At 36.9% G+C, this 139199-nt stretch overlaps 3 protein-coding genes across 4 annotated transcripts; all 3 read left to right on the forward strand.

Moving 5' to 3' along the window:
* The first annotated feature begins 36973 nt into the window (after positions 1 to 36973).
* Positions 36974 to 109950, forward strand: LOC120079887 (ENHANCED DISEASE RESISTANCE protein (DUF1336)). 2 transcript variants are annotated; one of them, XM_039034332.2, is made up of 22 exons: positions 36974 to 37580; positions 38671 to 38745; positions 38941 to 38994; positions 44781 to 44846; positions 45062 to 45120; positions 53717 to 53793; positions 54517 to 54642; positions 56537 to 56571; positions 56750 to 56850; positions 56927 to 57022; positions 57282 to 57346; positions 58507 to 58578; positions 64052 to 64222; positions 84250 to 84449; positions 84663 to 84729; positions 86989 to 87164; positions 89089 to 89190; positions 101387 to 101434; positions 108201 to 108344; positions 108420 to 108515; positions 109164 to 109265; positions 109591 to 109950. In XM_039034332.2, the coding sequence occupies exons 1-22, from the start codon at positions 37356 to 37358 to the stop codon at positions 109681 to 109683; spliced, it is 2250 nt and encodes a 749-aa protein (XP_038890260.1). In that variant the 5' UTR covers positions 36974 to 37355; the 3' UTR covers positions 109684 to 109950. The 2 variants fall into 2 exon arrangements, with proteins under 2 accessions (XP_038890260.1, XP_038890262.1); XM_039034334.2 differs by lacking the exon at positions 108201 to 108344.
* Positions 109951 to 116925: 6975 nt separating this feature from the next.
* Positions 116926 to 120383, forward strand: MOL1 (Leucine-rich repeat transmembrane protein kinase family protein). Its single transcript, XM_039035339.2, has 2 exons — positions 116926 to 119834; positions 119925 to 120383. Exons 1-2 carry the CDS (start codon positions 117215 to 117217, stop codon positions 120233 to 120235), a joined length of 2931 nt encoding a protein of 976 aa, XP_038891267.1. The 5' UTR covers positions 116926 to 117214; the 3' UTR covers positions 120236 to 120383.
* A 7640-nt stretch (positions 120384 to 128023) lies between these two features.
* MCM5 (Minichromosome maintenance (MCM2/3/5) family protein) lies at positions 128024 to 133747 on the forward strand. The gene is made up of 18 exons (XM_039033237.2): positions 128024 to 128495; positions 128593 to 128736; positions 128880 to 129059; positions 129149 to 129247; positions 129339 to 129475; positions 129563 to 129668; positions 129991 to 130125; positions 130201 to 130278; positions 130387 to 130491; positions 130640 to 130731; positions 130837 to 130969; positions 131061 to 131156; positions 131445 to 131536; positions 131636 to 131726; positions 131834 to 131943; positions 132875 to 133004; positions 133097 to 133198; positions 133380 to 133747. The coding sequence occupies exons 1-18, from the start codon at positions 128202 to 128204 to the stop codon at positions 133461 to 133463; spliced, it is 2208 nt and encodes a 735-aa protein (XP_038889165.1). The 5' UTR covers positions 128024 to 128201; the 3' UTR covers positions 133464 to 133747.
* Positions 133748 to 139199: the final 5452 nt, after the last annotated feature.

Raw genomic sequence — 139199 nt, forward strand, 5'->3', positions numbered from 1 at the left:
ACATAGAAATATATCTATGGCAAGAAGAGTTCAACTATCGGTCTTTAGTGGAATGCCTGGCAGTTAACAGATGGTGGATATCGTGACTAAAAAGTTTAGTCAGCTATTCACGTACCCTCGGAGCTTCAGGCCATAGGTCCATAAGGTCCCCTTTGAAGAAAATCGGATTCGAGATTTTTATGAGCAGCGGAAACAAGATTCCAAATCACAATCATGAATGAACAATACATTTACAGTAAACTTCAAAAACAACAATACATTTACAGTAAACTTCAAAAACAATCGGTTATGCAATTGATATAGAAATTACAGCATGAAAAACTCAAATGAACAAAAAGAGAAAACTCTATGAACATTTGAAGATTCGTCTCCACACTCCGTTGCGCACGACCGCTCAAACAACAGCAACCTCGAACGCTCGATCTACACTACTGCAACACAACTCGAACACTTCGCGCTTATCCTCGATGATCGCCTTGGCCACGAACTCCTCAGCAACAGCACGAACGACCTCCAAAAAACCTCAACGGTGTCGAGTTGAGTAAGACAGCACCAACAAGGCTACCTTGGTATTCTATGTGTGAGAATCCAGAGGGTGGGCTCTATTTGGACTTGGTATGAGACAGACGAAAGAGGAAACACTGATCGTGTACACGATTGGGCAAGTGGGAGATGGTAGAGATCTATCGTATAGGTCGATGCCCAATCGTTTAGATAAAGCTAAGTGATCGTCTAACAAAAGCTATGCGATCGTTTAGCTCATCGTTTAGCTCAGGTTGTCGTCTACAGATACTACATGATCGTTTACTTAGGGCAAACGATCGTCTAGCAGAACTATGCGATCGTTTAGTAAATACTACACGATCGTTTAGCTCTACTCTGCACGATCGTTTAGCTAGTCCTAGCCGTCATTTAGTAAATCCGTATTTGCTTGACGACTACGTGAGTTTCTTTTACGCGAGAAAGAAAACTCAAACAACTTTTTACGAAAACTTTTCAACAGTTTGTAAATCATTCGTACTAAAATTAGGAAAACCACTTTCCTTTTAAACTCACGATTGCCATGAATTCAATAATCACCCACTCACTTGGTTATTAAAGAAAAAGAATTAATTATCCAATAATTAATATTATTATAAATATAAATGATAACCAACTTATCATACTATATTTATAACCTATAGTTTTAATATTTCATCTCATGAAACATATAAACCATAGTTCTTTTTCTATTTCATGGTACTTAATGTAAATCTAATTTACATCAATCCTCTACTAGATGTATCTCATACATCATACCGATTATATCATATATAATCAAAACACCTCTTGTCAATTTGAACATTTCAAATCAACACCAAGAACTGATTCTCAACTAAATCCATTGAGCTACCAAGGGGACCTTATGGACCTGTAACTCGAAGCTCCAACGGTACGTGAATAACTGACTAAACTCTTTAGTCATGGGATCCACCATCCGTTAACTGCCAGACACTCCACTAAAGACCGACAACTGAACTCTCCTTCCCACAAATATATTATGTGTCCATCGTAACCAATCAGCAATGCGATAACCCTTTACAGATCGCTTGTAAGTACAGCTGGCCCAATAACCATTATGCCCCTATAGTTACATCTGTCTCATTAAGTACCTTTGATCTCTCTAATGAACATAAGTCATAGTCCTACTATGACTGAGTCTTCTCTTCCAAAGGAGCAATCTCTCTACTTATCCCTACTTCGGGAAAGAAGTGAATTCCATCTTGTGGATTGAGTTCATAGCTCCCAGATCAGACAAGTCCCCAAAAAAGTAGGCATGTTGAGTTGGCAATCTAGCCACTCTCACCCATACGGACCGCCCTCAAAGGCAGGAGTTTCCAAAATACTCAGGATTGTCATGTCACCTATGGTCGTTTAGGTGAGATGCAAGTCTCTAATATCAGCGGCATTATATAGAGAGTCTAGACATCTCGTGGTCTAAGTCTTATATAAACTCTTTGTATAGGACACTCCCACTCTTATATCTCCACATGAATGATCAGGATTAACCATTTGTAGTAGTTTACAACACTTGCAAACCTCTACAAAGCGGGCCATATCCGTAGTGTCACCAAGATCAGGCATCCCACCTTAATCCTTATACTACAGACCTATTTAGGTTATCACTTAAGGCATGATCCACTTGTATATCACATATACATGCTTAAGTATACATAAGATAACTAAGGAGCTTTATTTATTGGTTATGAGTAAATGTCAGAATGAAATAACACTTATTTTATTCATTAAACAATGTGTATCTTTACAAAACAACAAGACTCCCGGGAGAATTAGGACACCAATCCCAACAATCTCCCACTTGTCCTAATGAGTCGGGAGACTAATGTACAATACAATATAAAAATGTACAATATACAATAAACTAAGGCATACCCCATTATCATCTCCCACTTGCCCTAGACAAGATGTCACATGTCCCGCAGACCCAAACTCTCCAGGCGACCCTCGAACACTTTAGCCGTGAGGGCCTTAGTAAAGGGATCAGCAACGTTGTGCTCCGATGCGATCTTCATGACTATCACATCACCGCGATACACAATCTCTCTGATCAGGTGATATTTTCATTCTATGTACTTACCCCGACAATGACTTTGAGGCTCTTTCGAATTTGCCACATCCTCGCTGTTATCACAATATAGTGTGATCGGCAAATCCATATTTGGAACAACTTCCAAATCTGAAAGGAACTTCCTCAGCCAAACAGCCTTCTTAGCTGCTTTACAAGCCGCTACGTATTCAGCTTCCATAGTGGAGTCCGCGATGTATCCTTGCTTGATGCTTCGTCAGACTACAGCCCCTTCATTCAGAGTAAACACTGACCCCGATGTCGATTTGCGAGAATCTCTATCGGTCTGAAAGTTAGAGTCCATGTATCCTGTAAGGATTAGATCCTTATCTCCATACACAAGCATGTAGTCCCTCATTCTCCGAAGATACTTGAGGATCGTCTTAACCGCCATCTAGTGATCAAATCCTGGATTGGACTAATACCGACTGACAATCCCTACTGCATAGCAAATGTTGGGTCTAGTACACAACATTGCATACATTAAGTTTCCTACAGCAAAAGCATAAGGAATCCATCTCATCTTCTCAACATCTTAAGGTGTCTTAGGACATTGATCCTTAGACAGAATGATTCCATGCCTGAAGGGTAATAAACCCCTCTTGAAATCCTGCATCCTGTACCTAATCAACATTTGATCCATGTACGATGCCTGAGACAGGGCTAACCGTTTATTCTTGCAATCCCGAATAATCTGGATCTCGAGAACATACTGTGCCTCACCCAAATCTTTCATTTGGAACTGGGCAGCTAGCCAACTCTTAATGTCAGACAGATACCCTACATCATTCTCAATGAGTAGGATATCATTCACATACAGTACCAGGAAAGCTACTGAGTTGTTGATGATCTTCTTGTAAACACAAGGCTCATCAATGTTCTGATCAAAGCCAAACGACTTGACAGCAGTGTCAAATATGATGTTTCAAGATCTAGATGCTTGTTTCAGCCCATAAATGAACCTATTAAGCTACAAACTCTTTGCTCTTGATCTGGAACGATGAACCCCTCTAGATGAGTCATATAGATGGTCTCCTCAAGATTACCATTAAGAAAGGCAGTCTTGACGTCCATTTGCCATATTTCATAATCATAAAATGTGGCTATGGACAGGAGAATCCTGATAGATTTCAGCATGACAATAGGTAAGAAAGTTTCCTCATAGTCAACTCTCTCAACATGGGTATAACCCTTTGCCACAAGTCTAGACTTAAAGGTTTGCACCTTTCCATCTACACCTCTCTTTCGCTTATAGATCCACTCACACCCAATAGGTCTTACCTCATCAGGTGGATCAACAAGCTCCCAGACGTTATTGAAGTACATAGACTCCATTTCCTGGTTCATGGCCTTAACCCATTCATCTTTGTCAACATCCTCCATTTTTTTCTTAAAAGATAACGGATCCTCGACCCCCATCATTCGTAATGACGTTTTGGGCTTCAGTCAAACCGATGTAGCGATCCGGTGGGGTCATAACCCTCCCACTACGTTGAGGCAGTCTTAACTTTTGAGCTGGTTGACTAGACGTTTCAACCTCAACAACTCTTGTTGATCTATCGGCCTGTTCAACAACTCTTGTTGAACCCTCAACAATCTCATTCTCACCAGAGATCTCACGTAAAAAGAGCTTACTTCGTGGCTTATGATCCCTCATGTGATCTTCTTCCAAGAAGATAGTATTTGTGGAAACAAACACATTGTTCTTACTAGGATCATAGAAGTATCAACCTCTCGTTTCCTTGGGGTAGCCTACAAAGAGGCAAACCTTCGAATGCGGTTCCAACTTCTTTGGGTTAGTCGCTAGCACATGTGCCGGACAGTCCTAAATCCTGAAGTGGCGTAAACTACCTTTACGGCCTCTCCATAACTCAAAAGGTGTTTCAGAAACACTTTTCGAGGGAACGTTGTTTAGGATATAACATGCAGTCTGCACTGCATAACCCCAAAACAAGTCTGGAAGATGAGCATAACTGATCATAGACCGAATCATGTCCAACAAGGTCCTGTTTCTTCTTTCTGATACACCATTCTGCTGAGGTGTACCAGGGGTCGAGAGTTGGGACGCAATCCCATGTTCTATCATATAGTTCTGGAATTGGAGGTCCATATACTCTCCACCACGATCAAAATTGTAGTGTTTTTATCTTCTTACCTAACAAGTTTTCAACTTCAGCTTTATACTCCTTGAACTTGTCAAGGGCTTCAGACTTACATTGCATGAGGAAGAGATACCCAAACCTTGAATAATCATCTATGAAAGAGATGAAATATTCATACCCACCTCGAGCTCTAACATTCATCGTACCACAGATGTCTGAATGTACAAGCTCCAAGGCTTCCTTGGCTCTGTAATCTTTTCCAGTAAAAGGTCGTTTGGTCATCTTGCCTTCGAGGCATAATTCACATACCGGTAAGGAGTTTTCTTCTAAACTCTTTAGAAGTCCACTTTTCACCAACTTCTCAATTCTATTAAGGTTGATGTGACCTAACCTAAGATGCCAAAGATGAGCATTTTCTTTTGGAGAAACCTTTGATCTTTTAGCTGTTGTTGCCTTACTGAACATTTCAGTGTTAAACAAGGCTATTATGACTAACGGCCTTAGTACATATATGTTAATTTCCATTGAACCATAACCAATCTACATTCCATGTTTGAAAATAAACACTTTATTCTCATAAAAGGAGACGGTGTAGCCTTGTTCAATGAGACAAGAAACCGAGATTAAGTTCCTTTTAATATGAGGAACTACAAAAGCATTATCCAATAACAGATAACGTTTCTTGTCTACAAATAACTTCAGCTTGCCTACAACAACAGCTGAAACAACCTCACCAGTACTGACTCGAAGAGTCATCTCTCCCTGTGGCAACGTTTTCTAGAAACTAAATCCTTGGTAAGAGGAATTGACATGATTGATAGCACCTGAATCAAGGATCCAAGCAGAATCATCATTCTCTACCAGACATGTCTCCAAGACCAATAAATCATATTTACTGTCTTGTCTCCTCTTTTGGAGAGTAGTGGGATCGAGGTTGTTTGCCACGAAATTCGTTTCACACAATTCTTTCTATTATAAATAATCGGTCATTGTTAAAAGCTTTAAACAGAAATACTAATGAGTTGCTGAAAAAAAAAAACACATTGACCTACATTAGGTTTTAAGCAAATACCCATTGTAAAACAAAACAACATCCAATAAGGTTTTAGCAAAACTAACATGAACCCCGTGTGACATCTAGTTTCGCAATGACGCTTCAAAGGTTCAGGGCAAAAGCTGCCGAAGGAAGGTCAGTTATCCCTCCTCTGAATTGAGAAGTTCTCGACCAGTTATTAATACCGAAACTGTAACGATTCGACCCCCTAGGACTTAAGCCGTTACTAAATATATGCATGCATGAAACTCAAAACGACACTCGGTTATGGCGAAATAAATGCTAATTAAAAAAGGTAAGTTCAAAAGACTTTCATTAAATTCAAATACTAAATCAATAGTAGGGTACCCATAAATCATAAAGGATAATAAATAAATCTGAAAAACAATTCTTAAAAGTAAGTTTTAAACATCAAAACTAAAAGTTAAGAGAAACATGAAAAGAACTTCAAATTTCATGATGCAGAAGCGTAAAAACTAGTCCCAGTGGCTCAATCACGAATTCCGCTTGTCCATCGCCAATACATCTCTACCCTTACCTAAAACAACAACATGAGAAAGAATGAGTATAAATTACTCAGTAAGTAACCCCACTACTGGAGTTAGGCTGGGCATCTATGTCCTCTAGATACCTACTTCTGGTGAAACATATAAATTGCTCTAGTCCTCATGGGACACATATGCACATAAAACAAGAAGAAGACTAAGTCCTATACTACTGTAGTTAAGTATGCCCACTACTTTTGGTGAATCCCGAAGGAGACAAAAACTGATGAATCCCGAAGGAGATACAAACTGGTGAATCCCAAAGGAAACACAAACTGGTGAATCCGAAGGAGATACAAACTAGTGAATCCCGAAGGAGACACAAACTGGTGAATCCCGAAGGAGACACAAACTGATGAATCCCCAAGGAGACACAAACTAGTGAATCCCGAAGGAGACATAAACTGGTGAATTCTGAAGGAGACATAAAATTTAATGGGCATCTAACTAATCAGTGAGGACATTTGCACAGTCTCAACATCATAATCATCACTGTACGCATCTATGACATACATATAAACCTCAACATCATGGCTCTACAACATACACATATATCTCAACATCATGGTTCTACAACATATATGTATACCTCAACATCATCAGATCAAATACAATCATGGAAGCATATACCATCTCATACTAGTATTCAAGTGTCTATGTGCATAAATAAAAAATTTGGATCTCGTAACAAAACATACTTTAATCATGTTATACTATCAATCTTTCATGTTGTCATTCTGCCATAACCTTCATTTAACATGCTAGCATACATCTAATGTCTGGCCCGTAGGCAGTTCCAGTAGTAAGATTACTTACCTTGATATTAGGTCAAACTAAAAAGCAATTGAATCTTTGTGAAATTCTTGAATTCTTAATCAATCCTAAACATAAACCAAGCTTTAAAATTAATAGTTAACGCCAAATTCCAAACACCTAAATATTACAAAATATTTCCAGATAACCTTACCTAAGGTGTGGTCCAATTCGAATTCACCTTCCAAACCTCCAATTTTAAGCCCAAATAATTAGCAAACCAAACTCTTCTTCATCTTGAATGAAATTCTTGAATCAACTCCTTAATCATAATTTGAAATTAGGCTTACATGATTAAAGCTTGAATCAAATACATACTTCATATGTAGCTTCGTCAAAAAAATCACTTCCAAATGACTTTACCAAAATTTCTCAACAACCAAAATTAATCCACAAGAGGGTAATCAAAGCATAAAACTTACCAAAACTCGCTAAAACAAACTCCAACTTCACTGAACAACACCTCAATACCTTCACAAACTTGAATCTAAAGTTGAAACACAATGGGTATCAACCAATTGATGCCAAAAGTAAATGAGTATTCAAGAATCAACCGAAAACAAACCCAAACGGCAGAAATCTTACCCAAATTGATAGATCCAGTGACGGCAAAAACGAACGACGCTTGAGCAGTGGTGGACGGAGGTCATGAAGAAGAAACTGACGCGACGGCTTTGGGCGACATCGGAAGGGCTCACGAACGTGAGGAAGAAAAGAAGGGTGGGGTGTGACTTTTTATAAAATAATAATAATAATAATAAAACAAAAAGGAAATAAATATAATTATATTTAATTTCTTTCCATTTTATACTATTAAATTCATTTCCGTTTCAAAAGAAAATTAATTCCTACAATTAATTTCCAATTTGAATAATTTCACGCCAACAATTAAATTCCCGCACTTACACTTGAAGTCCAAAATTCCAAAAATGCCCTCTAATTAATAACAATTACTAAATTCCAAATAATAAAGTTACTGAAATTACATTATTACTAAAAAAATGTGCGGGGTGTTACATTCTTCCCTTCTCAAAGAACTTTCGTCCTTGAAAGTTCATTATTGAAAAACAACTCCGGGGGTGTTACAGGAATAACTCTTGCTCTTATAACGACTAGCCATCATTGATTTTGCCAAGATATCATTAACTTACTTAACAATCTCCCGTAAGTGTGACCCACCATTTTAAGTCCTAGAGGTCGTCCCAAAAGGCCAATCCGAAGGGAAAAAATCCGATTGGGGCAAAACCTAAAGCGACCCTATCCATTTTTGGAGTTCAACTTGATATTGACCAACTGCACAAAACCCATCTGAAGGGGGACGCTCTGAAGGCGACACGAGGGAGTATAGAATGATCTCACAGTGTGAACCAATGACAGAGACCACAGGACGTATTGACACACACCCTTCACCCACTTACTGTAAACACTCTCTCTGTTTACCTTGATATTAGCTCATGCAAACACCATTAGAAGGGGGATGCATCTTGGGCACCATGAGGCTAAGCAGGAATCTCACGGTGTGAACATACAGGGAGAAACGTGAGTGGAATCGTAGACATATCAGATAAGCCTCTTTCTTACACTGAATATTTTATAACCTCGGGTTTAGCTTACTTAAAAAAAACACAGCTAAGGATTTTAACTAAGTGACTTTTAGATTTGCCCAAGAGTAACATTTATCTTGGATAGTTAAACAACTTTTGATCATCATCCATTAAACTCTTTAATGGATGATGATCAAAATTGTCGCATGCTTGTTGAAATTCTATCTAATTCACCTTTCCAGGTAGGTTCCTAGGTAGGGATGTTACGTTTCCGTCAACTTAAGAACCTCAACCTAGCCAGAACCTACCTTAGACAAAAGGTCCCTTATAGATAGGTTTACAACAAATTTAATCTTTTATTCAACCAATTTAATTCTATTAAACCGATTTTAAAAGATTAATCTAGGTTGCTAAACTCTTTAGAACCATTTGAACTTAGGTCTATCTCAATCCAATTTTAAAACCCTTTCAAAAAACTTAAGTTCACCCTAAGTCCGCATGCAACTCTGAATTATTGATTTTAGGTCTAATTTCCTATATAACACTTATAAATGGAAACAATCACCACAATGCGAAGCTAACACATGCAAGGCATTCATAACGCTTATAAACAGCCTAAGTGTCATGCTCAATGCATTGTCCATTCATTGCTACTTCTTTTATATAACACTTACACAAAACAGCAATGAAACAAGCAAAACATGCTTCCATTCACCCTTAGACTATAACATTTATAAGAAAAGGATGATGCATGATAATGCTCAATGCATGCAAAATATAACTCTTATATTTCATGATGCATGCGCATGCTTTCAAGTAATTTCTTCATGCAATATTATAACATTTATAATACATGATGCATGAATAATTGCACAACCTAAGGTGGGTTTTAACTATATGACAAACACATTGGAATATAAGTACCATACATCACATGTATAAGTAATAAAGTTGATGAACGAGGTAAAATTGCCTTAAAAACACAAAAGGAAAGCTAACTATTACAAAGACAAGGAGTCTCCGGTTCAAACAGGCGAATCGGGTCTTGAATCGCTCAGGCAAAGCATTGCTTCTTCAACCATCGTGTACAAAGAACCCCACGATCGTCTACACGGCAAAACAAACTTCTTTGCTCTATCGCTTACCAGCGCTCCCAGAGCTAAACGATCGTTTAGCCATTACAACACGATCGTGTACCTTTACTAAGCGATGAAGTATGAAATACACGATCGCTTAGCGCGCTCCGCACAGCGGCCGCCTTCCGCGATCGTCTAACGATTACGATGTCGTGAAGTACCATCGCCTAAGCGATCGTTTAGCTAGCGCCTACGTATCGCATACGCGCGATCACATAGGTAGTAACTAAGCGATGAAGCTTGCTAACTACACGATCGTCTAGTGCATGCCTTTTACTAAACGACAAGCATCACATGCTCCCACTATGATTGTCTACCTCTAGCGCCTACGCCATCGCGCAACTAACGCCACACGATATGGTAAACGATTTACCTCATCGCTTAGCAGTAGCTAAACGATCGCTTAGTAAAATCCAACGATCGTTTACCTGAGGCTACACGATCCGACCAACGCTTGGTCTTCTTCCTCCTTGAGAACCGCATCGCCATGCGCCAAAGCTTCATCACGAACAACTCGACAAACTCAAAACTTTTGAATTACAGACTCGATGGCGGATCATACTTACGGGAGATTATTAAATAAGTTAATGATCTCTTGGCTAAATCAATGATGGCTAGTTGTTATAGGACCAAGAGTTGTTCTAGTTTTAATGACTGGTTGAGATCTTCTCAATTCAGAGGAGGGATAACTGACCTCCCTTAGGTGGCTTTTGTCCTAAACCTTTGAAGCATCATTGCGAAACTAGATGTCACACAGGGTTCATGTTAGTTTTGCTAAAACCTTATTGAATGTTGTTTTATTTTACAGCGGGTATTTGCTTAAAACCTAACGTAGGTCAATGTGTTTTTCTTTTCAGAAACTCGTTAGTATTTCTGTTTAAAGCTTTTAAAAATGACCGATTTATTACAGTGGAAAGAATCGTGTGAAATGAATTTCATGGCAAACGACCTCCCCCATTACTTTCCAAAAGAGGAGACAAGACAGTAAATATGATTTATTGGTCTTGGAGACATGTCTGGTAAAGAATGATGATTCTGTCTGGATCCTTGATTCAAGAGCTACCAATCATGTCAGTTCCTCTTACCAAGGATTCAGTTCCTGGCAAACATTGCCACAGGGAAAGATGACACTTTGAGTCGGTAATGGTGAGGTTGTTTCAGCTGTTGCTGTAGGCAGGCTGAAGTTATTTGTTGACAAGAAACGTTATCTGTTACTGGATAATGTTTTTGTAGTTCCTCATATTAAAAGGAACTTAATCTCGGTTTCTTGTCTCATTGAACAAGGCTACACCGTCTCATTTTCTGAGAATAAAGTTTTTATTTTCAAGAATGGAATGGATATTGGTTCTAGTTCAATAGAAAATAACTTATATGTACTAAGGCCGTTAGAAATAATATCCTTGTTTAACACTGAAATGTTCAGTACGGCAACAACAGCTAAAAGATCAAAGGTTTCTTCAAAAGAAAATGCTCATCTTTGGCATCTTAGGTTAGGTCATATCAACCTCAATAGAATTGAGAAGTTGGTGAAAAGTGGACTTCTAAAGAGTTTAGAAGAAAACTCCTTGTCGGTATGTGAATTATGCCTCGAAGGCAAGATGACCAAACGACCTTTTACTGGAAAAGGTTACAGAGCCAAGGAAGCCTTGGAGCTTGTACATTCAGACATTTGTGGTTCGATGAATGTTAGAGCTTAAGGTGGGTATGGATATTTCATCTCTTTCATAGATGATTATTCGAGGTTTGGGTATCTCTTCCTCATGCAACGTAAGTCTGAAGCCCTTGACAAGTTCAAAGAGTATAAGGCTGAAGTTGAAAACTTGTTAGGTAAGAAGATAAAAACACTACAATCTGATCGTGGTGGGGAGTATATGGATCTCCAATTCCAGAACTATATGATAGAACATGGGATTGCGTCCCAACTCTCGACCCCTGGTACACCTCAGAAGAATGGTGTATCAGAAAGGAGAAACAGGACCTTGTAAGACATGATTCGGTTTATGATGAGTTATGCTCATCTTCCAGACTTGTTTTGGGGTTATGCAGTGCAGACTGCATGTTATATCCTGAACAACATTCCCTCGAAAAGGGTTTCTAAAACACCTATTGAGTTATGGAGAGGCCGTAAAGGTAGTTTACACCACTTCAGGATTTGGGGCTATCCGACACATGTGCTAGTGACTAACCCAAAGAAGTTGGAACCGCGTTCGAAGGTTTTCCTCTTTGTGGGCTACACCATGGAAACGAGAGGAGGATACTTCTATGACCCAAGTGAGAACAAAGTGTTTGTTTCCACTAATGCTATCATCTTGGAAGAAGATCACATGAGGGATCGTAAGCCACGAAGTAAGCTTGTTTTACGTGAGATCTCAAGTGAGACTGAGGCTGCTGAGGGTTCAACAAGAGTTGTTGAACAAGCCGACAGATCAACAAGAGTTGTTGAGGTCGGGACGTCTAGTCAACTAGCTCAAGAGTTGAGACTGCCTCGACATAGTGGGAGTGTTATAAACCCACCGGATCGCTACATAGGTTTGACTGAAGCCCAAAACATCATTACGAATGATGAGGACGAGGATCCATTGTCTTTTAAGAAAGCAATGGAGAATATTGACAAAGATGAATGGGTTAAGGCTATGAACCAAGAAATGGAGTCTATGTACTTCAATAACGTCTGGGAGCTTGTTGATCCACCTGATAGGGTAAAACCTAATAGGTGCAAGTGGATCTATAAGCGAAAGAGAGGCGTAGATGGAAAGGTACAAACCTTTAAGGCTAGACTCGTGGCAAAGGGTTATACCCAGGTTGAGAGAGTTGACTATGAGGAAACTTTCTCACCTATTGTCATGCTTAAGTCTATCAGGATTCTACTGTCCATACCACATTTTATGATTATGAAATATGGCAAATGGACGTTGATGGCATGCAGAAATGCATGCCATCTTAGTCCTTTTACTTAGAATTATGAATGTTGTTAGGTAGAAATTGTGTCGATCGTGCTAGGAATTCATGAGAAAAAGAGTTTGCATCGATCAGCATGTCGAATCTCAGCTAACCCGTTATTTTGCATTAATTATGCGTTCAATGTTCTATCTTTGTAGCTAATGCAGGAAATGAACGCAAACGCGAAAATCAGACCATCGTATAGACGACCGTATGCGGAGAAACACTCCATCAAAAGGCAAACGCATCGATCAACGCATGGATGTTGCGGTAATCAGTCGTATGCATCCATCGCATGGGAGTTGCACTTGTCAAGCAATTGCAATCATCATGTAGAGTTGCAGTGTTAAGCGAATGCGGCCATTGAATGATTGCAGCTACGCGACAACGCATTCTAATGGGATCAATGCAAGGTAGGTCGAATGAACGCATCAACGCATCTACCTCGAGAAAATCCAAAGCTGATGTTGACATTTCACCTACCACGCCGTTAGTGGCAGAGGTTCAGGAAAGACGAACGCGCCGAACATCAGACTCAGAGCAGTCTAATTAATGCTATCGGCGGCCAAGCTCTATAAATAGAAGCCGATGAGCTAAAATTTATTTTATCCAAGGTTTCGCCAGAGGTTCGCCTATGGCGAATCCTTGTGATCCATACAAACTACATGAGAAGACGCTAAGAGGTTTTCACCTCCTTCATCCATTTCGAGTGACGACCGGACTAGATCTCGAAAGAGTCAGCTCCTCCACTCATCCATTGCACCACTGGCAGCCTTGACGCAATCCGCTGGAAGCAAATCTTTGCTTCCAGTTGGTCATTTCTTTTCCTTTCTTTTTCTATATTGTATTGTATGAGATTTTAAATTAAGAAACTAATACAATGTGTTTTCAATGCATTTCTCTGTTCCTTCGACTCCATCTCCATCTTCTTTGCTTAGAATCTTTACTCTCATTGCAACACTTAGTGAGATTGCTTGGGTATTGCATACTTAGTCATGTGGATTAGGGATATGAAGTACGTAGTAATCTACCTTGAGGTATGCGTTGCATGAATGTGTAAGTAACCTTATTTGCTTAGTGTGAAGCTGCGATAACGCCTGTCTATAGGCTAACACAATGCTTGTCTATGAGTGAAGTCAGCAACAATCAACTGCCCGAGAGGGTAAGTGGTTGGACACATTAAGCAAGGTATGCGTTGTTTACTAGGGATAGTAACAACCGTAGGTCAGCGAAGTTTATGCGACTGTCTTGTATTATGTATGCTTCATTCGTCCATTAGGGATACTCGGAAGGGTAGTCTAAGGACAGGATCTAGGCTTGGGAAGGTCAGATCAGAATCTAGGCTTGGGAGAGCCAAATTAGAACACATAATACCAGAGATAGGTGCTTAGGAATGAGCACTATTTGTTATTAACGGATCGTGCATTTTGCATCATCTGATAGGACAAGAGTAGAGACTTAGGAATAAGCTCTATAGACATTTTACGTTCAACACATGCATCCTAGAATTAGGAGCACCGTATTTCCATTGGAAAATGACTTGCCATGTATGGTTGTAACATGATCGCATAGTCTGACGCTGACTAAGGTTCCCTTGCGGTCACTCTTAAGGGTTGCAATGAAAACATCTCCGTATTTTATCTATTTTCCTACACATTTATTTTCATGTCAAGGTTTGTCGTATCTCTACCTTTCATGCATATTCTCATTACATTGTCTGTTAGATAGGAGTAGGAATAGGATTAACTTAGCAACATCCCCTTTATTCTTTTATTCAACCGCCGCATGCACAATCACTGCAAACATATAGTTACAAGTCCCTGTGTTCGACCTCGGATTACCCAAGAAACTTGCGTTCATGTTATACTTGGCGTGAACGCAGGAAAACTTGTGGCAGGATGCATGGTCATCATATTCATTGTTGGTGCATTTTCATTCCAACGCATGACCATCAACGTATGGTTATCAATGCATATTTTAGGAACATGCATCGCATATTGCATCCACGGGATTTGATTTTCGAGTAAAATTGACTTCCAATTTTCGCGCATCAGACGTCAAGACTGCCTTTCTGAATAGTAATCTTGAGGAGACCATCTATATGACTCAACCAGAGGGGTTCGTAGTTCCAGATCAAGAGAAAAGAGTTTGCAAGCTTAATAGGTCCATTTATGGGCTAAAACAAGCATCTCGATCTTGGAATATCAGATTTGACACTGCTGTCAAGTCATTTGGCTTTGACCAGAATGCTAATGAGTCTTGTGTATACAAGAAGATCATCAACAGCTTAGTAGCTTTCCTAGTACTGTATGTGGATGATATCTTACTCATTGGGAATGATGTAGGATATCTGACTGACATTAAGAGTTGGTTAGCTGCTCGGTTCCAAATGAAAGATTTGGGAGAGGCACGGTATGTTCTCGGGATCCAGATCATTCGGGATCGCAAGAACAAACGGTTAGCCCTATCTTAATGATCGTATATTAATCAAATGTTGATTATGTACAGGATGTAGGATTCCAAGAGGGGTTTGTTACCTTTTAGGCATGGAATCATTCTGTCTAAAGATCAATGTCCTAAGACACCTCAAGCGGTTGAGGAGATGGGACGGATTCCCTATGCTTCTACTGTAGGAAGCTTGATGTATGCAATGTTGTGTATCAGACCCGACATTTCCTATGTAGTAGGGATTGTCAGTCGGTGTCAGTCCAATCCAGGAGTTGATCACTAGACGGCAGTCAAGACGATCCTCAAGTATCTTCGGAGAACGAGGGACTACATGCTTGTGTATGGAGATAAGGATCTGATCCTTACAGGATACACGGACTCTGACTTTCAGACTGATCGAGATTCTCGAAAATCGACATCGGGGTCAGTGTTTACTCTGAATGGAGAGGCTGTAGTTTGGCGAAGCATCAAGCAAGGATGCATTGCGGAATCCACTATGGAAGCCGAATACGTAACGGCTTGTGAAGCAGCTAAAGAGACTATTTGGCTGAGAAAGTTCCATACAGATTTGGAAGTTGTTCCAAATATGGATTTGTCTATCACTCTTTATTGTGATAACAGTGGGGCTGTGGCAAATTCGAAAGAGCCTCGAAGTCATCATCGAGGTAAGCACATAGAACGGAAATATCATTTGATCAGGGAGATTGTGCGTCGCAGTGATGTGATAGTCGAGCAGATCGCATCGAAACACAACATTGCTCATCCCTTTACAAAGGCCCTCACAGCTAAACTGTTCAAGGGTCACCTAGAGAATCTGGGTCTGCAGGACATGCGGCATCTTGTCTAGGGCAACTGGGAGATGATATTGGGGTATGCCCTAGTTTATTGTATATTGTACATTAGTCTCCCGAGTCATTAAGACAAGTGGGAGATTGTTGGGATTGGTGTCCTAATTCTCCTGGAGTCTCGTTGTTTTGTAAAGATACACATTGTTCAATGAATAAAATAAGTGTTATTTAATTCTGACATTTACTCATATCCAATAAACAAAGCTCATTGGTTATCTTATGTGAACTTAAGCATGTATATGTGATATACAAGTAGATCATGACTTAAGTGATAATCTAAATCGGTCTGTAGTATAAGGATTAAGGTGGGATACCTGATCATGGTGACACTATGGATATGACTCGCTTTGTAAAGGTTTGCAAATGTTGTACACTACTACAGATGGTTGATCCTGACCATTCATGTGGAGACGTACGAGCGGGAGTGTCTTATATAAAGAGTTTGTATAAGACTTGGACCACGAGATGACTAAACTCTATATATAATGATGTTGATACTAGAGACTTGCATCTCACCTAAACGACCATAGGTGACACGACCTCAATCTTGAGTGTTTTCAAAACTCTTGCCTTTGAGAGCAGTCCTATGATTAGTATGTGTGAGAGTGGCCACATTGCCAACTCAAATGCCTACCTTTTTAGGGACTTGTCTGATCTGGGAGCTAGGATTTCAATCCATAAGATGGAATTCACTTCTTTCTTGAAGTAAGGATAAGTAGAGAGATTGCTCCCTTAAGGGCTAATTCCAAGGATTGAACATAGTGGTCACAGCTTCTCTTTCCACTGTATTTCTACAAGTTATCACACCCCCAAATTTAGATATATGCTTGTCCTTAAGCATATCTTCATTAAAGCAGTATTGTTCAGTTCTTATCCTAAATTTTGCGTCGATTGGTTACTCCGAATGCTCCACTTAGGCAGCATCACTTAACAATGCAATTTTCTTCTATCCTTGATGATTCATAATAAAACCCTACTTTATTCTTCTATTCAGCAAATCTCTACTCAAAAATTCATTTCTTGTTTTAAAAAGAATGTTTACCTCTTCATGCAAAACCAACTTGATACGACTTGAATGCGGTGGTCGGGTTACGTTATTTAATTAGAGACTGTTGATCATGGTTACACCCTTCGTTTTGGCTTGTTCCCACGGGTGTCATGCGAACATCCAACTACGGTTATGTGCCAATCTCAACTTCAACTCTTGATTTTCAGCTAAGTTTAACTTTTGTTGGTCAGAGGAGTTGTCTCTTATACTTTTATTTATTTATCTTTTTTTCAAATTGCGTCATTCTTGGAAATCCACCTTCGTTTTGGCTTACTCCCAGGGTGTCATGCGAACATCCAACTACGAGCAGGTTCCTTTCATGACTTAACTCTTATCAGGTTGGGATATTGATTTTCCCTTGCGCTGACATTGGAGTTTTGTATATCAATTTTTTTATATATATAATGAACGCATTTTCCTAATGACCGCATCCACTTGATCGCATCTGCTTAGACCTTCCCTACCCCCGAATTTAAAGATGCACAAGGTCCTTATTGCGTTGTTTTGGACAGAATAGATAAACACTTAGACAAAATTTTGAAAAGAAGGTTTGAGCAAAATTTTGAAGGATAAAAGGTAAAGCAGTGCTATTGCTACGAATTATCTAAGTGTTAGTCAGAAAATACAAAGTGTGGGAAATGTTACTAAGGGTATGCATAAAATTCATCATGGCAGTGCAATTAATAACACAAGATAGAAGATAAAGAACATCGCAATAATTGACAAAGGATGATAAATAAGAGGCTAATGCATACGGAAAGAATTGTTACTCAGTTGTATTGAAAATTAACCAAGTATACAAAGAATTACAAATAACGCAATACAAAATTTTAGCATGTACAAAGAATCAAGTAATTAGCTTCTCTACATATAAAAATGAATGAAATTAAAAATTAAAGAATGACCGCAATCAAAAAAGAAAATATCAGAGTTATTAAGGAGGAGGTACGGGTGGAGGATTTTGTGGAGGAACACGAAGAGCTTCTTTCAAAGTGCAAATGTTGCTGTAAGTGCGAAGGCACCATGGGACCATGGAGATAAACTGTCAAGAAGTTGAAGTATTAATGGTTGCGCTCTGCTACTTGTCTTTGGTTCAGGTGGATCGTATAGATATTGCGTTGAATGTTGATCAACACCTGCCTGGTCATCGCAACACTACATTGCAACTCTTCTTGTCGCTCGTGTACCTCCGTTATTCGCTGGCAGAAATAATCATGCTGATGAGAAAGAAGAGAACGCATATCAGCAAGTTCAGCAGCTAGGGTGGCAATGGTGGGCTGCATCTGCGATGTTTCGCCATCAACGTTTTGGGGTTGGGCAGAAGTGCCTTCACCCAAATCGTGTGGGTCATCAACATGCGACAGTGGAAGGGAAAATTGCGGTGAAAATGAAGGGGAGGATGGAGCTACTAGATATGCGTTAGGTGAATCAGAAGCAAGGAAAAAGTTGGTAAAATGCTCAGGAAGTGGGGAATGAGGTTCTACAGGAGGGCTTGGAGGGCAGATGATCAAAGGCAAAGGGTCCAAGGGTTCAAGATCTTGCGGTGATGGCTCTTGGACTTTTTCCTTTCCTTTGTCAACCTTGCGCTGTTTCTTTGGTTTCGGCTGCTGCGGCACATTTAAGTCGATCATGGGCCTTTTAGGTGGAAGTTCGGGGCAATGTGGGGAATCTTTGAGAAGCATTCTCAAAATCTTGACGTTGATGAGACCATGTACTTCTGACATTGGTTCTTCTTCAATACCCACACCTAGTGAGAGGCATAGGCTTGAGACTTTCCAAGGAAATAAATATTAGCCTCTTATGTGCCCCACAAAACCTCGAATCTGTCTTGCGATCAATTGGCCCACGTCTATTGGAATGTCGCGTGCGATGCAGTATGCGGCCATGACTCTATCCCTCGAAATTGTTTTATCATGTGAAGTTGGGATGAGTCGTTGTTTCACCACATACACCCAAAGCCACGCTTCTGGAAATAGTCTATTGGACGCAAGGGTTCTGATGCCTTTTAAGGAAACCTACCACTTAGTGCCCGATTGCGTTAATATCCTCAACGCATCTTCCATCTGTTGTTCTGTGGGATCATTAATGATTTTATTACCCGGCGCATCCGAGATGTCCTTCATCTGATATAATTCATTGATGTCCTTTGCCCTGAAAGACACCACTTCCCCTTTCATGGTCACCGCATCTTTGGTGCCATGGAGCTGTCCATTATAAAAGTCTCCCACTACTATTGGAATGACGATGGATGGACACTGGCAAAATGTTTCCCATCCATGTTCTAGTACAACACTTGTAATCAAGTCCGGTAGTGGCGTTGGTGCAGGGAAGTATCCCATCTCCATCATTATATCATCATTCTTTTTCTTCTTGGATGGTCGTCCCTTAGCCAACGCAAGCTCACTACTTTTTGCTACTGCTTTGCGCTTCTCTTTTTTCAATGCAAGGCGGGATCTTTGTTTTTGTTTCCTTTCCCTTTCCTTGCGTTGTTCTTCCTTCTCCCACTCCGCAATTTTTCTGCCTTTCTTTTCTCGAATGCACTGAACATTTGCTCGGTGCCTCTTCTCCTTCTTTTCTTCCTCCTCTTCTTCTCTCATTTATTTCTCAAATTCTCTTTTGAACTGCTCTGAGACCAGTAAAATGCGTTGTTCTTCCTCGAGCCTTATTCTTTCCTCGTCTGTCGATATAATGTTGTTGCATCGCACTTCTTCATCTTGTAATTTTCTCCTTAAATCGCCTTCTGTGATGATCTGTTGTGCCCGCCATCTTATCTTGTTTTTCTTTCTTCTCTCTTCTTCTCCTCTCCTTTTCCTCTACTGCACTTTGCAAAATTGGCGGGTCGATTGTTGACCCTTGTGGTGCATTCTCCTTGCGACGCCGCAAACGGGGGGTGATGTCTGAATCTTCTCCATCATCAGTCGCAACCGTTCTTACTTGCATTGATTCCTCTTCAAGTTACGCTGATTCTTTTTGTTGCGTTAACACCCCCTCATCCACCCTTGTGGTGGTTGATTCTCCATCGACTTCTGGGCTCTTAGCCCTCTTTTTCTTCTCTTCCTCTTTCTTCAGGCATTTGTCCTCCCGCCTGCGTCCTTATTTTCACTCGTTTTTCTTTCTTTCTTCTTGATTGGATAGGCTTCCTTATCTCCTTCAGCCTTCTTCTCCTTGATCTTCTTCTTCTAGGCTACTTCTCTGCCACCGCTTCCTCCAAAGCAACCCTGATGTGTCCCTTATAGGATTCTGTATGAACAGTTTCCTTAGGATCCGAAATGGCCAGGGCACTCCTTCTCGAAGCTTCCTCCATCTTCTCCTCCAAAGGTAGTGACTGATTAACAACCCCCACTTTGGGCAGCCCTCCTTCCTTATCATCTCGTCTTTTTCTCTCGCTTTCAGAAGACAGTGTTAGGAGTGGGGCACTCTCCGTGCTCTGCCCCTCTCTAATGCGGAGTGGTCTGGCTGCTACAGGCTTTCGTTGAGGTTTTTCGGGGATTCGTGGGATGGGTTTTGGTTGAGCGGCAAGAGGCGACTTACTGCAAGGAATGCCACCTCTCTTGCAGTGATTTGGGCTTGTGAGGGTGACGAGGGTAAAGAAGATGAATGGGAAGACTGGTCAGCCATAGTTATACTGAGTGAAGAAGTTGGGAAGTTCTTAGGGTTTTAGGAAGAAAGTGGAAAGTCTGGGTATGCAGAGGTGATTAGGGTTTCTGTTTGCAAAAAACTCAAATAAACGACCTAAGAAAGAGGAGTCCAGAATTTATAGGTTGGGCCTTAATGGGCCCAACACAAATTCTGCGATGGCAGGCCTCGAGGTACTCAAAAAGCCTGCCACCGTGCGCCTCACATTTATGAATCAGCAGAGAAGTATGTCCTTTCATCTGCGAAATCGTCATTTCCTTGGAAGCCTAAACGATTGGACTACTCTATTTGCAAAAAAAATTTGTCTTTTGTGTTTTATTTGGATGGGCGCAAGGTTAAGAATCAACGCAATGCCTCCATCAACGTAAATGCATCTTTTGCAGAGGACAGGAAACAACGCATATATCAGCGCAACACACCCCTCAACTCAACACATTTCTAGAGGATGGGCGCACGGTATTTCTACTGGCGCAACACTACCTCAACATAGTGCGTTTTCGCTAAGGACGGGCGAAAAATACATACGAGTGCAACACACCCCTCAACGCAATGGATTTGGGTAGGATGAATGCAAAGTGTCTCTTGTTACACAAGATGCACCCATCATCGAAATGCATACCAGATGTTGATTGTTATTATTATTTTTATTTATTTTTTTCCATCAACGCAAGTCACTAGGATTTTGTGGTAATCAATTTCTTTTAAACAATCATTCACCACAATTAAGGATAGCGCAATTAATAAAGAAAAGTAAGAAAATTAGACAGAGTATGGAAAGTAACGCAAGTGAATTAAATGAGAAGTAATTTCATAAAGCAGTGAAAACAAGTTTAAAGAAGCAATAAATAACAAAATTCATAAAGCATTAAAGAAAGTAATTAAGAAAGCAATTAAACATAGAATTTAGAGATATGGATCGAAAGACATTTTTCCCATGATGAACGCAATCCACACCTCTGCAGGCGGTCAAGCTTGCATGCACAATGTCATCAAGGACATTGCTCCTTCCCATGAGATCCTGGGGCTTCGAAATTACTTGGCAGCGTTCCAGGTGTTCTACTACATAGTTCGACTGCCAGTTGCCCAACTTGGATCTCCAAGTTTCTAATTGAAGATTCTTGTGACTGCATGACAACATCATTCTTCTCAATATATTTCTTGAGCAGGACTCCAATGAATTTCCAGAGGTGTTTTAGGAGGATGGTTGGTTTTGCGGTTGTCTCTGATGACCCTGATTCTGGTTTTGATGAAAAGGTGGAGGGTTTCCTCGATTCCCAGAATTGTTGCTCTGATGGTTACTCGACCCACCCTGGTTGTGATTCCCTCCCCAATCGAAGTTAGGGTGATTCCTCCAATTGGGATTATAAGTATTGTTGTATGGATTGTTCTAGATAGCACACACTTGTTACGGGCTTGATGGGCACATTTCTACCGCATGGCCCCCTCCACATTGGACGTAACTTATTGCGGCCACTTGTGCCGGCGCATTGGATTGCGCTGATCCTTGGGAGAGGACACCTTGATTAAGTGCCATCGATTGTAGAAGAGAGGTCATCGCGGCCATCTGTGCAGCCAAAGTTGTCATTATATCCGCAGGTACAATGGCATTATTGTTTCTTTTTCTCTCGGATCCTCTTCCTCCGTACCCATCATCTACCCAGTCATCCATATTCCGCGAGATGCGGTCAAGGATGACCTTGTCCTCTGTGTAAGTTTTATTCATAAATCCTCTTGCTGCAGAGGCATCAGCAACAGCTTGCGTTGATCTGTTCAGGTCGTCGTAAAACATTTCCATCAGAATGCAATCGGGTATCCCGATATGCGAACAATTCTTCACCAATCTTCTGAATCACACCCAGGCGATACTAAGGGTCTCATTTTCCATTTGCTCAAAATTCAACACATCCTTTCGTCTCCTTACGTTGACTGCTGGAGGAAAGAACTTCTTCATAAACTGTTCCACCAACTAATCCCAAGACGTTATTTTGTTTGGCTCCAACGAATGAGCCCACCTTTTAGCAGTATCCCTCAAGGTGTATGGGAAGAGGTAAAGTCTGATACCTTCTAGGGTGACGCCAGGAATAGAGAAGGTACTGCACATCTCAACAAAACTGGTCAGATGGGCATGCGGGTCCTCACCTTGTAGACCTCCAAACTGCCCCGTGTTTTGTATCATTTGGAGCATGACCAATTTTATCTCGAAACGTGCATTCTCCTCAACTATTGGACGTGAAATTCCAGGTGAGAAGTCATAGAGATTGAGCGCCGCGTAGTTCCTCATTGGAATATTACAGTCAGCGGCAAGAAAAACAGGATCTTGCGCTGGCCGGTTTATCTCTTAATTTACTTCGGGTGCCTTATTATTATTGTTGTTTTCTGCCATATTGACTCTTCTTTGCCTTGCTCTATTCCGGCGTGCCCTTGTGCAAAAAGTACACTCGATCTCTAGGTCAGCTTCGAATTCTGGATAGTTCCAGTACTCATAAACTGTCAGCCTGTTCTTTGCGTTAAATAGGCAGTACAAAAAGATCTGTCCTAAGAAATACCACAAAAGTATTCAACAATAACTGTTATCAATCCCCGACAACAACGTCATAAACTTGATGACATAAAATTTCTTCCTTATTATGCATGCACTGTGATGATAGATGATGTGCTAAATATGCGCTCTAGTGCTTTGCAATAAAGAGAATTTATGCGATACTACTACTAAATATGCATTGTTAATGATATGTTTGTAGTATGCGATAGAGTAATGCGTGTCACAAGTTTCCTTGCACCGAAACCAAGTATAATTCCAATGCAAGTTTCTCAAAATAATCCAAGGTCGAACATAGGGATTGTTTTCGTTAATGCGTTACTTTTTGTGATACATGCGACCAGTTTTTACAATTAATAAAGAATTGGTTTATACAGGAATCTAGAGTGCAATGAAAATAAAGTTGCGTTGATAAAATAAAATTGCATTGAAAATAAAATCCTAAACTAATATGATACAAGGTACAAGATACATGATACATGATACTGAGTTCAAGACTGACTGTGAAGTTATACAAAGGATCGTGGTATACGATGGCAAGACTTTATGGATGAATCAGAAAAAGAATAACTAGTAAAAACAACGCAAGTTTGTTAATTACGTTAAAGAGGCAACTAAGGTTCTGCTTTCCCTTGGCGTACACCTCTCGGTGATCGATCGTGTTCCCATATCTCAATGGCGAAACAGGGATGAAAGTGATGAACGCAAGGTTGCTTCCATCTCTGAAAGTACTTCTCGCTTTAGTTAACGCATTCTTTCAACCCTCTCTCGATAGGCGGAATAACATCTTCACTTCTGCTCTCACAGGTGAAGATGTCATCGAGCATGCTTTAGCTAAACATAATTATTTCCTTAACACAAATTAATTTACTTGCTTAATTCTTGCTAATTACCTAGGGAATTAGGAAAACGTCATGGAGAAAATGGATTATGGATGAACGGAAATAGACAGAGAGATGATAATGGTGATGATCATAACAATTAATACTAAGATTAAGCGTCTGATACATGGTGTGAATGATAGAGTAAAGAAGATGAATACAAGTGATGAAATAAAGATTTAGAGACAAATACAAAAGAAGTGTTAACGTCTTGACATAGATTTGAATGGAGGTTATGCTTGCCGGCGTGTGGAAGTAATGAAGAGGAGAGCTTCCCTCTCAGGCTTGCTCTTCTAGTAAAAGTGACTTCGTACAGAGCTTCAAAGGCGGAGATTGGAAGGATTCTTTGCCCGGAGACTCATCTCTTGGCCTTGTCTCGTGATTTTTCCCGGATCTACTCTAGAAGTCGCTCAGACCAGTCTCTCTCACAGATCATTATATACACGTTTCTATGTATTCAAGTATATCTTTTAGTGAATTTGCATAAGCTATTTATAGAGGAAGCTTGGCTCTTTGACTTTGTGGTCCTCACTATATGGTTATGATACTTCCTGAAATGATGGAGTGAATATTCCTTCTGTTACGCCATCAACCTGTCAAAAATGCACAATCGAAAGCTGTACGCGTGTCAGAATCCTCCGCAAATGCGTTGCTCTTTACATCTTCGATCGATCGCGCATGCGGAATTGATTTTGATTACTGCATGCGGTTGAGATTGCGTTGATCACAAAGCTCTTGATTGATTGTTGCCTGCGCCGTCATTGCGTTGATCATCTCTTCATTCCTAATTGATAGGCGCAATGTGACGTAAATGCGTTGTTCACTTTATCTTTGAGCCATGAACGCATGTGGTGACTGATTTCCTACAAAACAGAAATTGAAACACTCTATTCTACCATCGCAATAGTGTTAGTGGGTGTATTCACGACATTTTATAAGTTTCGCATTTCTTAGCCAATTTGTATACTATCGACGCAACTTTTCTTTCTTTTAGCCGCAATATCTAAATAAAATAGTATAAATAACTTGTATTTCTACAAGTTATCAGTTATTCACGTACCGTTGGAGCTTTGAGCTATAAGTCCATAAGGTCCCCTTGGTAGATCAATGGATTTAGTTGAGGATCAGTTTTTGGTGTTGATTTGAAATGTTCAAATTGACAAGAGGTGTTTTGATTATATATGATATAATCGATATGATGTATGAGATACATCTAGTGGAGGATTGATGTAAATTAGATTTACATTAAGCACCATGGAATAGAAAAATGACTATGGTTTATATGTTTCATGAGATGAAATATTAAAACTATAGGTTATAAATATAGTATGATAAGTTGGTTATCATTTATATTTATAATAATATTAATTATTTGATAATTAATTATTTTTCTTTAATAACCAAGTGAGTGGGTGATTATTGAATTCATGGTAACCATGAGTTTAAAAAGAAAGTGGTTTTCTTAATTTTAGTACGAATGATTTACAAACTGCTAAAAAGTTTTTGTAAAAAGTTTTTTGAGTTTTCTTTCTCGCATAAAAGAAACTTACGTAGTTGTCAAGTGTTGTGAAAATGCTGATGTGTATGATGTTCTATGCTCGAAATGATGCGATACTACTTCTACATATACGTTAATTATGGATGTTTACGTAGTAAGCCATGCGTTGTCACAAGTTTCCTTACGATGGAACCAAGTTTAATTCCACCGCAAGTTTCTTGGTATGAACTGAGGTCGAACACAGGGACTATTTTAGGTTATTGTGGTATGTTCATGATATATGCGACCAGGTTTTTCAATCTTTAAAAATGGGTTTGTACAAGTATATAAATTGCGGTAAAATAAAGTAAGCAGTAAAAAATGCGCTAATAAAATAAAATATAATAAACCTAAGTTAGATGATACAAGATACAGGCTCATGATTCAAGATGTTGGGGTCAAGGTTGGCGGTGAAGGTTATGCAAAGAACGTGGAATGCGGCGGCAAGTCTTATGAACAGAATAGAAAGAGAAAGATAAATAATATAAACAGCGTAAGTTCTCAATTGCGTTGAAGCTAGAAATACTGTTTCGCTCCTCTTGGCGTACACCTTTCAGTGATCGGCCACGCTCCCATGAAACAGAGAATAACGTAATGAACGCAAGGTTGCTTCCATGTCTAGAAGTACTACTCGCTTTAGTTAACGCATTCTTCTAACCTTCTCTCGATAGATCAAAATGGAATCTTCACTTCTACTCTCACAGGTGAAGATGTCGTATAGCATGCCTTAGCTAAACGAATTTTATACCTTTAACACAGATTAAGTACTTGTTTGATTCATATTAACTATCAGGGGATTAAGAAGGCATCATGGAAAAAGTGATTAATAGAGGAATGGAAATAGACAGAGAATGGTATATGAAAGCTATCGAAACATTTAATATGTATATTAAGCGTTTGATACATGGTGTGTGAATGAAGAGATAAAGAGAAAGTGAAATACAATGATGAAAGAGACAGAACAGATACAAACAAGTGCCAATGTCTTGGCACTGATTCGATGGAGATCTGCTTGCCTGATAGGATGGATCTGATGGTAGGAAGAGTTTCCTTCTCAGGCTTGCTCCACCGGTAGCAGAGATCTATGCATAGGGCTTCCAATCGGGTGTTTGGCAGATTAGATCTGAGACTCACCTCTCGGCCTTTTCTCGTCTTCTTCTCGGATTTCTTCACTTAAGCACTCAGCTCAGCCTTTTCTTTCAACACTTTTGCAGCAATTAGCCCCGTATCAAGTAGCATGAGTTTTCTCTGAAATCTATGGGGTATTTATAGGTGCAGGTCTTTGACTCCGGCATTGTGATCCCTACTGATTGGTATGATAATTTCGAAGATGGAGAAATAATTATTCCTTCTGTTATGCAATCAGACCGTCAATTCTGCACAACCGTTAGTTATACACGTGTCTCAATCCTCCGCTTTTGCGTTGCTCAACTGCATCTTTCGATCATGGATTTGCATGCGGTGTTGTTTTTATTACCGCATGCGGTTGAAATACAGCTTTGGATCGACTGTCGTATTGCGTCGTCATTGCGGTAATCGTCTCTTCATTGTTGATTGATGGTCGCAATGTGACAGAGATGCGTTAATCAGTTTCTTGTGAGCCTTGAGCGCACGCGGTGACTTGGTTTCTTGCAAAACAGAGTAAAATTTGGCTTGTCTTCCATCTTTATGGTGTTAGTGGGTGTAATTGCAATCATTTATAAGTATTGTAATTCTAGCTAATTTTCATACAATCGGTGCATATTCACTAACTTTCAGCCGCAATATCTAGATAAGGTGGCATAAATAACTTGTATTTCTACAAGTTATTATCAAGTAAATACGGATTTACTAAACGACGGCTAGGGCTAGCTAAATGATCGTGCAGAGTAGAGCTAAACGATCGTGCAGTATTTACTAAATGATCGCATAGTTTTGCTAGACGATCGCTTGCCCTAAGTAAAAGATCGTGTAGTGTCTGTAGATGATCGAATAGGAAACACCGATCGCGTACACGACTGGGCAAGTGGGAGATGGTGGAGTCCTATCGTATAGATCGATGCCCAACCGTTTAGATAAAGCTAAGCGATCGTCTAGCAAAAGCTATGCGATCGTTTAACTTGGTCTGTCGCCTACAGACATTACACGATTGTTTACTTAGGGCAAACGATCGTCTAGCAAAACTATGCGATTGTTTAGTAAATACTGTACGATCGTTTAGCTCTACTTTGCACGATCCTTTAACTAGCCATAGCCGTCATTTAGTAAATTTGTATTTACTTGATGATTACATGAGTTTGTTTTACGCAAGAGAGAAAACTCAAAAAACTTTTTACGAAAATTTTTTAACAGTTTGTAAATCATTTGTACTAAAATTAGGAAAACCACTTTTCTTTTAAACTCACGGTTACCATGAATTCAATAACCACCCACGAACTTGGTTATTAAAGAAAAAGAATTAATTATCCAATAATTAATATTATTATAAATATAAATGATAACCAACTTATCATACTATATTTATAACCTATAGTTTTAATATTTCATCTCTTGAAACACATAAACCATAGTTCTTTTTCTATTCCATGGTACTTAATGTAAATCTCATTTACATCAATCCTCCACTAGATGTATCTCATACATCTATCGATTATATCATATATAATCAAAATACCTTTTGTCAATTTGAACATTTCAAATCAACACCAAGACTGATCCTCAACTGAATCCATTGAACTACTAAGGGGACCTTATGGACCTGTAGCTTGAAGCTCCAACGGTACGTGAATAACTAACTAAACTCTTTAGTCACAGGATCCATCATCCGTTAACTGTTAGGCACTCCACTAAAGATCGACAACTGAACTCTCCTTACCACAGATATATTATGTGTCCATCTTAACTAATCAATAATGTGACAACCCTTCACAGATCGCTCGTAAGTACAGCTAGCCCAACAACCATTATGCCCCTGTAGTTACATATGTCTCCTTAAGTACCACTGATCCCTCTAATGAACAAAAGTCATAGTCCTACTATGACTGAGTCTTCTCTTCCAAAGAGAAGTTGTGTACACTATGTTCAAGCCCCAAAATCAACTCTTAAGTGAGCAATCTCTCTACTTATCCCTGCTTCGGGAAATGAGTGAATTCCATCTTGTGGATTGAGTTTCCATCTCCCAGATTAGACAAGTTCCCAAAAAGGTAGGCATGTTGAGTTGGTAATCTGGCCACTCTCACCCATACTAATCAAAGGACCGCCCTCAAGGCATGAGTTTCCAAAATACTCAGGATCGAGGTCGTGTCACCTATGGTCGTTTAGGTGAGATGCAAGTCTCTAGTATCAACGACGTTATATATAGAGTCTAGTCATCTCGTGGTCCAGGTCTTATACAAACTCTTTGTATAGGACACTCCTGCTCGCACGTCTCCACATGAATGGTCAAGATCAACCATCTGTAGTAGTTTAAAACACTTGCAAATCTCTACAAAGCGGGTCGTATCCGTAGTGTCACCAGGATCAGGTATCCCACCTTAATCCTTATACCACAGACCTATTTAGGTTATCACTTAAGACATGATCCACTTTTATATCACATATACATGCTTAAGTTCACATAAGATAACCAAGGAGCTTTGTTTATTGGATATGAGTAAATGCCAGAATTAAATAACAATTATTTTATTCATTAAACAATGTGTATCTTTACAAAACAACGAGACTTCGGGAGAATTAGGACACCAATCCCAACACCCTTGGTAGCTTGGATATAAATTAAGAGTCAGTTTTTGGGTCAGTTTGAAATGTTCAAATTGACAAGAGGGAGTTCGATTATATATGATATAATTGAACTAGTTAATTATATATGATATAATTAACTTTATGTATGAGATACATTAATTTGGAAGAAATTAGATATAAATATGATTTATATCTAGTGGAAAATAATATTATTAATATATGATATTAATTCATAAGTTATGAATATGATGTGATCACATTCATTGGACGGTTAAAAGGGTAATGAGATGACGTCTCTTCTATTTTAATCACGGATGAATAAGTTGAAAGATCACTTTGAGACGCATAAATAGCTCACAGTGTGTTAAGCATGGTATGCGTGGACATTGAGTTGAAGTGTCTCAACGCTTAGAAAATATGTGCTTATACGATAGTTCCTGAATGATCACTTACATATACGATAGTGCTAAACGATCGCTTAACGATTACACCCGCGCGCGTTGTTTACTAAACGATCATTTGCCTTTTCCTAAGCGATCGTTTAGCACCCGATATTTAATAAATGATTGTATAGACGATCGCTTAGTTTTTCTACATGATCGATTAGACGATCGCTTACCTTTTCCTACACAGTCGTTTAGACAATCACTTACTTTTTTCCTACATGATCGTATACTTCACCTAAACGATTAAACATTTTGTCTATACGATAGACGAGCCTATCTCCCACTTGCTTGATCATTGTATACGACCTCTCTTCCTCCTTCCCTCTACCAAATCCGAACAAAGCCTACCCTTTAGATTCTCACTTAGGGTTCTGAGTGGTGGTATCATCTTCGTTTCCTTCTATTCATGTGGAAACTGTTCAAGGTAGGCGATTGAGTTTTGCTGAGCAATAGCTTACTATCTCAGCAAAAGCAAGATTTACTGTGAAGAAGAAGTCTTCAACTGGTATGATCTTTCGATCTCTTTAGCATTATGAATGTATTTTAGTATGTTTGAATGTATATGTGAAAATTCTGTCATAATGAATTGGAAAGATCCACTTCCGCTCGTAGGTACTCTTGAATAAGAGTTCCTTCAGAAAGCTACATAAATACTAGTAGCAGAGGAAAAAGAGGGTTATAGAGGCTGAATGTTGACCGTCAAATATTGAAGTTGTCTAAAATTGAACGGTCGAGATTGAACTTGACGACTGGGTTGGTGACAAAGAGTCAATCTGGAACAAACCTGAAATAAAGCTCGACGATGTTAGAAGGAGTCAAGCTCTCAGATCTTGACGAAGCTGGTACGAAGCTCGCGCTGGAAGGAGTCGACGATAGAGATAGAGAGGACGAGAGGACAAGCTACTAGAGATAGAGAGGACGAGCCATCAGAGGTATAGGTCTGAAAAGCTGTCGAATATGAAGAACAAGATCCACTTTTTTTTAAAAAAATAATAATAATAAAACCGACATTATACATCCGACTTCATTTTTTCCAACCGACATTAAAACCCAAAATTCTTGTAGTGTTTAGTCCTTATACTTTCGACATTGTAACAATTAGTTCCTAGAGTAATAAATTTTATCAAAATTATATGTCAATTTTTAATTATTTATGGTGTAAACTTTGTATTTTATAAAAATATTAAGTCTCTAATTAGTTTAACAGCTTATTTATGTTTGAAATCTCATTAAACCTTAATATTAATCTCTATGATAGGGACTAAATTGTTACGTAGTAAAGTTCAGGAACTAAATTGTTATAAAATTGAAAGTACAGGGACTCACTCGTTACAAAACAAAGGTCATAGACTAAATTGTTACGTATATAAAAGTTACTAAAAGTGATTTTTAACCTATTTTTTATTTAGAAAAAAAAAATCATCTTTTTATTATTCTCTCCTCCTTCCAACCTGCGATATTTAACTCATTCCCAAAGTTCGAGTGTGAGGGAGTGAAAAAGGTTGCTTTTCAAAAGCAAGCAAAAACGAAGTACAATGAAGAAAAAAAAATACTCCCAAGGAGGCTCCTGAGTCTAGCTCACTATGATAGATAGATAAATCGCGATCTTATAACTTAAAAGTGAGGCTAATATTAGGAGTGATTTTAGATCAAAGAGCATAATCGACATCCAACAAAATCTACAAACAATGGATCAAGGAAGAAGGGAAACTCAAATCAAATATCACGCCCCATAACCCAATTAGGCTTAAAAAGTTGCCTAATCCTGTATCAGACATCATTGTCTTATTTCTATATCCTAATTTTATTTCAAATCTTAATTTTGTTGCCATAAGTCAGACTTCTCTTATAAATATATTATTGTAGTTTCAAAAAAAGTAAATTAATTTTCACTCTCAAATCCCAAAGCTTCCACACTATTTTACTCTCTAACTAAAACATCAAAATGTGTAGCAAACATTCATTTTACTGGTCAAGTAGAATAACTAAAATAGTATGAAATTCTAGCTCTTCAAGTACATAAACTAAAACAATATTTTAACTTTTTTTTCTTTTTCTTTTTTTTTAATACTCTTTTAGTTAGTTTGTCCCATAAATAATGATTTACATTTTTTTTTCCAACAACAACTTTTTTTTTTTTTACATTTTTAAAAGTTAATAGTATTAACTAATCTTTTTAAACTATTTAAATGAATATCATTATTAGTACAAAATTAGGAGGACCTTTTTTAAATATAAAGAAATATTTAAAAATACATATACTTTATATCAAAAAGTTCTAACTTTTTGCTAATAAAATATAAATATTTTTTAGATTTTTTTATTTATAAGAATTTTTCAAATTGAGAGTCGAATAGTCTTTTCTATAATTTCGTTCTTCTAATTTAATTAGATGAAATTTTATTTTTAACAAAAGTGATACTTTCTATTCCGTTTAACTAATGAATTATTATTTTATTTGTTAAAATAAAATATTTATATTCGATATCATATACAAATAAGATTGATTTGTGATTTTATAATACAAATTTATTTAATCCTTTTAGTCAATAGAGTTTTATTTTAGTTAGTAACATTTTTTAGGAAAGTTAATAATAGTTAATGCATATCAAATAAAATTCATTATGGTTAAATATAATTTATTAAATTTGTTTTTTGATTTAATTGTTTTTTAACTAATTATTTTAGTTAGTCATTGTTTGTTAATATAAATGTCAACATTTAAAATACCAAAATATATATATCCATAAACATTTTAAACCTATTTTTTCAAAACTTTTAAGACTAAATGGAATATTTATAAATGTTAAATCTATTAAAGAAAACTCGACGATTAAAAAACTAATTTTTTCATTACTGTAAAATAATTTATTTGTAGTACAATTGAAGGAATGAAATGTTGAATCTTCAACCTTGAGAGAGGTACCAATTGTCATCAATCTAAACTCACTTTGACATTATGTTATACTCAGTGACAAATTCAGAACTTAGTTAGTTGGCCACGTATAAAAGCGACTTTCAATGCAAATGTCAGACATTGATTTCAATGATTTATTTAGAAAACTGATAAAACGGGAAAGGTATTAGGTCAAGTTCATTGTCAAACAAGAAAAATTCATCCCTAAAGTAGTAAGGTTGCTCTCTAAGAAAAATAACATACTAATTAATTATAAATAATACTGACTAAATATTGATTAATCTAAATTAGCAATCAAACTAAATATTAACTAAAATATACTAATTATCTTATATTTTCTTAATAAAAAAAACAATCTACTATTGAAAATTTGTTGCTCCTTGATATCTTTAAAAATGGTGGATCTGGGAGGTAAAAGTTTTAATTTGAAACCGGTTTCCTACTGTTTGTGTGTTAGGTTTTGGCCACTAATTAATGTGAGTGGTAGGTTGAATTGAGTTTAAATACTATTTAAACTCAATTTAATTGTAAACAACCATTATTAAATAATGAATCAATCTAACTCAACCATTCAAATATTTGGATTTATTTCAGTTTAACTTGTTTTAGTTACTCGAATAATTTATTTATATTTTTATCTTCTAAAAAATAAAAATTTAAAATTAATAATAAATTCACGTTGGTTTGATTTATTTCCTGCGATATAATACTAGGACTAGCGATGGATTGGAATTCATTAATGGTGGCCGGTGGTCTCTTGATGTATTGAATTGTCCAATAATTAGAGGCCTTGGTTCGTTATTGCTCACTCAATTATGGAGTGCCTATTGTATTATCGAAACTCAATGATGAAGGTGGTAAAATATGATTACGAAAATGCAACATAATTTATAATACATATAATATAAAATACTATATTCTAAACATTTTTCTAAAACATATTTCAAATTTAAAATCTTAATATATCAGTAGCCCGTTATTTTTAGAATATTTACATTATTTAAACCATAGAATCTAAAATAATTTTAAATCAACATGATCCAGATTACATGATGTTGCCATATTCACTGGACTAAAAAGATAAAATAAACGGTAAATATCAATTTAAACTCTTGAATTTTGAAGCTATATCAATTTAAATCCTAAATTAATAATTATATCAATTTAAGTCTTGAAATTTAAGAATTATATCAAATTAAATCTCAAATTAATAATTGTACCAATTTAACCCCTAACCTTTCATAAATGTATCCAAATAAAATATAATGGATGGTTTAAATTGATATACTCATGAAAGTTCATGATTTAAATTGATACACTCATAAAAGTTCAAGGTTAAAAATGAGACAATTATTAATTTACGATTTAACTTGATACAACCATCTATGGGTGACCACACTAGACTGAAAAACCGAGTCGACCGACCAAACTAAAGTTAGTCGGTCGGAGAAGGAGAGGGGTCGGTCAGTATCAGTTTGGGGAAATTCTAAAAAAATAAAATAAAGAATAAAATTGATTGATCGACTTTTACTCCTCAACGATCGAGGTCGATTTGAACCTTTACTAAATGAGTATAGCCGATTCGGTGACGAATTGGTTGAAAAATTGATTTCGATTTACCGATGCTCACCTCTACAATCCTCAAAATTCAAAGTTATAAAACAATATTTACCCTAAAATAAAATTCATTTTTCTTTTCAAACAACTCGAGATTTTAAGTGAATTCGAATCGATGTTAATTAACTTATCTTTTTCTCTAAAATGTTAGAGGTTCTACCTCCATTAGTTAATGATATTTTGGTGTACTTAAAAAAATCTTGAGATTTTAAAAAGCTAACGTGAAGAAACTTCTGTGAGACTCCTTTAACTACTAAAATATTTATTTTTTAATAATAAATCAAACAGCGGTAGCAACGTAGCAGAGATATAAATGTCAATTATTTATTGCCCATGAACAATCAGTCCACATATAAATTAATTCAATAAAATCATTTGGCCGAAAAAAAATAAAAATAAAAGATTATGTGGCGATCCATCCGCCGACCAAAAGTCATGGCCGACCAGCCGGTCTAATCCATCTCCATAATATAATACTACTACTACTTCCTAATTAATCGTGATTATATATAACTTGATGGATGTTACAAATTTTATGCTGTTTTTTTTCTCAGTATAACAACAGTAAAAATAGAAGATCGAACCATCAATTCTAAGATAAAATATCATATTAATTATCGTTTTTTAGACGAAAGAACAAGAAACAACTCAATTAATCACTCGTTTACCTTCTCAACAGATGAAAGAGGTAAAAAAAAAAACATGTCAATTACCGTTGAATTAAGTTAATTTTAACCATTTTTATTCTAACTTAATTAAGTTCGTATTAGTTAACGTATTTCATGTTTCAAATTTAAACTTTATTTTAATTTAACTGCTTTTGTTCATCCATTTTCTCATCTATATATATATATATCATCAATTTAGACACGTATATATATTATATATAATTTTCAAGACATATGTGTAATCTTTTAATTGAGATATTTTTAATTAGATAAATATATAACAACATAAAAGCCCTATAATTTGTAGAGAATATCCTTGTTTGAGGTGTGTAATATTTTATTTAGGAATGCAAGTCTACATACATTAACATGTACAACTGGATATTGTTGCAAAAATAAAGACATGTATAATACTTATTCAAATTTATGATTAATAAATATCGTGTCATATATATTTTGTAATAACTCAACGATAGTCAATATGTACTATTTTTCTTGAAGTCGAAAGTTTGAATATACGTATATATTTGTTGGGCTAACAAACTCTCACGAATAAAAGAAGAATAAAATTGCAAATTTAATCCTTATGGTTTGAAGAAAATTAGGATTTTGTGCCCGCCATTTATAATTATAATTTAATCCTTACAATTTGATAAATTTTTTATTAATAATTAGTATAGTAGGGACTATGTATGAGAATATGATCAAATCATAAAAAATTAAAGTCTAACTTTTAAAATCATAGGAACTACATTCTATTTTTTTTTTTTTTTTTAATTATAGAGGTCAAGTTTATAATTAATCAAAAAAGACAAACCCTCTATATAGTAATACAAATGATAAAGGTAACAGAAATCTAATAATTTACTTTCATAAAAATAAAAAGATAAAAGAAAAAAGTCATAATAATTTATTTTTATAAATTTTGATGTTACCATTAATGAATCCACAAAATAAATGTGGAATTAATCAATTCCAATTTTTCCATTTACTTCTTGGAAAAGATCATTATCATAATTACGAACTTAATCCAATAATAATTTACATGACATTTTTTTATAGGAGTTTTAGGTTCAATTCACGTCCACGATATTGTATAAAAAAAATGATGTAAAGTAAAAGGTACATAAAGCTAAATTTTAAAACAACTTTTAGTAGAACATTTTATCCTTTCCACTACCCACAAAATGTCCTCAAAGAATATACCACGTATTAGAATGCAACGCATGTCAACTTTATAATCACACATTTTATTGTAACTTTAAACTTAACATACAAATCTAAACTTATATTTAACCATTGGTATTAATTAGCACATAAACTTTTCTTAAAGAAAAAACAAACAAACAAATAAACTAAACTTGACTTGTGTCTCATTTCTTTTTTCAAATATTCGAATCCATAATCAAGAGATTCACATACATATGTCTCGACTCAATAGATTAGATTTCAATTTATTTTCTCTAATCTTCTGTTAATTTTGTTAATTACCAAAGCATGCATAGCATTGACGTACGAATGCATTTGTGACAGATACTATACTAAAAAAATTTAATAGACATTAGACTTGTACTATCAATTTTGAGATAAGTCTGACAAAAACATATTATTCTAAAAAGAAAAATTGTTTTAAATATCGAAACTACTGAAAATTTTACAAACATAACAAAAGTCATAGTCTATTAGTAATAGATATTGATAGATGTATATTAGTGTCTAATACTAATAGATTGCGATATTTTGTCATATCTATAAATATTTTGTTTCATTTATTATATTTGAAAATGGAGTAAGAGAATTTCCTTTTAACCCTATTTTTAACCATAAATATTAAAATAATATTATTTTTTTAAAAAAATAAATCTTCGAAAACAGTCCTAAAAAATGTTTAAGTTCAATAATTAAATAATCAACAGCGCAATGACCGCTTATTTTTAACATGTAAAGATTACATTCACAAAAAGAAAAATATTAAAAAAGGAACAAAGAAAGAAAGGGGAAAAAAAAGCGAACAGTTAAAAAAAAAAAAAAAAAAAAAGCGAACGGTTGTTCGTTCGTTCGTTGGTCAGAGGTCCGACGCGGAATCATTTTCAACCTTTGTCGTCATCTCGTAGTTTGACGAACCAACCCCATCTCCCTCCAAATTCCACATTCTCCCTCTCACTGCGTTCAATCCTCAACTCCCATTATCCTAACCGATTTTCAAGCCTTCCGATCACGCTTTCACCTCACTTTCATCTCTGCTTCACGCAGATTTCCGATCAAAATCACCGCCAGAGGGGGATTGGGGATGGAGCCGTCGTCGTTAAAAAAGGCGGGAAGCGAGAGTGAAGGGTCGGGGAATAGTTTTAGCGGAGGAGGACGAGAGGAGAGGGGTTCGTTTGAGTATTTCGGTTGGGTGTATCATATTGGAGTTAATTCCATTGGGCATGAGTATTGCCATCTTCGATTCCTCTTTATTCGTCGAAAGTACGTTGAGTTGTACAAGCGTGATCCTCACGAGAATCCTGGCATTGTAAGATTTTTTTTTTTTTTTTTTTTTTTTCGTTTCCTTTTTTCTCTTTACCTTTTATTTTAATGTTTGGTTGGTAAGATTAAGATGTACTGTGAATGTTTATTCTGTTCGTTTGGTTGAAATTAATTGCTTGCTTGATACACTGCCGGGGATTAAAGGTTTCTATACGTTTTCTTGGCGTTCTTGTTATAAACTAATTTCACTTTGAGGGTGATCACATGCGCTCCATTTTCATTTTAAGATGACATTTCCGAGTTGTTTTCTGGACATTTGCAATTTTCGTATCGTTGAATTTGATCGAGATGTTTGTTTGTTTGTTTTGTTTTTTTTCGACAATTTGTGGAGGTAGGGATCAAATCTCTAACCTCGAGGTTGATAGTACATACTCGATGCTAGTTAAGTTATACTCTTTTTGGCAGGTTATTTTCTTTTGACATAGCTTGAGAATGTAAAAATATTGATGCTTACTACAAACGAAAACCTCTCTTGATGGGTGGAAGTCGAGCATATGAGCAATGACTTTATTTTAGTCCATAAGCTTTCAAGACTATCCCATTTTGGTTCCGAACTTTTTAAATATTTATTTTAATCCTTGAATTTTCAGGGTTATTCTATTTTCATCTTTGAACATTTAAAATATCCATTTCAGCTTATGAAGTTAAGAAAACAACTTATATGGTCCTTAATTAAAACAGATGACATGGCTATGAGCATGTCTATTTGTTTGTTGATAAATTGGAGCCATATAAGTTGGATAAGGACAATTATTTCGTGCATCAATAGATAACAAAATAACAAAGGAGTAAAATGGTTGTTCTTTTATGAAGTTAAGTGATTGTAATAGACATTTTGAAATGGAATTTAAAATCTTATTGTATCAGCAACAATGAGGCAGCTTCCTCTATGATTGGATTAGTATCATGTCCTTCTACAATAATGTATATTATGGAATTAACTTTCAATAAATGTGCCCAGAACTTGGTTTGCAATTCCCTGTTTTTTTTTTTCCTTGCTCATCAATGTCTCTACATTGTGCTCTCTCTCTTAAATTTTATTTTTTATGTGTGTTCATTTTTACTTCTTTTTGTAGAAACCTATCAGGAGAGGTGTTGTGGGGCCGTCACTTATGGTTGAAGAGCTTGGACGTCGAAAAGTTAACCATGGGGTAAGGAAATGGTATATCTATTATCAACTTGTAAATCTATTGTTGGATTATCAGATTCATTTTATAAGATTGTTTAGTGACAATATTTTTTGTCATCAAGTTCTTCAATTGATCTCACAGTACCATTACATTCAAATCTTAATGATCTGCGGAAGAAAATGGGAGCTAAGTTGGTAATTATGTTTGTTATTGCAGGACGTTTATGTCTTACGAATTTATAATCGGTTGGATGATTCTAAGAAAGGAGAAGTAAGTGACGGTTTCACAAAAACTTATCTTCTTAATTTTTGTGTTTGAGATATAACTTTCCTTATTGCTATTTTTGTCAAATTGAAAACTTGGTAACCTAGTCATTTGATATTTTGTTTTGGCGTCATTTCATGCTTTCCCCCCTTGTGAATTGGATCACTTAAATTAAAATTTTCTATGTTCCATGTCTAAGGTGGTTCATTCTTATATGAGTAAGTTCTTGGTAGTTAAAAATAAGACCGAGCTTTAGATGAATTGTACAGAAAGAGTGCAAGAAAAGTAAGATTGAAGTGTTGTTTTCTGATTCCATCGAGTAAGGGGCTCTCCCTTTTTTAACATTTTTCTTCTTCTAACAAAAGGTCGTTTCATAAAAAGGAAAAAACCACCGACTGTTCATACATGAACCTTAATAGCGAAGAAAATATGTAGGAGTACTACAGTTAGGTATCCGGTCCACATGCATTCAGAAAGAAATACCCAACAAGCAATGCAAAATAACCATAACAGAATGCCCCAAATAGTATATTGAGTAAAAGGACAAGGAAATAGTTGAATACAAGTCTTAGAAAGGAAATAAGAGCTCAAAGAAAGAGACAACAATGAAAGTAAATTGCAGGAAAAGAAAACACGCCAACTAGCCAATTCGAGAGGGTTGGGAAAACTCTCCTCTAAAAGCTTAATCAGCTTTTACCAAAAATAGCCTGACTCCCTCATTCCCTCATTCCCTTTTATAGTAAAGTTAGTGGTCCCCTCCCCTAACTAATTTTCACGTTCCACTTCCTCTGCTGGTAATATGCTTGGTAGAATCCCTTTTCTGTCCTTCCTCTTGTATGTATGAATCACTGGAGGTCTAACAATACCACCCGCCTCGAGGTGCACCTTGTCCTCAAGGTGGAAAGTGGGGAATTGCTTGTTCATTTGGTACACCGATTCCCAAGTGGCCTCACTCTCCGAAAGGTTTTTCCACTTCACCAAACATTCGTTATTGTTAGTTCTCCATTCCAACGTACCCCAAGGATGGATTTTGGCACAACTTGGAGCTCGAATTCTTCAATCAACACCGAGGGGTGATGTTGCACATGTGCCGCTTTCCCTAACTTTTTTTTAGTTGTGAGATGTGGAAAACGTTATGAATATTGGCCTCCTCAGGCAGTTCTAATCTGTAAGCCACCTCTCCAATTCATTCAAGCACTTTGTAGGGGCCATAAAAACGGGAAGCAAGTTTCTCACATCTCTTTCTAGCTAACGAACGCTGCTTGTAAGTTCGTAATTTCAAGAATACCTCATCACCAATTTCAAACACTAATTCCTGCCTCTTTGAGTCCACTTGTTTTTTTCATTCGGTTTTGGGCTACCACCAAATGTTCTTTCAATGCACGGAGGGCTGCATCCCTTGCCATTAACTTTTGTTCCACCAAATCATTTGACATTTTATTCTCTCCATAAGATATAAGGGGCAGGAGGGCACACCCAAAAACTGCCTGGTACGAAGTGGTTTGTATAGATGCGTGGAATGTCGTGTTATACCAGAGTTCTGCCCACGGGATCCAATTACTCCACTTTATTGGTTGTTCATTGCAAAAAACATCGCAAGTAGGTTGCAAGACAACGGTTGACCCATTCTGTTTGTCCATCCGTTTGGGGATGGAAAGCAGTACTTCTCTTCAAGACTGTGCTCATCATTGCAAATAGTTCCTTCCAAAAGTTACTGAGAAAGATCTTATCTCGATCGGTAATTATGGAACATGTGAAGTAATCCGGAGTGTCCTCCTAAAACAGAGTCATGGAACATGTGAATTAAAGCTGGTATTAGAGATGAAGATTTCGAGAGAACTAACCTTCTCTTGTATAGGAGTTTTCCATGATGCCACTGGTAGTTGGGTTTGCCCTCCAGATCTTCCTTCAATTTTGCTGTGATACGCTGTAACTCTTCATCCCCTTCGACTTCCTTCAAGGCCACCTCCACATCCACCAAAGTTGGGTTGGATAGGAGGTAAGCGTGACAAGGCATCAACGGCTTTATTTTGCAACCCAGGTTAATATAGGATTTCAAAGTCATACCCCATTAGCTTGGTAAGCCAACATTGAAATTGTGGTTGCACTTCACGTTGTTCCATTAAAATTTTAACGCTTTTTTATCAGAAATCACGGTGAACTTGTTACCAAGAAGATAATGTCTCCATTTCTGCACAGCCAAGACCACTGCCATCAATTCTCTCTTGTAAATCAACTTCTCTTGAGCCCAGGGCGATAATTGTTGATTGAAGAAGGCAATAGGTTTGAGATTCTGAGATAGGACTGCCCCCACTCTAGACGTTGAGGTATCTATTTCAATCACAAACGACTGAGAAAAATCAGGCAACGCCAATACGGAAATTGTTGTCATGGCCATCTTTAATTCCTCAAAGGCCTTAGAAGTAGCCTCGTTCCATCTAAACGAATTCTTTTGCAACAACCGAGTCAATGACGCTGCAATTTCCCCGTACCCCTTCACAAAACGTCTATAATACCCCGATGACAATCCCAGGAACCCCCTAAGCTCTGAAATGTTCTTTGGTTGAGGCCATTGCAACATCGCGTTAATCTTCTCATCATCTGCCTCCACTCCTTGTTGAGATATCCAATGTCCCAAGAACTATATTCGGTATTGGCAAAAGGTGCACTTCTTTCTGTTAGCAAATAGATGGTTATCCAAAGACAATCGCTAAATGTAGTTCATGAGTAGTAATGTCGAGGCTGTAGACCAATATATCGTCGAAGAATATCAAAACGAAACGCTGGAGGAATGGGCGGAAGATCCGATTCATCAGTGACTGGAACGTAGGAATTCTCAACGTCCTTCATGGGTGCAGAACGCCGTCTTCTCTATGTCCTCCTCTCTCACTTGTATTTGATGATATCCGGAACATAAATCCAATTTCGAGCAGACTGCAGAGTCGTGCAACTCATCCAACAACTCTTCAATAATCGGAAAAGGAAACTTGTCAGCCATGGTCACTTGGTTCAGCTTACGATAGTCTACACAGAACCTCTAGCTTTCATCCTTCTTCTTCACTAGGAGAACCAGGCTAGAGTAGGGGCTACGACTTGGTCGTATGATTCTTGCTTGTAGCATTTCATCCACCAACTCTTTGATTTCCTCCTTCTGAGCATGACCGTACTTATAAGGCCTAACATTATCTGGTGCTTGTCCTTCCCTGATCACTATTTGGTGGTCAGCGGCCCGCTTCGGGCTAGTGTTTCCAGCGTTCCGAACACATCTTCACTTTCATTCAAAAGCGTTTGAATCCTCACCGGAAGAGCCTCTGTGTTTCCTTTGTCTACCCCATGCACATCCTCTGCTTCCCCTTCAATTTCAATGTTATGGAATTCAATAAAAAATCCTTGGTCTTCCTCTTCCCATATCTTGGATAAGGCTTTCAACGATACTTCAGTTTTGGTTAGAGAAGGATCCCCTCGGAGGGTTATCTATTTATCGTTGATCGCGAACGACATCGTTAGGGATGGCCAATGCACTCCCATGAACCCTGTTGTAAACAACCATTGCATTCCTAACACCACATCTATCCTCCCCAGGTTGATTGGAAGAAAATCGGTTGTCACCACTAAATCGGGTAATTTTACCACTACCGCTTTACAAATTTCGTTACCTTTGATTGCCGCTCCATTACCGATAACCACTCCGTATTTGGAGGTCTCAAATAGGGGTAATTTTAATTATGTAACGAGCCTTTGATGGATGAAGTTATGCGTGGCCTCGCACTCAATCAATACTTTGACTTTCTTCCCTTCGGTCGTTCCCTTCAACTTCATCGTTCCTCTCTTGGAGAATCCGAGCATGCACCTCTATGATATTTCTGCTTCCTCCATCACCTCGAACGTATTAAGCTCCAAAACTTCTTCGCCTTTCGTTGTATCTACTTTGTCAAATTCCACATCATCATTGGCGATGAACAACATTAGCTCCCAATTCTTTTTTACCTTGCAGCAATGTCCTTGTGAATATTTGTCATTGCAATGGAAACAAAGACCCTTCTCGAGTCTTTCTCGGTATTCGCTATCGGATAATCTCTTCACAGCCGGATCTTTCTTCACAGAGTTTCCCTTCACTGGAATGGAGATTTGTCGAGTTCCCCCAATTTTAGTCCCCTTAGAGTTTGCCTTAATCATAGCGTGATTCGTTTTATTCCCGGTTTGGGCTTCCCCTTTCGCAGGCCCAATTTCCCTAAAATCTTTCAGGGCCAACTTAAGGGCCAGATTTCGGTCGTTAACTAATTGGGCTTCCTTCATACATGCCTCTAAGCCCATTGGATGACGGCTGATCACCTCTACCTACAACTTCTATTCCAGTCCATTTAGGAAGGCATCCCTCAAAACGTCCTCTGCCATGTCTGGTAACGGTGCTGAGTAGGTGCCAAATTTTTTTACGTAATCGGCATAGGTACTTTTTTGCCTAATCCAAAGCAATTGAGCACTCAAACTCCCTTCAGCGGTAGGTCGGAAGTGTTCGAACATCCTCTTCTTCATCTCGTTCCACGACGCAATCAGATTCCTATTATGGCTCCATCGGAACCAATCCACCTCATCCGGAGCAAAACTAATCACGACAACCTTCACTTTCTCTATCTCATTTAACTCATGGATCTCAAAATAGTGTTTCGTCCTGTACACCTATGACTCCGGATTCTCCCTTGCGAAGATCGGCATCTCCAATTGTTTGTACTTACTCTTATCCCCCCTTGCTCTATGAATCGTAGCTGAGTCCGCTTCTTCTGTCTTCCCTTTCATTTTCGAACGCGATCCCTCGGCAACTACCAATTCATCGTTTTTCCTCACTAAACTACTTTCCCGAACTTCCTTTGATAATTTCTCAAAGCATTTACAAAGGCATACTATCACTCCCTTCATCTCCGCAATGTCCCTCTTGTTCGTTTCCATTCTCTCCTCCATTTGTTTTTGCACCATTTGCCTTGTTCGCCCCAGGATGTTAGGGCTCTGATACCAATTTGTTAGGTATCCGATCCACTTGCACTCAGAAATACCCTCCAAGCAATGCAAAAATAACCCGAACAAGATGCCCCAAATAGTATATAGATTAAAAGGACAAGGAAATAACTAAATATAAGTCTTAGAAAGGAAATAAGAGCTCAAAGCAAGCCAATTTGAGAGGGCTGGAAAACTCTCCTCTAAAAGCTCACTCAGCTTTTACCAAAAATAGCCTGATTCCCTCATTCCCTCATTCCCTTTTATGGTAAAGTTAGTGGTCCCCTCCCCTAACTAATTTTCCCGTTCCACTTCCTTTGCTGGTAATATGCTTGGTAAAATCCCTTTTCTGCCCTTCCTCTTGTATGTATGAATCACTGGAGGTCTAACAACTACACTGGACTTACTGAATCAATGTAAACCTCTCCTGCTTGAGGAAACATTTTTCCATCTTCTAATATGACAAGTTATGAGGTTCTCCTAAAGTTTCTCTTTATTTGATGAAATAGTTTCTCATTAATATACACGGAATTAGACGATAAAAATTTTCCTCAGACAGAGTCTTTTTGGTAACTATAATCTCGTAAACTTTTGGGAGTCTATATAGATGAATTGTGCATTTGTTTTACATCCTCATTTTGGTGTCAGACATACTCCATTGCTATCTCTTCTTCTTGTAACTAATTTATAATCAATGGGGCTTCCTTTTTCTTTTTTAGTGGATAAAAATTATGGGATGCATCTAGGAAAAAGTTGTCCCTTTAGTGCATGTGCGTTTATATGTTTTTTTTCCTCCCCTTAAGATTGCTTGTGCTACGGCTGGAGAGGTCAGAAAATGGATCGAGGCATTTGATCACGCCAAGCAACAGGTACAAAATTCTCAAGTGGAAGGTTAATTAATTTTTATGTTTGGATGGGCAATAAATGTAACCAGAACAGGCGACGATTTATCATTACCTGTTAACAAGAATGCAACTTGGAAATTTTTTGTGAAGCATGACACTTTGTTCTGTTACATTGTCATGTCACAATTGCTAAAAATACTATTTATCTTTTGTTTAGTTAATTGACATTAATTTGATAGGCTGAGTATGAGCTGTCCAGAGGAGCTAGCCCCCGAGACAAACTGAACATGGAGGAAGAGTAAGCATTTTTCTTTAGAAAAAGTTTGCATGGAGGTTTTCACAGACTCATTTTTGGTACAATTAATTAATTGAGAGTAACTGTTTGGATGGATACTTTATTATAAACTATGTGATAGTTCTGAATGAAGTCATAGTGCTTTCATTTGTGTATGGGGGAGAACTGCCTGTCTATAAAGGGTAGACTTTTCTGATGTAGTTCGTTTGTGTTTTTTTTTGGAAAGGAAACGATTCATTATATTAATAAATAGAGAGGAGCTAAAGCTCAAAGTACAAGAGAGTTATACAAAGAGAAAAGCGGAAATACAAGTGCTTCTAAAAGGATCAGGAGATGCACACGGACGTCTCAACTAGGTTGACCCTCCCTTAGCACCCTCATCATTTCCAATTCAAACCCATAACTGGGAGAGATAATAACAAGATTACAAAATGAGAGGACAATAACCAAAGAAACATCGAAAATGAGAATTTAATAATAAAGTCAAAGCAGTGGCCTAAAACTTATGGAAATAAATAAAAAGTTCAATGAGTAGTGCTGAAATCTGGTAGTGTTTAATGCTGTCCGAAGGGGGGGAGGGTGGATATAAAGGCCCCCTAGTTGAGGTTGAAATCTGAAAGACTATAGGCAAGGAAAGGATTGGAGAGGATGCACCAGGAGGAGGCTTGACGACGGGCGGCTTCAAAACGGTCTTGGCATCTAGTAACTTTGTTATGGAAAATCCTTTGATTTCTTTCAAACCAAAGGTCTTTCAATAAGGCTTTTACTGCATTACACCATAACAGACGGATGGATTTGTGGAAAATGGGGCCGGCAAGGAGTTTAAACACATTACTTTTGAAATCATTGCACAAGATCCATGAAAAGTTGAAGAAACACAGCAGCTTTTTCCAACACCAATCTGAATAAGGGCATGTAAAGAAGAGTTCTGATTTTGATGAAGACCAAACTGCATAGTCATTGCTGGAAAGGGGGAAATCTCGGCAAGAGTGTCCCAAGTTTCTATTTCTGCTAGCAGCCTCTCCTCTTTCTGTTTTAGTTCTTCCTTATTGCTGTGATGCCATTTTTTTACTGCTGTTTTCACTTCTTTCAGCTTCTGATTTAGTACAAACCTAGCCCATCCATGTACTTTACTGTCAAACCATGTTTTCTCTATAATTTGGGTGCAATCTTTGTTGAGTAGTCAGCTATTACAAAACCTGAAAGGTGAAGGACCCCAGCCGAAAGAGCCGGCTTCTAATAAAATTGGGTAGTGATCTGAAAAAATTTGGGCTTGTCTATTGGTTCTAGAATTTTCAAATAACTCATCCCAATCTTTTGATATGAAGAAACGGTCTAGTAAGGATCTTGAAACAATGATGCCTTCCCTTGACCACGTAAATTTCCCATTACTCAACCGGATTTCCATGAGTTTTGCTTGCTCAATGAACTTATTAAACTTTCTCATGCCTCTAGTACTTCTACCCAAGGGGAATCTTTCGTGTGCCCATCCTGTGATATTAAAATCACCACCCATACACCATGCCTCTTCACAGTAAGCTACCAAGGAAAGTAGTTCTTCCCACACAAATTTTCTTTCTTTGTAATCGGTTGACCCATATACATTAGTGACCCAACAAATCTTTTTACAAGTAGTGTTGCATTTTTTTTTTTTTTGAAAAGGAAACAACCTTTATTAATCAATAAATATAGTACAAGAGATGAGTACTTTGATAATAAAGGAGAATACAAAGAAACCAAACAGAAAACCAAAGGATCAGTAGGTGCACCCGGGCATCTCAACTAGGTTGACATCCCCATAGCACCCTCATCATATCTAACATAGAGATAAAGCCATCAAAGGCTAATAGAAGAGCAGTCTAATGAGACAATACAAGGAAAATCTTGCAACCGGACAATGTAAAGATCTAAGCTACAAAAATCTAAATTACATCAAGAAGTTAAGACAATTAAGAATACTAATGAAAGAGAAGCTGCTGTCTCTATCGCCGATGCTTCGATTAGTCTTCCATTTGAAAGAAAGGCTGCCAATTTAAACTTATGTCTTGCAAGGAGTAGGCTTCAAAGCAATTAGAAAGGGAGCACCAAAGAGAGGCATTGAGTTTTGCCGCCTCAAAGCGAGTAAACAAAGGAGTTTGCTTTCCATTGAACACTCTTTGATTTCTTTCAAATCAGATTTCAACCAGCACTGCTTTTACCCCATTAATCCATAGTAAATTGGAGTATTTCTTCAGGATAGGACCTGAAAGTAATTGTTGTATATTGCTTCTAAAAGAAGTATCAAAGACCCAAGAAGTGTTGAAGCAATTAAGGAATTCTTTCCAGCAGTTGAAGGCAAAACAGCAGTCAAAGAATAAGTGTTGAAGGTCTTCTTCAGCTGATTTACAAAGGACACACCAATTGGGGAAGATAGAATAGCAAGGCAGTTTTTTTTGCAGCACTGAGGAACAATTTAGGGTTCCAAACAGCATTATCCAAACTGTTATATTAACTCTTCGAGGGCTGTTGGACTTCCATAGGCTCTTGTGAAGGTTGGTTGAAATTGGGGTGGTCTCAGAAAGGTGATTAACCAGTGATTTTACTGAGAAAGAGCCATTTTTTTCAAGGGACCAAATGCGAGTGTCTGCCCTATTAGATAATTTTTGCTTAACCAATATTGCTAGTAGGGATTGGAACTCTAAAATCTCATCATCTTTTAGGTCTCTTCTGAAGTTTAGAGTCCATGAGGAGGTGTGATAGTCCCAAAAGTGTGATACTGAACCGTTGGGAAGTGATGCTAAGCCAAAAAGGGAAGGAAATCTGTCTTTTAACTGAAAAAATTCCAGCCAAGGGTCTTGCCAAAATGCAATTCTGGTTTCATTCCCCACTTTAAAGTCTGCCAACTTCTCAATATTCAACCAAGATCTTGAAATATTTGTCCAAGGGCTTCGAAGACTACAGTGGACCTTGCCAGAAGTGTGCCAACCAAATTGACTGCTACCATGGAACTCAAAATAACTTGACTCCAAAGGGAGGGTTTCTCTTTTAGGAACCTCTAACCCCATTTGGCTAGTAAGGCCACGTTTTTAGCTTTTAAACCTCCAATTCCGAGTCCCCCATCTGCTTGTTTCTTATAGACGATCTCCCACTTTGCTAAATGATTTATCTTTCCCCCTTTAAAGCCTTCCCAAAAAAAGTTTCTGATGATTCTTTCAATGGCTAAAATCACTTTTTTAGGCATAAAAAAAGAGGACATGTAGGTTGGGAGGTTGACAAGGACTGAGTTGCACAAGGTAGCTCTTCCACCTCTTGTTAAGTTGTATCTTCTCCACTTGTCAAGTTTTTTATGAACTTTATCAATGACCGGCTGCCAAAACAACAATTTCTTTGGGTGCCCCCCAAGAGGAAGACCCAAATATATGAAAGGAAGGTGGTTAATTGGCAATTCAGCCTTGAAGCTACTGCCCTCAACTTAGAATCTTCAATATTTAACCCACAAATGGCAGATTTTTCCCAATTAACTTTCTGCCCCGAGCACCACTCAAACAAAGTAATAGATTTTTTGAGATTGTCTAGCATGTCATCGTCATACTTGCAAAAGAGTAGAGTATCATCAGCAAACTGGAGAATAGAGATATGAACCTTGTTTTTCCCGACCACAAAGCCTTCAAACAGCCCTTTTTTCTTGGATTCTTGAAACCAAAACACTAAGCAAGTCGCTAACCAAAAGAAAAGGGAAGGGGGATAGGGGGTCACCTTGTCTAATTCCCCTTGTGGCCTTAATCCTTCCTCTTGGCCTTCCATTAATGAAGATGGAAAACATTGGATTAGTGATACAACCCAAAATCCAAGATATCTACTTGGGGTAGAAGTTCCTTTCTTTAAGGGTTTTTTCAAGAAAATCCCAATCCACTCTATCAAAAGCCTTTTCAAGGTCAAGCTTTAAAATCCAACCCTTTTTCTTCTTATTTCTATAGTGTTCTACTACTTCATTAGCTATTAAGACCGGATCAAGGATTTGTCTCCCTTCAATGAAAGCACTTTGAGTTTGACTTATAAGGCTAGGCATTACTTTCTTGAGTCTTTCTGCAAGTACTCTAGCTATAATCTTATAGATTATAGTAGATAGCTAATAGGCCTGAAGTCTTTCACTAACACTGCCTCTGATTTCTTCTGGATTAGGCAAATAAAATTTTCTTTGATGCAATAGTTGAGCTTTCCATTGCGGTAGAAATCATCAAATATACTCTTTAGATTGTCCTTTAGTAAAATCCCAAAATTTTAGGATAAATTCAATGGTAGAAATTGTCCGGTTCTTTTTCAGTCTGGTTCAATCAGCCCAGTCCAATTTACTTCAGTTAAACCGGTTTTAGTTTGGTTTGGTTTACTCCATTTCGTTTGGTTCAAGTTGGTCTAATTTGGTTTATTTGCAATTATGAAAAATCCCCTATTGAAAAAAAAAAACTTTTGTGGGTCTTTATTCTGCTTTCAAATCACCCGTTTGTGAGTTTTGTTTTAGATCTCTTTATGAGGATCTTTGTTTCTAGCCCAAAATTTCTTGTTTCATTCTTTGTAGGTTTTGTTATAGATCTCTCTATGAGGATCTTTGTTTCCAAACTAGAAGTTTGTTTCCCTTCTTTGTGGGTTTATGTTTCCAACCTACTTCATGTTTTCATTCTTCATAGGTTTCTGTTTCCATCCCAGATTTGCTGTTTTGTTTTTGAGATTTTCTTCACAAACTCAAGTTGTTCATCATTCTACCACCTTGAGTTTGAGGGAGGGTGTTAAAGGAAATTTGGGTTTATTCCTAGTTATTATTTTCCATTGTTATTTTCCTTTTTGGTATTTTCCATTTATGTATTTTCTTTAATGGTTTCTTGATGTTTATTTATTCACTTTTGTAAAAGGTTGATTATGTACTTTGATTTATTCAATAATATACAAAATTAACAATCATGACCCTTTGACCTCTTGAAAATATTATTTAGGCCAAATATACTAGTGTTCCTATTTAGGCCAATTAATAGGAACACTAGTTTGAGAAGCCAACGGACCAACATTCTTAAGCAAAAGGAAACTATTTTGGACCATACTTCCATTAATGGTTGCAACTATTTTTCAACATGGAGAGCTCATTTAGTAGAGGTGGTTTCAAAAAACTTTTCAGTATTTCCATGGAGTAAAGCAGTTGTAGTTGCGAGTTATTGGAGAACTAAACTCAAAGATGGGTTCCTCTCTTTAGAAAGGCTTTAGAGGAAAAAGACTTAGTTGAATGGAGCTCCATCCACCATTCTCAACACTAAGATGCTTATGGAAACATGAGAGGGATTTAGTGGGTAGAAACGATTTCCCTCGCCTCGGCAATTTGCTTTGGAGTCTTAAGATCCCTAAGCAATGTCAAATATAAATTTGGTCTCTAGCTTTAGGGTGCTTATAGACACCTGATAATTCGATCCAAACCACGCCATAGCACTTGAGAAATTGTCAGAAATAACCCCCACAAGTTTTCATCTTTCACAATTAGCACCCTTTTTGGCAATTGATTATAATAGTTGTTCTTGGAACTTCCCGATTGAGATTGGTCTTGAGATTCGAATACAAATTTAACTTCTTTTCCTCGCACATCCAAACCATTGATTTTTTTGGACTTTCTTGGTGGAATCTTGTCCAAGACGAAAATTGGGATTGTATGTAATCTTTCCCAAATCTTATGGGTCTTTTCCTACATCCCAATTTCACTAATGCCAAGAGAATCAATATTACATGTTGAAATTGCATCATTCTTCTCGATAGTTTATGAATAGGGATATTGCAACATTCCCTCTTCATAACCCAATTGCATCAGTATTACATTTGTACTGGTGCTATTGGGTCGATTTGTTTCTATCTGCTTCAATTCTTGATCTGAATAATTACATATTTTTGGGGAAATTTGAGATTGTTTTGAGGTTGTTGAAACTGTCAAGAAATCAAGGTTTTGAAAATTTAGAATCTCATAATTTGTGGAACTGGAATGTAGGTGTACTGAGTTGGATTATGAATAAATAATTTGAAGAAGATTAGAAAAGGTTATGAAAGATTTGGGAAAGATTACATACAATTCCAGTCTTGGCTGAGATTCCACCAAGAAAACCCAAAAAAATCAATAGTTTGGATGTGCAATGAAAAGAAGTTAAATTTTTATTTGAATCTCGGGGTCGATCTTGACCGGGACAAATGGAGAAAAACTATTATAACGAATTGTGGTTGTCCTCTTTGTGTATTTTAGGTAGAAATGTGCAGGGTGCACTTTTTACTTGCATGGCTGCAGGAAGCCTTTCATACTTGGTTCTCACAGCCTTAAATATTGCCTGGGACCATCACTCCTCCACAAAGATGGCCTTGCTTCAAATCTTCTGCAGATGGCCTTTCTCTAGTCCTGATAGAAATTGGAACTTTGGGTTGTTGCTTGCTGAACTTTCTTGTGGTTGACAAGGAATAAACGTAACTTTACCAACAGTGAGAGTTTTGTTTGGTATCTACTTCCCTCACTCAGTAAATCCCAACAAGTATAGAAGAAGAAAAACAGAGCAACAGAGCTCTGAATGTATATTGCCGATATAATGTGACGATATAAGTTCAATTACAATTGCAAAGAAAGGAAACAAGTACTCAACAAGCAAATCACTCAAAGCTTCTTCTTGGTGTTCCCTATCCAAGAAATTTTCTGATTATTCTGTTCAAGATATTTGTCTTAATTGGAATACTTTCTTTCATTCTATGTAATTACGTCTTTAAGACATAGTTTTCTATTGCATTTGTTATATTTTGTTTTGGGGTACGATGAGGATGCTATGGGTGTGTCAATCTAGTTTAGATAGCCAGGTGCATCTGCTTATCCCTAGTTCTTGATATTTCGTAGTTTCTTGTAATTCGAGCGTTAATCTCTTTTCATTTCATCAATCAAAAGTGTTGTTTCCTTAAAAAAAAAAAAAAAAGTAAAAGCAAAACCTGCACTTTCGAGAGAGCCGGTGATCCTCTCCTCAAAAGCTCCTTCAGCCATTACCAAAAATATCCACTTCTCTACTAATTCCCACACTTTCCTTTTATAACTATTTCTGTGGTTCCCTCAAATCAAATCCTCATGGTTAGCATCCCCTGCAGGTGGTGTCTTCTGTGCAATACCTCTTCCACCCCTCCTCTTATATGTATAAAGTATTGGGGGCTCAACAAGTTATTTGTTCGGCTTTCGGACAATATCTTTTACTTTTTGTTCTCATCGGCTCTTAAATTTAACTCATTTTGTAATTATTCTTTTTCTAATACTTGGCTTATTGGAGGGCCTTTATCTAACACGTTGATCCTTACTCCTCTACCTTTCAAGCTCTTTTGCCAACTGCACACATTTCTTATTAGAAAGATGTCAAATCAGATTTTAAGTGAAAAACCTGATCAGCTTTCTTGGGCTACCTTTTGGAGATAATCCGAAAGAGCCATAGGAAAACCTTCATACATAGGAAGAAGATGGAGATTTGGGAGAATTGTTTATTGTGGCCTACAATTGTAGATCTCCTTCTAATGATATTTGTAAGTATTTCTGTTCCTATATCCTTATAGTGGGATACTATTTGTGTAAGTCGAACTCCTTGGATCTTGGGGTTTTGCATCTTTATTTATTTATTTTTTCTTCTGAAGGTATTTCCCATAAAAGGAAAAACTGATATAGAGGTGTTGTTTTTTGGAGAATATTTTGTTCTCAAAAAAAAAAAAAAAAAAACCCAGATTCCCATTGGCACAATCCTTGAATTCGAAGTTTATCCTGCACAAGCTATTCTGCTGAATATCTTCATCCCCATCTCCCCCCCCCAAGTCCTCCTTCACCTCTCTCTTTCTCTCTTCTCTGTAATGAGAAATATGAAAGAATTAAAATACCAACTACACAACAAGGTGGTTGCCAGAAAATTATCCAAAAGGAATATATAGCCATCATAAATAGTGTTCTCAATTATCAATTATAAGAGAATATGAAGGAATAATTTGATATTAAAAAAAAAAAAAAAGTGACATATTGAGATGCTCTAAACCCCAAACTTCTTCCTTTGAAATATTTTATTATAAAAAATCCTCCTACTTTCTTGCCAAGGTGGTCAACTACATAGCCACAGGACAAATCTTCCTGGAGGATAGATCCCTGGAATTCAGGATGGGGGCATGGCTAATCTAAAAAAATATGTTTTGCGTCAATATGAAAGAAATCATACCGATGCTTGATGTCCCCAGTTTCTGATTGTAATAAAGAAAAAATTGAATGGCAACTCTGCAAATAGTTTAGTTTGTGAACTTCACCATTATTATTATGTAATGGTTGGAAACTTCCCATGACCAGTTGTAGAATATAAAAAATGAATAACTGCTACTCTTGGAAAGTAGTTAGAATTTGACATTTATTTGTGATATTGGTTGGATTTCGTTTGGTTTAATTGGACGTTCCAATCTGCATTTGAGTATCCTTGGTGTTATATTTCTTGGGTTCTTTATGTATTGTTGTTCCTTTTCTGGCCTAACTTTGCATTTAACCAGCTTGACCCTCCTCATTTCTTGGTTGCTTTCTTATCGTTGACCAACTTTCATGTTATGGAAGGATAAATCTGGATGGACACAGACCAAGAGTTAGACGGTATGCACATGGATTGAAAAAACTAATAAAAATTGGACAAGGTGAGGTAGCTTGTGTTTTGTGTCCTATGTTTAGATGGTGATCGTTTTAATTTTACATGACTATTTGGTGAATTAAGAAAGCTAAATGGTTAGGAGGAGTTTTACATGTTTGACATCAGTTACAATTTATCATAGTGCTAGAGTTGCACAAGTGCATGGACATTATTGTACTTGAATTGTGAAATGAAGGTTAATTCTCAGGTTTGGTAAACAATGAAATATGTTCCTTACCCCTGGTTGACACACCAGATAAATTCAGTATATCAAGTTGCAGTGCCAGATCAAGAAATCTAAGTGATGGTGACTAGATCATGGTGTTAGTTGTTGCATTTGTATCAAGGAGTTGCATACTTTTGATTCATTAAGTGCTTAGTTGTTATGGCTGACTTGTGATCGGACAAAAATCGAAGTTTTGCATTATATGATTTAATTTTGTTTTGTTTCAAGTTCAATGTGATATGCATTCAATTTCAAGAAGTTAATTATGAATCTATGATTACCATGCTATGTGTAGTATATACTTCTCTTTTTTTCATTTTATCATAATTCGTACTTCATACCTTATTTACCATGCATAGGAATTCTTTTCATGTATAAAAAGAAAAGGCCTTGATGTTGTAATTGGTTTTGTGGCTTTTATTGCTTTTTTTTTGTTTTGTTTTTTTCCCACATCAGGGACAAGAAGATTTTCATCGTGGCATTCATTTTAACTCTTATGCTCAGGTCCAGAGACACTTTTGCGTCAATCTTCAAATTTGAATACTCGTGTTGGTTCAGATGGCTTCTTTGAAGGGGATTTCGGTGATGCAATTGAAAGATATAGGTGGAAATGTGTTCGCACATTTAACGGTACTATCATCTTGGTCAATTTATCTCTTAGGCACTGCAAAAGGGCACAAATTTGAACTATCCGTTTATTCATAATCACTGCTATACTGTGCAAAATGTTGTGCCGTGTCTCTTCTTGGTACTGTGGAGTACAAGGGTCATATTCCTTGGTACATAAAAACATGTAAGATGTTGATTCAATGGCACCTTGTGACTTAAACCTCCTTTCCCTTTTCAAAAATTCTCTTTCCTGTGCAATGGGTTCCCCTCGTGAACCCTAACCATAGCTTCATCCATTGTCTTGTCGCCCTCGTCTGTCTGCCTTTTTCGCCATTCGTGCAATGACAATCTTCATTTTGTGTTTGTTTGGAATGGATCATAGTAGCTGTTATTGCGATAATGAATGCATTTGTTCGGAAAGCAAGTTTTTTTTTTTTTTTTAATCTTTTTTTTATTGAAGGTATGGAATTTGAATCCGTCATTCCTCTTTCCTTATTCCATCTTCAGTGGCTTGAAAATCCATGGTTGAAATGCTGCTCTGCTCTGCATCTCAATTTTTTTCTAAGCAAGATAGAGATGAGATTGGAACCGCCAAAATTAAGATATGTTGGTCTTCCTTTCTTCAGAATTGATTATTGGTTATATTCTGTGGCCAAATCCGATGAAAGGAAGGTGTATCCCTGGTGGGTTTTTGAAGTGTGGTTGGCTACTTTTTAGGACATGTTGAGAGATCTTACCATAAGATTTGAGAAGCTTGGTTTGAAAGATTAGTATAAGACTCAATTCTTGAAGTGCAGTCCTAAATCTTACATTGACCTTGTGAAATCATTCATCCAGTCTTCTGAAACATTAAATGCTTGCAGATTTGTCTTGACCAAAGGCTTCCATCTCCAAATCCTTTTTCTGGGCAGAAAAAAGAGTAATCAATTTAAAGTGTAATTGTTTTAAACGACAAAATTGTTGGAAATATTTTCAAATATAGCAAAATATCACCATCTATCACTATCTACTGATACTAATAGATATCAGTGATAGACACTGATAGTTAGTGATAGATGTCAAAAAAAATCTTAATTTGTAAATAAGTTGGCTCATATTCCTATATTTGAAAATAACCCTAATTTATATTGAAGTTTTTTTTGTGAGTAGTTTCTTGTTTGAAATTACTAGCATGATGCGTAGATCCTTTTTTTAAAAAAAGGGTTTAGGGGTCTTGATGCATCCCTTTTCTAATAAGGGAAGTTTTGTTGGCATACATGCTTTTTTTTTTTGCTATTTTGTGGCTCATTGCCTCATTGGCTAAAGAGAAATAATAGTTTTTTAGAAAAATGACCTTTGAAGTCCTCGAGTTTTTAAGAATATATGAATTTAGTCCCAGAATTTTCAAAATATAACTTTTTAGTCCTTGAGTTTTTAAAAATATGTACATTTTTTAAAAGAATATGTGCATTTGGTTTTTAAGTTTTCAAACGGTATATTTTTAGTCCCTCAATTTTAAAAAAATATGTTTATAATGTCGCTGCAGTAATTTTTAAAAATTATTATTTTAAATTAGAAAATTAATTTTTAAAATTGATCTCTTTTCTCTAAAATTATTTTTTAAATTAAAAATTTCATATTTAAAATAATGAAAAATTATCTTTAAAGGCCTTTTAAATCTATTCTTAAAAAATCGGCAACCAAAAAGATATATTTTAGAAACTCAGGGGCCAAATGCATCTATCAAATTTAGGGACTAAAGGCACCTATTCTTCAAAATTTGAGGACTAAAAGGGTGTAGATGTGGAGAGGTCTCATGAAGAGGTTCGGGATCTTGCTGGATTTAATGCCTCTCTTTGTAACTATTAGTAAGATATATTCTTCTGGATTGAAGTCATTTCCGTAATTTTTACTTTTCGCTATTTTTGGTTTTCAGGTGTTAGAATTTTTGAAGATGTTGCCGAAAGTAAGGTATTGGCCATTGTTGTCTCCTATCACCTAAAGAAATGAAATGGTTACTTTGAGAAAACGCATGTACATGATACACCAGCAGAACAGAAATTGATTGATGCAACTACATGATTTTTCTTTAAAATGTCCTATTTGATGGTTTTCAAGCTCTTGGTTCAGTGATTTCCTTTCTTTCTAGAGTGGTAAAGGGGTTCTCGTGAAGTCTGTTGGTGTAGTTGACGCTCATGCAGATACTGTTTTTGATATAATCTTGAACTTTGACTCGAGTCAGAGATATGAGTAAGTTGATTAATTTTCAAGTTTGGATTCAATGGTTACGACTTCTGAATTCTGACTTTGATGTCAACATATGCAGGTGGGATACACTGATGAGCGACTTAGAACTGGTTGAATCTTACGATGGACATTATGATATTCTTTATGGGACCAATAATCCCACCTATCTTAGCCAGTAATGCAACAATGCTTTCAAATTATGTTCACATAATTTAGCAGTGCTCAAGAAGTCATTTAGATCACTGCTAACATTGTCATGTTTACTTTTCTTAGCCTTAATATTCCATTAACACCAATTGTATAGAAATATATTCTTTACCTTAAAACAAACTTGTTAAGGTGATTAGTTTCAGTTTCTTGTTTGTTCTCAATTTGCATTCAAGTTCTGTTTCAGTTCTTTATTCATATATTTTGACATTGTGTTCTGACTGTAGATCCCAATGCAAAAGAGATTTTGTCTTCTCTCGACAATGGTTTCGAGGACAAGATGGAACATACAGTAAGAGAAATATTCTCTACTTCTATTATGCTAACCTGTTTTTGTTAAGAAGCAAATCATAGTTCATACATATAGTTTCTAGTGATTTGTTGACAGAGAGGCTGCTGTTAAACATCAATTATTATTCTTGTGGTTTTTACTGTTAGAATGCACCACATAACCTCGAAAAACAAAGGTTATATCAAATGATTATTTGATTTTCTTTTTTTTTTTTTTTTTTTTTTATTTACAATCTTAAAATGTGTTTTTTTTTTCTTTTGTACAAATGGATATTAACAAAATAGGCGACAAATTTGATGTTGTGGCTTCTTGTCTTGTTTTGTCACATATCAAAGTATAAAATATAATATTGTTGTTGAAAGAGCAGAGAGAACTCTTAGTTATATTTCTTGTATTCTGAAAGTTAAGTTCTGCCACTATTATACCCATAATACTTAGAGGTACAAGCACACGCCGCTGATCTTGTTGTAAAAGGTTCTCTAGTAACTAAAAAGGTTACATATGATGTTATCTCAAATGCTGAACTTTTCCAATGGATTGCCTGAGTAAGTCCAACTGTTATAGTGTTGATGTAATTTTAAATTTTCCTTCACCCATAAGCTTAAAGTTTTGGATCAATCGGTGATTTAACATGATATCTAAGCAAGAGGTCTAGATGATTCTGTGTTCAAACCTCTGTAATGTTAGTTCCCATCCAATTAATATTGACTTCTACTTGTTGGGCTTTTTACAAATTTTCAAGCGCACAAGTGAGGGCGATTGTTAAAGGTATTGATATAATTAAATTTACTGTAACTCATCATATTCAACTTTTGGGTTAATCAATGATTTAACTTTGTATCAGAATAGGAGGTCCTGTGTTCAAGCTCCTGCAATATTATTTACTCTCCAATTAATATTGACTTCCAATTGTTGAGGCTTCTACATTTTCAAGCTCATAAATGAGGGAAAGTGTTAGAGCGTTGATATAATGTTAAATTTACCTTCATCCATAAGCTCAAGCTTTTGGGTCAATTGGTGTTTTAACGCTAACTTTGTTTCTTTATTAATGAATAGGTTGTGAAAGCAGTTAAATTGTGCTATTTTTATCTACCAGCCCTGTGAAGAATTCAGCTCGAGTAATTTGCTGCCTTAACCATACTTTCTCTTTGTTCATGCAGCAATATTGCAGGTTCCTTGCATTCATAAAAAGAAGCCACCTAAATCTGGACTCCGACGTACACGGATCAATCGTATGAGTTCTTTCTTCCCTTGATTCTTTTCTCCCTACTTTTATAATGTGATTAAGGAGAAAAGGACTTGGAACTATTTGTGTGTGTATGTGTATTTTTTTTCCTTCTAAGGCTTGAATAGGGTAAACTAAGAAGCACGAACACATCAGTTTAGCTAGCATGTTCTGTGTCGGATACATGTTGAACACTCGGACACTCCGACACTAGTTGGACATGTATCAGATATTTGTTAGTGCAATAAATGTATTAAACATTGTACAAAGTCAACATTGATTCAACATTTGTTAGACATGTATCTAACACAGTAACACTTGTTAAGTATGCTATATAGATACAAATATAACAAAAATAACAAAATTTGAGAGCAAAATACATCAAACTTATTTTCTAAAGTATATTAATGCTTAAACTTTGACTTTGAATTTTATCCTTGTATAAAAATGTACTTTAAAAATTTTATATTTCTATCTGTGTCGTGTCATGTTGTATCAATCTGTGTCTCGTATTGTATTTGTTCTTCAAGGTGGAGATATCAAATGGACCTTTTGATGCATTATTCATTATTCACTAATGTGTGTTATAAGATATATTTAAATTAATACGTACAGTTGTCCTTTATTTTAATTTTGTATATCCTAGATTAAGGTTTCTCATTCTTCTATATATGTACCTTTTATCTAATTGAATATAAGAAATTCATTCTCCAAAAGTACGGAGTACGTGGTATCAGAGCCATTCTTTGTTTAGGGTTTAGAATATTTTTTGATGGCTTTGTGAGTTAGGGTTTGAATTTGGGTCATCACTTTGAGTGGCTGTTTGACGACACCGCCCACCTTAGGAGGAGCGCCGCTGTCCGCCTTGATCTGCCGTCGTCGTTCACCAGAAACAGCCGCGCGTGAGTCACACGTGCCGCCAATCCAGTGTTGTTCCGTCACCACGCGCCAGCGTGTGGAAGCGAATGAGGCGCCTTCTTCGCTTCCGCCGGTTGGGTTCGTCTCGGGTTAGCTTTTTCGGTCCATCTGTGCCTTTAGTTCTACCAACATCTACTCGAGTGTGAGGCTGTTTGGAAAATACCCTTTTGTTCCTAGGGTTTGTGACTGTTTCGCTCTCATTTGGGGCTGTTTCGCTCTTTGATTTACCTTGCTTTCGATTTTGATTTGTTTAATTTTTCCTATGGGATCATGTGTTGGTTCTTCATGGATGAGATGAAGAATATGGTTGTATCCAATGTAATTCCCTTAGCATCAAAGATAACAGGACATAAGTTAAATGGAGCTAATTACTATGATTGGCGTCGTACTATTCAGTTTTATTTACTTAGTACTGATATAGATGATCATGTAACTGAGAATTCACCACAAGATAATAAGAAAAAGGCTTGGCTTCGTGATGGTGTTCGACTTTATCTTCATATTAAGAATTCTATTGAGAATGAGATTGTTGGTTTGGTAGATCATTGTAATTCTGTTAAGGAACTCTTAGAGTTCTTAGAATTTTTGTACTCGGGAAAAGAACACGTCCATCGAATGTTTGAAATTTGTATGCAATTCTTTCGAGCCAAACAGAAAGCAGAGTCTTTACAAGCTACTTTATGAGGCTTAAAAAGACAGCTGAGGAACTTGCCTTATTATTACCTTTTAGCTCAAATGTCAAAGTTCAACAAGCCTAATGAGAAAAGATGGTTGTTATGATATTTCTGAATGGACTTTCACTTGAATTTGGAATTTGCTAAAACACAGATTCTTTCTGATTCTGGGATTCCGTCATTAGAGGAGGCCTTTAGTCGTGTTCTTCATATTGAGAGCTCTCTATCAAGTTCATCTGTTTCTCATCCTAGTAGTGCTCCTATAAGCGAGAATAATAATTCTCGGGTTACTCTAAGGATGACCAACAATTTTCAGAAGCCTAGTTATAATAATCGAAAATAAGATTCTCAGGAGATTGTTTATCACTATTGTCGTAAGCCAGGACATCTGAAACATGATTGTCAAAAATTGTTGTACAAGGCTCAATAATCTCAGCATGCTCAGATAGCTTCCACCAGTGATATGGCCGAAAAGTTTGTTATTATCTCTATTGACGATTTTGCTAAATTTCAAGTATTTCAGGAATCCTTGCATGCATCTTCTTCATCGAACCCTACTGCCACCATTGCTGAGACAGGTAATTTGAAATGCCTTTTTACATCATCTACCAAGTGGGTCATAGACTTAGGTGCCACCGCTCAAGTAATTCTAACTTATTTTTTTTTATACCTTTGTCCCCTGCCCCATCCTCATCTATCACTTTGGCAGATGGATCCACCTCCTCCATTTTATGATCCGGCACCATTCCTCTCACGCCATCTCTTTTTTTTTTCCCTCTGTATTACATTTACCTCAATTGTCTTTTAATTTAATTTTTATTAGCCAGCTTACTCGCGACCTTAATTGTTGTCTCTTGTTTTTTTCCTTGTTATTGCTTGTTTCAGGATCGTATGACGAAGAAGATTATTGGTAGAGGACATGAGTCGGGGGGCCATTACATTTTTTACCACCAGACACCAAAAGTTATAGCCTGCTTTGGCGTTACACCCCCGTTTGCAGTTCACTGTCATATGGGTCATCCTTCTTTGTCTGTGTTGAAAAAAATTTATCCTGAATTTCGTTCTTTGTCATCTTTAAATTGTGATTCCTGTCAATTTGCTAAATTTCATCGTCTTAGTTCTAGTCCTAGAGTCCATAAACGAGCTAACGCTCCATTTGAGTTAGTTCATTCTAATATTTGGAGTCCTTGTCCAGTTGTGTCTCCAACAGGTTTTCGTTACTTTGTTACTTTTGTTGACGATTATTCTCGTGTGACTTGGTTATATTTAGTGAAAAATCATTCTGAGTTATTGTCTCATTTTTGTGCTTTTCATATTGAAATTCGAAATCAATTTAATGTCTCTATCAAAACCTTGTGCACTGATAATGCTGGTGAATATTTCTCTCATGTTCTTGGGTCTTACTTATGTGATCATGGCATCATTCATCAATCCTCTTGCACAGACACTCCATCTCAAAATGGAGTTGCTAAAAGAAAGTACAGACACCTCTTTGAAACAACTCGCACCTTATCCTTTCAAATGCATGTTCCAAAACAATTTTGGGCTAATGTGATGTCCACTGCTTGCTTCCTGATTAATAGAATGTGTTTGTTTTGCTAGGGATATTCATCCACATCATACCAAATTAGATCCAAAATCTTTGAAATGCATTTTCTTAGGCTATTTGCGTGTTCAAAAGGGTAAATATACATTTTAGTCCCTCATCGTCCAGTCATTGTAAAGGAGAGGAGGATGATTTGTTTATCTATGAGATTACCTCTTCCGCATCCTCTCTTACTCAACCTTTTTTTGTGTCTCTTTCTTCTCACCCACTAGTCACTTGAGTTTACTCTAGGCGTCCTCCACAGCCACCTTCAGACACATGTCCTACACCGATGGCTTCTTCGACATCTGATCCGGAACTGAGTGATGATCTACCCATTGCCCTTCGAAAAGGTAAATGCACTTGTAATTACCCTATTTCTTCGTTTAATTCGTATAACTGGTTGTCTTCACCCACTTATTCCTTTATTACATCTCTTGACTCCGTCTCTATTCCTCACTTGGTTCATGAAGTTTTATCTCATTCTGGGTGGCGTAGTGCAATGATTGAGGAGATGACTACATTGGATGAGAATGGTAACTGGGATTTAGTCTCGCGTCCGACAGGAAAGAAGGCTCTTGGATGTAAATGGGTGTTTGCTATAAAAGCCAATCCTGACGGTACAGTGGTTCGCTTGAAAGCTCCTCTTGTTGCCAAAGGTTATGCCCAAATCTATGGGACTGATTATTCTGAAACATTTTCTCCTATTGCTAAATTAACTTCCATTCAAATATTTTTGTCCATGGCTACTACTCATAATTGGCCTTTGCATCAACCCGACATTAAGAATGCTTTTCTGCATGGTGATCTTCAAGAAGAAGTTTACATGGAGCAACCACCTGGGTTTGTTGCTCATGGGGAGAGTGATAAGGTATGTCGTCTTCGAAAATCTGTGTTGACTGAAACAAAGTCCTCGTGCATGGTTTGGTAAGTTTAGTCAAGCACTCGAATCTTTTGGTATGAAGAAAAGTGCTTCTGATCATTCTGTATTCTATCGACGATCTGATAATGGTATTACTTTGCCTGTTGTGTATGTTGACAATATCGTTACCACTGGAAATGATATATCAGGTATATCTTCTCTCAAGACTTTTCTTCATGGTCATTTTCATACTAAAATTTGGGACAATTGAAGTATTTCTCGGGTATTGAAGTAATGAGAAGCAAGAAAGGTATTTATCTGTCACAATGGAAATATGTACTTGATTTGTTGTCTGATACTGGAAAATTAGGAGTCAAATTATGTAGTACTCCGATGATACCGAGTTTGCAATTTGCTAGAGAAAGATAATTATTTAAAGACCCTGAGAGATACAGAAGATTGATTGGAAAGTTGAACTATTTAACACTGACACGACCAGATATTGCTTACTCTGTGAGTATTGTGAGTCAGTTTATGATTCTCCTACAGTGGATCATTGGGCTGCAATATAACAAATTCTATATTATCTAAAAGCTGCACCTGGACGTGGGATCTTATATAAAGATCATGATGGTCATACAAGGGTTGAATGTTTTTCAGATGCTGATTGGACTGGATCTCAAGAGGATAGGAGATCAACCTCTAGATATTGTGTTTTTATAGGAGGAAAGGAAACCTAGTGTCATGGAAAAGTAAGAAACAGAATATAGTTTCTCGTTCGAGTACTGAGTCGGAATATAGAGCTATGGCACAATCCGTGTGTGAAATAGTATGGATACACTAACTTTTATCTGAGATGGGTTTCAACGTTACCGTGCCAACTAAATTGTGGTGTGATAATCAAGCTACATTTCACATTGCCATCCAATCTAGTGTTTCATGAACAAACTAAACATATTGAAGTGGATTGTCACTTTGTTCGCGAGAAAATACAAGAAGGGTTAATATCTATAGGATATGTGAAGACTGGAGAACAGTTGGGAGATATATTTACCAAAATTGTAAATGGAGCAAGAATAAGCTATTTATGCGACAAGCCAAACATGATTGACATATTTGCTCCGGCTTGAGGGGGAGTGTTATAAGATATATTTAAATTAATATGTACAGTTGTCCTTTATCGTAATTTTGTATATCCTAGATTAGGGTTTCTCATTCTCCTATATATATATATATATATGTACCTTTTATCTAATTGAATATAAGAAATCCATTCTCCAAAAGTACAGAGTACAATGTACACATGTAATTCACACCTATTTGTATATGTGTTTGTCACTGATTCTACTATTGTCTAGTTGATGACTATAAAATTCGCAAACAGGAAGGAGTCAGTGTCATGATTGACTTTGATTTAAGATCTTTGTTTATTTTCTTGTAGCTTCGACGTGGGAGATAAGGTGCTTAAATACAGCTATGGGTTCAAATATGCCAAAATGTCTTGTTACTCAAATACTAGAGATACAACCGGCAGGTTGGTTTAAATGGCAGAGAAACCACCCTTCGAAGTTTGAAAAGAGTGTTCCTTATGCATTGTTGTGCCAAGTCGCAGGTATGTTGATTACAAAAAACAATCATTATATGTATTTTTAATTATAGTACTTTCGTATCTGATTATATTCCATTAGTACCTATCTATACAATAGTTCAATCATAGCATACCGATGGCCCCTATTTTTACATGAAGGCTAATCAAGAAATTTGGCCTGAACGATCGAGAAAATCTCCCAAGGATAGTGATTGGTTCTGCCATTGAGTTAGAACTTCAGTCTAGTGAGAGTTGCTAATAATGATGGAAGAGTTCTGATGTAATGCTTCAAGAATGCAAGAGAGATTTCTTTTCATTAATTAATGAGAGATGGCACTTAGCCTATTTATACATAAAAGGTGACTGACCACCTAAACAACCGGTCACCCAACTTAAATAACCAACTGGACTAGAACTCATTTAACAGCCAACTACTAAAGACATAAGCAACTAAACATCAATAAAAGAGTTATAACTCCACTCCTACATCAACTCTATCCGCCCGAGAAGAACAAACTTGTTACTGAGTTTGGTTGTGCTAGCTCGAAATCATCTGGGGGATGATAATGATATATATCTAAGACATTAAATGTTGAGCTAATCTTCATTGTTGGTGGTAGGTCAATGCAATAGGCATTTGGCCCAATTTCTCTAGGATAGGAAAGGGTCCTATATTCTTGTTTGTGAGTTTAAGAGTGTTGTCCAGTTAGTAGTCTGTTTTTCTTTAAGTGTACCATAACCAAGTTCCAACTTTAAATTCGATTTCTCTTTCTGGAAACCGAGATTTAATTCTAGAGAGACAACAAAAAACGATACGAATTGGTCATGTGAAACCTCAAAAAAAAAAAAAATTCAATTTCTCTTCTGTGTTCGTTAGCTTTGGCTTTGTGAAAGTTAGTACTTGCTTCCAAGTGTTGGCATACTTCCTCATGTATTTTCTTCAATCTTTCAGTCAGGATGTTTGCTTCAGCACTTAAGTCGATGGAAATAGGTAAGTTAGCAAGATCTAGAGTTAGTCTTGGTACTTGAGTGCAGACTATTTCGGAGGGGCATTTCCCCTTAGAGCGATTTATCATGTTATTGAATGCAAATTCGGCTTGAGCAAGAGTGAGGTCCCATTGATGGGGTTTGTCTCCACTTAAACATTTTAGGAGATCGCCGAGTGTTCTATTTGTAACCTTGGTTTGTCCATTTGTTTGAGGATGGCTAGTTGAGCTTAAAAGTAAGTCGGTGTTGAAATGTTTCCATAAAGATTTCCAGAAGTAGTGGTGTAAAGCAGACTGATTTTTTTAAAAAAAATGAAAAACTCTCCCTCCACGGGGGGAAGGTAATATCTATTTATAGGAAAAGTTTATTACAAGCAGTTATCAAAACAACTAACAATCTGTCCAACTACTTATTAACAAGCTGTCTAACTTTAAAACAGAAATTGGAAACAACTAACAATTATCAGCTTTATAAAACTAGCTGTACATCATATTCCACCCCCTAGGACTGGACTCTCTCTCTTGGACTTCTATTCTGCCAAGCGGAAGTCATCCGGAGCAAAGTATGGCTTTAGGTTTGCGATGTTGAAGACAGGGTTTATGTGTAAATCATTTGGTAGTTCTATTCTGTAAGTGTTTGATCCATATTCTCTAGTACTTTGAATGTTCCCATTTGTCTGTCTTTCAACTTGTTGTAGGTCTTCCTAGGAAACTTTGGCTTTCGAAGATGGATCATTTCTAAATCTCCTATTTGGAATTCAACTACTCTTTGTGACTTGTCTCTTGCTTCTTTATATGATGAAGTACTTTTTTGCAAGTGATCATGTACTTCTTTATGTAATTTCTCTATTCTTTTGGCCATATTTTCAGCTTTAATGCTGACATCCACACAAGTAGGTAGATTTGCAAGATCAAATGTTAATCGAGGGGTTGAAGTATATACTATCTCGAATGGGCATTTTCCCATTGATCTATTCTTCATATTGTTGAAAGCGAATTCAGCTTGTGCGAGGGACATATCCCACTACCTTGGTCTTGAAACACTCAAGCATCGGATTAAATTTCCCAAAGTTCTATTAGTGACCTCTTTTTGGCCTCGGTTTGAGGATGAGATATGGTACTAAATTGTAGAGTAGTGTCGAACTTTTTCCATAAGGTACGCCAAAAATGGCTAAGGAATTTCACATCTCTATCGGAAACAATTGACTTGGAAACTCCATGAAGTCGGACTACCTCTCGGAAGAAGATGTTGGCTATATATACTGCATCATTCGTCTTCTTACAAGCAAGGAAGTGGGCCATTTTACTAAAATGGTCTACTATAACCATGATAGCATCAAATCCTCTTTGTGTTTTAGGTAACCCGAGCACAAAGTCAATGGATAAGTCTTCCCATATAGTTGTAGGTATAGGCAGAGGAGTATATAGGCCAGCGTTTGAGCCAGTGCCTTTGGCTCTTTGGCAAATAGGACATCTTCTCACAAAATTATTCGTATCCTTTCGCATTTGAGGCCAATATTATTGAGTTGATACTATTTCAAATGTTTTATCTTGGCTAAAGTGTCCAGCCAAGCCTCTAGCATGAGCTTCCTTTAGAAGGGCTTCTCAAAGAGAAGTACGAGGGATGTATAGTTGCTCTCCTTTAAATAGGAATTCATCCACAATGTGAAAGTCTTCCACGTGTAAAAGGTTAGTACATTTGTACCAAATTTCTGAAAAATCCTCATCTTCTTCATATAATTTCGTGAGGTGGGAAAAGGCAGTCACTTTTGTGGCTAAAACAGTGAGTAGTAGGTCTTTTTGACTTAGGGCATCAGCAACTTTGTTCTCTTTGCCCGCTTGATGTTTGATCACGAAGTCAAACCTTTGTATGAATGATATCCCCGTGCATGCATTCTACTTATGTTCTTTTGAGTTTGCAAGTATTTAAGTGAGAAGTGATCAGTTAAAAGAAGAAATTCCTTGGAGAGTAAATAATGCTCCCACTGTTTAAGTGCTCTAACAAGAGCATATAATTCCTGCTCATATGTACTCCAATTCTGCCTTGATTGACTGAGTTTCTCACTAAAATACTCAATAGGATGTCCTTATTGTGACAGAACTCCAATTCCCGATCCACATGCGTCAACAGTCACTTCGAAAGGAATTGAGAAGTCTGGAAGTTTAAGAACAGGGCTGGGACTCAGTTTCTGTTTAATATCTTCGAAGCTGGTTTGCTGTTTTTCTCCCCAAACAAGGCTGCCTTTTTAAAAACAATCAGTTATAGCGGCTGCGTGAGAGCTGAAATTCTGAATGAATTTCCTATAAAAGGATGCCAAGCCGAGGAAAGCTTGTACTTCTTTGACAGAGGAGGGAATTGGCCACTGAACAATAGCTTCAACCTTCCTCGGATCCATTTTTATTTGGCTTTGGCCAATTAGAAAACCAAGGAAAGAGATTTCTTTTACAAGGAAAAGGCACTTTTTATGATTGATGAATAATTCCCCTTCTAATAAAGCTTGGAACAAGCTTCAAAGGTGTTGTAAGTGATCCTCTAAACTTTTTCTGTACACTAAAATGTCATCAAAATAGACCACAATAAATTTGTTTAAGAAGTGTTGTAGTACCTGGTTCATGAGTCTCATAAACGTACTCGGCGCATTTGATAGTCCGAACGGCATGAGAAGCCATTCAAACAACCCTTTATTGGTCTTGAAGGTTGTTTTAGACTCATCTCCCGGCCTAATTCGAATATGATGGTAACCAATCCTCATGTCTACCTTGGAAAAGATCAATGCTCCTCCAAGTTTATCAAGCAAATCACTAATTCGTGGTATGGGAAAGCGATATTTCACAGTGATCTAGTTGATGGCTCTACTATCGACACACATCCTCTAACTACCATACTTCTTAGGAGTTTTTTTTTTTAAAAGGAAACAGATCATTATATTATAAATTAGAGCAATGAGCTAAGGCCCATAGTACAAGAGGGTTATACAATGAGCAAAGCAAACGGAAGTACTAAGACTACTTTAGGATCAGGAGGCGCACTCGGGCGTCTCAACTAGGTTGACACCCCCTTAGCACCCTCATCACATCCAATGTAACAAAAGAGGAGAGAAGAACACTAAAGAAAGTACAAAGCAAGGTACAAAACCAAGAAAGCAAGGTGTCCAAAAAGATTTATTTCTGTCCAATGGGGGAAGTGGAGATGATAGCCCCCCAATTGAGGTTGAAGTCAATTAGACTATAGGCATTGAACGGGTTGGAGAGGATGCTCCAAGAGGAAGCTTAACGACAGGCGGAATCGAGGCGATCTTGACACCCAAGAGGTTTGTTGTGAAAATTCCTTTGATTTCTTTCGAACCAAAGGTCTGCCAAGAGAGCTTTTATTGCATTACACCAAAGAATTCGGCTGGGGTTGTGGAGGTTTGGACCAGCAAGAAGTTGCAGCACGTTGCCTTTGAAATCGTCGCACATAATCCATGAGAAATTGAAGAAACATAGTAGCTTTTCCTAGCACCAAGCTGAATAGGGGCAAGTGAAAAAAAGGTGAAGGGAGTCTTCACTATGGTGGAGGCAGAATGGGCAAATTGAGGGCGAGAGAGAGGTTGAAGGCTGCTCCTTTGTAAAACAGTGGCTACATTCAGTTGGCCGGATAACATTATCCATATGAGAATGTTGACTCTTCGAGGGCTTTTAGTCTTCCAAATGGCTGAGTAAAGAGGCTTATCCAAAGGGGAGAAAGGGGAGAGGTGCACTCTAAGGGAGTTAACTGAATAAGAACTAGTGGCTGAAATAGACCATACCCTTTTATCAAAAGAATCAGTTAGACTTCTACTTGCGATTTTCCCCAACAGCTCTTGGAAGGCCAGCACTTCTTCATCTTTGAGCAATCTTCGGAAGGAAATGGACCAAGTGGCTAAGCGGCTGTCCCAGTGATCAGCAACTGAACCATTTGGTAGCAAGGTGATTCTGAATAGGCTTGGATATTGGGTACTGAAAGGGGACAAACCTTCCCATGGATCTAACCAAAAAGCAATCTGGCAGCCATTACCAAGTTTGAAAGTGGCCAAGGAATCTATCTTAAGCTAAGTCTTCGAGATGCTAATCCAAGGGCTTTTCAAGCTTTTACCACCATTCCCTGCTGTGTGCCAATCAAAGGAATCTTTACCATGAATACTTTTGATTACTTTGCCCCAAAGAGAATTTTCCTCATTGAAATATCTCCACCCCCATTTAGCAAGGAGTGCTATGTTCATTGATTTGAAGCCACCGAGGCCGAGGCCTCCATCTGCTAGGGGTTTTTTAGCCAAATCCCATTTTACCAAGTGATTCAGCTTGCTGTCGGAGTGACCTTCCCAAAAGAAATTTCTTGTTATCCTTTCCATTCTAGAGAATACTCCTTTGGGCATGAGGAAGATGGCCAAATAAGATTTGAAAGAACTGATTTGCATAGAGTGTCTCTTCCTCCCCCCCCCCCCGAGAGGTTAAATCTCTTCCACTTATCAAGTTTAGCTTCGAATTTGTCTAGAACCGGCTGCCAAAAGGAGACACTTTTCGGGTAACCACCTAACGGAAACCCTAGATAATAGAAGGGGAGGTGGTCAGCCAAACAATTCAATGAGGTTGCTGTGCTAAAAAGTTCATTGTCGTCCACATTGATACCATAGAGGGCTGATTTTTCCCAATTAACTTTCTGCCCTGAACACCATTCAAAGAACTCCACTGTTTGTTTAAGCTTTACAAGCATGGAGCTGTCATACTTGCAAAACAATAAAGTATCATCCGCAAATTGAAGTATGGAAACCTGAACTTTCTCTTTGCCCACTACAAATCCTTCAACAATGCTGATTGAATGAGTTTGGAGATCAGCGCACTCAACACTTCACTGACAAGAAGATAAAGGAATGGAGAAAAGGGATCACCTTGAAGCAGCCACTCTCCCCCTTGATCTACCATTAATGAAAACCGAATACAATGGATTTTTGACACAGCCCATGATCCACTTTATCCATTTTTTACTGAAGCTCTTGGTCCTCAACACATTTTTTCTAAAAATTCCCAGTCAACGCGGTCAAAAGCCTTTTCCATGTCAAGCTTAAGGATCCACCCCTTTTTCTTTTTCATTCGGTAATCTTCAACTGCTTCATTGGCAATAAGAATGGGGTCCAAGATTTGTCTTCCTTCTATGAAAGCACTTTGGGAGGGAGCAATGATACTAGGCATTACCACTTTTAGTCTCTCGGCTAGCACCTTAGCAATGACTTTATAAATTAAGGAGGTTAAGCTAATTGGCCTGAAGTCACTAACCTTGGTTGCTAATTTCTTCTTTTGAATTAAGCAAATGAAGTTCTCTTTTATACAAGCGTTGATCTTGCCATTCTTATAGAAATCATCAAATGTGTCTTGAAAGCTTGATTTGAGAAGATTCCAAAATTTCAACAAAAATTCTGATGTGAATCCATCGAGGCCTGGGGCTTTGCTTCTGCCGAGAGTTTTTATAGCGTAAAAAATTTCTGTGGCTGAAAATTTGGCTTGTAAGGATTGATTCTGATTTGACTTGATACATGGCCAATCTAGATTTAGAGGAATGTGTCTCCTCCCTGGGGATTTTAGAAATAAGTTGCTGTAAAAGTTGATGATTAGACCTTCAATTTCTGAACTAGACTTTGTTGCCACTCCTTGCTCATCAACTAGTTCATTTATGAAATTTCTCCTTTTCTTTGCTACTAAAAATCTGTGGAAGAAGCTTGTATTCTCATCTCCCAACTTGAGCCACTTTAACTTGCTTTTCTAAATTAAATTGATTTCTTCCAGCCTGTATAAAGACATAAGATCTGATTTTATGGATGATCTTATTGCATAATCGCTGTTGGAAAGGGGGGAAATATCGGTAAGGGTATCCCATTTTTCAATTTCTGCTATCAGCCCCTCTTCCTTCTTTTTTTGGTCTTCCTTGTATTTATAATGTCACTTTTTTACTGCTGTTTTGACTTCTTTTAGCTTCTGGCTGAGCACAAAACCAGCCCAACCATGTACCTTGCTATTAATCCAGGCTGTCTTGATGATTTGGACACACTCCTTGTTGAGCAGCCAGCTATTGAAAAACTTGAAGGGGGAGGGCCCCCAGCTGAAGGAGCCAGCCTCTAGTAAAATTGGGTAGTGATTAGAGAATATTTGGGCTTGCCTATTAGCTCTAGAATTTTCAAACAACTCATCCCATGCTTTAGATATAAAGAAACGATCTAAAAGAGATATTGAAACTGAACTGCCTTCCCTTGACCAGGTGAAACTCCCATTGCTTATCGGGCTTCCAAAAGTTTTGCTTCTTCTATGAAACCATTGAATTTTCTCATGCCTCTAGTGCTTCGGCCCAAAGGAAACCTCTCATGTGCCCATCTTGTGATATTAAAATCTCCACCAATGCATCATGCATCCTTACAATAAACTGCAAGAGAGAGGAGTTCATCCCACACAAATTTTCTTTCTTTGTAATCGGTTGGCCCATAAACATTAGTAATCCAATAATTCTTTTTACAGATAGTGGTACATTTTATTGATAGGGAATAACCTCCTTTTAGAGTTTCAACTATTGAGATCAGATTCGAATCCCACATTGTCAACATTCCACCAAAAGCACCATAAGATTCAACAAAATCCCAGGCGATCTCTTTGGAACTCCAAATAGTTTTGATAAAGCTTGCATCAAAACTTTCTTTCTTTGATTCTTGAATTAACACTACCGAGGGGTTAATTTTCTTTAAGAAGCGCTTGAGAGCCAGCCTTTTATTAACATCTTTTAGACCTCTTGTATTCCAAGTCACTATTTTCATCCTTCCGTGTTTAGAGCTGGAGAACATCCTTGGCAGTCATAAGTCAATTCAAAACTAGGTTGCAATCAGAGACAATGCTCATTAGTTGTGCTGGGAGTTCAAAAGGAATTGTTGAGTGGGTGGAGTCGGAAGCATTTACCTCAGGGGTCTTGTCCTCCTCTGTCTGAAACAGAGATTTTAAATCAAAAAGCAGAGGAGCTTCCGTTTTTGACACTTCTGTTTCCCCTGATGTGCTGTTCCAATCGATTTTCTCACTACTCACATTGAAAAGGGAGTCGAGAGGGCCATCCTCCTTTACTTTCACTGAGGCATCCGGGGAGAAGGTTGGGGATCCTCTCAGAAAGAACAATTCTGAATTAGGTGGGGAGAAAACAGAGTGCTTGAAGGGGGGGGGGGGAGGGAAAGTTGGTTGTCTGACCTGTTAAATTGAGGTTGCTCTTGTGATAAAGTGCTTCTATCTTCGATGAGGTCTGGAATATGGTCAGCCACTGATTTAGTTTTGAGGCAAAAGCTCTTAGAATGCTCCTTCAGATATTTTCTTCTAATGAAGTGCTTTGGAAAAGATTTGAATAGGCATGAGGAATGATGTGCTCTGGAGAGCCGCTTGGTTATTGTTTTGCAGCGCTAGTGGTTTAAAGCAGGGGGAAGGGGAAGGCACACGATGGGGGGTGTGGTTGCTCGGGGGTAGCAATGGCAGAGGAGTCGGCTATTCTAGCAAAACAGGGGGGGGCAAAGTAATTGTGTTAAAGGCAGGGGGCGGGAGAAGCAGGCTTAAGAGTCGCTTGGTCTTCGGTTGTGATTAAAGCAGCCTCAATTGAAAAAGGGGTAGAGGGGAGTCCCGCATTCTAGGGGCCCAATAACTTTGCTTTCTTTTTTCTTTTTTCTTTTTGGCGCGAGTGACTTTTCACATTCTAAGGGAGGAATGCCGGCTGACCCTCCAGCTTTCGTAGTCTCTTTCTTCTTAATGGCAGAGAGAGTTAAAAGCAGACCGTGGAACTCGAGGAGTCTTATTGCTTGCACGAGGCGCCTTTGCTGACAAAATATTTGAGACTAATGACTTTTCGACTGCTTGCAAAGGAAATTTCTCGCCCTCAGAAGGCTGAGGCTGCAAAACAGGGGTTGTTGGCTTTTTAACTTCCTTCCTTGATAATTTTCCGCCGACAAGTCTTAGTGGCTGGTTGTCTTCTTCTTTCAATAGTAAAGGCCTTTGGTTGTCTGAGTTACCAGGGTTATTACCCAAAGGGGGTGACTTTTCACCTTCCCCTAAAGCTCTCTTGCTGCTTTTCAATGGCTGTGACTTTTGGAATTCCTTTTTTACTACTGCATTTGGGCTTCTTGAGAACTTAGGCTTGGACTGAGAGGACAATAGAAAGGACCAATCGGAAATATCAATTTGGGAGGTGGCATCTTTGTCCTTTAAGACTTCTTGTAGTCGAACTAAGTCTATTGGATTGGAGAAGTCTTTAAATAGTATATTATCAGGGAAATTTGAAGGCTAATCAAGGCATGTAATATCACCAAAATTTAAGTAAAAACTTCCACAAATTTCATCTTTAATTTCAATGGTGTGGCTGGCATGAAACCACAAAGATTTCTTCTAACTTGGATTTTAGCTTCTAAGCAATTGATGAGGTTAAGTGTTTCTGATGCAATTGAAATAAGTCCACCAAAGTAAGGCCCAATTGCCTCAAAGGTGCTTCTACACCAATAATCTAGAGGGAGGTTTTTTATTGACACCCAACCCCCAAAACCTTGCATTACTGATGGCCTGCCATGACTAAAGGAATTCCATTTTTCAAACAGCAGATGAAAGGGGCCAAATTGGTTCCATTTGCCCTGTGCTGCCACCTTTTCATTTCAGTCACCATGACTAATCTTGATTAAGGCCTTGTCTGCGAACAGGGGATTGATAATAACAGTGGTGTCAAATATCTTACTAAGCTCTTTGGCAATTTCCTGACTCCAGAAGGATTGTTTGCTCTATTTTTTCGAGTGGAACAGGGGATGGCAATTGAGGTGCATTGGGATTCAGGGGCTTAGGGGTTTTTAAAGCTTCCGAAAAGGTTTTTCCACGAGAGACATAGGGTGGAAGAGCAGGGCTATAACTACTGACCAGCGCCTGTTCGGGGGGGAAGATTTGTTGAAGGAAGACTAACCTGAAGAGTAGGGGGCGCTTTGAAATTGCGAATGCAGACGTCAATCATGACCTTGAAGTCTTGACATCCTGATTTTTCATTACCGAATGGGATGTGGATGTTCTTTCTTCCTCCAGAGATTGGCCAAACAGCACATTCTACAAACCATTTCTCTTTTGCACGAAATTTTGCTAACCGGATGAAGCTTTGATCTACTCTTTCCTTTAATAAGAAAAATTCAAAAGTAGAACCGATCAATAGTCTACGAAAGCTCTCTTGAAGCCATTTGGTTGAGGTTAAGGAAAGGAAAATGGATTGCCCTTTCTTTAGGTCTTCTAAAAAGAAGCCGGAGCCTTCTTTCCACATATAGAAGGAGTTGTCAAGAATGCTCTAGCTTTTAATCTCCATGGCTGAGAAAAGCACAAAACAGGGCGGAGAGGGCCGAAGGGAGGAGAGATGCCGGAGTGTGAGCTGGAGGGGGAGGGGGAAACGGAAGGGGAAGAGTCACAGTTACGGTAAGAGGGCATGGTGAGCTTCGGCAGGGTGGACAGAGAGTGGGGAGGGAGACCGAGTTAGGACGGGAAGGGAGAGGGAGGAGAGAGGCATTCGTATTTTTTGTTTTATAATTTCCTAATTCCATCCTTCTTAGGAGTTAAAAGGGTTGGTACTACACATGGGCTTAAGCTCGGCCGAATGTGACCCTTTTTGAGTAATTCTTCTATTTGTTGATGCAATATATCATTTTCTTTAGGACTCATTCAGTAATGAGGTAAATGTGGAAGAGTAGCTCTCGGACGTAGACCAATTTGATGTGGAATGTTTCGCATGGGAGGCAGTCCCTCTGGTTCTTTCATTAGCCGAGGGAATTCAACAAATAGATCTTACACCTCCCTTGGAACTTCTTCAATTTGTGCCTTTATGGACTTTTCAACAACAAGAAGTCCTAGGATATCAATCTCCCTTTCTTTCAAGAATGTTTTGCCACTTACAGTGGTAAACAAATGCTTGTTGTCCCCTTTCTTTTCTTTCACTCCATCTTCAAGTTTCTTGTTCAAAGAGAGTAATACCACCTTCTTATCCATCCACTAGAATTCATGTGTTTTCTCTCCCCTTGTGCAAGGCTCGGGTGTCATATTGCCTCGGCCTCCCTAGGAGTATATGACAAACATCCATCTCCATTACATCGCAAACTATTTGCTCTTTATATCCACTCCCAATTGAAAGTGGAACGGTGCAAATTTTAGCTACTTGGGCTTCACCTCCTTTCTTTACCCACCCAATCTTGTAAGGACTAGGATGAGCCTCCACCTTGAGGTTTAGAGCAGCCACTAGCTTTTTCAAAACAAAATTTTCGGTACTCCCATTATCAATAATCACGTTGCCCATCTTCCCGTTGATAGTGCATCTAGTTTTGAAACGACAATGTCTTTGTTGATTGGCATCTCCCTTTGGGGTGATTAAGACCCTTTGTAGGACACAAGAAACCCTATCTACTTTGTCCGGTTCAATAAATTCTGCTTCATCTTCACTGTTTTCACTATCCTCAAACACATTTTCTTCTTCATCTTCTTAGTAGGCAACATTCTTGCGCTGGGGCATGAATTGGAAAGGTGGTCAGCTTGGCCACATCGAAAGCACTTGCCAAGGAAGGCCGGTTATAAGGATTCTGCTTCTTCCCCCTATTTACGGCTTCTGTCTTTTGTTCCTCAGCCCCTTCTTGGCCCTCTTTATCCTTCCCTTTAGCTAAGTGTAAAACTCTTAGGTTTGAGAAAGAATCAGAATACTCTATTCATTTACCAAAAATATGAATATATACAAGTGTACAAAGCATAGAAAAGGAAAATATCACAAAAGGAAATATCACAAAATATTTACAAGAATGGAAAATCCTAATTATAGAATTATAACACTCCCCCTCAAGTTGGAGCATATATGTTAATCATGCCCAACTTGTTACATAGATAATCTATACGTCTTTCATCCAATGCTTTTGTGAAGATATCTCCTAATTGTTCTCCAATCTTCACATATCCTGTAGATACCAACCCTTGTTGAATTTTCTCACGTACAAAATGGCAATCAACTTCAATATGTTTAGTTTTTTCATGAAATGCTGGATTAGACGCAATATGAAGTGTTGCTTGATTATCACACCACAACTTTGTCGGCGTGATGATTTCAAATCCCAACTCAACAAGAAGTTCATATATCCAAATCAATTCACACACAGATTGTGCCATTGCTCTATATTCTGATTCTACACTTGAACGTGACACCACATTTTGCTTCTTACTCTTCCAAGAAATCAAATTACCACCAACAAAAACACAATACCCTGAGGTTGATCTTCTGTCTTCTGTCGATCCTGCCCAATCGGCGTCTGAGAAACATTCAATATTAGTATGACCATAATCCTTATATAACAAACCACGCCCGGGAGCAGCCTTCAAATAACAAAGAATCTGTTCCAATGCAGCCCAATGATCAACTGTAGGGCATGACATGTACTGACTCACAATACTTACTGAATAGGCTATGTCGAGTCGAGTCACTGTAAGGTAATTAAGTTTTTCCACTTACCTCCTATATCTTTCAGGATCTTTTAGCAATTCTCGATCTTTTGTGAGCTGTAAGTTGGACATCATTGGGGTACTACATGGCTTAGCCCCTAGCTTTCCTATTTCAGTCAACAAGTCAAGTACATATTTTTTCTGTGATAATAGAATTCCTTTCTTGCTTCTTATTACCTCAATTCCTAAGAAGTATTTCAAAATGCCCAAATCTTTTGTATGGAATTGACTACAAAGAAAGGTCTTTAGAGACTGGATACCTAAAGCATCATCACCAGTAATTACAATATTATCCACATATACGACTAACAAGATGACACCACCCTCAGATCTCTTAAAAAAGACTGAATGATCTGACCTACTCTTCCGCATTCCAAAGCTTTCAATCACCTGACTAAATTTACCAAACCAAACTCGTGGGCTTTGCCTTAATCCATACAATGATTTACGAAGGCGACACACCGTTCCATTCTCCCCCTGAGCAACAAACCCTGGTGGTTGCTCCATATACACTTCTTCTTGAAGATCACCACGAAGAAATGCATTTTTAATATGAAGTTGATGTAAAGGTCAATGATTGATTGAAGCTAATGCAATAAACAACCTCACAGATGCCATTTTTGCTACAGGAGAAAAAGTATCAGCATAGTCAACACCATAAGTTTGTGCGTAGCCTTTCGCTACGAGGCGCGCTTTTAACCGAACAACAGAACCATCAGGATTGACATTAATTGCAAACACCCATTTGAAAACCAATAGCCTTCTTTCCTCAGGGAGAGAAACTAAATCCCAAGTACAATTATCATCTAAGGCAGTCATCTCCTCCACCATTGCGGCACACCAACCAGGATGAGACAAAGCCTCATGAACAGTTTTCGGGATGGATACAGACTCTAAGGATGCAATGAATGAACATGTGGAAGGCGACAAATGGTTATATGAAACAAAAGAGGAAATAAGATGAGCACATGTACGTTTACCTTTACGAAGAGCAACAGGGAGATCATCACTCGTTTCTGGATCCAATGACGAAGAAGATTCTGGTACAAGGTATGGAACTGAAGGAGATTGTCGTTGAATATAGACCTTAACGATGGGTGGAAGAGTAGAGGTAGCCACAGGTAGAGATGAACCAGGAAAAGGATCGGAGGGAGAAATAACTGTGTAGACAAGGAAATCATCCTCTAATTCCTTATGCTCCTCCTGACTCTTATTCGAAGAGAAAGACGGTGATGAAAAAAATGAGGTATGTTCAAAAAATGTGATATCAGGAGAGACTAAATATTTATTTAGACTAGGACAATAACATCGATACCCCTTTTGGACACGGGAATAACCAAGGAAAATACATTTTAAGGACTTTGGATCCAACTTGGTATGCTGAGACCGAACATCCCGAACAAAGCAGGTACAACCAAATATTTTGGGTGGAATGGGAAACAAATGTTACGTGGGGCATAAAGTATGGAAAGCTATCTCACTCTTAAGGATGGAAGAGGGCATGCGATTTATTAAGAAACAAGTTGTGGAAACAGCATCAGCCCAAAAAGATTTTGGAACATGCATCTGAAACATCAAAGCTCTGGCTGTCTCAAGGAGATAACGATTCTTTCGTTCTACAACCCCATTTTGAGATGGAGTATCAACACAAGAAGATTGATGAAGAATGCCATGGGTATCTAAATAAGACTTGAGTGTATGAGAGAAATATTCCTTAGCATTATCACTCCGTAGGATTTTAAGAGTACCACTAAACTGAGTTTGAATTTCAGCATGGAAGTTACGAAAATGAGAAAGTAACTCAGAACGACTTTTCATTAAATATAACCACGTAACACGAGAATAGTCATCGACAAATGTAACAAAATACCTAAACCCTCCTTTGGACTCAACAGGACATGGATCCCAAACATCAGAATGAACTAATTTAAAAAGAGCACTAGCTCGTTTATTGACTCGAGGATACGAACTCAAACGATGAAATTTAGCAAACTAACATGACTCACAATCTAAAGAAGACAAATGTTGAAGTTGTGGACGAAGACTCTTCAACACAGAGATAGACGGATGACCCAAATGACAATGCTCTTCAAAGGGAGACGACACACTAGAGTATGTGATGGTCGTAGGTGTTTGTGGTTAAAAGATGTAAATACCTCCAAATTCCCGCTCTTTACCAATAGTCCGTTTCGTCGTAAGATCCTGAAATAAACAATAACAAGGAAAAAATGAGACACAACAATAAAGATCACGAGTGAGTTCATTGACCGAAATCAAATTAAACGAGAAATGTGGTAAATTTAAAACTGATGACAAAGAAATTGATTATGTGAGATGGACGGTTCCTGATCCTAAAATAGGAGTGGAGGTTCCATCAGCTATAGTGACATTAGGTGAAAAGGTAGATGTACAAAGGTTAGAGAATAAATTGAGGTTACCTGTCATATGGTCTGTAGCGCCAAAGTTAATGACCCATTTTGACGTGGAGGAAAGAAGGCATTTAGAAATGTTACCTATCTCTGCGATGGTCATAATGGGAGTAGAAGATGATACCCTTAATGATTCTTGATACTGCTGAAATTTATCAAACTCCTCTGCAAAAATCGTAATTGACTTGTCAAGATTATCAGAAGTAGAGGCGACATGTGCAGAGGGTGATGGCATCCTCTGACCCTTATTCAGGAATCTTCTGCATTCACATTTCGTATGGCCAGGTTTATGACAATAATAGTGTAAAACTCTTTGGTTTGAGAAAGAATCAGAATGCTTTATTTATTCACCAAAGATATGAATATATACAAGTGTACAAAGCATAGAAAAGGAAAATATCACAAAAGGAAATATCACAAAATATTTACAAGAATGGAAAATCCTAATTATAGAATTATAACACTCCCCCTCAAGTTGGAGCATATATGTTAATCATGCCCAACTTGTTACATAAATAATCTATACTTCTTCCATCCAATGCTTTCGTGAAGATATCTCCTAATTGTTCTCCAGTCTTCACATATCCTGTTGATACCAACCCTTGTTGAATTTTCTCACGTACAAAATGGTAATCAACTTCAATATGTTTAGTCCTTTCATGAAATACTGGATTAGACGCAATATGAAGTGTTGCTTGATTATCACACCACAACTTTGTCGGCGTGATGATTTCAAATCCCAACTCAACAAGAAGTTCATATATCCAAATCAATTCACACACAGATTGTGCCATTGCTCTATATTCTGATTCTACACTTGAACGTGACACCACATTTTGCTTCTTACTCTTCCAAGAAATCAAATTACCACCAACAAAAACACAATACCCTGAGGTTGATCTTCTGTCTTCTTTAGATCCTGCCCAATCAGCGTCTGAGAAACATTCAATATTAGTATGTAAACCACACCCAGGAACAGCCTTCAAATAATAAAGAATCTGTTCCAATGCAGCCCAATGATCAACTGTAGGGCATGACATATACTGACTCACAATACTTACTGAATAGGCTATGTCGGGTCGAGTCACTGTAAGGTAATTAAGTTTTCCCACTAACCTCCTATATCTTTCAGGATCTTTTAGCAATTCTCCATCTTTTATGAGCTGTAAATTGGGCATCATTGGGGTACTACATGGCTTAGCCACTAGCTTTCCTGTTTCAGTCAACAAGTCAAGTACATATTTTCTCTGTGATAATAGAATCCTCTCTTGCTTCTTATTACCTCAATTCCTAAGAAGTATTTCAACATGCCCAAATCTTTTGTATGGAATTGACTATGAAGAAAGATCTTTAGAGACTGGATACCTGAAGCATCATCACCAGTAATCACAATATCATCCACATATACAACTACCAAGATGACACCACCCTCAGATCTCTTAAAAAAGACTGAATGATCTGACCTACTCTTCCGCATTCCAAAGCTTTCAATCACCTGACTAAATTTACCAAACCAAGCTCGTGGGCTCTGCTTTAATCCATACAAAGATTTACGAAGGCGACACACCGTTCCATTCTCCCCCTGAGCAACAAACCCTGGTGGTTGCTCCATATACATCTCTTCTTGAAGATCATCATGAAGAAATGCATTTTTAATATCAAGCTGATGTAAAGGCCAATGATTGATTGAAGCTAATGAAATAAACAACCTCACAGATGTCATTTTTGCTACAGGAGAAAAAGTATCAGCATAGTCAATGCCACAAGTTTGTGCGTAGCCTTTCGCTACGAGGCGTGTTTTTAACCGAGCAACAGAACCATCAAGATTGACTTTAACTGCAAACACCCATTTGCAACCGATAGCCTTCTTTCCTGCAGGGAGAGAAACTAAATCCCAAGTACAATTATCGTCTAAGGCAGTCATCTCCTCCACCATTGTGGCACACCAACCAAGATGAGACAAAGACTCATGAACAGTTTTCGGGATGGATACAGACTCTAAGGATGCAATGAATGAACATGTGGAAGGTGACAAATGGTTATATGAAATAAAAAAGGAAATAGGATGAGCACAAGTACGTTTACCTTTACGAAGAGCAATAGGAAGATCATCACCCATTTCTGGATCCAATGACGAAGAAGACTCTGGTACAGGGCATGGAATTGAAGGTTGTCGTCGAGTATAGACCTTGACGACGGGAGGAAGAGATGAATCAGGAAGAGTAGAGGTAGCCACAGGAAGAGATGAATCAGAAAGAGGATCGTAAGGAGAAATAACTGTGTAGACAAGGAAATCATCCTCTAATTCCTTATGCTCCCCCTGACTCTTATTCGAAGAGAAAGACGGTGATGAGAAAAATGGGGTATGTTAAAAAAAGGTGATATCAGGAGAGAATAAATATTTATTAAGATTAGGACAATAACATCGATACTCCTTTTGGACACGGGAATAACCAAGGAAAATATATTTTAAGGACTTTGGATCCAGCTTGGTATGCTGAGGCCGAACATCCCGAACAAAGCAGGTACAACCAAATATTTTGGGTTGAATGGGAAACAAATGTTGCTTGGGGCATAAAGTACGGAAAGCTATCTCACCCTTAAGAATGGAAGAGGGTATGCGATTTTTTAAGAAACAAGTTGTGGAAACAGCATCAGCCCAAAAGGATTTTGGAACATGCATCTGAAACATCAAAGCTCTGGCTGTCTCAAGGAGATGACGATTCTTTCGTTCTGCAACTCCAATGATGGAGTATCAACACAAGAAGATTGATGAAGAATGCCATGGGCATCTAAATAAGACTTGAGTGTATGAGAGAAATATTCTTTAGCATTATCACTCCGTAGGATTTTAAGAATACCACTAAACTGAGTTTGAATTTCGGCATGGAAGTTACAAAAATGAGAAAGTAACTCAGAACAACTTTTCATTAAATATAACCACGTAACACAAGAATAGTCATCGACAAATGTAACAAAATACCTAAACCTTCCTTTGAACTCAACAAGACAAGGACCCCAAACATCAGAATGGACTAATTCAAAAGAAGCACTAGCTCGTTTATTGACTCGAGGACACGAACTCAACCGATGAAATTTAGCAAACTGACATGACTCACAATCGAAAGAAGACAAATGTTGAAGTTGTGGACAAAGACTCTTCAACACAGAGATAGACGGATGACCCAAACGACAATGCTCTTCAAAGGGAGACGACACGCTAGAGCATGTGATGGCCGTAGGTGTTTGTGGTTCAAAGATGTAAAGACCTCTAACTTCCCGCCCTTTACCAATAGTCTGTTTCATCGTAAGATCCTGAATAAGCAATAACCAAGAAAAAAGGAGACACAACAATGAAGATCACGAGTGAGTTTACTGACCGAAATCAAATTAAACGAGAAATTTGGTAAATTTAAAACTGATGACAATGAAATTGATTCAGTGAGATGGACAGTTCCAGATCCTAAAACAAGAGTGGAGGTTCCATCAGCTATAGTGACATTAGGTGACGAGGTAGATGTACAAAGGGTAGAGAATAATCCATTTTGACGTGGAGGAAAGAAGGCATTTAGAAATGTTACCTGTCTCAACGATGGTCGTAATGGGAGTAGAAGATGATGCCCTCAATGACTCTTGATACTGCTGAAATTTAGCAAACTCCCCTGCAGAAATCGTAATTGACTTGTCAAGATTATCAGGAGTAGAGGTGACATTTGCAGAGGGTGATAGCATCCTCTGACCCTTATTCAGCAATCTTCTGCATTCACGTTTTGTATGGCCAGGTTTATGGCAATAATAGTAAACAGCACCTCCTGGATTTGATCTCTATGAATAGCAGTTGGATCCATTCAACTTGTGTTCAGTTGCTTTTGACACCATAGGAACAATCTCAGACATTACTGGCTTCTTATCAGTCATTACCTCAAAAAGTAGACACCGGACAGCAAAGAATCAAACCTTAATTTACCGAAGAGATGTCTACACAAGCAATGGGTATATCTATATATCCCAAACAAACACACCACCAAGAAGACCCAACAATACTGAGGAAAACTCACTGAAGACAGACGAAAAACGGCGGCGCACGTGCCTACACGCGCCGGCGCATGGACGGACAATAGGCTAGAACAGGCGGCGCGTGAGCCTCACGCACTGGTCAGATGGCAATCGGACTTTGGGGGTTTTGTAGATCAGCGGCTGGGCTTCTCTTTGGAATGGGCGGTGTCGAAAAAACAGCCCTTTTTTTTCCGGCGGCGACTAACGACGACGAACGAACCGAAGACGGCGACTGTGAGTAAACTCACCTCTCCACAAAATCCTAAATGTATCACAAATAGGTTCTAAATTCTCAAACCCTAAGGTTCACAAAATCCCTAAGTTTATTTAGAGAGCTCTGATACCATGTAAAACTCTTAGGTTTGAGAAAGAATCAGAATGCTTTATTCATTCACCAAAGATATGAATATATACAAGTGTACAAAGCATAGAAAAGGAAAATATCACAAAATATTTACCATAATGGAAAATCCTAATTATAGAATAACAGGATTAATGCAGTCAAAGCTCCTCTTGCTGAATTATGCTTTGAAAGAAATCAGAGAGTTTTTCATGAAAAGTATCTTCAATGGTTCGACCATTTCGAAGTAGCAAGGCTCAATCCTTCCGCTTGATATTCTCTATCCAAACCTTTTGCAAATTTTTCCATTCAAGACATTTGTCTGAACTGGAGCTTTTATTTCTTTACAATAAACTTTGTCTTAGCATCATTTTGTTAGATACTTTTGTGCTGCTCTTGTTTGTATTTTTATTTTCCACTTCTTATTTGCTTTGTTTCATTGTATTTTTTCTTTGTATTTTTTATCATAAAACTCTTTTCATTATATTAATGAAAAGTTCTGATTCCTTCCAAAAAAAAAACTCAAGAATAATGAACTCAAAAAGAGGCACTTGTTATGACCCGTGTTTGCTTTGTCTGAATAAGTGTCCAGTATTCTTTTTTGCCATCTGGAAACCATGCTTTTACTTTCAATAACACGACTTTATCTTTTTATAACAACAGCCAAAAAGAATGAATTTCATTCACTGGAAATTTTGTTTCTGGATTGCCAATTTTCAGGTCTAAAGGAATATGTTTTAGCAAATCCCGCTCTAAATTTTGAAACCCTGCCCACTGTTGTCCGTTCAAAAATCTCAGATGTCTCCACTACGAACAGTGACTATGATGATGAAGTGCATGATGAATTTTATGATGCAATTGCTGCTGATTCATCATCTTCGGAAGAAGATAGTGATAATGATAAAGAACTTGGCAATAAGGTAGTTCTCTTCTTCATTTGAATTAGATTTAGGTTCATTTCTTAATCCCTAACTAATCATTCGTCAAGATCTTGAAATTTTACATCCAGAAGTTCGCTTGCCCCTTTTATAAGAAACGAGAAATATATTATGTACTGAAGGCCAAAAATACAGCTCAAAAGGCGAGGGGGAAGAGAGAATTTTAAATGCTTATTTACTGCTTTTCTATTACAGGAATTAAAAGTGAAGCTGAAAAATGTGTCATGGGCTATAGCAGGCTTTTCTTTGAAGCGGTCATCAGGTTTGTCTTTACATATTACCTTATATTCTAAAAGGTGAAACTCAATATTACGAAAACAAGTTGCTTACAAACTCATTCCATCTACTGCAATTTTTTCCCCACAAGAAACTATAAGCTAGAAACTTTTGATGGTGATTTTTATGAAATGATACAGATTTCATGATTGACTTCTTTTTCCTCTTCCTTTTGTAAAAAATACAGCCCTAAGTATAATGGTATGTGCCTACTCCGTAAGTAAGGACTATATACAGAAAGCAAATGTAGGAGGAGACTAAGGCTTAGTTTGGGTACTGTAACTATTAAAATAATTTCTGTATTAGACTAATGTTTAGTGAATTTCAATTTTAGACATGAAAAGAAAGGATAAGTGGAAAATTTTAGAAGTTTGTTGGTAAGTCAAGGTGTTTGATCTCAAAAGCTTCTGTTTACCCATTTTTACAAATCAATGTAAATGAAAATGTGATTTTATTTAAATTAACATAGCACAAATTTTATCAAACACTAATAATAGTTAAAATTTCTCCCATAATTACTTGTAACGTCTAAAAAATTCGAACAGAGCCTGGCAGTGAAGAAATTAAAGAGGGAAAGAAAATTGAGAGTAGAAACAGGAAAAATAGAAAGGGAAAAATAAAAGAAGGGGAAATATTTTATTTTATTTTAACAAGAAACAATAATTTATTAAAAATGAAAGAGTAAAAGTACAAGCTACCAAAGGCTGCCAGAAGTAGACTTCGGACAAAAAAATAAAACAGCATCAAAGAACTAGAATAAAAATAAGACATGAAACCCTTACAATAAAGCCCCTCACTTATTACAAATATCATTATGTTAGTAACCCTCAAATATCGTTGATGAAAAAAGAGGAAATTGTTATAGGTGCCGACGGGAGGATACTTACAAAAGAAAAGAAAAGGAAATATGTTGGTGGTTGGCCTAAGCCGACTCCAAAACTCTCATGTTGAGTTGAAAATGTTTGTTAGGCCAAATTTAGACTTATGATCTTCATGAGCTCTTCTGTGGGGAGATTGGGTGAGTTTGTCAGCAATTTGCCTCTGGATGGGAACATGGATTAGGGATATAATTTTACCTTCAGCTTTTTCCTCCATGAAATGTTGGTCTATGTCCACATGTTTCATACAACTATGGTTGAATTCATTTCTATACTTGTTTTAGCTTGTTTGTCACACACTTAGACAGCATGTGTGCATGTCTATCTACACAGATATAAGGGTACACATATCCATACATCGTAAACATACTTATGTTTGTGTGTGCCCATGCACGTTTTGGCATGCGTACATACATGTTCAGACAAAGGCACTGCTATTTTGAATTGATCAAGGACAATAGTAAAGAGTGGTAGTTTAGCATATCAATAGAGATAATGATTTTTGGAACTCTAAACTGCTCAAGTGTGCTGCAAATGAAGCTTGCCTCCCATTACATTTCTCCCAATAGATGTGCTTTGTGTAAAAGGAATTGGGAGGATCTCCAACACCTTCTTTTCGATTGCGTTTATGCTCAAAACTATTGGGTATCACTCTTCAAGTACTTCAACTTAAGCTGGCCTTTTGGGGTAGCATTCAGAGATAACGTCCAGCAGCTAATAGTAGGTCTAAACCTTAAGAAATCTCATCAAATTTTGTGGGTCAATGTTGTTAAGGCATGTTATCTGAGTTGTGGTTTGAATGGAACCAAAGAATCTTCCAAGACAAGAAAATTCCATAGCTTACAAGGTTCGAAGCAGCCAAGCTTAAAGCCTCACTATGGAGCTCTCTCACAAGCACCTTCGCAGATTACTCTAGTCAGGAAATCAGCTTGAATTGGCATGCCTTTCTCTCTCCGGCATTTTGAAGCCTCCCTTCCAAAGGGTTTTAGCTACCATTGTTTTATTTTGTTCTTAGGTTGTCTTGTTTTTTATTTTGTCCCCCACTGGCAGATTGTCTCTCTTTGTAATATTATGAAACCTTGTATTTTCATTTGCTGCTAGTATTCGGAAGTGACGAGGGTGCTAAGGGAGTGTCAACCTAGTTGAGATGTCCTGGTGCACCTGTTGGTCCTATTTGTATCCTTGTATTTTAAGCATTAGTCTCATTTCATTTTCTTAATGAATAAAGAGACTTGTTTCCATTTCAAAAAAATATATATAGAGAGAGAGATTAGGTCATGGTTATTTGTTCAAAACCTATTTTACATGTATTTTCCATTTAATTGAAAAAATACTTGGTAATAAATGATTGATCATCATGGTTGCAGCTGTTGATGCTAATAAGGAATTAGATCCTAGTGTTGCTCCTATCATCTTGGAGACAAGCGAGTTTCATGGTTCTTTGCAGAAAGGAAGGGATGACAAGGATACAAACTGTTGGACTTCTCCTAGTGGAGCGGGATTCATGATAAGGGGGAAAAATTACCTCAAGGACAACTCTAAGGTGGGTTTCTTTCTCATGTGAATTTAGAAAGATATAAGTTCAGTTCAAAGAATCACTAGTTACTAGTTACATTTGTGCACACACATCTACTACTTTGGATTTTGATGTTTCCATATTTGCTACTTTTGCAACTTTGATATAGTGTAAAGACCTTCGTGATCATCTAAGTTGCTGTGGGTTTAAATTCCTTATCATTTTGATTGTGGTTGTATGTGAATCTTAACAATTGTATATTATATGATAATAAATATTTTTAATATTATTCTAGGAGAATTTTCCATCTAGGTATTATGTTTTTAATGTTTATGTTTGATTTTTAAGATTTTGCATTTAAATTGACGCCACTTTTTGATTATTTCTTTCATGTTCTATTTAGGCTCGAATTAGGAAAGTGCTGGTTTATTATCTTGTATCACTTTGTTTGTACATGATTCATGGAATGCTTCCTTAATTTTCTAGTTCTTAAAGATGTAAGACAAGCCAAAGAAAGAAAATTTGATGGGGTGACCTCAATAGGATTATAGATGAAGAGAGCTTTTTTATTAGCTCGTAATGATGACCTTCATGCATCTAGAAGGTCAGATGCCAATAACCCCAGGGTCTTCCTCATAGAGCTCGAATTCTAAAGAAGAGAGAGAATAAAGAAAAAGGAGCCTGATGACCTTGAAAAGATTGATCCGTCTCGGCCTAGCACTTAGGAAAGCCCAAGGCCTGTGAGCTTTTACATGGTTATAAAAATTAGTCAGTTTTCCAAAACGATTGAAAGAAGTGAAAGTTGGGTGTATCCGAAAGGTTTCTACTCACATTGGCCTTTTTTCTTCCTCTGCCTTTTTTTTTTCTTTTTTAAAAGTTTTATTTAAGCTTATTTAAAAAAAAAAAAAAAAAAAAAAAAAAAAAAACAAAGTGAGAAGGAGATAGGTAAAGCATGAAGTCCTATGAAGCACAAATACGGTCTTTAAGACTAAATGAAATTACAAAAGAAGGGGGAGTCCTAAGGAGAGACTACAAAAGACGTTTCTAATTTTAAAGGCTAAATAGCCAAAATGAATTTAGCTCAACTGGCATAGTGTTTGTGCTATCAACCTCGAAGTCAAAGGTTCAATTCTCCCACCCCACATATTGTCAAAGAATTTGAAAAACAGCAATTCAGCCTATAGACTAAATGAGAAAATTCTTCAAGAATCTAACCGAAGATCTGGAATGCATGAGATAGATTCTTTATGTCTAGATAATTAATACGGAAAAAGAGATTAGAAAGGGAATAACCTATAAATTATCCAAAATCAACCTAATTCATCCTACATCAATTCTATCTCTCCCAAAAAAAAGACTTGTCTCGAGTCTTAAAAAGGAAAAGAAAATGAAAGAATTCTCCAAGAATTTAACTCAAGATCTTTATTAGAATGCAAATTGTACGATCCATGAGGGAATTTCTCTATTTTTATAGAATTAATACACAAAAGGAGAATAAAAAGAGATTAACCTAGCAATTACCCAAAATTAACCTAATCCTCCCTACAACAGAAAGCCAAACAAAATGACTTGAAGGACGAAGGACTAGGATGTTGAAGACATTAGCACAAAAAGGGAAGAGACAAACTCTCGAAGAAATAAACTTTTATTGAGAAAATATAAAGATGGACACTTTGGAGAGAAGACTCTCTCACTCTCTCAAAACTCAATCACTATTTACTCACCTTTTCTTACTTTTCTTCTTACCTTATGGAGAGTACACAGTCCCTATTTGTCTTTCTTCTTTACCAACTGGACTTCTTTCATGTAACTCACCAATTTTACTAATCTTAATAAGTACAATAAAAACATGCTGACTATATCAAAAGAAAATAATGTCAGAGATGATTGTCCTTAGCTCATGCCTTATGATATGCTATAGACATAGACCATATGATATGATCTCTTTCAGGTAATGGGAGGAGATCCTCTTCTCAAGCTCATAGCAGTAGATTGGTTCAAAGTCGATAAAAGCTTTGATGGCATTGCATTGCATCCCCGGAATTTAGTTCAGGTATTTTCACTTGCATTTTTTGCATACATGAATGGTAGAAACTCCTAACAAAGTCTATAGTGTACTGTACTCCTAATCACCATATTTTTCCGTTACCAAAAGCTGCATGTTGCCCTTGATGCCCATCAGTTTTCTAGTTGAATTTACATGATGTAATTGAAGGAAGATAGGAGCTCTGACTGATTGTCTTGTTAAGTATTTTCTGCTTAGCAATTGTCTGTTTCTATAACATCATTTTTGAAAGGGTCAATTAGAGAATCATGTAATTTTTGTTGCGCTTGGGAAAAGGTTCATTATCTTAAACACACCATAAAGCTAGATGACTGCATTTTTGTTACTGTGCTATTAAATCACAACTAAAACCAAAGGTTTGAGCTGATGAATTACGTTAAATTTAGTTATATTAATACTTTAACGCTTCTCACTTTGGGCTTAGGAGAAAGACCATCTACCAATAAGAAAAAAGTAAAAGTAAAAATTAACCTAAATATAGACGGATGAAAATAGAAAACGAGAAACGAACACATAGTTTACGTGGAAAACCCTAGAATAGGGAGAAAAAACTACGATTGAGACTTATTTTTATTATTGGTTTGATACACAAAGTACAAGAGAACGGGCCAAATAAATAGACAATGAGAAGTCCTAGGATACAAGAAATTATGAAACAACCCCTAGGTTAATATGCTATTTTTTACACTCTCCCTCAAGTTGGGGCGTAAATATCAATAAGGCCCAACTTGCTGACACAATAATCAAAGCTTCGTCCGAGCATCCCCTTTGTGAGCACATCTGCAACTTGCTGACTTGAAGGAACATAGGGAATGCATATACTTCCATTGTCCAGTCTTTCCTTGATGAAATGTCTGTCAATCTCAACATGTTTGGTTCTGTCATGCTGAACTGGATTATTTGCAATACTTATTGCTGCCTTATTGTTACAAAACAGTTTCATCGGAAGCTCGCTATCTTGATGAAGATCTGACAAAACTTTCGTCAACCAGATTTTTTCATATATCCCTAAACTCATGGTCCGATATTCAGCCTCAACACTACTTCTGGCCACAATTCCCTATTTTTTGCTTCTCCACGTCACTAGATTACCCCAAACAAACGTGCAATACCCAGATGTTGACTTTCTATCAACAACAGACCCTGCCCAATCAGAATTAGTGTAAGCTTCAATGCATCGTTTATCGGACTTCTTGAATATCAAGCCCTTACCAAGGGTTCCTTTTAAATATCGTAGAATGTGCTCAACTGCGGTCATATGTTCCTCATAAGGAGCCAGCATAAACTGACTGACAATGCTAACTACATAGGATATGTCAGGTCTCGTGTGAGATAAGTAGATCAATTTCCCAACCAATCGCTAATACCTCTCTTTGTTGACAGGGACACTATTACCTGTATTACTAAGTTTTGAATTATACTCAACTGGGGTATCAACAGGTTTACAACCGGTCATTCCTGTTTCCTTGAGTAAGTCAACAGTGTACTTCCGTTGGGACACTGAAATCCCTTCCTTTGATCGAGCTACTTCCATTCCAAGGAAATATCTCAACTTCCCAAGGTCTTTAATCTCGAATTCTTTGGCCATCTTTGCTTTAAGTCTCATAATTTCATCATCATCATCACCAGAAAGCACAATATCATCGACATACACAATGAGAACTGCAATCTTCCTTGAAGTTGACTTCTTTGTAAATAGTGTGTGATCTGAGTGCCCTTGGGTATATTCTTGTCCTTTGACAAAGGTGGTAAATCTGTCAAACCAAGCCCTCAAAGACTGTTTCAACCCATATAGCGACTTTCTCAGTCGGCACACCTGGTGTTTGAATTAACTCTCAAAACTGAGGAAGACTCATGTAGACTTCCTCTTCAAGTTCCCCATTAAGAAACGCATTCTTTACATCCAGTTGATGAAGAAGCCAATCCTTGTTTATTGCAACTAACAGTAATACCCGGATAGTATTCAACTTAGCACGGGGGAGAATATCTCGGAGTGGTCCACACCAAAGGTTTGAGTAAAGCCTTTGGCAACCAACTTAGCCTTGTATCGGTCAATCGTTCCATCAGACTTATACTTTATAGTAAAGACCCATTTGCACCCAATTGTCTTGTGCCCTTCAGGTAGAATCACTTGATCCCACGTTCCATTTTTCTCAAGTGCCCTCATTTCTTCCATGACTGCAGCCTTCCATTCAGGAGTTTCCATTGCAGCTTGTATGCTACTCAGTACCATCCCTGTATCTAGACTGGTGGTAAAGGCCTTAAACTCGGGTGATAGGTTACTATATGTCATGTAATTGTGCATAGGGTATTTCGTACATGATCGAGTGCCTTTTCTCAGGGCTATAAGGGAGATCGAGAGATGCATCACGATCTTCCATCCTGTCAAGTTTCCCACTGTGATTGATCGTCTGCTCAATAGGGGTTTCACCTTTAGAGGTCCCCTCCATATCATCACCATCTCTAGTGTCATACTCATTTTCCGGAATTGTTTCCTGATCATTATTCTCAGTTGTCTCTCCATCTGCCATGGTGGTGCTGTCAGCACCTTCTTTGCCTTTTTTCTCTCTGCAACCGTTAGTCTTAGCACAAGTATCAATATCATTAGTTTCAGGAAAACTTGTACCTGATGTTGGTTCTGATTCATGGACCGAAGCTGGAGATGCAACAGGTGGCGCTGTTTCCTTCTGATTCATGGTAGGCAGGATAGGGCTGACATGTTCGGGAATAAGGGATGTCTCTAAGGGAATTGCATATGTGTACCAGTTAGTCTCTTCACTAAAGTTCTCCCCCTGAAGATGGCTAACGGGAAAGAACGGTTGATTCTCAAGAAAGGTGATATCCATGGAAACAAAATATTTGTAAGATGACGGGTGATAACACTTATACCCATGCTGGTGGAGAGGATACCCAACAAAGACATATTTTTTAGCACGAGGGGTGAATTTCGTGGGGTTTGGACCATGGGAATAAATAAAGGCAACACAACCAAATACCCGAAGTGGAACATCTGAGATTAAACGAGTGGTTGGATATGACTCTTTAAAACAATCCAACGGATTTTGAAAGTTGAGGACTCGAGAAGGCATCCGATTGATTAAGTGGACGGCAGTGAGAATAGCATCCCCCCATAGGTAAGATGGAAGAGATGTGGACAACATTAAGGAACGGACGACTTCCACCAATTGACGATTTTTCCTCTCGGCTACTCCATTCTGTTGAGGAGTGTAAGCACACGAGCTTTGGTGGATAATCCCTTTAGATGTGAGGAAGTCCCGAAAAGAGGCGTTAAAGAACTCCCGCCTATTGTCACTGCTCAGAAACCCAATTTTCGCATTAAATTGGGTTTCCAAAGTAGTATAGAATTGTTGGAATACTGACAACACCTCGGACTTATCAGTGAGAAGAAAGACCCAAGTAAGCTGAGTGTGGTCGTCTATAAAGGTGACAAACCAGCGTTTCTCTATGGAGGTGATGGTTGGTGAGGGACCCCAGACATCACTATGAACTAAGGTGAAGGGTCTGGACGGTTTGTAGGGCTGAGAGTGAAAGGAGACACGACTCTGTTTGGCACGAATACAAATATCACAGTTTAAAGAAGATATATTAATATTGCGAATAAATGTGGAAACAAATATTTCATGTATTGAAAATTTAGATGTCCTAAGCAAAAATGCCACAACATAAAGTCATTATCAGAATTAGAAAAATTTAAAGAAACGAGACTAGTCCTATAAATATTTCTAGAAGAAGTATCATCAGTCAGGAAGTAGAGCCCCTATCGTGTCGGGCAGTGTCAATCGTCGTCCCCAAGCTCAGATCCTGAAATAAAACAGAGTCGGGTGAAAAAACTGCCTGACAACTCAGATCTCTTGTAATTTTACTGATAGATAATAAATTATATGATATCTTAGGAACATGTAACACATCATGTAGTATCAAACCCTCAAACGGAGACAGATGTCCCTTCTCTGCTACAGGGGCAAACGACTCATCTGAAATTCTAATTCGTTCATTACCAGCACTCGAACAATATGAAAGAAATTGATCAAATGAGCCAGTAAGATTATCTGTAGCCCCTGAGTCAACAATCCAGGGCTTTTTACCCTTAATGCTAATAAAGCCAAAAGACTTAATTGTATCTGACTGTGCAATGGCAATGACCCCAACTGCACGTAGATTGGTCTTATTGTCTGCTGGAGGTTGATTATGAGAATTCTCATTCGTCGAGTCACTCACTAGGGCACATCCAGGGTTTGATTTGTCATGTGATTGGCAATGTCTACCGTTCGGAGGTCGTCCATGTAGCTTCCAACACTGGTCTTTTGTATGCCACGGCTTTTTGCAGTGCTCACAGACAGGAGTGGGTTTCTTATCGCCATCGAAGCCAGACGATTTTGTAGCAAAGGCTGCAGCCTCAGTGGAAGTGCTACCTGGGTTGTTCATAGCACTCGATCCGTCCTCTTCCAGCCGTATTTCTAAGCTTACTTCCATGAGAGAGGGTATAGGCCGTTGGCCCAATATTCGACTTCGAACAACATCGTATTTAGAGTTCAATCCAGCTAAGAAGTCATAGACCCGATCAGCTTCCTCAATCTTCAAATACTGAGCCCTGTCTTGTGCACAATTCCAAACTATTTCTCGACAAAGATCCATCTCTTGCCATAGCAGGGATAGTTTATTAAAGTAGGAAGTTACATCCATGATCCCTTGTTTGCATTCGTGGACCTGGTTGTGTAAAGTGTATAGTCGAGACGCATTCTGCCTTTTCGAGTAGAGCTTCTACACAGCATTCCAAATATCCTTGGCGGTTGCAGCATACAGTAATGGTCTGCCAATTTGGGTTTCCATACTGTTAACAAGAACTGACCGTAGCAAGGAGTCTTCCCCTTTTCAGATACGCTCCTAAGGATCACCCAGTTCAGGTTTTGGTATCTCCCCCCTTAAGTACCCGAACTTATGTCTCCCTTCTAATGCCATTCTGATTGATTGAGACCATGAAAAATAATTCTGGCCATTCAACTTTTCTCCAATGATGAATCCTGTAGAATTGCCCATCGAGCCAGACAAATAATTCGTATTGGGTAAAACAGAGAAAGAGTCTATCGGATTCTCAGAGTAGAATTTTGTTTGTGGGTTCGCGCCACGAACTATTCCAAAGTTTGCTACTTGTTATTGGAAATAGGGGAAACGATGCCGAATCTCGCCAGGGCATTGGGAGCTCGGCACGGCTGGACCTTTCTGTTCATCGAGAATCAGCCTTATTACAGGATGGAAGAAGTCACCCGAGGGAGCCCAACCCCGAATCTCAACCGGCATGGAAGGAACCGAAGGGACAGAGGGAACTGAATCGGCTCGGCTAAACAGAGATCCCACGAACGACGGGTTACTGGGCTCGGCCCGACTGGAGATCCTGACCGGATGTTGCAACTGAAAGGAGTGTCCATCGGCTAGGGTTTGTGCCAGAACCATCTAAAAACGTCCATTGACAAGGGTTTGCGCAGGTGGGAGCTGCGATCGAAAGTGTCCAGCCACGATCTCTGGGTACGACTCATCGGCTGGACTCGACGTGGTCTACTGAGGAGTGGCTCCGGTCGGCTGGGCTTCAAGTATTGAACGGCTCTAACCACTGATCAGCGCTCCGATCTGGGATAGACGACTCGGTTGGCCTTCGGACGGCTGTCTGACATGAACGGTGGCTGGAATAAGATGAGGCAGCGCGACTTGGAGGTAACGCTCGACGGCTGCCTGGACAGTTGCTGTGATATAGACGTTTGCGGCTCCATTGATCCCCATGGTGACTGCTGAAGAAGACTGTGGTTGATTCTCGTCGATGACGCCTAGGGTTTCGTCCCCTTGCTCTGATACCATGATGAAAATAGAAAACGAGAAACGAACACACAGTTTACGTGGAAAACCTTAGAATAGGAAGAAAAAACCATGATTGAGACTTATTTTTATTATTGGTTTGATACATAAAGTACAAGAGAACAGGCCAAATAAATTGACAATGGGAAGCCCTAGGGTACAAGAAATTACGAAAGAACCCTTAGGCTAATATGCTATTTTCGACATAGACAATTAATACTATTGAAAGATAAGGAAAAGAAGAAGACAAAGTTCACGTGGAAAACCCTAGGTCAGAGAGAAAAAACCACGATAGAGAATTTTATTAATTTTGTCACACTTACACAGCACCCCAGACCCAGATATGATAGACCCAAGTCTAAAACTGTAGAGTAGTAGACACATTGTAAAAAGACAGAAACGTCCTTAAGGCAAATACACCATATTTCAACACTCCCCCTCAAGTTGGGGCGTAGATATCAATAAGACCCAACTTGCTAACACAAGTATCAAAGCTCTGTCTTGGTAACCCTTTGGTGAGAACATTAGCAATGTGTTGGCTTGAAGGAATGTAAGGAATACAAATACTGCCACCGTCCAGTTTTTCTTTGATAAAGTGCCTATCAATCTCCACATGTTTGGTTCTATCATGTTGCACAGGATTGTTGGCAATACTAATAGCAACATTATAATCACACTAAAGTTTCATGGGACCATGACTGTCCTAATGAAGATCGGACAGAATCTTTTTCAACCATATTTCTTCACATATTTTCAGACTCATAGCTTTGTATTCTGCTTCAGTGCTACTCCTAGCAACAACACCTTGTTTCTTACTTCGCCAGGTAACCAGATTTCCCCACACAAAGGTACAGTACCCTGAAGTATATTTTTTATCTGTTACAGAACCTGCCCAATCCGAGTCATTCTAGGCCTCAATGCACCTTTTGTCATGTTTCCTGAACATTGAGCCTTTTCCAGGGGTAGACTTCAAATACCTCAGAATCTGAGTAACAACTTCCATGTGTCTCTTATAAGGAGCCTGCATGAACTAACTAACCATACTAACAACATATGATATATCGGGTCTGGTGTGAGACAGGTAAATCAGTTTTCCCACGAGACATCGATACGTCTCTTTATTTACAGGAACACCTTCAGCAGGATCACCCAACTTGCTATTAACTTCCACAGGCGTATCAGCAAGTTTACACCCAGTCATTTCTGTTTCTTTCAACAAGTCCAGAGTATACTTCCGTTGAAAGACGGATATTCCTTCTTTTGATCTCGCTACCTCCATCCCAAGAAAATATCTCAGATTGCTAAGATCTTTGATCTCAAATTCATCTGCCATCCTTCCGTTTTAATTTCACAATCTCAGCTTTATCGTCACCTGACAAAACAATATCATCAATCTAGACAATCAGAACAACTACCTTCCCTGATGTCGATCTCTTAGTAAACAAGGTATGATCAGAATGCCCTTGAACAAACCCTTGGGACTTAACAAATGTAGTGAATCTATCGAACCAAGCTCTTGGAGATTGCTTTAAGCCATATAGGGATTTCTTCAGTCTATAGACTCGACTACCAAAACGTGCTTCAAAACCTGAAGGAAGGCTCATGTAGACCTCTTCTTCTAACTCACTATTTAGGAACGCATTCTTTACATCCAGTTGATGTAAGGGTCAGTCTCTGTTAACAGCAACTAAAAGAAGAAGTCGAATTGTGTTTAGCTTCACCACTGGAGAGAAGGTTCCCGAGTAATCAACCCCATATGTCTGAGTAAACCCTTTCGCAACCAGTCTGGCCTTGTACCTATCAAGAGTCCCATCAGACTTATACTTAACAATGAACACTTACTTGCACCCGACGGTTTTATGACCTTTAGGAAGTGCAACCAAATCCCAAGTTTTATTTGTTTCAAGTACTCTCATCTCTTCCATAACTATAGCTCTCCACTCGGGAATTTTCATGGCCTTATGCACACTAGTAGGTATCATTACAGTATCTAGGTTGGTAGTGAAAGCCTTAAACCTCAAAGATAAGTTACTATAAGACAAGAAACTCTGCATAGAATGCTTGGTACACGATCTAATTCCTTTTTGTAGGGCGATTGGCAAATCAAGGGTAGCATCATAATCACCAGTTTTTTCTAACTACTCATTAGCATAAGATTGGTGACGAGGCCCACGCTCGTCCTTCTGTTGCAAGCTTTCAGTCTCCTGAGTACCTTCTGGTAACTCATTACTATCCACGGCCTCGACCTCATCTGAATTCTTCTCATTAACCACATCACCCCCAACACACTCATTTTTATTTTCAGACACATCATCAGAAACAGAGGTACCTTGAGCTGGTGTCGGTTCCGACTCTTGGACAATTTTCGGTGGAGCAACATGGAGAACTATTTCCTTTCTAAGATTCTTCCCGTAGTAGGTTATCCAAGGCACCTGTTTCATAGGAAGGACAGGGTCATTTGTATCTAGGATAGGCTCAGGGAAAAGGTCTATAGGAAAAGAATATGTGGATGTGTTAGCCTCTTCACTAATGGTCTCCCCCTAAAGAGGACTAATAGGGAAAAAAGGTTTATCCTCGAGAAATGTGACGTCCATAGTGACAAAGTACTTCTTGGAGGACAAATGAAATACTTATAGCCCCATTGATGAAGAGGATAGCCAACAAACACAAACTTTTGATCACGAGGAGCAAACTTAGTTTGGTGAGGACCGTGGTTATGAACAAAAGCAATACACCCTAACACCCAAAGGGGAACATTTGAAAAAGAAATGTGGATAAAACACTCAAGGGGTATTTGGAATTTAAGAACACGAGAGGACATTCAATTGATGAGGTGAGTTGCAGTGAGTACAACATCCCCCCACAGATACGAGGGTAAAGATTTAGGAATCATGAGAGATCGAGCAACCTCAATAAGATGGTGATTTTTCCATTCAGCCACCCCATTTTTTTTGGGAGTATAAGCACACGAATTTTGATGGACGATACCTTTCGACGTCAAAAACTCACGAAGGGTATGATTAACAAATTCCCGTCCATGTCACTCTAAAGAAAGACAATTTTAGCATTAAACTGGGTTTCGACGGTAGTGTAAAATTGTTGAAAAACATACGTCACTTCAGATTTATCAGTAAGAAGAAACACCCATGTAAGATAGGTGTGATCATCAATAAAAGTGACAAACCAACGCTTGTCAGACACAATCGTGACGTTGGAAGGACCCCATACATCACTATGTATCAAATGGAAAGGTTGGGAAGGTTTATAAGGCTTAAAAGCAAAGGTAACCTGGGCTGTTTTGCACGTATACAGACATCACAAGACAAAGAAGAAACATCCACATTATAAAATAAATGGGGAAACAAGTACTTCATATATTGAAAGCTTGGATGTCCAAGTCAAAAGTGCCATAACAAATAATGTTTTTTCAGAAACAATAAACGACGATAACAAACTAGTCCTAGACAAATTCCTAAAGTTCATCAGAAAGGAAATAGAGGCCCCTATCGTGTCGGGCAGTACCAATCGTCGTCCCCAAGCTCAAGTCTTAAAAAAAACATCTGGTGAGAAAATAAATCTGCAGTTTAAATCTTTGATTATTTTACTTATAGATAGCAGATTGTAAGAAATCTTCGGCACGTGCAACACATTCTGGAAAACCAATCCCCAAAATGGAGACAAATGACCTTTCCCCGCAACGGGAGCAAAGGACTCATCTGCAATTCGAATTCTCTCATTTCCAACACTCGGAGAACAGGAGAAGAATTGATCAGATGATCCAGTTAAATGATCGGTCACTCCTGAGTCTAGTATCCATGATTCATTTCCCTCAATAAAGAAGTTAAAGGATTGAGGAGTACCTGATTGGACGATAGTACCGATCCCAACAGTACCTGAGTCAGTTGGATTGATCACCTGAGATTGTGACGTAGCATCAACAGATTCACTCACGAGAGCTCGACCAAACTTTGACTTGTCATTCGAAGGGCGACGTTTGCCATTTTGAGGTCCACCATGTAGTTTCCAACATGGATCCTTCGTTTACCACGGCTTTTTGCAGTGCTCACATATTGGAGGGGATTTACCATTCTGCTTGTCATTATCAGACCCAGAGGACTTGACCCCAAAAGCAGTAGAGTCTACAGTAGTAACCACGAAACTGTTCATAGCACTTGTCCTATCCTCCTCTAATTGAACCTTAGAGCAAACCTCCATAAGAGACTGTATCGGCCTTTGCCCCAGTATTTGTCTCCGGACAGTGTCAAATTTTGAGTTCAAGCTAGCCAAAAAGTCGTAAACACGGTCAGTTTCCTCAATCTTCAAATACTGGACCCCCCCACCCCCCACCCCCTTGAGCAATTCCAGACAATCACGACACAAGTCCATCTCCTGCCGCAGTAGAGACAATTTATTGAAGTAGGATGTTATGTCCATGGTCCCTTGCTTGCATTTTTTCCGCAACGTATATAGACGTGAAGCGTTCTGCCTTTTCAAATACAGTTTCTGGATTGACTCCCAAATATCCCAAGCAGTAGCAGAATAGAGCAGGGGCTTTCCGATTTAAGGTTCCATGCTCTTAATCAGTATTGAACAGAGAAGAGAGTCCTCTCCCTTCCAGGCACATCCCTGAGGATCCCCAGGGTTTAGTCTCGGTATCTCACCAGTCAGATATCCGAACTCATGTCACCCCTCAAAGACCATTTTAACCGATTGAGACCAGGAGAAATAATTCTGGCCATTCGTTTCTCTCCTATGATTATTCCTGTAGAATTTCCCACAGATGCAGATAAAATATTTGCAACAGGTAAATTAGGGAAAACTGTTACCGGATTTTCCACATATAACGACAGACTAAAAGGTAAGTCTGGATTAGGGTTCATCTGAAGATTGGACGTGGTCCCAAAGATCACCCCAAGCACTACAATCTGTTGTTAGAAACTAGCAATTTGTTGTTGAATTCCAATCGATGAAAAACCCAGTGGTCCAGAACTTCCGTGACTGATTGACCCGCTTGGAACAGAGGTTGTAGGGTGCTGCCTGATCGGAACAGAAGAGGAATATTGACCAGTAGGCTCGACGGCACGGATTTGAGGCTGGAAAGGAGGTTGCAGGTGCTGCGGCTGGTGTTTTAGACGAGTCGCGACCTGGAGACCGTTGGGGAAGATAGACACCGTGCTAAAACTCGTCAAAGGAAGAATCGGAGCCGCGCTAGAAAATGGATCGGACGCACTGGGGTGACGCCCGAATGGATCGGCATTGTAGCTGGGAGTGATCGACGGCATGCTGGAGATCTGGATCGGCTGGTACGCGATCGGCGGCACACTGGAGGTCTGGAACAGCTGATGTGCGATTGATGTGCGATCGACGGCTGAACCGACTGGGCTCTACCGGTCTGATCTCCGAACGAAAGGCTAGATCTGGTGCGGTGCGGTTGGGCTGATCCCAATCAGTTGCTGTGACTGTATTGGGTTGAGAATCGATCGGAGATACCGATTGATGGTGGCCTGAATCACAACGGTCGTTGTTGCTTCTGGCGTTGTTCCATCCCCTGCTAAAGTTGATTGAATTTCTTCAATCTGACCTAGGGTTTCATCACCTTGCTCTAATACCATATTGAAAGATAAGGAAAAGAAGTTTAGGACAAGGTCTACATGGAAAACCCTAGGTTAGGGAGAAAAAAACCACGATAGAGAATTTTATTAATTTTGTCACACTTACACAGCACCCCAGACTCAGATATAAATAGCCCAAGTCTAAAACCCTAGAGCAGTAGACACATTGTAAAAAGACATAAATGCCCTCAGGGCAAATACACCATATTTCAACAAATACACAGCTAATATTTACAATTTGAAAATAAATTCAACACTCTCCCCAAAACTTGTTTAAAGATGTCTTTCATAGCTTGTCAATTAGTTTGTCAAATTTTGAAAAGACCTTTAGTTGAAATACTAACTTGTCTAACTATGTGCTACATCTATCTTGCCATCAAATTACTTACATCCTTGCCAAATCATTACCGAGAACAACTTGTTGAATTCGACTCTAAGATTGACTTGTATTCTATATACAATCCAACTTGAAGAGTTTAGAATTGTATTATTTAAATAGATTATTATGCTGTTTTGATTACATATTAGTCTTTTAATTTTTTTTAGCTATTAGTTAATATCCTTTCCTTTCCTAATTAGCTTCCTTTTCTATAATAATATCTGTTCTATTATAGTTATTTACCCATTATTAAGTCCTTTGTCGAATAACAAAACTATTTGTCGTAAAATTACATTAAGAATAACTATTTCATTTCCAATATCAGTCACAAGCTGGAAAGAAAGTTCCGTTCATGCTTGTCATTAATCTCCAGGTATGTGCAATCATCTACAATTCTACATTGATGGTTGAAGTTAGTTTATACTATTTTATATTTTTTGTAATTGTAAACTTTGTTCTATAGCAGTAAGACGACAAACATGCATAGTATATGTTTATTTCTGAGCTTTGTAGGTATTAGACATTATAATCTCAAGAGTTGAGTAGAGTGGTAAAGAGGGTATTAGCTACAGCCTACAGTCAAATGGTTATATAGCTCAATATATTTCAAAGGCTTGGATATTCATCTAGTGGTAGCTTGCATACTTCTTTTGATTTAATTTTCTTTTCATGCCCCATTTACGCATCGTTAAATAAATCCAACATGAAAGTTTTCCCAAGATTGAATTCTTCTTACAAGAGCTCAGTCACGAAGGTGTGCATTAGCACCTACGATGGGTGCAAAGAAGATCTTCACTCACTTTATCTCCAAGTAGGCGTGCCATGTGCGATGTGGAGGAAGAACCTTAGGGACTCTTGTTCCTATCTTGCTCTTTTGCTAGCAAATACTGTTCCTGCATCTTGGAGGCTTTCAATTGGTCTTGTGTTTTTTTTTCCTTAAAAAAATAAGGTTACGAAAGTTTTCATTAAGAGAATAAAAGGAGGCCTATCTAAGAAATTCAATAATAAAAAAAATAAACACAACCCATGAAGCAATAGAACAATAACAAAGAAACTTAAAATTCCAACATTAGGATGGCACAATAAAACATGCTAGCCACAATAAATATCTTGGATTGAAAACTCTTCAAACTTGTTGGATAGAGAACACCATGAATAAGACTTTAGATGAGTGAGTCAAAACAAGCATAAGAAGATTGAGCAGAATTTTGAGAAACACATCGATTTCTTTCCAGCCAAAGCTCGAAGAGAATGACCTTAACAGTATTGACCAAAAGTAAATATGCTTTGCGAATTCCATTGAATACCACATAAAAGTTTAAGCCCATTTGCCTTACAAGAATTAGAAAATACCTATGGAAGAGTGAAGACATCAAATAACAGAAATCAAATGCTTAGGATGTGATTGAGAGATTCTCCTTCCTTGAAACATGAAGGACAAATTGATGGCATAAGACATTGTGACAGGTTCTTTTTCTGCAAAAATTTCAGCCGAACTGAGAGTTCCATTAAGCATAATCCTATATGTGTCCCTTAATATGCGTGATCTCACTGCCTTTTACCTATTGGGTCGCCCATTTGAAAATCAGAAAAAGATCCTATGGTTTTAATTGCTAGAGAGAAATATATGCACCTCTGACGGTGCTATGACATCTTTGGCTCTTTTATTGATCCAGTTCTATTTATGGCTTCATAATGGTGTACGTACATGCATCTTTTGTAGATTGTAGTCTTCACACTCCCATGGCCTATCGGTGAAGGTTTTTGTACCCGACAGCTAGGCGGCCTTGCCCTCCCCTCTTGTAATATTTCATATATTAATGAAATATGTTTCTTCTAATAAATAAATAAATGAAATAAAAGTAAACAAATAAATAAAAATCACTTTTAATGAAGTGATGTTAGGAGATGCAAGAATGATGTTCATGGCAGTTTAATATAGACTTTATTTCTTTGTAGAAAAATATTATGTCTGTTATAATTCTATAGTTAGGGTTTTCCATTCTTGTAAATATTTTGTGATATTTTCCTTTTCTATGCTATGTACACTTGTATATATTCATATCTTTGGTGAATAATAGAGCATTCTGATTCTTTCTCAAACCTAAGAGTTTTACATGTTATCAGAGCTCTCTAAACAAACTTAGGGTTTTGTGAATCTTAGGGTTTGAGAATTTAGAACCCGTTTGTGATACGTTTAGGGTTTTGTGGAGAGGTGAGTTTACACTTTTGCTCACAGTCGTCGTCTTTGGTTCGTTCGCTGTCGTTAGCAGCAGCCGCCGCTGCCGAAAAAAAAAAGGAGAAAAAAAAAAGCTATTTTTTTGACACCGTCCAGTCCAACGAGGAGCCTAGCTGCCGATCTATAAAACCCCAAAGTCCGAACCCCATCTGACCAGTGTGTGAGGCTCACGCGCTGATTGTTCCAACTTGCCATCCGTCCACGCGCCAGCGTGTGCGCCATCATTTTTGGTTCGTCTTCTGTGGGTTTCTTTAGTGTTGTTGACTCATCTTGTTGGTGTGTTTGTTTGGGATATATAGATATTCTCACTACTTGTAAAGACATCTCTTCGGTAAATTAGGGTTTGATTCTCTGCTGTCCAATGTCTATTTTTTGAGGTCATGGCGGATAAGAAACCAGTAGTCATGTCTGAGATTGTTCCTATGGTGTCAAAAGTAACCGAACACAAGTTGAATGGATCCAACTACTATTCATAGAGATCAAATGTCCGCCACTTTATCAGGAGCATGGAGATGGATGATCACATCACAGAAGAGCCACCGATTGATGCTAATAAGAAGATTTGGTGGCAGGAAAATTCAAGGATGCTTCTACAAATCAAGAATTCTATTGACTGTGAAATTGTTGAACTAGTAAATCACTGCGAATCAGTCAAGGAACTATTGGAATATCTGGATTTCCTTTATTCAGGGAAAGAGAATATTAATAGAGTGTTTGATGTTTGTAAGACTCTATCAACTTGATCAAGGAGAAAAATCTCTTACAAGCTACTTTATGGAGGTTAAAAATACATGCGCGGAATTCAATGCCTTGATGCCAATCAGCACGGATCCAAAAGTTCTAATGGCTCAATGTGAAAAGTTGTTTATCATGAGCTTTTTAGTAGGTCTTGCACCTAAATATGAGATGGCCAAAGATCAAGTATTGTCAAGCTCAAATATCTCATCATTGGAAGAAGCTTACACTCGAATACTTCGTACTGAAAAGACACAAGCAGTTACATCATCCGATTCTAGTAGTGCTTTGATTGGGCGCACAAATGATTATAGAGGTAATAAGGGGGTTGAATCAAATAGCTCCAAAGGTCATCCCAATAACCAAAGATCAAATCCATGAGGTGTTGTTTGCTATTATTGTCATAAATCTGGCCATACGAAGCGTGAATGCAGAAAATTGCTGAATAAGGGTCAGAGGATGCCATCACTCTCTGCACATGTCGCCTCTACTCCTGATAATCTTGACAAGTCAATTACGATTTCTACAGAGGAGTTTGCTAAATTTCAGCAGTATCAAGAGTCATTGAGGGCATCATCTTCTACTCCCATTACGGCCATCGCAGAGACAGGTAACATTTCTAAATGCCTTCTTTCCTCCACGTCAAAATGGGTCATTGACTCTGGCGCTACAGATCATATGACAGGTAACCCCAGTTTATTCTCTAACCTTTGTATATCTACCTCTTCACCTAATGTCACTATAACTGATGGAACCTCCACTCCTATTTTAGGATTAGGAACCGTCCATCTTACTGAATCAATTTCTTTGTCATCAGTTTTAAATTTACCACATTTCTCGTTTAATTTGATTTCGGTCAGTAAACTCACTCGTGATTTTCATTGTTGCGTTTCCTTTTTTTCCTTGTTATTGCTTATTTCAGGATCTTACGACGAAACAGACTATTGGTAAAGGGCGTGAATTTGGAGGTCTTTACAGCTTTGAACCACAAACACCTACGGCTATCACATGCTCAAGCGTGTCGTCTCCCTTTGAAGAGCATTGTCGTTTGGGTCATCCGTCTATCTCTATGTTGAAGGGTATTCGTCCACAACTTCAACATTTGTCTTCTTTATATTGTGAGTCGTGTCAGTTTGCTAGATTTCATCATTTGAATTTGTATCATCGAGTCAATAAACGAGCTAGTGCTCCTTTTGAATTAGTCCATTCTGATGTTTAGGGTCCATGTCTTGTTGAGTCCAAAGGAGGGTTTAGGTATTTTGTTACATTTTTCGATGACTATTCTCGTGTTACATGGTTATATTTAATGAAAAGTCGTTCTGAGTTACTTTCTCATTTTCGTAACTTCCATGCTGAAATTCAAACTCAGTTTAGTGGTGCTCTTAAAACCCTACGGAGTGATAATGCTAAGGAATATTTCTCTCATACACTCAAGTCTTATTTAGATGCCCATAGCATTCTTCATCAATCTTCTTGTGTCGATACCCCATCTCAAAATGGGGTTGCAGAACGAAAGAATCGTCATCTCCTTGAGATAGCCAGAGCTTTGATGTTTCATATGCATGTTCTAAAATCCTTTTGGGCTGATGTTGTTTCCATAGCTTGTTTCTTAATAAATCGCATGCCTTTTTCCATTCTTAAGGGTGAGATACCTTTTTGTACTTTATGCCCCAAGCAACATTTGTTTCCCATTCCACCCAAAATATTTGGTTGTACCTGCTTTGTTCGGGATGTTCGGCCTCAGCATACCAAGCTGGATCCAAAGTCCTTAAAATGTTTTTCCTTGGTTATTCCCGTGTCCAAAAGGGGTATCAGTGTTATTGTCCTAGTCTAAATAAATATTTCGTCTCTCCTAATATCACGTTTTTTTAACATACCCCATTTTTTTCATCACCATCATTCTCTCTGAATAAGAGTCAGTGGGAGCATAAGGAATTAGAGGATAATTTCCTTGTCTACACAGTTATTTCTCCCTCTGATCCTCTTCTTGATTCATCTCTACCTGTGGCTACCTCTACTCTTCCACCCATCGTTAAGGTCTATACTCGACGACAACCTCCTTCAGTTCCATGCCCTGTACCAGAGTCTTCTTCGTCATTGGATCCAGAAACGAGTGATGATCTTCCTATTGCTCTTTGTAAAGGTAAACGTACATGTGCTCATCCTATTTCCTCTTTTGTTTCATATAACCATTTGTCACCTTCCACATGTTTATTTATTGCATCCTTAGAGTCTGTATCCATCCCTAAAATTGTTCATGAGGCTTTGTCTCATCCTGGTTAGTGTGTCGCAATGGTGAAGGAGATGACTGCCTTAGATGATAATTGTACTTGGGATTTAGTTTCTCTCCCTGCAGGAAAGAAGGCTATCAGTTGCAAATGGTTGTTTGCAGTTAAAGTCAATCCTGATGGTTCTGTTGCTCGGTTAAAAGCGCGCCTTGTAGCGAAAGGCTACGCACAAACTTATGGCGTTGACTATGTTGATACTTTTTCTCTTGTAGCAAAAATGGCATCTGTGCAGTTGTTTATTTTATTAGCTTCAATCAATCATTGGCCTTTACATCAGCTTGATATTAAAAATGCATTTCTTCACAGTGATCTTCAAGAAGAGGTGTATATGGAGCAACCATCAGGGTTTGTTGCTCAGGGGGAGAATGGAATGGTGTGTCGCCTTCGTAAATCCTTGTATGGATTAAAGCAAAGCCCACGAGCTTGGTTTGGTAAATTTAATCAAGTGATTGAAAGCTTTGGAATGCAGAAGAGCATGTCAGATCATTTAGTCTTTTTTAAGAGATCTGAGGGTGGTGTCATCTTGTTAGTCGTATATGTGGATGATATTGTGATTACTGGTGATGATGCTTTTGGTATCCAGTCTCTAAAGACCTTTCTTCATAGTCAATTCCATACAAAAGATTTGGGCATGTTGAAATACTTCTTAGGAATTGAGGTAATAAGAAGCAAGAAAGGAATTCTATTATCACAGAGAAAATATGTACTTGATTTGTTGACTGAGACAGGAAAGCTAGGGGCTAAGTCATGTAGTACCCCAATGATGCTCAACTTACAGCTCACAAAAGATGGAGAATTGCTAAAAGATCCTGAAAGATATAGGAGGTAAGTGGAAAAACTTAATTACCTTACAGTGACTCGACCCAACATAGCCTATTCAGTAAGTATTGTGAGTCAGTACATGTCATGCCCTACATTTGATCATTGGGCTGCATTGGAACAGATTCTTTGTTAATTGAAGGCTGCTCTCGGACATGGTTTATTATATAAGGATTATGGTCATACTAATATTGAATGTTTCTCAGACGCCGATTGGGCAGGATCTAAAGAAGACAGAAGATCAACCTCAGGGTATTGTATTTTTGTTGGTGGTAATTTGATTTCTTGGAAGAGTAAGAAGCAAAATGTGGTGTCACGTTCAAGTGCAAAATCAGAATATAGAGCAATGGCACAATCTGTGTGTGAATTGATTTGGATATATGAACTTCTTGTTGAGTTGGGATTTGAAATCACCGCACTGACGAAGTTGTGGTGTGATAATCAAGCAGCACTTCATATTGCGTCTAATCCAGCATTTCATGAAAAGACTAAACATATTGAAGTTGATTGTCATTTTGTACGTGAGAAAATTCAACAAGGGTTGGTATCTACAGGATATGTGAAGATTGGAGAACAATTAGGAGATATCTTCACAAAAGCATTGGATGAAAGACGTATAGATTATCTATGTAACAAGTTGAGCATGATTAACATATATGCTCCAACTTGAGGGGGAGTATTATAATTCTATAGTTAAGGTTTTCCATTCTTGTAAATATTTTGTGATATTTTCCTTTTCTATGCTTTGTACACTTGTATATATTTATATCTTTGGTGAATGAATAGAGCATTCTGATTCTTTCTCAAACCTAAGAGTTTTACAATGTCCATATAGAAGTAGGTTATGGAGGATGCACATTTGTTATCTTTAATTGTCGAAGGCTATAGAACACATTTATACTTGTAAAAAAGAGTACAATTTTTTTTTTTTTTTTTTATAAAGTAAGATACTTTATTGGACATCCTTACCATTTCCTTGTTCTCAGTCTTCCGAGAATTAGTATGTCAGTTTATCTGAGATGTCTTGTGCCATGTTCCCTCTGTTAATTTCTGTTCAGGTTCCAGCCAAGCCAAACTATAGTATGGTTATGTACTATGCTGCAGATAGGCCTGTAAACAAAAATTCTTTGTTGGGTAAATTTGTGGATGGGAATGATATATATCGAGATTCTAGATTTAAATTAATTCCCAGCATTGTCGAGGTACAGATTTATATTGATATCTTATATTTCTTATTCTTGATGACATTGCAACTAATGATTAGTTTAATCCAACAGGGATATTGGATGGTTAAGCGTGCAGTTGGAACAAAAGCTTGCCTTTTGGGCAAAGCAGTTACATGCAAGTACCTCAGACGAGATAATTTTCTGGAAGTAAATAATTCTAACCCATCCTTAATAGCATGCATTGATAAGCAGGTGCGATTTTTGCTAGAGATGTTCTATGGCTACTTAGACAGGCCAAGTTGAGAGAGTTAGTTGTCTACTGGTAAAGCAAGTCAATGTCAAAGCTCGATAAAATTTCCAAGGAAAAATACTTACTTTATTTATCATCTTTTTCACATTATTTACCTTTATTATATCCGTTTTCAAGTCCTCCTAGTACTTGACTAGTAGATGACGTTCATAACAATATTAACCCCCAATACGTTTTATTCTACTAGTGCTAGAAGCAAGTCAGGTGAGATGACTGAATACAGTTAGACATCAGTTATATGAGAGTGAGGAGAATGTTCTGTATGTGATTATGAGGCCCATCTTGTAGCGATGGACATACTAATCTGTTCGGGGGAGACACCATTAGGAGAGTTGGTGCCTGTCTATAGACATTCGGTTTAGCAATGCATTTTTTGCTTGGAGTCTTCTCTGGGAAGAGAGCACCATACATCTTGAACTACTCAAGTATTATAGCTTTGTTCTAATGTTCATAGAAACATCAGAAGTCTTTTAAGTCATTAAAATGTAATACATATTTAAAATATGTTAAGTTATTTTACTAAATTTCCTCATAATATCTTGCAGATTGATGTGGATATTGGATCATCAACGGTAGCCAGGAGTGTTATTGGCCTTGTCCTTGGATATGTCACAAGCTTAGTCGTTGATCTCGCCATCCTAATAGAGGTTTACTTTCTACTTAAATGTTTATGTAATCATATTTCAGAATCCAACATGCTTCTCTTCTGATGTCTTTTATAGACGCTCCCGCCCCTCAAGAAATTAGGGAAACAATGAAGGAAGTAGGAGTTAAATTTATCTGTTGGCTATAGTTGTATTATTTATCTGCATAATTTGATTGGTTAATTCATCATTAGAGATTTTATATTTTATGGAACAACGTACAGCCGCGGCATTATGCAATTAATCGACCTGGTTCTTACGTTTTAATTTCCTAACCGTTTGTCAAAGTCATTGTATTATGGATGTTGACGGATATTCACAATTGCAGGCAAAGGAAGAGGAAGAGTTGCCCGAGTATATTCTTGGAACAGTTCGATTAAATCGTGTGAAGCTTGATTCAGCAATACATTTGGAGGATTAAGGTCTCTATATGTTGCATTTACTGCACTTCACATTCATTCATTGTGATACAGAGGTTTTGTATTTGTTAATAAGCTATAAAATCTTCTCGAAATATTTTAATCTGTAATTGTGTAGTTCTAGTGACTTGAACTCCTTCATCTCTTGGAGGAACTATATACTTACTATAAGTGGCAAAGTATCGAAGTTGAATATGTATCCGACATAGATACGTCTAGATATGCTCAAGACACGTGTCTGATGCACTATAAAATGTGTTTGAATTAAATATTTTTTTCTATTTATGAACACGGTTTTGGAAAGTTTTTAACCTAAACAAACACATACACACCATCCCCAACATATTACCGTGCCCGCATCATGTTTCCATTTTTTACTCTTCTAGCTCATTCAAAGGGGATCAACATTTCATTTTGTTAATTCATAATTGATTGACCTATCAGTATACAAATCATTCTGTTATTTGATTGGTTAAAATTCTCTTACTTTTTTGTTTTAATAAACTACATCACATGTATTTTTCAAAAAAGTGATTGGATTGATGGGATTGGCCTCACCCTGTTACTACTGCTGGAAATTATTTCACATTGTTCATGACTTTTCTTGATTGTTTCTATGCTATTCGGTTTTGGCCTCAGAATTCCACCAGCTCAATGTCATTAATATAATCTGATTTTTTTTCTCTCTTTTTTCATATATATTATAATCATTATACTGTTGCAGGGCCAATCTTTTCCATCTTGAAGCTTACAAAAAGAGAGAGAGAGAGAGAGAGAGAGAGAGAGAGGGCCCTTTCTGAAATCACTTTACCCACTCCCAACTACTCTTGCTTTACTTTATTATCATATAATTGGGCAAATTTTCGGATGATGGATGATTTAATTTGCATAATGTTTCTCCCGTGTTCGATAATTATTCATGTAAACATATTGATATTTATTTGAATTGATTGTATCTTTAAATTAATATATATGAAGATGTTGATGAAGACAAAAAGTACTAGTTTTTCTTTTTTTCTTTTTTTTAAAAAAAAATAAAAAAATTACCACCTTCACCAACTTGAAATCTCTAAATCCATCAATCTATGTATTGAATTATATCATTAAGCTAAAATAATAATGATAAATAACTCCAAACCAATTAATTTGATTAATTTTTATTCTTTTCTTCATTGATTCTAAAACACTACTTATCTAGTAATATGGGTAATATTAAAAGTTAAATATATACTAATTTTCAATCAATAATATATGTGAATTCCCTAACTAAATTGGTCAAGCATTAAAATGATTTTCATTTAGAGTCGATTTGAAATGACTTTTCAAATATTTAATTTTGAAAATCACGAATTGAAAAAAAAAATCAAGAGATCTCATAATATTTATATGATTTATGGACTACTCTTCTTATTGTCAATTGATTTTGAAATGAAATTTATGTTACATAATATTTAAAAGTCATTTCAAATAGGTTACACCTTTCAAATAAGTTTGCCTTCTTCTATCTATTTGGCTAAGTATGGTATACTATAATGAAACATTATATTTATGATAGATAGTATATAATATTAAATATTATGAAGTAATGTGAGTTATCATTGAAACATGTTACAATTATAGCTTCTCCTTTTTGTAGTATGATTTGGATATCAAATCAATGCAAGCAACGTTCGTCTTTTTTTGACCCCAACAGTATTTTATTTTTCCTGTCGAATTAAATCCCTTTTTCCTCTTAAAAGATGTGGTTTTTCCCATCTCTTTCCTCAGGTACACACGATCGCCCTTTTTTAATTTGCGGAAATTCTTTTCCCTCGGATTCTCTCTATCATTGTTTAAAATATGGATGTTGATATTAATTTTATAAAAATTTTAGTAGAAATATGGATAAAATGTGGTGAATATTTTTAAGAAAATTATAAAACCAAATCATTGAAAAAAAATTAACTAATAAATAAATATTTTACTATTTTCAAAAAAAAAATAACATGTCTATTATTTATATTATATTTATATTAGTGAACATTTTGATGCTTGCATTCTGTGTTTTATGAATTTTTCTACGATATAGTAGAAATATTGATTCACTCCTCATATTGATGTCAAACCCATGGAAACATGGAAATATCAACATGTCGACGTAAATTTAATACTATGATCTTTTCTAAAAAAAGAAAAAGAAAAAATATCAATTTATATTCTTTTATAGATTGTATCAATTTAAACTCTGAACTATATCAAGTGTATCGATTCATATTATCTATTATGTTCCATTTAGGAAAATCTCATTTGAAATTTATAATCGCATCAATTAAACACATAAACTTTCATAAATGAATCAGTTTAGACTCATAATCAGATTTTTTTTTTTTTTTTTTTTTTTTTTTAGAATCATCTATGCATTTACTCTAATCATCTATTTTGTAACATCGACATTTGAAAAAATCTACACATCTTTTAGAATTAATGCATGAATGAGTTTCAAAACTAATTATAATGAAGAGTCTAAATTGATTATCTTATGAAAATTCTAGAGATTAATTGGCTCAAATCATAAGTTCCACATTACATTGGTTGAATGGAATCTAAAGAAGTGTGTAAATTGATATACTTACGAAAGTTTAGGGTTTGAATTGATATAACATTAAAAATTTAGGGATATAGATTGATATTTGTCCTAAAAATAAAAAATAAACTTAACAATAATGTATTTGGCAGTGTCATTGATCTCACATTTAATAGTCTAATTTCAGTTTAAAAGTAGTTAGAGAGGTTATTAGCACTTGGAATTTGGAAAGTACTTTTTAAGTTTAATTGCAAATTTAATCTTTAGGATAAGAATAAAAGTTTTATAACTAGAATTTTGTTCTTATGTTTTGATAAAACCCTCTAACAACTCAATTCTAACTTTTGCATTTTTTTTTTATTTAGTACTCCCAAACATAACTTCGTTTTGAAAACGTTTTTCTCTAGTACACTATATTTTATCACTTTTTACTAGTTCTCAAATTTGCTCTCTCTGACTTCTCTACCATATTTTTTAAAAAAAAAATAAAACTTCTCTAAATAAATGTAGTCATTTTCAAATAAAGAAAAATAAGTCTATTTATTTACAAATATAGTAAATGTTCACTATCTATTTGTGGTAAATTGTGATAGACATGATAGATGTCTATCGTTATCACTGATAGAGGGTGACATTTTGTTATATTTAAAAATATTTTTAATATTTTTATCATTTAAAACAATTACCTATATAAATTTGAACGAGTAATTGAATAATTAGTAAAAAGAAAAAACTGTAAATGTTCTAAAAAAATGTATTCTTTAAGAGGAAATAAAAAATATATATATATTGTTTTGAAAAATATGTAAATTTGAAATTGAAAAGTGGAGTAAAATTGGTCACGAGAAATAAGTGAAATCTGGTATATTGAAGGGAAGGAGACAATATTTAAAAGCACAATGGACAAATTTATTATGTCTTTTGTACTTAAATGTCAATTTCCCTTTTTATATAGCATTGCCTTTCCCTCCTCCCTTTTCCTTTTCTTCTCTAAACTTTGTATTTTAGTTTCTAAGTTCTCCCTCCAATACAGAAAGTTTAAGTTTTGATGTTTTATATTAGAATTTAGTCCTTAAATTTTATAAATTATATATAAAATAATATTTTTTTTATATCATAAAAACTAAATTATAACTTCTAAAATTATAGAGATTAAATTCTAACTTTCTCTCGATTATATGGACGGATTTTATAATTTTATAATTTTATAATTTAACCTTTATTTTGTGTATCGGAGAGAGAATTTAGACAGGATAATTGTTTTAAATGATAAAATTGTTGATAATATTTTTAAATATAGCAAAATGTCACTGTTTATCAGTGATAAATCGCAATAAACATCTATCACTAATACTGATAGATAGTAAAATTTTGCTATATGGATAAATAAGTTTACTCGAACTAAAATACATTCTTAAATCTATAATAAATTTTCAATAAAATTCATTCTTAAATTTATAATAATTTTTTCAATAAGATCTCTATCTAATGGTGTTACTTTAATGGGATAACAGAATCATGACATGGTATCTACTTAAAAATACTGTATTCACTACTTCTAGATGATGTACTATAATATTTTTATCATCTCAGATAGTCATTTGATCATCTTATTTCTATCCTTTCTAAGTTGAATGTTGAAAGGACGGATAAACCGATATTTTTGAAAAAATCACGAAATATACCAATAAAGCAACAAAATGTAACTAATATAAATCATAGATATGTTAACTTGTTTAAAAATCATAACATTTATATTTACTGATTTAAATGTATTGTTATTATTTTATAATTTTTTCATAAATATGTATCGATATCTACGTTTTATTGATTTTTTATCAATATTTTCGTAAAATTAAGGCCTCAATGTTTTCATTGACATTTTTCTCAAGATCCTATTGTGTTTCTCATATCTAACTAGAAGTTTATAAGTCACATTCTAATTTGCAACCTCAATAGTTTTTTAATCAAATAAAGATTTACAGAGCTACATTTCAACAATTTTTTTTTATCAAAAGCACATTGATTATTTGAAAGATCTTTACCATGGACTAATATTGTCCTGGGATTAGTATAACATGTGAGGTTTTCATCAATAAAATTAGTATAATCTTTATACTATATTTGTTATAACAATAAACCTCTTCTAACTCCACAATAATGGGATATTTACTTCTTTTCCATAAACATTTTCATGAATGTTCTTTTACATTATTTTACAGTCACTACAAAGATTGCTCTAAACATTTGTATATGTACCCTTTTAACTAATATCAGTTTTTAATTCAAAGTCTTACTTTATCTTCTGATCCCAGTTCTTCATTTAAGATCAAATTCAAACTGTCCCATTCGTAAATATAGTTTGATAATAAACACCAATTTATAAATTTTTTTTTAGCACAATTATTACAAAAATGAAAATCGAATCGAAGTACATATTAATTACATTAAGATAAGTTTACTTGGATAAAATAATATAAACAATCATTTAAAGAAACATTTGCCTATTTATTTTATTGAAAAAATATATTCTAAAAAATGATTTTGTTGAATAATTAGAGTGAAAAAGGGGTTTTGTTTGATTATTGTGGGCAACTTTTGTCCATATCTCTCACTATCCAAATCACCTCTCATTATCATTCATTGGTTATCGTTATCCTTGTCCTATTTGTTTTGTTTTTTTTTTTTCCTCGCTTGATTTTCTCTCCTCCTGTATCATCTTTTAATTTTGTAGGTATAAATCAAATTCATATGAGTAATCGTTTAAAGATAAAAATGTTGAAATTTTTTATAAATATAATAAAATGTAATTATTTATCAGTGATAGACTGCGATAGACATCTATCACTAATACTGATAGATGTCGATAGACGGTGATAGATGTCTATCATGGTCTATCGACATTTTGCTATATTTATAAATAAGTTAGTTTATTTTTCTTTATTTGAAACTAACCCATTTTTTATTCTGTTTATAATAGATTTCAACCTATTTATATGCAAAGTTGAAAGTTTAAGATTTTATTAAACATAAAAATTAAACTCATATACAATAAATCAGTTTATTTTTAAAATTCCGAAGATATCAACCATCTATAGGACAAAAAATCGAAAGTTGAGAGACTTATTAAACAATTTTAAAATTCATTGACTTACTAAACATAATATGGAAAGTTTTAGACACTTTTAAATGTTTAAAGACTAAAATATAGCGACAAACTTTAAAGTTGAAAGATTAAACCTATAATTAATTTAATCAAATTGTAATTTCAAAAAAGGGTGATTATCTCTCATCCAATTTCAAATAATTTTTTAGCCCCTTATTTTTATCTAAAAAATTAAAAAGAAAAAAATTACAAGCTGTTTAAATTACTAATTTTTGCCTTTCATGTAGTTTTAATCTCTCCATGCATTATGAAGCTTAGCTTCATCATTACTATAATCACAATGTAATATAAAATAAACTATTTGAAGAAGAGTCCCCACCATAAAGGAGTTTAAAGCAATCTTCATTGTAATTTATGAGCTTTGATTTATCATTTACTTTTTCATTAAATAAACATTACTTTTATTTATTTATTTTAGAATAATTCTTACCATATACTTTATTTATTTATTAAATTCGTATGATTTAGACGTGTTATGTCAAAATTACAAATCCAATCAGATAAATTAGCGACTTTAATTAAAAAGTAAATCAACGGACAATGGAGAACAACGTAGTTAAACAAATATATATTTTTCATTAAATAAAACTCGACTTTTCATCCATAAAGATGAGTTCATATTACTATTTTGTACGATTTTTTTTCTTAATATTATATTTATGGTTAAATTATATCCCAAATATTCTTAAACTTTGAGATATGTTTAAATCATATCATTAGACTTTGAAATTTTTCTTTTTCACCCATAAATTTTAAAATTCATTTCGAAATATGAGATTAGAAGTTTTTTCGAATAAAATAAATATCGATACGGCAGTTAGATCATTTATATAGATGAATTGTGTTGTTGAATCGTAAAAAATGATATTGTAAATAATTTTAAGAAAAGTTGCACCAAAATGTCTAAGATGGGGTGGGGTTTGATTCATGTCTATTTTTGCGAGTTATTGGGCATCCAAGTTTGATTAGATTCATTTTCTAAATTTCTAGAATCTCAACCAATTTTTTTTTTTTTTTTTGAAATCTTTCTTTTAGTGGCTATTTTTATGATTTTTTTTTTTTGTCTAAAAGTTGAATGTTCGATCTATATCTCCATAATTGATGTAGTAAAAAAAAGTAGTTACAAATGTAGTAATCAAACACCAAATATTAGCAAATATAACACAATGTAAAAAAAATTATAAATATAGCAAATTTAGATTCAACTTTCAATGCATATCAACTATATATTATATCGTGAAAAGATGTCTATCAATGATAAATCATATCGTCTATTAGCGATAGAATATATTACTGATAATTTTGTTATATTTACAATTATTTAAAAATGTTGATATACAATAAATTATCTTACACTCCACACTCCCCCTCACCTAAAATTCAGCAAGAACTTGAACTTATTTAGCTTAAAGTGGACCAAACAATTGAACTTTATTTTGTTTCTTTCTCAAATGAAATAGACATGGTTTTTTTTCCCAGTATTTATGAGATTTCATGGGATATTGTTCAAATTCCAACTCAAAAATTGTCAGTGATGATTATTGTTATTGGATTCTCGCCCTCCCCTTACTGTAAAAGAGAAGGAAAAGAGAAAGGAAGATGCTTTCAAATATGCAAAACTTTATTCCAAAATGGCCAACACCATCTTCATACAAAAACAGCTCAAGGGACCCCCCTCTTAGTCTCAAAAAGCAACCCATCAGTATTATTCCCATGTAATGTTAAACTAATCACTCTGTAAAATCCATTTTTTATGGAGCTTTTTCCAGTCCCCATGCATTTGATTGCTCCATAAATCAAGCAAATGCAATTTATAGAAACAAGAACTTGTTTCTTTTCTGGGTTTCTCTTTTCCCCAGTTTCAATGGGGGTTTTAAGATGCTTGTGCCTCAATCTTCTTGTGTTTTTGTTGCTTTGTGTAGCGGCTTCTTCCACTGATCGTTACTCTGAAGCACTTTTAAGCTTGAAATCTGAATTTGTTGATGATTTTGGAAGTTTGAGCGATTGGATTGTGGGTTCTGAAGAAAACCCATTTGGGAAAGTCCATGGATGTTCTTGGTCAGGAATCAAATGCGACAAGAATTCCACCATTGTTATTGGAATCGACCTGTCGATGAAGAGGCTTGGTGGGGCGATTTCTGGTGAGCAGTTTCATGTTTTTAAAGAACTTGTTGATCTTAACTTGAGTCATAACTATTTATCTGGGAAGCTTCCTGTTGGAATCTTCAATCTCACTAATCTAAGAAGTTTGGATATCAGTAGGAACAATTTTTCTGGTCATTTTCCTCTTGGGATTTCTGGTCTTCAAAATTTGGTTGTTCTTGATGCTTTTAGCAATAGTTTTTCTGGGTCATTGCCTGTTGATCTTTCTGAGCTTGAAAATCTGAAGTTTCTTAACTTTGCTGGGAGCTACTTCAGAGGGCCAATCCCTTCAGAATATGGTTCTTTCAAAAAACTTGAGTTCATTCATCTTGCAGGGAATTTTCTTAGTGGAGATTTACCTCCTGAATTGGGCAAGCTCAAAACTGTAACTCATATGGAGATTGGCTACAATAGTTTCCAGGGAAATCTCCCATGGGAATTAGGCAATATGAGTAACCTTCAATATCTTGATATTGCAAGTGGAAATCTCTCTGGTTCAATTCCTAAAGAATTTAGTAATCTCACAAAGCTTGAGTCTCTTTTCCTCTTCAGAAACCAACTATCTGGGTTCTTGCCTGAGGAACTAAGCAAAATCACTTCTCTTGTTAATTTAGATCTTTCTGATAACCATATTTCTGGCCCTATTCCAGAAAGCTTTTCAGAGTTGAAGAATCTTAGATTGCTCAGTGTTATGTACAATGAAATTACTGGTTCTGTTCCAAAAGGCATTGGAGAGCTTCCTTCATTGGAGACTCTTCTTATATGGAGCAATCAGTTTTCTGGGTCACTCCCAAACAACTTGGGCAGCAACAAAAAACTTAAATGGGTTGATGTTTCTACAAATAATTTTGTGGGTGTCATCCCACCAGATATCTGCAAAGGAGGTTTACTTCACAAGTTGATCCTGTTTTCAAATAAGTTTAGTGGTGGACTTTCCCCATCCCTCTCTAATTGTTCTTCCCTTGTTCGATTGCGGCTAGAGGATAATATGTTTTCAGGTGATATCTCTCTGAAATTTAATGATCTTCCTGATATCTCATACATAGATCTCTCTAGGAACAATTTTAGTGGAGGAGTTCCTTTAGATATAAGCAAAGCGTCCAACCTTCAATACTTGAATATCTCTCATAACCCACAATTGGGAGGTCTTTTTCCTGCAGAAGCATGGACTTTACCCCTTCTTCAAAACTTTTCAGCTTCTGATTGTGGTATAAGAGGAAACCTTCCCAAGTTCCAGGTCTGCAAATCCATTTCTACTATTGAACTCAATAATAACAAACTATCAGGAAAAGTTCCAGAAAGTATTGCAAATTGCCAGGCTCTTGTAAGGATGGATTTGTCTCACAACAATCTCTCAGGTCATATACCTGAAGAACTTGCACATCTTCCTTCTATTAGCATCCTTGATCTATCTTACAACAGTTTCAATGGATCAATACCCAATAAGTTCGGGGATTCATCGAGCTTGCTTCTACTAAATGTGTCTTCCAATGATATATCTGGTTCCATCCCGGAAAAAGACGTGTTTCGATCAATGGGCAGCAGTGCATTTGGTGGAAATCCAAAGCTATGTGGAGCACCTTTGAGACCATGTTCAGGTTCATTGGCAATGCTTGGAGGCAAAGGGATGGGGAAGCTTATACTCATCCTGATACTGTGTGCATGTCTTGCTATAATCACGATGATATCGATTGTGTGGATTTTCTTCATCCGAAGAGGTAGCAAAGGTAAATGGAAGATGGTGTCATTCACTGGACTTCCTCCATTTACAGCTAATGATATTCTCAGGAGTTTCGACTCTACGGAATCTAAGGAAGCAATATTGCCATTGTCTGCTTCGATTTTCAAAGCAGTTCTGCCCACTGGAATAATGGTGTCGATAAAGAAGATAGATTGGGAAGCAAAAAGAATGAAGACGATATCGGAGTTTATTACTCAATTAGGTAGTTTGAGGCATAGGAATTTGGTCAGATTGCTGGGATTCTGCCACAACAAACAGATGGTTTATCTTTTGTATGATTACTTGCCCAATGGAAATCTAGCAGAGAAAATTTCAATGAAAAGGGAATGGCCAACTAAACTCAAACTCATTATAAGTATAGCAAGAGGAATACACTTTCTTCACCATGACTGTTATCCTCCAATTCCCCATGGAGACTTGAAGCCAAATAACATCATTTTCGACGAAAACATGGAACCCCGACTGGCCGAATTTGGACTTCGGTTTCTACAACAACTAAATGAAGATCCACTTCCATTGCCGTCTACAGTGAACAAAGAAGGTAAACTCAACCAATACACATTTCTTCTCTACATTTCATAAACACACATTCTCCAAAGTAGTTATTCTGATTTGTTCTCATCTTGGACAGATAAATTCAATAATGCAACAGAGGAGGAGTTGTGGATGGATGTTCATAGTTTTGGGGAGATCATCCTGGAAATTATAAGCAATGGTAGGTTGACGACCGCTGGATCGAGCACACAGAACAAGGCAAGAGATCTTCTGTTAAGAGAAATATACAAAGAAAATGGGATTAGCTCTCCCAATTCATCACAAGAGGAGATAAGACAAGTACTTGATCTAGCTTTGCTATGCACGAGGAGCAGGCCATCCAACAGACCATCCATGGAAGATATATTAAAGCTGTTATCAGATATAAAACCTGAGGTAAAGTCATAAGACTTTGAAGGAGGAAGTTGTTTGTACTTTTGGTTTCATTATCATTTTACCCCAAAAGAAGAAAGAAACAGTATAGATTGTAAGTTTGTAAGTAGTAATTTTATACAATTTTCTGTGCAATATTATATTGTTTCCACTTTTTCTGTAATGCTTTTGGTGTCTACTGTTTATATTAGTGTTTGTTTATTCTAAACCTACAACATTAATTTCTCTAATTTGAGTTCTTCTCTGAGTTTATATAATCAGTCCTATCATTGTGTATATATTGATAGCCCATGAATTTGATTTTCGACTATTGGAAAAAAATTAATGGCTTATCTGATGATGATTTTGTTTTAATTTTCTGTTTATAAAATTTATGCATGTTTTATCTCAAATTTTCAATGATAATATTTACCATTGTGAAATAAATACTTGAATTCTCATACAACTTCTAAAACAAAAGCAAATTTTTAAATTTTAATTTTTTAAGATTCCAAAGCTTGGTTTAGTTTTTCAAAACATTTGCAGAAAATGAATAACAAAACATAAAAATGGATGGAAAAATTAGTATTTATAAATTTGATTTTCAAAAACTATAAACCAAAGGTCAAATAACAAATAGTCATCAAACAAGTTATATTTTAAACCCCCCCCCCAAATATCTCAGTTCATGTGTCTGTGTTTGTGGTGCATATTTATTTGGTCTAAGTTCATATATATATATATATATATATATTTCAGGTGCAAGTTCATATGTTTGGGTATCTTATGTAATTTTTTGAACTCTAAATAATCTATTTTTATTATTACTATTTTTGTTTTGAAACTTTTTATTCAATAATTTTATTTTTTTTTTTTTTGTTTGAATAAAACATGAATCACGATTTTTTTTCTTTTGTTTTTTTGAAGTTTTTCTTCTTTCTTCTTTTCTTTTCCTTTTTTTTTTTTTAAACAACGAACAACCCATTACATTTCTTCCAAGAATATGGTTTGTTTTAATTCTATAGTTAGAGTTTTCCATTCTTGTAAATATTTTGTGATATTTTCCTTTTCTATGCTTTGTACACTTGTATATATTCATATCTTTGGTGAATGAATAGAGCATTCTGATTTTTTCTCAAACCTACGAGTTTTACATGGTATCAAAGCTCTCTAAACAAACTTAGGGTTTTGTAAACCTTAGGGTTTGAGAATTGGGTTTTGTGGAGAGGTGAGTTACACTTTTGCTCACAGTCGCTGTCTTCGGTTCGTTTGCCGTTGTTAGCCGCTGCCGCCATCGAGAAAAAAAAAAGTAGTTTTTTCGACACCGCCCAGTCCAACAAGTAGCCCAGCCGCCGATCTACAAAAACCCCAAGGTCTGGTTGCCATCTGACCAGTGTGTGAGGCTCACACATATTTATTTGGTCTAAGTTCATATATATATATATATTTCATGTGCAAGTTCATATGTTTGGGTATCTTATGTAATTTTTTGAACTCTAAATAATCTATTTTTATTATTACTATTTTTGTTTTGAAACTTTTTATTCAATAATTTTATTTTATTTTTTTTGTTTGAATAAAACATGAATCACGATTTTTTTTCTTTTGTTTTTTTGAAGTTTTTCTTCTTTCTTCTTTTCTTTTCCTTTTTTTTTTTTAAACAACGAACAACCCATTACATTTCTTCCAAGAATATGGTTTGTTTTAATTCTATAGTTAGAGTTTTCCATTCTTGTAAATATTTTGTGATATTTTCCTTTTCTATGCTTTGTACACTTGTATATATTCATATCTTTGGTGAATGAATAGAGCATTCTGATTTTTTCTCAAACCTACGAGTTTTACATGGTATCAAAGCTCTCTAAACAAACTTAGGGTTTTGTAAACCTTAGGGTTTGAGAATTGGGTTTTGTGGAGAGGTGAGTTACACTTTTGCTCACAGTCGCTGTCTTCGGTTCGTTTGCCGTTGTTAGCCGCTGCCGCCATCGAGAAAAAAAAAGTAGTTTTTTCGACACCGCCCAGTCCAACAAGTAGCCCAGCCGCCGATCTACAAAAACCCCAAGGTCTGGTTGCCATCTGACCAGTGTGTGAGGCTCACACATATTTATTTGGTCTAAGTTCATATATATATATATATTTCATGTGCAAGTTCATATGTTTGGGTATCTTATGTAATTTTTTGAACTCTAAATAATCTATTTTTATTATTACTATTTTTGTTTTGAAACTTTTTATTCAATAATTTTATTATTTTTTTTTTTGTTTGAATAAAACATGAATCACGATTTTTTTTCTTTTGTTTTTTTGAAGTTTTTCTTCTTTCTTCTTTTCTTTTCCTTTTTTTTTTTAAACAACGAACAACCCATTACATTTCTTCCAAGAATATGGTTTGTTTTAATTCTATAGTTGGAGTTTTCCATTCTTGTAAATATTTTGTGATATTTTCCTTTTCTATGCTTTGTACACTTGTATATATTCATATCTTTGGTGAATGAATAGAGCATTCTGATTTTTTTCTCAAACCTACGAGTTTTACATGGTATCAAAGCTCTCTAAACAAACTTAGGGTTTTGTAAACCTTAGGGTTTGAGAATTGAGTTTTGTGGAGAGGTGAGTTACACTTTTGCTCACAGTCGCTGTCTTCGGTTCGTTTGCCGTTGTTAGCCGCTGCCGCCATCGAGAAAAAAAAAAAGTAGTTTTTTCGACACCGCCCAGTCCAACAAGTAGCCTAGCCGCCGATCTACAAAAACCCCAAGGTCTGGTTGCCATCTGACCAGTGTGTGAGGCTCACACATATTTATTTGGTCTAAGTTCATATATATATATATATATATTTCAGGTGCAAGTTCATATGTTTGGGTATCTTATGTAATTTTTTGAACTCTAAATAATCTATTTTTATTATTACTATTTTTGTTTTGAAACTTTTTATTCAATAATTTTATTTTATTTTTTTTGTTTGAATAAAACATGAATCACGATTTTTTTTCTTTTGTTTTTTTGAAGTTTTTCTTCTTTCTTCTTTTCTTTTCCTTTTTTTTTTTTTAAACAACGAACAACCCATTACATTTCTTCCAAGAATATGGTTTGTTTTAATTCTATAGTTAGAGTTTTCCATTCTTGTAAATATTTTGTGATATTTTCCTTTTCTATGCTTTGTACACTTGTATATATTCATATCTTTGGTGAATGAATAGAGCATTCTGATTTTTTCTCAAACCTACGAGTTTTACATGGTATCAAAGCTCTCTAAACAAACTTAGGGTTTTGTAAACCTTAGGGTTTGAGAATTGGGTTTTGTGGAGAGGTGAGTTACACTTTTGCTCACAGTCGCTGTCTTCGGTTCGTTTGCCGTTGTTAGCCGCTGCCGCCATCGAGAAAAAAAAAGTAGTTTTTTCGACACCGCCCAGTCCAACAAGTAGCCCAGCCGCCGATCTACAAAAACCCCAAGGTCTGGTTGCCATCTGACCAGTGTGTGAGGCTCACACACTAATTGTTGTAACTTGCTGCCCGTCCTTGCGCCGGCGCGTGTAGGCGCGTACGCCGCCGTTTCTCGTCCGTCTTCTGTGGGTTTCCTCAGTGTTGTTGGCTCTTCTTGGTGGTGTATTTGTTTGGAATATATAGATATACTCACTGCTTGTAAAGATATCTATTCGGTAAATTAGGGTTTGATTATCTGTTGTTCGGTGTCTATTTTTTGAGGTAATGGTTGATAAGAAACTAGTAATGTTTGAGATTGTTCTTATGGTGTCAAAAGTAACTGAACACAAGTTGAATGGATCCAACTACTATTCATAGAGATCAAATTCAGGAGGTGTTGTTTGCTATTATTGTCATAAATCTGGTAATACGAAACGTGAATATAGAAGATTGCCGAATAAGTGTCAGAGGATGTCATCGCCCTCTACACATGTCGCCTTGTTGAATAAGTGTTAAAGGATGCTATCGCATGTCGCCTCTACTCCTAATAGTCTTGATAGGTCAATTACGATTTCTGCAGAGGAGTTTGCTAAATTTCAGTAGTATCAAGAGTCATTGAGGGCATCATCTTCTACTTCCATTATGACCATTGCAGAAACAGGTAACATTTCTAAATGCCTTCTTTCCTCCACGTCAAACTAGGTCATTGACTTTGGCGCTACAGACCATATGACAAGTAACCCCAGTTTATTCTCTAACCTCTGTACATCTACCTCTTCACCTAATGTCACTATAGCTGATGGAACCTCCACTATTGTGTTAGGATTAAGAACTGTCCATTTCACTAAATCAATTTATTTGTCGTCAGTTTTAAATTTACCACATTTCTCATTTAATTTGATTCGGTACTCACTCGTGATCTTCATTGTTGTGTCTTTTTTTTTTTCATGGTTATTGCTTATTTCAAGATCTTACGATGAAAAATACTATTGGTAAAGGCCAGGAATTTGGAGGTCTTTACATCTTTGAACCACAAACACCTACGACCATGACATGCTCTAGCGTGTCATCTCCCTTCAAAGAGCATTGGCGTTTAGGTCATCCATCTATCTCTATGTTGAAAAGTCTTCATCCACAACTTCAACATTTGTCTTCTTTAGATTGTGAGTCATGTCAGTTTGCTAAATTTCATCATTAAAGTTCATATCCTCGAGTCAATAAATGAGCTAGTGCTCCTTTTGAATTAATCCATTATGATGTTTGGGGTCCATGTCTTGTTGAGTCTAAAGGAGGGTTTAGGTATTTTGTTATATTTTTCGATGACTATTCGCGTGTTACGTGGTTATATTTAATGAAAATTCGTTATGAGTCACTTTCTCATTTTCGTAACTTCCATGCTGAAATTCAAACTCAGTTTAGTGGTGCTCTTAAAATCTTACGGAGTGATAATGCTAAGGAATATTTCTTTCATACACTAAAGTCTTATTTAGATATCCATGGCATTCTTCAACAATCTTCTTGTATCGATACTCCATCTCAAAATGGGGTTGCAAAACGAACGAATCGTCATCTCCTCAAGACAGCTAGAGCTTTGATGTTTCAGATGCATGTTCTAAAATCCTTTTGGGTTGATGTTGTTTCCACAACTTGTTTCTTAATAAATCGCATGCCTTATTCTATTCTCAAGGGTGAGATACCTTTTCGTACTTTATGCCCCAAACAAAATTTGTTTCCCATTCCACCCAAAATATTTGGTTGTACCTACTTTGTTCGAGATGTTCGGCCTCAACATATCAAGCTGGATCCAAAGTCCTTAAAATGTATTTTCCTTCGTTATTCCCATGTCGAAAAGGGGTATCGGTGTTATTGTCCTAGTCTAAATAAATATTTCGTCTATCCTGATATCACTTTTTTTAACATACACCATTCTTTTTCACTACCATCATTCTCTCCGAATAAGAGTCAGGAGAAGCATAAGGAATTAAAGAATGATTTCCTCGTCTACACAGTTCTTTCTCCCTCCGATCCTCTTCCTGATTCATCTCTACCTGTGGCTACCTCTACTCTTCTACCAATCGTTGAGGTCTATACTATTTAAATAAATTGGGAAACCTCCTTCAGTTCCATGCCCTGTACCAGAGTTTTTTTCGTCATTGGATTCAGAAACGAGTGATGATCTCCCTATTGCTCTTCGTAAAGGTAAACGTACACGTGCTCATCCTATTTAAATAAATTGGGAAACCAAATAGAAATTAAAACTTTTGATTCCTATTTTTTCTTCATAAATTTCATCATCGTCTTCTTTTTTTTCCTGTTCTTCCCGTCATTACTCTGTATTTTTTCTATGTCGTATATTATTTTTTTAAATTGAATACTCCCCGTCATCTTACCACCCAATGGAATAACACCACATTTATTTTACAATTTCACTTTCAATTCCTCCAAATTTTGATCTTCAGATAACAAATTATATTTTTCACTAATTATTGTCAGGAAATGTTACGGGAAAAAATCTTCATTTTATGGGTTTTTTTTTTAAAAAAAATTATTTGTTACATACTTTTCAACTACATACATACTTTTCTAATTCTTAACACTTGTTTGATATATGAATTCAACTAAATAAAAATATATTTTACAAATTTCTACGTATAATATTTCTTTCAAATTTCTTATAAAAGTTATAAGAAAGATCTTCTCATTCTCTTTATCCTTTCGACAAGCGGTTCCCACAAACCAGATTCTTGCTAGGGTCATAGTAAGGGATCATGGAATTAGAAGAATTCAAGAAGGAGACAACTAGTTTCAAGAAGATATTCTGCTGTAATTGCATATTGAAAAGGTATGTTGCTTAATATTTTCTTGATTATTTGTATTTTTAATTTGTTCAAAGAATAAAAAAATACAATCTCACGCTTCCGCCGGGATTCAAATCCCTTCAATAATTATCGAAAATGATTTTTGCTAAAATTTGTAGTTGGAGGTAGTTGCCGGAGCCCAAAGTTAGGGCATGAAGGTAGTATTGGAGTTGTTTGCCAGAGTTTTGTAGTAAGAGGTGGTTATCGGAACTCGAAATTGGTCGCATTAAGGTAGTATTGAAGTTGGTCACCATAGTTTGTTGTCAGATGTGGTCGTTGAAGGGCGGAGTTGCTTGCTCAAATGTGGTCATCGAAGTCGATCAAATGTAATTTTTTCCGGAGTTGCGAAGGTGGTTGTCGGAGTTGGTTGGCCGAGTTTGTTGTCGAAGCCTAAAACCGGTTGCCTGAAGGTGGTTGTCAGAGTTGCCATCAGAGGTGTGTCAGAGCTCATAGTTGGTTCCCGGAATATGACAGTGATAGTCACCAACAATGGCCGATAAATAGAATCATTGAAAACATTCGAATAAGGGATAACTAAAGATGAATTGGTAAAATACACAAACTCACCTCCACTAACATTTAAAGTTAGTGGTCCAAACATTAAGTCGATATATTATACAACTCAACTCGTCTCATATTAGTGAATCGAATACTCTCTTAATAATACAATGTAAGTCTAGCATTTGTAAAATTAAAAAATTTTCAATGTTTATCGATGTGAAAGTGTGACTAAAAAGACTTAAAATATATATAAAAAGGAAACTTTGTATACAATAAGACTAAATTGGTAAAACACGTTAAACTATAACATATATTTAAAATTTCCTGAATTATCCTATTAACATCACTTAGTAACAATTATTTCTTTACATCATCTTGTTCATATTCATGCTTTTATGTATGGGTTATTAGGTTTACTTCATAAACGTCTGCGTTTATTTGGTTTATAAACTTCTAAAATTAAAAATTTAGTATTTGAATTTTTATTTATTTTTAATTCACAAATTAAATGGACATGAAATGAAAAATTCATAGTTTCATTAAATGTAAGATATAAATTCATATCCAATAAACAAATCAATATCTTAAAATGTCAAATTTATAAGAGATTTATCAAACCACAAAGTTGAAAGTAAATAATATACTAAACATAAAATTATTGACTTCTTAGATACAATAGAAAATTTGTAGATCAAATAAACACAAATTTAAAAGTTTAAGAACTAAACTTACATATTAATATATTTTTTTGGTTAAATTATAAATTTGGTACTTATAATTTGGAAGAAAGTGAAATTTAGTCCATATAATTTCAAAAGTAATTTAATCTTTATGGTTTAATAAAACCCGTAAAGGATTCATAAGATTTTACTAAAAAAATTTCATATTAGACGAACTACTTATTAGGTTTTTATCGAAATATAAACACTAAATTATATTTTTCTTCAAAAACAAAATAATAAAAAAATCAAATAAAGGAAGGAGTGTTCAAACCACGCGCTTTGACACGCACGTGCTTAAAACTCAGATAACCCATTTTCCCGCCAAGTAATTTATTCCCGCCAAAACTACGCTTAGTCACAAGCCTTCGCCTCCATTGCTAAGCACATAACCAAAAACCTCAAAGCTCCGTCGGGAGAGAGAGAGAGAGAGAGAGGAAGAGAGGAAGAGACAAAGAGAAAGAGAAGGGTTTCAAAAGGAAGAACCCTAATCTACACGCAGAAATGTCGGGCTGGGATGAAGGAGGAATCTACTACAGCGACCAAGCGCAGTCCCTTGGTGATGGAACCGGCATCGGCCGAAGCGGAGATGCCGACGACAAGGCCACTCATCACTCGGTTCTTCGCAAATTCAAGGAGTTCATTCGTGGATTTGAAGCCGACAAGAATGTTTTCCCTTACAGAGAGAGCCTTCTCCACAATCCAAAGTATCTTCGCGTTGATATGGAGGATGTTAACGCTTTCGACTCCGATCTTCCGGCGAAGCTTCGATCTGCTCCTGCCGATTTCTTGCCCCTGGTATTGTGGATTTATTGGATCTAGTTCTCGACCATTGGTTGTTAGGGTTTATAAGGAATTGATTTTTTTTTTTTTGGTTATTTTTCTCTTTTGGTAGTTTGAGACTGCTGCAGGCGAGGTTTTAATGAATCTGAAGACGAAGGTGGCTGGTGAGACTGGAGAAATGGTGGAGCCCGTGCCTGGGGATATTCAAATTCTGCTAACATCGAAGGAGGATCCGATCTCCATGCGGTCCCTTGGGGTTAGTGATTTTTCTCTGTTTTGTTGAATTGAAACGGAACTAGAGCTTGAAAGAACTAATGAAAACGAAAGTTTCTAGTTTCGATTAGAGGTTAATATGTATTAGTACTTGGCGGACCTGAATCTTTCTGCATTCATGGGCAGGCACAGTACATTTCAAAACTTGTTAAAATATCTGGAATCACAATAGCTGCGTCAAGGACCAAGGCAAAGGCAACATATGTGACCTTAATTTGTAAAAACTGCCGAAGTACAACTCGAGTTCCGTGTCGACCAGGACTTGGAGGGGCAATAGTCCCTCGATCATGTAATCATATTCCTCAGGTATATCCCTTGCTATCATTTTCTTTGAATTAGTTTGATTCCGTTAGTTCTTTTAACTAAAAATTTTATGTGGTTTGAAATTCACGTAGGCAGGAGAAGAACCATGCCCACTGGATCCCTGGATCGTGGTTCCTGACAAGAGTATGTACGTTGATCAACAGACTCTAAAATTGCAGGAAAACCCAGAAGTAAGTGTTTATTGTAACAAATCATGGTGAAGATTAGTTTTCCACGTAGCTTATATACAGCAAGTAATGATATTTCTTCTGGACAATGAAGGATGTCCCAACTGGGGAACTTCCTAGGAACATGCTTCTATCAGTAGATCGCCATCTTGTTCAAACAATTGTCCCAGGCACTAGATTGACCATTATGGGGATATACAGTATCTACCAAGCTGCCAATTCTTCTACGTCGTGAGAACCATCATTCTTTGGCATATATCATTTATATGCCTTTGCTTATTCTTTCTTGTGGCTGATTTTTCTGAACTAACTTTGCAGCCACAAAGGAGCAGTTGCCATTAGACAGCCTTATATCAGGGTTGTAGGCATTGAAGAAACTAATGAAGCTAACTCTCGTGGTCCTGCGTCCTTCACAACAGAAGATGTAAGTGGTGCAATCATTGCTAAAAATTTATTGAACTCTTCCATCTTGTACACGGGCTTATACCATGTGGACAACATGTTTAAGAAGGCGGTACAATGGAATATATTGTTAATTTTTCTACCATCAAATGACTCTTCAATTTTGCCATTTGTTTATGTCAGAGTATATCTCGAATTTGTCTTTAGTGAGGTGCCCAAGTTATCGATAGATTTCCCGAAGTTGCATGTTGACAGCACATCCTTTCACTTTATGTACATCTTGATCAGTATTGATGGGGCAAGTCTCATTTTTCTAATGGATAAACATGATGGAAAATTTGCAGATAGAAGAGTTCAAAAAGTTTGCAGCAGAGCCCGATGTCTATAAAAGCATATGTTCAAAGATAGCCCCCTCTATATTTGGTCACGATGATGTGAAGAAGGCCGTGGCTTGTCTCCTATTTGGAGGATCCAGGAAGGTGTGTCAGGGGATATAATGTTTAACTTCAGTTATTAATTGGTTTCTATTAATGCTGAATTTTTTCAATGAGCAGAATTTGCCAGATGGGGTTAAGTTAAGAGGTGACATTAATGTATTACTCTTGGGGGACCCGTCTACAGCTAAATCCCAGGTTAGTTGCTTCCAGAGATTATGTAGATTTGAAACACTACCGTAATTTGTCATTTTCTGTAGCCCATATTCCCTTGTATTGATATAAATCCACAAATTGCCTACCCAGTTTCTCAAGTTTGTTGAGAAGACAGCTCCAGTTGCTGTTTATACTTCTGGAAAAGGTTCATCAGCTGCTGGTCTTACAGCTTCAGTGATACGAGATAGCAGCTCTGTGAGTGCACAAATTTATTTTTCTTTCTGCTTATATTGGTTTAAAGTCTGGTTTTGCATTGTTTTCTAAAAACATTTTCAATTAAATGGAGGCGTCTTTGTCTCAAAACGTTGCCTTATTTTCTTTTTCACTCATCTGTGCACTGCAGCGAGAGTTTTATCTTGAAGGAGGTGCTATGGTTTTGGCTGATGGAGGTGTTGTCTGCATTGATGAGTTTGACAAGATGAGATCAGAGGATAGGTAAACTAGAAAGATCTTTTGTTATATCCATTTAAGTTCCTTGTTTAATAATGTGCCAAAAAAAAGTTATTTGTATAATTTTTGAAATCATCATTCTGCTTTTAGAGTTGCTATTCATGAAGCCATGGAACAACAGACAATATCAATTGCCAAAGCAGGAATAACAACGGTTCTTAATTCCAGAACCTCAGTGCTTGCCGCTGCTAATCCTCCATCGGGACGTTATGACGATCTTAAGGTCTTTATCATATTCATTGTCTACAATTGCCCGTTTCTAGGTTTCTTAATGGCCAAGTTTAATATGCTGTGTTTGTTCATCTGCATTGCAGACAGCACAGGATAACATCGATTTGCAGACAACAATTCTCTCCAGATTTGATTTAATTTTCATTGTTAAAGATATAAGGATGTACAGTCAAGATAAGGTAACTATAAAGCTTGCTTTGGTATTTCAACTCAAAATGCCTTTTTCCACTTTCGTTCATGTACTTGGGCCTGTGTCTTTTTGCTTGAGTTTTATTGTCAACTCAAGAAACGACCACATCATGGAATCTTCTGTAGAATGGTTTGTCAATTTTATCTCTTAAGCACGTTGGATTTTTTATTACTAAGTTTCGTTGAAATTGGAATAGCATCAGGCTACACTTTACTAATGGTAAGTTATAGTATCAGGCTACCCTTTACTAATGGCAGTGGCTTTATAACAACTACAGATTATAGCAAGCCACATAATAAAAGTTCATGCATCTGCTGACGCAACCTTGGGTGAAAATAGAGCTTCTAAAGAAGAGAATTGGCTGAAGAGGTGAGGAAGTTATGAAAAGAAAGTAGTCATTTATGTTTTATTTTGTCTGCTTTTGTAATCCTCGTGGTTGCTCAACTGCCTGCATTGCAATTTTGGTAGGTATATTCAATATTGTCGAACTCAGTGTTATCCCCGTTTGTCCGAATCTGCTTCTACAATGCTGCAGAATAACTATGTTAAAATCAGACAGGTATGCTTGAGCATGGAATATATTTCATTTTTTAAATTAGATTTGCTCATGAAACTTAAAATAGTTTAGGTTTATTGAATTGATAGCTTAATTGGCCCATATTGTAGGACATGAGACAACAAGCAAACGAAACAGGGGAGGCTGCTGCAATTCCGATTACAGTAAGGCAGCTGGAAGCTATTGTTAGATTAAGCGAGGCACTTGCAAAAATGAAGTTGTAAGTATTAGTATCTCTTAATGCCAGCTTTATCTGACAGCCTCTTGTTTCCAAATTTTGCCTATTTAAGAACGAAGGGTGAAAAACATAAAAGAGAGTGTTTCAAATTGTATAATTTGCTTTCGTGTGCAGCTTCTTGTAATGTTAAGGAGTGAGGACTTTTTGTTAGACATGAATTTAAGAGTAGCTTGTAGTTGTAGGCAATCTTTTGGGAGATGCACAAAATTCCTCCACTTAATCATCAGTGCCGTAGTTTTTCTATCGATTAAGAATGTAAGAACATAAAATAATATAGACCTGGAATGCCTGAACTTGTTAGCTATAATTCCTCGTAAATTGCATAGTCCTGACTACTGAAAGCAGGTTTTGGTTGTGTTTTCACACGTGAATGAAGTTTACAAACTTGTTATGGATTTGCATTTGTCATTGGAGACTAAGAAGCCAATTTTTTTTATAACTGATCAAGCAATTGCCAAAAGAGAATGTAGAAGTGGTTTTGATTATGGTTTTACATTGTTATCCAAATAAAAATTGGTTCCAGGCATTTTATTTTAGCCATATAGTGGTAGAAAAGACAACAAATTGATTTGTTATTACTTTTTATTGATTAACGTAAAGTCATTTCTTTGGCTTAGGCTTAGCGATTGAGCTAACTAAATAATCCTGATTAATCATTAATGAATAAAGGGTATTGTTATAAATATTTTAAATATCATTTTTCATTCTTAGCATCTTTTCAACTATTTTGCTTGTATCCATTTGTTGTTAATCTGTCTAAAAATAAGTTTTTGCATGCGTGATGGAAGATTAAAAATAATAATCTCTATATTGCATATTTTCTTCATTTTCCCAATTAACCCCTCCCAATGCTCTGCTTTACTTGACCTAACAAAAGGTTCATTTATTTTTTCTGTTGATAAAATGATATTAGGTCGCATGTTGCAACCGAGGAAAATGTGCAGGAAGCTATCAGACTTTTTACTGTGTCCACGATGGACGCAGCACGTTCTGGGATTCATCAGCAAGTAAATCTGACTCCTGAAATTGCTAATGAAATAAAGGTTGGTCTAATACGCAACCACAACACTGGTTCTCATTTCCTCGTAACTTCATCAGCTATTCTAATTTTTCTTTGTAATCCCCCTATAAACAGCAAGCAGAAACACAGATAAAAAGAAGAATAGGAATTGGCAACCACATATCTGAGAGAAGGCTGATTGACGAGCTCACCAAAATGGGGATGAACGAGTCAATTGTAAGCCCCTATGAACCGAACAAACCTTACAATTCTTAGCATTAGACGTTTGCTTGCACTAAAAAGCTAAGTCAATAGTAGTAAGAAGGATAGCTATATAAAGAAAAGTTATATACTCAGAATTCAAACTTGTTCATATTTCAGTTCTAGCATCTGATTATGCTATAAATGTTTTGGACAGGTGAGAAGAGCTCTGATTATTATGCACCAGAGAGATGAAGTTGAATATAAAAGAGAAAGGCGCGTCATTTTCCGCAAGGCGTGATCATGATAAGTTAATTCTTATATTGTGCCTTCGCATTGACATGATGATATACTTCTGACCTCCTTTATATTTGTAGCAAATGATATTTGTTGTAAACCAGAAACATCAGTAAAGTGGCATTTTAATCTTCTCACTCCCAATTACAAAAGCTCCTAAAGCTAGAATTTAGAAAGAGAGAATTACTAGTGTTGTCACTGGTGAAGGATCAAGAATTCAAGATGGTGTACTTTTCTGTGCTGCCTCAATTATTATTATTATTATTTTGCCCAAAGGTGGCACCTCTAGTTTATTTCTTGTGGAAAGTGGTCAAATATTTCTATTGATTTCTCTCCCTTGGAGAAATGTTGTACATATCTTTTTCATTTGATTTAAAACATATGGGTGGAGAGATTTGAACTTCTTTTTAAGTGATGCTTAGATTAACTATAATACAATCAATCCTGTAGTATTTAGTCTTAATAGAAAGAGAAATGTTACGATTTTTATTTTTTTTGGATGAGATACGATTTCATTGATTAAATGAAATATCCAAAGATATCAACGATACAAAAGAACCCATTTCATAGGGTATATGAAACAAGTTTCCAATTTTCCATAAGGAAAATCCATGGCTTTTAATAGCCGATATATCTTTGCACAAAAAAAAAGCAGTATATATGATATTATCCATAATGCCTTTGTCAAAATTTTCTTGGAAGATCCTTGCATTTCTTTCATCCCAAATCTTTCACAAAGCAGCACATATAAAACAACCATAATTGATCTTTGGAGGCTTTCAAGGGTGGGTGACTAATTAGTAAATATAGCCAACTTTGTATGTTAAAAGGGAGTACAATCGATCAGTTAAAGGCATTAAAATATCTCATACCAAAGTCCTCTAGAGAAAGTGCAGTCAAAGAAAACATGTTGAATAGATTCATCGTTGTTTTGGCAAAGGCAACACTAAGAGAGAGAGGTTAATCCACGGGCACCGTTTCTGTAATCTATCTATATAATCTATCCATGGTATTAAGACAAGAGTTATTGATTTCCTGTAGGAGGAATTTCACTCTTTCTGGCAAGGCATCTCCAAAGTTTCTTGAAAAAATCATATGCTAGAGAGAGCCTGCTAGTGGTGAGGAGAGTATAAAGATTTAGTGGAAAATCCTCGACTCAAGCTTCCATATCCATGAATCATCTCTGTCAGCAAGGGTCAAGTTTGAAAGATGGCTAAAGGCTGTGATTCTTCAATTTCATCATCCTTTAAGTGTCTTCTAAAATTTAAAGCCCAAATGCAGTGTTCTGATAGGCCTAAGCCTATCACTTTATTTCTCAACAACAGAGGGAGAATTCGAGAGCTCCCTTACCTCCCCAAATCTCATGAAGAGAATCAATTACAATGAATATAATCTTGATACCTTTCCCCTCAGCCTCACCGACTTTACATACTCACATTCACCTCTCATGGGCTCCACCTAACTAACAATACTCCTAAGGCTAATTTTTCCTCACATTCTATTCCTCATTATACTTGCTCTTCTCCTTCGCAAGCTTCCTTCACACATACACTTTTGTTACTTGGGACCTATCATTATCTGCCCCTCAAAGAGCCACCTTCTCCTCAAGATAGAGGTTAGAAAATTGCCCATTAATGACGTATGACAGTTCCCATATGGCATCAATAGGAAGCCCATTTTCTCAACGAATCAACATCTCCAATTGTTTCTCATCAGTAGGAGATGTTTGAAGACCTAATGCTTCAGCAGGTTGTAAAATATACGATAAATCAACAACCACGAAAGAGGGAATAGGAACAATTGGCAGGTTATTCCCCATAGCTTTTTGCAACACAGACATGAAAAATAGGGTGAATGCATGTGATGGTGGTGGGGGGTAAGGCGATCCGATAAGCCACCTTGTTGACTGGGGTAGTGATCTGAAAGGGTCCAACAAACCGTAGTGCAAATTTAGGGTGGTGTTTCGACAATGATGTTTGTCGATATGGTATTAACTTAAGATAGACCTAACCACCCATATCATATTCAACATCCATTCTCTTTTTGTTTACTGTCTTGATCATACGTTGTGGAGCTTTGAGCAAAGAAGCCTTCAACTTTGATAACATGACATTCCTATCCTTTGATTGTATATCCACCTCTCCAACCAAACTAGAGCCAAGTTTATATCCCAAGATAGGAGGTGGAGGCTAACCAGATAACACCTTAAAGGGATTCATACCGGCAGATGTATGGAAGGAGGTATTATAACTGAACTCAACCCATGGAATCCATTTGGCCCATTGTTTTGGTGTGCCCATCGTGAAACAATAAAGATACGTTTCTATGCTCCTGTTTACCACCTCCGTCTGCTGTCGATTTGTGGATGTTATGTAGTGCTACGACATAATTGAGTTCCTAAAGCATGAAACAACTCCCCCCAAAACAGGCTTGTAAAGAGTTTATCGCGGTCGGACATAATACTATGGGGATATCCATGTAAACACAGAATTTTCTTTACAAATATTGCAGCCACAGACTGAGCAGAAAATAGATGTCTAAGAGTGAGAAAATGTGCATACTTGGAGAGTCGATCCATTACAACTCGAATGATGTCATAAACGTCGGATTTTGGTAGCCTCCCAATGAAGTCCATCGAAATATCTGCCTACACGCGATCAGGAATTCGTAAGGCTTGGAGGAGGTCGACTGGAGTTAGTGTTAAATACTTAGCTTGCTGGCAAGTTTCACATTCTACCACAAATTTTCTTACATGTTTTTCATTCCCCTCAAATATGCTTCCTTTTCCAGCCTCTGATAGGTCTTAAGGATCCTTTGATGTCCACAATTAAGGCTATCGTGGAACTCTTATAATAATAAGGGAATTGTTGGTGACATTGTTGGCAATACAATACGCCCTTGATAACAAAGTAACTCCCACTTCAAGTTACACCCTGAAGGAACTTGCTATGCATTCAACAGTCATTGGCGAATTTCATTTAACTCACTATCCTCTGACACTTGATCGACAAATAGGGAGGTATTCAATCCACTTACCATACTTAACAATCCTAGTTCCAAGGCCAGAGGTAAACGTGAGAACACATCAGCCGCCGAATTTTCAGAACCTTGTTTATATTCAATACTGAAATCTAACCCATCAACTTGGCGATCCACCTTTAGTACTCGCCGACAATTACACGTTGTTCTAACAGGAATTTAAGGCTCTTCTAATCTGTATGAACAATGAAATGTCGTCTTAATAAGTAGGGGCACCATTTTTGAATTGCAAAAACCATAGCAATCGATTCTTGCTCATAAACAACCTTATAACAATGAGTAGGAGGTAGGATCTGACTGAAGTAATCCAAGGGCTTCTTATTTTGCATCAATACCGAGCCAACTCCCACCCTCGATGCATTAGTTTCAATGATGATGGTTCTTTGAAGTTAGGCAGCCCCAAGACCAGTACAGATGATGCGCTCGTAACATGCGATGAAATGAGTAACATCTATTAGGTTATAACACTTTGTTTTATCTGGTGGAACCCAAGTGCAAATTCAATCAGAGTCCTAATAAGTCCAGGGTTGAACTCTGGGATTGCTTGTAAATGTGCAGTGAAACTAAAAATATAATCTCAATGCAAATTGAAATGTTCAAACAAAGGGTTGATTGGAGGTCTTATTCTAATCTAAAAATCTATGCAACAAAAATCATGCCCAAGTGAAATAGTGTGGATTATGGTTGTTGGTGATAGATATGCGATGATAGGGTTGAGAAGAATTTTCACTAACATTTCCTAAACAACGAAATGGATTATGCGTTCAAGCGATGTACTCAATGTTACAGTCATCACTTCTCAGTGTATCCGACCACATTATCTTATCTCTAAGATGCATGCGATGAGTGCATTATGAGATGATATACTTGTTTCTAAGGAATATCTCCTCTTGTTTTATGAGTTCCAAATCTAAATTCTTTCAAACTTAGATTAAATTTACTTAGAACAATCTTTCGATTTATTCAAGCAACGCATATAAGCATACATAAAACAAGTTGATTCATAATTCTCTTGTTGCTTAGTAGTGTTAGCTACATACTTCTCAACCCATTAGACAATTTAGCTACGCATGATGGTAATGGATGAGATAAACATAGGATAGAATGAATATGTATTCATTTTGTAACGTTTGAATTGTCAAAGTTAAAATTACAATGAAAATACACTTTAAGAGATAGAAAGAGATAAAAAATCAAGTCATGGTATGTAATGTCTTGCTCCCTCCAGCTCTACTGGCGGTTGTTTCACTTAGATTATCGAACAATAATATCCCTTCTTTACTTCCACAGGAATCCTGAGTTCTCGCTAAGGTATTTCTATGGCTGAATGGGAAGGTTTTTGAGCAAAGTTTTTCTTCTTAAAATTTCTCTCTCCTCTCCTTGTATTCCGCATGGCGATTGCATGGGTATTTATAGATGTCTGAGGATATTTTTCTTTTCTTTTAGTCATGATTGTGCTGATGGGTGATAACGGGCAGAAATGCACGTTATCATAGTGCTAAGTTCTTAAACAATGTTGGATTGCGTTGATAGAATATGTTAAATTGCGTCCATTAAGCATAAATTCTATAATATTGCGGTCGTATGCGTCCAACGCATTAGAGCTTATTTTTGTGCAGAATAATGCGTCAACGTAATGCAAAGAATGCAATCATAGGAATACATCGGTCGAGTGTAACTTCATCGCAAAACTTTGTGTTGATCGTGCTTGTTAATATCCATCCAAGAAGAATCACTGCAACATGGTGGATGCATTCGGACGAAAGGACAATTAAGATCGATGGGACAGAAAGCTGACGGCAGTCAGATCCAAATTAAGTTGACAGCTGATAACAGTCACAAAGTATATCCAGCTTTATCAGTGACAATTATCCGGCGTGTTAGTAAGGAATTAAAGCTGTTCCATCTGTACAACCAGGAGAGAGAAGCTGCCTTTCACCGTTGATGCCCTATAAATACCAAGTGCATTCTTCAGAGAAGGGGTTAAGCAATCGATTACTTCATCACCTTTACAAGTTCATACCTCTGTTCATAGTTTTCTTTTCTATTTTACGGCGGAGCTAGAGAAGAGTGGTGACGCCGGAGATCGTCCAAGGCGGCTCGAGAGAGAACCTTGGGGCGTAAGAGTAGAGAACGGGTTGACTCTCGCGAAAGCGAGAATATCTTTAGAGCACGAGTAGAACAGTGTAACGCTTGGTGGCAAGAAATTGCTCTAGGCTCCTTAATATACTTGCATTGTTATTCTGTACTTCATCTTATATCTATTCAATGGAAGTTCTATTTCTACATCTTCTCACTCTCTTAATACGCATGAGTAACTAAACTAGTCGAATAGGTTGAGAAGAACTAAGCTAACATGACCTAGGAAGTTTATTGCTTGCAATTGTCTTGTTTTATGCCGTGCAAAATACCCCTTTAGAGTTACTCGAGAGAGAATTTGAAGAAAAAACCTAATGTCTCGAGAGAGCTAGGTTAGAATCTGACTTGAAAGAGCAAGATTAGGCTTGCATAAACAAGAGATAGGGACTTAGAGATAAGCTCTGTTTGTCAACTTGCATCGCATGCATCCTAGGAATAGGAGTGATATTATGTGGTCGCATATTTGTGTGAATGTCATGTGTCATCGCATAAATAGAGATAGAGGTTTATGTGTAACCCTGTAGACTTATCGCATATTTATCGCATGCTAGCCTTAGAAGCC

This window comes from Benincasa hispida, chromosome 6 (genome assembly GCF_027475165.1).
Source record: "Benincasa hispida cultivar pf3 chromosome 6, pf3_genome.v1.1, whole genome shotgun sequence".
NCBI classification, from domain to species: domain Eukaryota; kingdom Viridiplantae; phylum Streptophyta; class Magnoliopsida; order Cucurbitales; family Cucurbitaceae; genus Benincasa; species Benincasa hispida.

What these genes read in the sequence shown, in the direction of transcription:
- LOC120079887 (XM_039034332.2), top strand. Translation starts at nt 37,356, where the DNA reads ATGGAGCCGTCGTCGTTAAAAAAGGCGGGAAGCGAGAGTGAAGGGTCG. An exon ending in TTCTTTGAAGCGGTCATCAG is followed by an intron (nt 84,730 to 86,988) that starts GTTTGTCTTTAC and finishes TCATGGTTGCAG; the next exon opens with CTGTTGATGCTAATAAGGAA. An exon ending in ATCTCGCCATCCTAATAGAG is followed by an intron (nt 109,266 to 109,590) that starts GTTTACTTTCTA and finishes TCACAATTGCAG; the next exon opens with GCAAAGGAAGAGGAAGAGTT.
- MOL1 (XM_039035339.2), top strand. Translation starts at nt 117,215, where the DNA reads ATGCAATTTATAGAAACAAGAACTTGTTTCTTTTCTGGGTTTCTCTTT. An exon ending in GTCTACAGTGAACAAAGAAG is followed by an intron (nt 119,835 to 119,924) that starts GTAAACTCAACC and finishes CATCTTGGACAG; the next exon opens with ATAAATTCAATAATGCAACA.
- MCM5 (XM_039033237.2), top strand. Translation starts at nt 128,202, where the DNA reads ATGTCGGGCTGGGATGAAGGAGGAATCTACTACAGCGACCAAGCGCAG. An exon ending in GGATGTACAGTCAAGATAAG is followed by an intron (nt 131,157 to 131,444) that starts GTAACTATAAAG and finishes TAACAACTACAG; the next exon opens with ATTATAGCAAGCCACATAAT. An exon ending in GAAGAGAATTGGCTGAAGAG is followed by an intron (nt 131,537 to 131,635) that starts GTGAGGAAGTTA and finishes CAATTTTGGTAG; the next exon opens with GTATATTCAATATTGTCGAA.